The sequence below is a fragment of the Equus asinus genome, chromosome 18 (assembly GCF_041296235.1).
Source record: "Equus asinus isolate D_3611 breed Donkey chromosome 18, EquAss-T2T_v2, whole genome shotgun sequence".
NCBI classification, from domain to species: domain Eukaryota; kingdom Metazoa; phylum Chordata; class Mammalia; order Perissodactyla; family Equidae; genus Equus; species Equus asinus.
Window position 1 is genome coordinate 26,328,312 of NC_091807.1, and position 144,179 is coordinate 26,472,490.

General features: G+C 39.8%; 2 long non-coding RNA genes and 1 other non-coding gene across 4 annotated transcripts in view; 2 read left to right on the plus strand and 1 right to left on the minus strand.

Moving 5' to 3' along the window:
- The window catches only part of LOC106847338 (uncharacterized), a 13,581-nt gene extending 2,750 nt beyond the window's left edge, over positions 1 to 10,831 (plus strand). The window contains exon 3 of the long non-coding RNA XR_001402132.3: positions 8,917 to 10,831. This is a non-coding gene — a long non-coding RNA (uncharacterized lncRNA). The remainder of the gene's footprint in view (positions 1 to 8,916) is intronic.
- Positions 10,832 to 30,296: 19,465 nt separating this feature from the next.
- Positions 30,297 to 84,033, minus strand: LOC123278278 (uncharacterized). 2 transcript variants are annotated; one of them, XR_011495368.1, is made up of 8 exons: positions 83,901 to 84,033; positions 65,145 to 65,323; positions 56,233 to 56,356; positions 55,507 to 55,585; positions 54,132 to 54,208; positions 38,480 to 38,588; positions 35,332 to 35,403; positions 30,297 to 32,786 (listed from the first exon to the last, which is right to left on the minus strand). It is a non-coding gene; the product is annotated as an uncharacterized lncRNA (long non-coding RNA). The 2 variants fall into 2 exon arrangements; XR_011495369.1 differs by lacking the exon at positions 56,233 to 56,356.
- LOC123278395 (U6 spliceosomal RNA) lies at positions 75,470 to 75,574 on the plus strand. The gene has a single exon (XR_006515757.1). It is a non-coding gene; the product is annotated as a U6 spliceosomal RNA (small nuclear RNA).
- Positions 84,034 to 144,179: the final 60,146 nt, after the last annotated feature.

Sequence of the window (144,179 nt, forward strand, 5' to 3'; positions counted from 1 at the left end):
TACTTCAAAGAAGTTCACAGTCTACTTAGGGAGTATGAACATAAGTATTTTAAAAGAAAGTCTTAAGTGCAGTAATAGCTATATGATTCACGAGAGCACAGAGGCATCCAACCCATCAGTCTTCCTGGAGAAGGTGGAATCTGATCTGTGATTTGAAGGAAGAGTAGAAGGCAGCTTTGTGAAAAGGAGGTAGAAGGAGAGCAAAGGGACAGGAAGGAGGAGCATGGTGCACATGGAGAATTAAAGTGTTTCCACATTGCTAGAGAGGAAACTATGAAGGAGAGATTCATAAGAGATAAGCCTAGACAGGTCAGAAGGGAACAGATCTTGAGGGCCCTATTTACAGCAGGTGTAATTTAGGATTTTAAGCAGAGGAAAGGAAATGTACAATTTGTTTTTTCAATTTTATTTTTTGTCAAATTTTTTTTCTGCATCAAGATGATCATGTGGGTTTTGTAACGTTAATGTAGTATATCACATTTACTGATTTGCATGTGTTGAACCATCCTTGCATTCCAGGGATAAATCCCACATAGTCATTGTGTATGGTCTTTTTAAGTGGATAGTTGAATTCAGTTTGCTAGTATTTTGTTGAAGATTTTTGCACCTATGTTCATCAGGGAAGTTGGCCTATAATTTTCCTTTCTTGTAGTGTTTTTTTCTGGCTTTGGTATCAGGGAAATGCTGGCGTCAAAAAATGAGTTTGGGGGCTGGCCCAGTGGTGCAGTGGTTAGGTTCTCATGTTCCACTTCAGCTGCCCAGGGTTTGCTGGTTCGGATCCCGGGTACAGACATGGCACCACTTGGCAAGCCATGCTGTGGTAGGCGTCCCACATATAAAGTAGAGGAAAATGGGCACAGATGTTAGCTCAGGGCTAATCTTCCTCAAAGAAAAACAAGGAGTTTGGAAGTTAGCCCTCCTCTTCATTTTCTGAAAGAGTTTGAGAAGAATTACTGATAATTCTTCTTTAAATATTTGATAGAATTCACCAGTGAAGCCATCTACTCCTGAGCTTTCCTTTGTAGGGAGGTATTTGATTACTGGTTCAACCTCCTTACTAGTTATAGGTCTGTACAGATTTTCTATCTTCATGATTTTAGTGGTTTATCTGTTAGTTCATCCTGCATGACAAACTACTCCAAAACGTAGAGGTTTAAAAGAATGACTATTTAGCCAGCACAGCTGATTCTACTTGGCTCTCACATATCTCTGGGGTCAGCTGGCAAGTTGGCTGGCAGCTAGATGATCCAGGAGGGCCTCACTCACACGATGGTTGGAAGCTGGCTGCCACAGTTCCTTGTTTCTACTCCATGTGGCCTCACATCCACCAGCAGGCTAGATTGGGCTCTTTCACACAGTGGTCTCAGGGTTTCCAGGGCAGCAAGAGCAAAAGCTACCAGGCCATTTGAGGCTGGAGCTCACAGTGTGAACAATGACATGACTATTTCTAAATTTTTCAGGTATCCAGAAAGGAAGCAATTTATGAAATGATTCACTGAGTTTGAGAAAGGGTGGAATCAACCGGTAGACCCTGGAAACAATTAAAATGGGGCTATGGTGGAATGAAGAGCTGCCACCATCCAACGGAAACATTTTCACTCTAAATGTAATTCATGTATCTCTCATCCCTGCTTTTGCAGAAATATGGCTACCTGCAAAGTCTCCTCTCATCACTGTCACCACCAACTACTTCTGGGAGTCCTTTCTAGGTGTCCCATGTGGGCTCAAAAACAAACCAAGTCAGCTAGGACTTACTTGGTGTTCATCAAACATTTCTTTTTTACCTGCCCCAGCTGCCTTCTGATTTAAGTAATATGCCATTCTTTAGCACCCCCACCTTTTGTTCTTGGAAACTCCATTTTCAATTAACATTCAGCTTCTACTTGACACCTCTGTCAGTTCTGCTGGAAATTATAGCTGCTACCAAGAACAACGACAGTGCCAAATATATATGGTGTTCTGATGCAGAGCGGAGGAAAATGTAGCTCCATTTCTTTGATACTCTCAGGTGGATACTAAAGGATTTATACTGTCCCTCCAAATGTTATACATTTTAGTGAAAATAGTTTTAACAGAATGTACTATTGAGAAGAAAAACTTATTTGTTATTGTTTGTCTTTGGCTTTCTTTTTGGTTTTGGTTTTGTTTTGTTTTTTTGCTTTTAGCATTTTTGTTTTGTTTTTGATGATGTAGACTTATGAAGGAATAAAAATCTCCTCCTTCCCCCACTTTCACTCCAGATAGAAGATGCTAGCATTTGTATCTTTAAAGGTCTAACCTTTCCTTCTAGCATCACTCCAGAGGAGAGTGCACATTTTTATTTCGGAGCCACAAAGACAGAGTAAGCCAGGAAGAGGGATAGAAGGTGATGTTTTCAGCTGAATTGAGCGCCCCAATCCCCAGGGGGGCTTCTCTGAGTTAGAAAGAAGTCAGTGATGACAGTCTTCTCAAGGAATGGGAATTATGTCTCCCCTTAGCAACCTTACTCAAGGGCAGTAGGACCTCTGAGAAAGGGCTAGATAAAGGTGTGAGAACTGACCACTTAGAAGTCTTCCTACACAGAGCACAGAGACACCCACTTCCTGATGGAGGAGATGACCTTAAATAATGACCATCTCAGAATATACAATGATGGACCAAAGGCCAGAGGATCTTTGTCTCAATCTTCTAGATGGGGAAAGTGTGTTGGTTGCTTTAAAGACCCTAGGGTGGCATGGACAACCACCAAAACATGATCAAGTTTGAAAATCCTACAAACCCTGTTGAAAAGGAACTGAAACTGATTTATCTAACTTAGAAAAATAAACATTGTGGTTTTTACACACAAGTGCAGCAAAGAAATATGGATTACACAACTTCAGCTTTTATTACCAAGCCTTTCTCTCCCTAATACCCAGGCAGCTGGACCTGGGCCAGGGATGAATCTAAAAACAAACAAACAGTAAGCCATGTTCAGAGCAACCACTTCTCTCATGCAAGCACTGCTTTATTATCAGGCCAAGCTTATCTTCCTGGATCTCTGTCCCTGAGGAAAAATTCTCTCCCAGGAGATTCAACAGTGTCTATTGCAAATAGACCTCTGTTGTATCTGCCACATCAATTAGGCAAATGTGCCCAGATAGTTCTGAATTCCAGAGACGGGTAACATGGGACTCAAGACCATAGTTGGGGGTCATAGGAAATATCATGCTCAAAAAGTCATGTCCTCTGACTTGTTAGTAAGTAGATCATCTTCAGAAGCTGTATTAGGATGCACTAAATGCTATAACAACCCCAAAATCTCGTTGGACAAATGCATTAAGAGTTTATTGCTTCCTCACATCACAATCAAATGAGATCAGCAAGGAGCTATGCTCCACGGAGTCATTCAGGGATGCATTTTCCTGCCTTCTTATGGTAGTGCCACTTTCCAAGGATTCATCCTTCTCTGCATTAAGCCAGTGATGAGATGAGAACCAATGATGGGGCAAGAGCATAGAGGACTGCATTTGATAAGACTCCATGAGTCAAGCCTTGAAGTTGTATGTAGCACTAATGTCCAAATTCCATTGCTGCAAATTCAACACACCCTTTTTGCTCACTGCCAAGAAAGCTGGGAATTGCATGCCCAGGAATCAGTGGAAATTCATTTGGTAAACATCTAGCCAGTCTCAAGTCTCAGCCACAGGAATCAGCTCTTTCTCTCTGCTTATGTTTCTCCCTTCTCCTGAATTGGATGAGTTAATGACCAAAGATATCACAGAAGAAAGTAGTAAATTATGACTACATTCCAACGACCTGAACAACTTATAGAATCTTAGTTCTCTTTGTGAAAGTTAAATCCTAGAAACAGGTAGATCAACTCCTTATTTTAATAATTATTTCACAGTGAATCTATAATTTGTTCTGGTGCTTATGATGAGCAGGCAACGTAAAACACTGGAAATCTAATTTTTTACTTCCTTAGAAAGGTACAAACATTGCCTTGCTCCACAATTTTACTAATGTGGTGAGAGATTGGCATTTGAGCTCCAAAGCCTCTCCAGACTGAGGTCACAGCTATGGGCCCCGGAGACTTGGCCTCAGGGAGCCAAACCACAAATCTGAAGGCCTTTTGGTGAATTAAAGGAATGAAATTGAATGTGCATACCCTTGGGTGGGAGTGCCCTCATCAAGGATGCTACAGAGCCTTCTCCTCCTAGTCTGGAAGCCTGAGGAGTGAGTCTACAAGACCAGGCAGGTAATCTACTTGTTCTCCCCTTGGGAGTGCTGGAGATAGGGCAAACTTTCCAGCCAGATTCCTTTTCTAATATTCCATGCTGCACTGACCTTCTACTGACTACGTGCACTCACAAGTCTACATTGGGAAATTAGTTTAGGGAGGGTCTCAGATAAGACTTCTCTTGATATTCTATGAATCCAGCTTATCTTCAGTCAGTCTCTGATTTCTTTTCTCTTCTTAAAGATTGGCACCTGAGCTAACATCTGTTGCCAATCTTCTTTTTTCTTCTTCTTCTCCCCAAAAACCCCCAGTACACAGTTGTATATTGTAGTTGTGAGTGCCTCTGGTTGTAGTATGTGGGATGCCGCCTCAGCATGGCTTGATGAACGGTGCCATGTCTGAACCCAGGATCCGAACCAGTGAAACCCTGGGCCGCTGAAGCGGAGCGAGTGAACTTAACCACTCGGCCATGGCGCTGGTCCCAGTCTCTGATTTCTAGTGAATGCCTTCTTCTCTAAATATATTTGAATTCTTTCATTGATCTCACTGTCAATTTTTGTCCAAGATCCTCTTCAGTTAAAGGCTGCCTAACACAAGCTAAGAATAACTAAAAAGTTTCAGAGACAGTTAAAAATGTTTAGGGATTCAGAAAAAATGACACAAATTTCAAAGAAGAAAGGGTCAAAAAGTGTTTTGAATGGTGTGACCCCTTGAATTTCTGCATAAAGTCACCTGGGCTACTTTTTCACAATGCAAATTCCTGGTTCCCACCATAGACCCACAAATTCAGACTTTCTGAAAGATAGAGCTGAGATTCAGAAGTTTTAAACAAATTTCCCAGGTGATTCTAATTCACAGTAAAGTTGAGAATCACTAAACTAAAGGATGATTGGGTCTCTTGATAAAATACCTTTATCTCAAGAAAGAACCTTCAGCATGTACTTATGGAAGTTTGCTGTCTGTCTGTATCATTATAATATGGGTAACCTAAGGATGACTACGAAGAGAAAGTGTTAAGTGTTCCCCCACTCCACATCTTGCCCCACAGAAAGCCTGATGTCCTGATAGATACCCCATAAACAGTAAGCTGGTTGATGCGTTCAAGCATATCCTGAAAGACACCATGCCCTATCCCTTTCTTCATAGATAACTAGGGAGAGAGAGAGGAAGATATGAGGAGGCAGTTGCCTCTTTCTTAACTCCTCCTTGGGTTTGGGGGGAAATCAGAGAGGAAGGGGAACATTGAACTTGTCCTTCCTCCTCCAAATCTTGACCCAATAGACTCTCCCATAAGGTTGTAAGGGTGTTCCAGTTATCTCTTCCTGTGGAACAATCAACCCCAAAACTTAGTGGCTTAACATAACCATGTTGTCTCCATAGTTCTATCAGTTGAGTGAGTTCAGGTGGATGGTCAGTCTTGGTATTTCTCATGCAGTATCAGTCAAGTAGCAGCTGGATCTGGAGATCTCTGAAGGTTCATGGGCCAAGTGTACAAAATGACTCCCTCATATGGTTAAGAATTGACGCTGAGTGTCAGCTTGGGGCACATCTGGGGCTATCAATGAGAGCACCTGCATGTAGCCTCTCCATGTGACTTGGGCTTCTCACAGAATTGGTTAGGGTGTGGGAAGTCTGAGAAGGACTGGTCCAAGAGCAAGCATTCCAGGCAGGAGCTGCAAGACTTCTCATGAACTAGCCTCAGAAGTCATAGAACACTCCTTCTAATTCATTCTTTTGGTCAAGTAAGTCACTTAGGCCAGCCTAGATCCAAGAAAAAGGGAAATAGGCTTCTCTTCTTGATGAGGGTAAGGTCATATTGAAGAAAAACACGAGGGTGCGAGATACTATAACAGCCAACTTTGGAAAGTACAATCTTCCATAGAGGGTGTCTCTGAAATATGGTGCAGATCTTGTTTTTATTTTCCCACCAAGGGTATTGGAAGGGAATTAAAAAGGTACTTAAGATTCTGGGGATGGGCTAAGGTAGGCCCAGAAGATGGTACAGAAGGTAGCATTGGGGTAACTCTGAGAGCTCAGCCACAAACCCCACCCAACTCCAGCTCCCTGTGGTTCACCATGCCTTGGCATTACAGCAGAGGGAACAGAGGCTAGCACTGTTCATTGCCTATAAAAACATCTCAGGGGTGAGAGTTGGGGGCTATAGAAGCCCACACTGCACAGCTCCCACGTGGAGTGAATAGATACCACAACCACATGCTCACATACACCATGCTGATGGCAAAGACCCATACAAAAGGCTCTCCATCAATCTTTCCACTCAGGCATGGGATGCCCTGGGCATTGCCCGGAACATACACAGACATGCAGGGCAAGAACAAGAGAGTGATTGAGAAGAAAGACAGGCCTTCCCTTCTTCTCTATCAGGTTCCTTGAAGCTACACAGAAGACAGTAACAGAGTACAGTGATTCTGGAATATGCATGAATATTTACTCCACAAGAGACTGAGAGCTTAATAATGAAATTAGAATGCAAATCACTATTCAAGGCTGAATTTATCAGCAGGGATGAAGACGCCTTAATGATGTTTTATACTTCCTCTTCTCTGTATCTCCTCCACACCTACCCATTAAAGGCAGGGGCAAGGGGTTGGGAACTTGAAAGATTATGATAACAGCATAAAAAATAATCCATTTCATCTTTTGACACTACCAAAATGCTCAAGCAAACTTTCCGTATGTAAAGACTTTTTTGAAATAAAGCATTTGACTCACTTTCCAATAAGAAGATCCTGAAAGTTAGACCTAATCGTTGTGTCAGAGGTGGTTCTGTGGCAAAAAGCATGAAAAATGTGGAGTGTTTTGGTTCCATAGAGATAGCTATTTCATTCCAGGAATAGAGCTATGTGGTCATTTATAAATGTCTGTCCCTGCCATTAGTTTGTAAGCTCCCTGAGGGCGGGGCCCACCATTGATTGTATCTCTAGCATCTGACATGGTACATTGCACAGAGAAGGTATTCAGTACTTGTTGAATGAATGATTGAGTTGAGTTGATGAGTCTAAGAAGCACAGAACTTTAGAGGGAGAAGTGACTTTCGAGATCATTCAGTTCAACCTTGATCTTACAAATTATTATAGGCATGGAGGAAACAGAAGGTTGAGGAGAGGAGGGCAGGGACAATAAGTAGAAGAGGACCTTAGGGAATGAATTCATTTGAGGTGTGAGAGAGCAAATAAGAGCCAGTGAAGGGTATAAAGAGGGGTGCAGAGTAGTAGGAGGGAAATCAGAAGAGAGTATTATGTCAGAAGTGATTCGCTGAGAGAAGAAGGAAGTTAAAAGTGTCAAAAATACTGTCAAGAAGAGGGTAGACCATAGTTCAAGTTGTGTAATTATTATTTCTACAGATTGAGTAAATTCTATTCAGGAGTATAGTTGGGACTACATTCCGTTCTGAAAGTAAACATAAATTGTGCCAAAGTGCATAGTTTTCTGCTCCAATAAAAGCTTTGCCAACTGTCAAATACCAGTACTTTTAAAATTTAATAAGGATCTACTTCACAGTTAGAGGTATTTCTTTCCCGACCCCTACCTTGATTTCATGCAAATTATGAATAAGGAATATAGCAATTTAATAAATGACTGTACTTTTGAACTTAGCTATAATAGGAATCTACCAGAAGAGTGATTTAGAAGAAAAACTATAAAAAGTATTCTGCTTATGTTGAACTGAATTAAGGCTTTTAGGGAGATAGATGAAAGTGTAGTTTGCTAAAAATAGGGTACTTTGAACAAAATAGAAAGTGTCACACATCTTATGCATACGATTGATATAAGTAGTGTTATTTAACTTATAACCATTGTCACTTGAATGGATGATCACCTATGAATTTTTAACTGCAAGTTGCAATCTGAGCCAAATCAAAATGAATACTTATCAAAACAATAGATTTCACTTTTGTCTGCACTGTACAATTACCAAATTGATATAATATCTTACACAGAGCATTATCATGAAGATCAGACCATGCTCTTTCAAACACATCATTTTCTCTGGACGTTTTTTTAACGTCAATCATCCCAAAGGATCTCTGCTAATGTCATTACAGAGAAATAGGAAATGAGGTCTGCCATTTACTAATGTGCCATTATTTTGCAAAAAAGAAAAATCTAATAGGAATTTAAAGAAAAGGAGTAGGTGGGAACGAGGAGAAAAACATGTTAAAATGTGAAAATCAAGTAAGACAACTTGTTCAGATTCCAACAGCCCACAGCATACCACATTATGCCTGTCTCATAAATTTTTCTTTAGCTTGGGGTAGAAAATTAAATTACCACATTTCTGTGATTTAGGATCTTTGAATTTGATTTGAATAACTGTGATTCTGAGGTTGCTTCACTACATTTTTTCCTATTAAGGTAAAGCTTTTTATTATTTCAAGAATATGATAGTTTTGGTTCCCTAAGATCTTAAAATGCAAGATATGTTTACTAATTTTATTAAAATGAATGTTAGGTAATTCGCATAGATACTGATGATTACCTACACAACAAGTATTCCTTCTTTCCTATCAGAACCCTGATTTTATTCAGGCAGTCACCCTATCTTCATCACTGGCAAAATCCTGATTAGCTTAAACCAATCGTGGGCGTGTCATTGCCCAGGAAAGCGATGTTGGTCCCAGGATGATCCCGCGATCTAAGTTGGCCCAATCAAACTGGAGAGAAAGGCTTAGTCTCTCTCTTTCTCCTGCTAGGCTTGAGCAAGGAACACGAAGTCCCAGTTGTCACAGAGAGCCATCTTGCTCCCCTGAGGAGAACTGGTCTTAAGATCAAGAGTGACAGAGCAGAGCTACTGAAAGAACCTGAATTTTCGATACCTCCATTGAACTGCTGTTCATTATCGCTGGAGCCCACTTTACCCTTTGGATTGCCAGAAATGGAAGAAAATAAATGTCCTTTTTGTTTGTCTATTTAAACGGAGCTTTTCTGTAATACACAGCCAAAAGCTCTCAAGTGTAACTTACTTAAACTCTTAAAAATAGCATTGTGTATTTACTTTATTCTTTCCTCACAACTTTGGGTGGCATACTTCTAATGCATTTGAGAATACAGAGGCCAACTAAGGACAAATTATGTACCAAATATAATCTAACCATGTTATGACTAGAACTTCCGCAGCCTAACATACCAACAACATATGATAGTCCCTTAAGATAATTCAGACAGATCAAAACAGCAGCTTAAGTATTTAAACCATTCTGTGACCTCTGCCAGGTTACTCATTCTCACTAGGCCTGAATTTCACATCTGTAAGATAAGGATAATAATATCTACCTGATGGACTTGTGGTGTAAACTGAAGATCTAAACATCTGAAACATAGTAAGCTCTCAATAAGTATCTGCTCTGTGTGAATTTCCCAGCACATCCAGCTCACAGCTTTACATAGTGGCTACTCAGTCAATGTTTCCTGAACAAAATAAAATTGAGTACTATATCCATGCTGTGAAATATGTGCTATTATAGAAGGAATAAGTACAATTAGTAGGACTTTTTTCAACTTTTGATCCTTCTAAGCCTTTCATTGCTTCCAGTTTTGCATTGATATTTTTCCTATCTTACTGCTCACTCCTAAACCAAAATGGAAAATTAGCACATGATTACAGTCTATTTAAATGTATGATAAGTCACATTTATATACCAGTCTGGACTTGATCAGGAAAACAAAGTCAATATCAACATTATGGAGAAAATGGATGGAAATAGAAATTAAGGCTACATAAATATGAGAGGATGCAGCACTGAAGGTTTTAGAAGATGGTGGCCGGACAATCTCTCAACTGGTGAGGGAGAAAAAGCCATTTATGCCTGGGAAGTTCAGGAAACTGCCACAACCATGAAGTGGGACCTTGCAGAGAGGTCTAGAAACCACTTCCTCTGCCACAACCTAGAGAAATCATAATCTGGGGAAGTCCAAGAAAGTGCCAGAACCACTAAGTGGAAGCTTGTGGAGAGGTCTAGAAGCCAGCTGCATCTAACCATCAGGACCTTCCCAGGATAACCGCTTCCATTTCACTTCCACCCTCCAAATCTCACTCAAGTTCCTCTCATTCACAAATTTTAACCCAGAACCACACAAAGAGGGGGATTCATGGAAATGTGGTTCTCTGCCTTAGAAGGGCCTGTTGGCGATGGTACCAAGCTGAAAACAACCCAGCCAGCGCAGTCCTTACAATACCCTTGTTAATTCATTAATTCAGCATCCATCCCATTACTATTACCATCTTTAACTTCCAAATAAAAATGATGACATCATGCTTCCACTAATGTGACTATCCTTCACACCACCAAAGACATGCTAACCATTCAACAAGAGGAGACAGACAGACAGTCCACATCACTGCTAATTCTTTAAAATACAAAGCAAGGTAAGTCCATTGTCCAGAGGAAATATGATACAAGGACTTCAGTGTAAGAAAAACTTGGGTTCAAATCCTAGCTCTCCTATTTGACCAGTGTGTGATCTCCAGCAAATTATATACCTTTCAGAGTCTTAACTTCTCCAGCTGAAAAACAAGAAAACATATTCTGTCTACTGCAAGTATTAGTGACATGAAATGCCTGGCTCATGGTAAGTGCACAGCAAGTATTAGCTTTTATCAAGATTCATTTTAAGTGGCTTGGATCAATTAACATTTTTTGCTGATGACATTTCCTGATGCTCAATAAATTGCTTTCATACCCCAGCACATTTTTGAATATGTTTGCATATTGCATAAACTTTTCATTTGCTGAAATTTTCAAATTTAAATGATCAATGTCTTGTTCCTGCTTAGGTAGTCTAAATATAAAGATATAGAGACAGTCAAGAGTTGACAGCAAAATCTCAAAAAAGGAAAGGCTAAAAATCTGAATGATATACAACTTGCAAGATCAGCTCCTGAATAATAGGAAATTAACTGTTTATCCAAAAAGGCAGTAGTCCTGTCGTATCTAAATTATGCCAGGGGTGACTTCCGGGAGGAATCAGCTTTCTCTACTACAAAGATCCGATGCATAGGTTTGTAACTCAATGCTCTGACTTCATGTCGGAGGAGAAAAATCTCAACTCAAGTATCCTACCAGAAAACACAAATTTATTGACACTGGCAGGTTACAACACCATGAAAAATTATAACTGGAGAGCAAAGACAAAAAACAAAAAACTCAAGAAGTCAGAATACTTGAGATGTACCTCTTCATAACTTGGATGGCTGTTCTTTTCTTTGGACAAAGCATACTGAAGGTTTTTCAGTGTTTGTACTGCAACTCATCCATACTTATGATATAATATCCAAAAGGCAGCCAGCAAGCCCAAACTTTAAGGCTGCCAACCACAAAAAATTACTTAGCACAACAATGATCTTTCTTAACCATAAATGACATTATCTTAGGCCAAGCTTCCTAGATAGGCTTGGATTGTAATAGCTCTTTACCCTGGGGCTTCTGACAGTACACCAGTGCACATCGAGAGGGGGAGAAAGGCAAACACAAAATGGAAATAAATTAAATTAACTCTTAAAATATCTCAAATTTTTAATAAATGGGGACATTGACCTTTTGAGTGGTAGCTCTTTGAGTGAAAACAAGCCATTTCCTGCCAAGTATACAAAAATCCTGGAAATTATAGGGTGCTTAAAATTATGTTTATGATTCCACAACTTCTGTGCATGCCAAATGTAGGGTAGTATAGACAAATTTCAAATAATCTCATTCAAGTATTTGGCTCTAAATAACTAAAATAACAACAGGACTTAGGAGAAAAATAATATTAGAGGCATACCATTCAAAACCCAAACACTTTGAAACCAAAGTCTCGTCTACGGTAACCCTTTAATTTTTGGACATTTCTAATGATTGCAAACTTTTCCATCTGTAGAGGAGACATCCCTACATCTACCTCCCATTGTTCCTAATTTTTCCTCCTAGAAAACTGGAAAAAATACTTTAATATTTGATAACTCCTAAAATGATACCACGTTTTCTTTCCTCTAAGCTAAATGTGTACAATTTTTCTTAATATTTTTAGGTTTCAAATCCCTTCTTTATTCTATGTGACTTTCCATGAAAACTTTTCAGTTTATCAGCATCACCTTCCAAATGTGATGTCCACATGAAGTGTGATGAATGAGGTGAGATTGGCTTGTGGACCAATATTACTCTATACTTGTCACTTCCTTGACACTCTGGCCTACCTGTCTACTTAGGACACCTAAGATTGAATATGGTTTTAAGCAGACATATTACATCATTTACTTGTCATGAGCTCATGATTGGCAAAAAACACTAGTCTTCTTCATAGAAATTAATGTTAAGACACATATTGTCCATTCTATATTTGTTCAGTTGAGTTTTTAACTCGTAACAATTTACATTAATCCCTATTACATTTCATCTTGTTAAACTTGGTCCTTTATTTCTACCTGATTCCAGATCTCAATTCTGTTATCCAATATATTAGCTAACCCTCCGAAGTTCATGTTAACTCTGTATTTCCTAAGCACATGGACAATGCTGAGTAGGCATAATCTCAAACACCAGCTGCACCTAGCCAGCGACCTCCTGACAGTCAAAGATATTGATATTGATTATTTTTATAGGTGCAACCTAGCACTCAAAGATTCACAAGTTCCCCTAAATAAGTTATCATCCTGACCATATTTCTCTTTTTTTCAAGAAGATATTATCTCTATAGCATAACAGGCTTATATACTTGTACCATTTTCCTCATCAATCAACCTAGACACCTTGTTAAAAAAATGAATTTGGGAAATTTGAAGAACCTCGTTCTAAACGAATTCATAATCACTTGTCACAAGCACTTGTGCTTTTCCACAGGACCCCAAAAATATCTTTTAATTACTTTGTTGGAGTACTTTGTCTCAAGTTGATCATCAAGTTCACCAATCCATAGTGTTCAAAATCTTTTTTTGTTAATTTCAGGATTTTAATGCCTATTTTGACAGCATTTGCTCGTTTCTAGTTTCAGCACCTCCGTCATTGTCCAAGACGTTTCAAGAAAGCCAAAAGAAGTTGAGAAGCTCATTGTCATAATCTCTGTTGATCAGGAAATGTAGAAATCAAAGAGGATTACATGAGTTCAGGATTTTCCTCCATATTCATGTCCCCTGGATTCAACATTGTAATAATAATGAAGACTGAACAAATTTGACTTGAAAATTTTGGGGGTCTTTCTAACAAAACAGAAATAGGTAATGGAACATCTCAAGCTCGGCTCAGAATGTAACATTTTTCACAATCCGCTGTCTGAATTACTCAAACTTTGATATCTAATCTTGATATCTCATAAGGTCAGTCTTCTCGCCTTATTCATCTGCATGATTATCTTGGTTATCTTGGGTCTTTCTCATCTTCGCATAAATTTTAGAATTATCCTATCAGGTTACATACACAAAAATGCAAGCACACAAAAACGTGATGGAATTTTTATTGGGATGACACTGAATCTAAATCAATTAGAGAAGAATTGAAATATTTAATAGAGTTTTAATAGAGTATTTAAATAGAGTAGAATATTTAATAGAGTTCTATTTAAATTTAGAAGCATGGAGGAGAGGTCCCCACAGCTGGGACTTAGACCTCTGAAGAGGGAATGCGGGTGGGAGGAAGGGGTCACACAATGAAGCTGGTTTGGTAAATGTAGAAAAAACTGCAAACTGTGTGCAGCTGCCGTGTCACGAAGGAATTGCTGCTGCCAAGGTGAGGGAGTATTGCTGGCGTGACGCTCACATGAGCTTCGAGCAAACAAGAAGCCCGCAGGAACCCACAAGAAGGAGCAAGTCCCTTCAGCTTCCTCCAGCCTTGCAAGTCTCCCTCTGGACTCTCTGCTGGTAGAGCCTAACAGGGCAAGCAAAAGGTGGCTTGCAGAGTCCAGGTCCCAGCATCACTAAGCGAACTATAGACGGTGGTTTGGAAGCCAACTGGCCCACTCTCTTATTTGTGTCTCCATTCTCCCCTTCGTTCCTACTTTCCTCAAACCCAATCTTATCTGGTCTCTGGGAGAAATCTCAAGCCAGCAAACATGCCTCTGAGAAACTTCCAGTACTTCCACAGGTCAGCAGTTTCTTAGATCCTTGTTTCAATTTCATGGGAGAGGGAAGAGAAATTGGCCTGAACGCGTGAGAGAGAAAAGGAGAAGAGAATCCACAAAGAACAGTCTACTTTAAAGATTTAACTCTACCACGTTTCTACCTACTTTTGACAAAGACACCGGTAGAGAGAACTGTTTTCTACTAAAAGAGAAACGGCAAGCGCAGTAAGTGGGAACTGGCACCATCAGTGTTGTGAAGCAGCAGGAATTGGTGGGACCGTGGAGAACACATGCCTGTCTAAAGAGGGCAGCAGCTGCCCAGCCAGCCATAGACTGCAATGTGGTAATGTGAGTCCAGTGTTCCCAGATCTCCTAATTTTTTGAGAGATGCCAGAAATCTGGATTTTTATGTGAAAGCTTCCAATTTCAAGATGTTGGCTCAAAAATGTTTTAAACATTGTACAAGCCAAATGAAACATTGCAATGGGCCAAATCTAGCCTGTGGGCCATGGTTTGGAACGTATGCAGTGCAGCATGCAGACGAAAGGGGATCTGCGGCAATATATGGACCTCAAGTATCACGTCACGTGGCCTATGGGAAAGAACAGCCTAGTTCAACATTATGCGATAACCTGAATTTTAATGCAATGTTGGTTTCTTGTGTTAGGCTTCTTTTTGTTTCCTTTTCTTTCTTTCTTTTTTTGTTATCATTCTTGATGACGTTAACACAAAGTCAGCCTAACCTAGTGCTGTCAGCGTTAGCATGATCACTCACGTCAATGTGGAGTTAATTTAAAACGAACACTTTGGGAGAAAGAAACTGTATAAATCAAATATATAATCACTATTCTGGGGTTTGGAATTTGCTTCAAGAAAGTTGGCACCTCTTTAGTTTCACTGTGAGAGCAATAGTCAATCATTGGGGCATCTAGTAGGATATGTAAACTGGCGGCAATTTGAAATAAATGTTTATATCCATATAGATATATACATACATGCATTGTACCTATAGTATAATCATATATTAAATCCTGTGGTCTTTGGCAGAAACTTCTGTACATTTCTATTACAAAATGATAAAGTATATTGCAAAATAAAATGTGTAGACATTAAAACTGGAATTCAAAATTTTGTGGTTTTTTTTTTATATTTGTCAAACTTTTCAGTAGGTTCTTTGAAGCTTGATTCTTTATTTGAGTATCAGAAAATCTTTTTCCCATGTGGAAGCTTACACATATTCCTAAGCCACGTGGAATAGACACTTTGACTTGTACGAAAAAGATTTGTGGTCTTCGCAAAGCCATTATAATTTCTCTGGTGGTACAGACGAAGCTATAAATAAATATATGCACACATATTGCATAAATTGTGTTAAATGTTTCTGAGTATGTTACTTGCTCTTACTCATCAGAAGTAAATCACTACATAGGCCCACACTTTAACAGAGCTGTAAACAGTGGGTTTCATCAAATACAATATTTCTCTTCTTTTTCTACCTCCATCCAATTCAAATAAGTCCTTTACCTATACTAACTGCCATCAACTTTATCTTTACTGCAGTTCAGGCTTGTAAAGGAGGGACATTAGAGAGAATTGAAAGCATGATTTTTTTTCACTTAAAACTTTGTCTTTTTTTTTAAATTTCATTTATGTAAGCTAAAGACAATCACTGTCTAGAACTCTAACAGATTGCATCTTCAGATCTTTGTCTATTTTGCTCGACATTTGTAATGTGTCCTTTATGCTGAAGTTTCTAGACATAATCATTCCACAGGCTTATATGCTCAGAAAGGAAAATAAAGTGGGCTTTTAGATTATAACAGCACTTACTAGGATTAAATGTGAGATTTTGATACCCCAAAGGGGTAGCTTCTGTCCAAAAGTTTACTTTGGTTTTAAAATTAATGTTTATTTTTAAAGTAATAAATTCATAAACCTCATTCCTTCTTAAATTGTTAAATTCAACATACAAATCTTATTACTCCATTTATACCTCCAAAAATACTAACAGTCACTGTTAAAGAGTCTGAGATTAATTTATAAATACTATTTTAAAAACTTAGTTATTTAGGTTTCTTTAAATTTTTTTTTTTGGTGACGAGATTGGCCCTGAGCTAACATCTGTTGCTAATCTTCCTCTTTTTTTTTTCTCCCCAAAGCCCCAGTACATAGCTGTATATCCTAGTTGTAGATCTTTCTAGTTTTTCTATGTGGGATGCTGCCACAGCATGGCTTGATGAGTGGTATGTAGGTCTGTGCCCAAGATCCGAACGGGCAAACCCCAGGCTGCCAAAGCGGAGTGCACGAACCTAACCACTCAGCCAAAGGGCCAGCCCCTTTTTAAATATTTTTAATTGCATTTATAAATGTGGGTACTTAACTGTGAAATTTACAAAAAAAACCCACTTTCTAAGTGTTCAAGTAATTCTTCTGTCTATAATAAATTAAGCTTATAAATATGATGGAATCAAGTTCTCCTAAATTTTCCAATATTATTCATAAACTTCAATCTTTGACCTTAATATCACAAGTCTAAAATGACTGTGCAGATTGCACATTTCAAATTAGAATTCTTATCTAATGTTATTTTAATGGCTGATGGTAGGCATTTAGTTTAATAACCAAAAGTCCACTTTCCTTTCTTCTAGATGTATGGTAAGAATGTGCTTCCCTGTCCATTGAAGTTAGCCTTGGCCATGTGACTTATTTTGGCCAATAAAATATGAGCAGAAGCAACACATCACTCTCTGGTCAGAAAACTTCAAGGACCAATTCTGTGTTCTGTTCCTGCAGAAACAATTACCAGCAACACTCTGGATGGTGGTGCTTCCATCAGCCTCAGTCCGTGACGAGGACAGTATGAAGCACATTTTCCTATCCTGCCTTTTACAACAACATGGTCGGACCTTGAGGGCAATGCTAAGTGAAATGAGTTAGACAGAAAAAGATAAATACCGTGTGTTCTCTCTTATGTGTGGAGTCTAAAAAGCTGAACTCATAGATAGAGACTGGAATGGTAGTTACAAGGGAGTGGGGAGATGTTGGTCAAAGGTTAAAAAAAAAACTTCCAGTTATAAGATGAATAAGTTCTGGGCATCTAATGTACAACATGGTGACTATAGTTAACAATACTGTATTATATACTTGAAATTTGCTGAGAGAGTGAAGCTTAAATGTTCTCACCACAGAAAAAAACGATAATTATGAGAGGTGATGGAGATGTTAACGAACCTTATTGTGGTATTATTTCACTATATATATGTTTCAAATCATCACATCATACACCTTAAACTTACACACGGTTATGTGTCAATTATATCTCAATAAAGCTGGAAAAAAATAAGTAAAGTCTGTTAAATTGTTTGTGTGTGTGTGAGGAAGATTGTCGCTGAGCTAACATCTGCACCAATCTTCCTCCAGTGTATGTGGGTTGCTGCCACAGCATAGCTTGACAAGTGGTGGTAGGTCCACACCCAGTATCTGAACCTGCGAACCACCGGCTGCCAAAGCGGAGAGTGCGCACTTAACCGTTATTCCACTGGTCTGGCCCCAAAATATGTTAAAATTTTAAGAAAGCCTATTTTCCTGCCTATCCTTGGGGAAAATACAGTATAAGCAGGAAAAAACTTGTAAGTCTCTATGATTTGGGGGTTATTTGTTATCATAGCCTGACCAAGCCTATCCTAATACGTAGACCAAATTCTCTTAACTATTATAAATACTTACAATACCGATGTAACAAGAGTATTCTCAAATGCAATCCATAAATTATTGATACTGTAGATTTGGCCCTATTAAACATTTCTACGTTTGATTCTAAACTTTCCTGAGGTTGAAAGACGCTTGCCCACTGAATGAGTAATCATCTCAAACAATTTTGGAGTTATCTCTTGTAGTAATTTTTTAGGATGTCTTCTCAGTTTATTGAATTTTCTTAGCCTAAGATAGTAACAAGGAAGTAAAATCTGGAATAGAGCAATTTTTCTCATGACCTGAATGCCAGGCTAAGCCTTTTATGTAGACAGTATGTTGTGGGCTCCAAATTTAAAGAAAGGTTTGAGTGTGGAGGCCATGAAACTCCTTTTGAGTTCTGTCATTATCTACTTTTCAAATCATGTTAGTTGGGGTCTGTAATCCCCACCTGGTGGTTACACCTCTTACTGGGTCAACCGAATATAAACATATTCTGTTCCAACTTCTTTTCATAGTTTTCTTATCTCTTGGGGTCAGAACTTAAATACATTTTAGAATGATATCCCAATTGTATTTTGGGTCGTAGAAGACATGGCTGACTCTACGTCACAACTTCTCAGCATAGCTCATTGATGGTTGGCAGGTGTTCATTACAAGAATTTTCTGATTTTCCAAGTTTAGTAAAGTGTTCCTTTTTGCTTTTCTCCATGGAACTTGTGGTACTCGGCCTGCCTAGACATCACTGTGGAATGACCTCTGTACGTCTGCTGAGGTGGCTAATTTCATGTGTTCACTTGGCTAGACCATGGGGTGTCCAGATATTTGGTCAAACATTGTTTTAGGTGTTTCTATGAGGATGTTTTGGATGAAATTAACATTGAAATCAATGGACTTTGAGTAAAGCAGATTGCTCTCCATAATACGGGTGGGCCTCCACTAATCAGTTGAAAGCCTGACTAGAACAAAGACTGGATTCCATCCCCTGTCCCAAGCAAGAGAGAATTTCTCCAGCAGACTGCCTTTGGACTTCTTTTACCACATCAGCTCTGATTCTACTGCACACAGTCTTTGGATTCAAAATGGAACATCAGCTCTCCTGGGTTGCCAGCCTGCTGACCCACCCTACAAATTTTGGACTTGCTAGCCCCCATCACCACATGACCCAATTCCTCATAATAAATCTCTTTCTCTATATATACACATCCTAATGGCCCTGATTCTCTGGAGAACCCTGACTTGTTCCCATTTATCTGGGTTTTGAAAGGAAACAGATTGGAAATCAATTTTTTCTTATTCTGCCTCTTGTTTATCTTTTTTTTCCTTAATATTTAGGAAAATGTTTGACTTTGCTCAAAAAATTACAGAATGTGTTTTTCTGTGTTTAACTGCTATATTTCCTTCAGGGGATAATTTCAAGATTGTTTAAAGCAGTTTTCTGTTCTAACAGTTTTTATTGTGCCCTTACTACCAAAAAAGGAGTTAAGGTTGTTAATATATGTCTTCGGAGAATCTGACATACAAACAAGAAAGGATTGTCTTCTAGGAATACTGTCTTCTTACAAACAGATTTAGGGACAATTTGGTAGATCAAACTACTGTTTTACATGATGTTGAACAAAGACATGAAATGATAAAACTGACTAGAGGAAACAGTTGAGAATTTGTCCTCTACTTAATCATTAAAAGCAGCAGAGGGCAGATTGTCCCATAGATTTAGAACATCTTTGCCCAGTAGGGAGCAAAAAACAAAAAAGCAGTAAAAAGCATAGCAACTTTTTTTTAGGAACCAGATCTCTTTTGCTATATTTAAACCCTGTTTAGCCATTCATCTAACAACAATATATACTTAGGAGAAACTATATTTCTTCGTTCTCTGCCAGTCAATTAAGCTTCCTATGTAGAAAAGAGATAGAGAACTAAATCCATTTCAGAGCTTTTTATATTATGGAATAAATAGGCAAAATTAGTGTTTATGCAGTAACTTGAGGATTTTTAACAATCTTTTCTTCAAAGTAAGAGAAACAATGAGGTTCGGAGTCCAGGAAGACAGAATTTGGAATCATGAAAATCAGGCTCCCTTGTTGCTCCATCACGTAGTCATGTGCTTTTCTTAAAATCCAATCTCCTTGCCTATAAAAGAAGATAATCATAATTTCTCTGCAGGTTTGTTCTTAGAAGTAAAGTTAATATATGTAAAATGCCTCAGAGTCCGTCCTGAATAAATAGATGCTATTATTTTACACAATTTTCAAATTGCTACTTTATCTTGTGCAAGCCGTATCTTATTGCCATGAACTCATGGAATATGTAAAAATATGTTGCTTTGTTGGATTTTTATTTTAACAAAGTGCTTTGCTAGATATTGTATAATCTGCCTTCAGGTTTCTGGGTCACAATGAAATGAAAAGCCATAATTTCTGTTTCTCTGATGAGGGGATTATAAAGTGGGAAGAGAAGTAGTTGTATACACATCTTGTCACTGAGATCTGGAATCTTTCTTTTTTTTTTTTTTCGTTGAGGAAGATTAGCCCTGACCTAACTACTGCCACTGCTCCTCTTTTTTGCTGAGGGAGACTAGCCCTGAGCTAACATCCATGCCCATCTTCCTCTACTTTATACGTGGGATGCCTACCATAGCATGGCTTTTGCCAAGCGGTGCCATGTCCAGACCTGGGATCCGATCCATGAACCCCGCACCTCCGAGAAGCGGAATGTGCACACTTAACTGCTGCGCCACCGGGCCAACCCTTGGAATCTTTCTATTCTAGGTGAAAATTAGGCAACTTGCTTTTCTAGGAGGAATGTTTATGTTGTTTTAAATAAAGAGGGGGGAAGTGTGCATGAAAATTATTCTAGAGGCTACCACACAGTGTCCAAGAGAACAGCCTCCAAAGATGACTTCCCAGTGCAATGGCTTCCTACCTGTGTGGCCCATGTGAGCCCAGCTCTTCATCCATGAAGTGAGGACAGTAATAGTCTCTACTTCATAGAATTGTTGGGAGAATTAAACCATTTAATACACAGAAAGTATTTAGGATGGCTCCTGGCATGTACTAATATTTATTACTAGTTATTATTGCTGATCAACCAAATAGCCAAAAAAGCAAAAACTCTTACTCTATCTGGGAAAAACAGACCCTAAGAGGGAAAATTCAGAATCAAGACCAATCTTGGGAATGTCCTAGGTCCTGGCTAACCCTCTTTCAAAGGTAATTTTCCTGTTTTCCAGCATTTTCATGTAGGTCAAGTCAAAATAAAACAAAACTAAAGATAGCCTCAAATAAGTCATTAAAAGGCCTCTAGAAATCTGAGAGTAGTATGTGAAAAGGAATTCAGAGCCCCATTTTTGTCCTTGTTTGGTATTTTCCTTGGTTGCGTTGTTTAGTTTTCGGCTATATTTGATAGCTTTTACTGCAATAATGCCGTGTAAGAATCAATGCAGAATCTCATCAGCTTACACCAACTAAAATTTATTTCTCACATGTGAGTCTGTGAGGCAGCTACGGTGACTATGCTCCAGGCTGTGTACCTGGTTCATGTCCCTCATTCTGGGACACACAACATCCCCCACAGGCTGGTGCGCCTGTAGCCTCTAGGCCAAGTTCTTCTCATGGTAGAGGGCGGGAGCACAACAGATAAAGCCTAATGACATAAACAAAATTAAAACCTTGCTTGAACAGAAAGTGTGTCATAGCTACTCACATTCCTTTGGCCAAAATCAACCATATAACCAGGTCCAAAAGCTTTGAAACAAGGATGTAAATGCCTCCTGTGCAGGGGTAGTGGGGGTGACATTTGCTGAATAATAATACAATCTATTACACTTGCTAAACTACCAGAGCCCCACCAAGTTCAAGACCGAGGCTGACCATTTCAATTAACTTTATTCTGTGATGTGAGTCTCAAGTGTGGAAGTGCATCAAAATTACCAGAGTAACTTGTTAAAAATATAAATGGCTTGGCCCTTCCACAGTGATTCTGATTTAGTAAATTTGAGTATGAGACCCAGGATCCGTACTGTTATCAGCCTCACCAATAATCCCGTCATACACCAAAGTCTGAGAATCACTGGGAAAAACTATGCCTAGAGATCAGAGCGAGTCATTCCTGAGAGCAATCGCCTCCCTATTATGTCTTGCTGCCGCAGTGGAGAAGGGAGGCTAACACAGTGATAACATTCCTGCCTGCCGAAAAAAGAGACTGAATTGGAGTTTCTGATAGATTGAATTAATGACTCCCAGTTTTTCTCCTCTCCATGTTTCCACACTCATGCCACTCGACGCTGCAGTTCTTCCTACTAAAATTTCCCACTTTGTTGATGTTAGACTTAGTCATGTGACCTACTTTGGCCAGTGACATGCGAGTGGAAGTAACAGAGAGCCAGTTCCAAGTTTAAGCCATGTTCCTGCTTGCCCACCTGAATCTCACCTTGAGAAGGGTGTCCCCCAGTAGCTGCTGCTTCTCCAGACTGGGCCCCAGAATTAATACTCATTGATCGGCCTAACCCCAAGCAAGGATCCAAGCCCAGCTGTACCCAAGACCAACCAGATCAACCAACCTCCCCCTGAAAATCATATGTGAACAAGAAAAAATTATTGCTTGAGCCAATGAATGTTGAAGTGATGTGTCACTCAGAAAAAGCTAATTCACACAAGCCTTAAGAGGCACTTTCTAAGAAGCTCTGCTTCTCTCTTCCCAATTCTACCATGATTTGGAGAGTAATAATGGGAACTCAAAGCTCCCTGGATTGAAATGAAGCTCAGACTTTAAGCAAAATAATCTTTTTCTGAAACATTTGGATGCATAACACTAGAAAACATTTTCATCTGAATTCATACTACATCCTTTATTTGAATATACCTGAAGATGCAAGCGCATGAATGTAGAAGAATGAAATAAGAAAAAAAAAAAGGAATATTTAGGTCATACAACAGCACCGCTCTTTTTTTTTTCAAAATAGAAACAGATTGTTGTCCAGAATCCAGCAATTCTGGTGGAAATACTCTGCAATGGAAGCATGTTTTCCATTAACTTAAATACTGTGTTGACCTCAATCAAAAATACACTTTCTTAAACCGAATACAGAATTTATAGTCTTGAGAAACAGTCCTCGCCATCTAAATGTGCAAAGGGTCTGATGCAAATAACTCTGTCCCACGTGATTTTTAAAAATACTTTTTATTTTTTTTAACAAAATAAAAACCTAAAGTAACATTTATTCTCCCATGCAACCAGGCACTTTAGCCATGTGGAATATCTTTGAAACCTCCCGAGTATATTTTCCATTCTTGCTGCTGTGTATGGCCTTGAGGTCTTAAGAATATGATTTCTCTCTATTCAATAAAACTACTCAGAAAAAAACTTCTCAAATACAGACAGCCTCTACCATTTCAAGACCCCTGGAGGATGACAGTGCATGGCAGTCATCTTTTCTACTAAGCTAGTGCGTCCAAGAAGTGTCATAGAAGCTCTGTCCTGTTGAAAGGGACGACGTATTGTAGTTTGTGTCTGAGCTGCACTCTGGGCTTCGGGGCTAATGGAAATACCTCACTATGGAGGAGGGAGATGCACCATATGGAGCAAGATGGAGCCTGCATGGAGGGATGCAGGCCTCAGAGACTGCAGCCAGCTTGGGGTCTTGCTGCTCATTCAGATATTTCCTCTGTGCTTCACCTTTGCCCGTTGAGGGGTCCAACAGAATGTGGAAACAATTAGTCACATCTTGGAAAGAAATGAGAACAGACAGTGGAGGGAGGGAAAAAGAGGGCTGGAGGAAGGAAGACTAAAGGTCCAAATAGAACTTGTGTGAAAACTCAAGGCAAAAAATGAGCCCTAATTATGAGAAGAAGGTTTCGGGTTAATGCTACGACCCTCAGGTTATTGAAAAAGGAAGAGCTCCCTAAAGATGTCCAGCCCTGTAGGTAAACAAAGACCAACTCTATATTCATTCTATACGAAATCAGGAATTTACGGGATTAAATGAAGTTATTTCCAAGCCTGGAAGACAGTGATGATAAATACAACCTGGATGACCGGCAGTAGAGTGGAGGGTGAATTACCTACTCTTCATAATATCTTTAGAAGACTCAGGGAACTTAATGCTATTTCCCAAAAGGTTGAGTTCGGTCCAGCAATGCCAGAGACCTCATCATTCCATAAATTTCATTTATGCCCTTAGTCACTAGGACACGTGGCTTCTTTAAGTACATTTGACGGTTGCTTCCACAATCGTAAACACATCCTCTGAGTCATTCTCACCCTTTGGAAATGTTGGTTTCAGTGTCACACATAAATTCTGCCATAGTACTAATATTCATAATTTAATTTGCAGAATCTCTAAGCCAACATATGGTCTTTTCTATCACTTCATTGAAAAGCAGAAAATTGCTCAAGTCTGTGACATTCCTTCTACAGTGGACCATAACAATCCCGGGTCCCTCCGTCCTATGACCAGTCATATCCATTGTCTAAAGCGCACATTGCTTTTCAAGCAGCAGAGCATAAACATTAAAGAGTAGTCCCTCTTGCAAAGTAAACTCCCAAGATAGAAGCATAAGGTCGAATTGCTACCGTCCTCATGACTGCTGTTTTAAACATTTCTCTACTTCTCCTTCACACTTTAAAACAAATTTTAAATCATGTGGAATTTCCTTTCGTTGAGTCCTGTCCTCTGGCTCTCTCCCACCCTTTGCCTCTCTCAGATGAACAACTGTCCCATGTCCCAAGCTATAAGGGATGTGACATGTCACTAGGGTGCTAAATTTCCACTGAAATTCAAGAAGATGGAGAAAACGGTATTTACCACAATATTTTCCAACGAGAGGACTGCCCGTGTTTAGGAGAACTTTATAAGTCATTTGTGGCCAAGAAGACTCTTTAGGTGAGGCTAGAATTAAACAGAGGTGCTCGCTCAACTCCTCCCAGTGGGGTGCAGTGCTCTTGTTTGGTAAAGGAAGATGGGCAAGTTTGCGGCCAGAGCTGAATCCCTCTAACAATAGAGAAGAGAGTGGGCTCTGCCACCAGCGAGCCCCCCTCCTCCGTCATTCTCCAAGCAGTACGTTGCCTCTCCTCTAAAATAAACATAAGGTGTGAAGTGGTGCCACATTATCAGGCTGTCCAGGGCACCCGTATGTCTCAAAGCACCCAGATGCCCTGCTTTTTCTCTCTTCTTGGCTCTCACTCTCTCTTTCCATTTCTCCCTGTTTGTTTTAATTAAAGAAATTAAAAACCCAAAGCTTCCTCACAGATGTGAGCTACGTCTCAGCCATTCCCCTAATCTCACATTTCCTGATTCAAGTGAGCAATCAAAACCACCTCCTTTATGACGAGTCGGTGCTGGCTCTCTTATTCTTCCTTCCACGTGGCAAAAGCAAAAAAGAAAAAGAAGAAAGAAATAAACACGGCTTAGGTGTTTTATCAATCATTTAAGTCAGATCCTTCATAACTATTTTCTCCAGTTAGAAATGTGTCTGACACTATTTCTCTCACATTATTGGAAGTGGATTTAAATTCAGTTTCTCACTCCAGAAATGAACTTAATATATAAAATGGTACTCTCAGCCACAGTCCTAACTCAAACACTTAGCTCAGATACAAACCAGTTGTATGACTTGAAAACACTAGATAAGTGAAAAAAGTGTGAAAATCCCTACCTGTCTCTTACACTGTAATTGCAAATGTCTTTCAAGACTTGAAGAGAAAACATTCATTAGACTAAACCATCCAGATAACTTAGATCATCCAGATAATTTAGCCCCATCAAGGAACTCAGAATGCAGGATTCACAAGAGCCTAACTCATAACAGAATGATTCTCCCAGTAAGACTATCTGGCCCCTCCAGAGATGAACAAGGAGGTCACTCCACCATCTAGCTCCTTTTTATCCACATACGTTTTTTTGCAGTAGTTTTTATCTCCAGATTCTAGCCCTTGAGAATTCTTTACTGAGCCCAGTAATTCTGAATGATTCATTAATGATGGTAGGGCCCTAGGAGCTAGAAAGCATTGATAATTACAGGAGGTTTACACTCTGTGCGTGACTTTAGCACACTTACCAAGTGCTTCGAAACAACGGTCTTGTTCCTCTGTCTACCACGTGTAAGAAGACAGAACAGGTAGAGTTGCTCCTGCTTTATAGACAAGGGTCACAGAAGTTAAATAGTAACCTTTTACTGCAGTAAACAATACAGTTCTTTAAATGTGATGTGCCACGAAAAATGCGTCAATCCCAAAAGATCATAACTGATAGGTCTCGAATTGGTAAGAGCACAAAGTGTGTTAGGCAGACCACAGTCTGATTCATCCCACTCCAGTGTCCCTCTTTTGGAAAACTCATGACTTATTTAACTGTTTCTAAATGCATTGAATATCCAAACTGACTGCTAACCAGATTGTCAGTGGTGGGAACAGGGTATCCATCATTGACAACAGTCAGAGGGCAAGTCGAACACAACTATTACAAGATAGAGACACAACGTGATGCATCCCAACCTCACTCTGGACATGGCGTTAAGACTATAAGGATTGATGATGCATTTTATTTATTTCCTTTACTTTTTTTAATTAATGTTTTATTGAGGTAACATTGATTTATAGCATTATATAAATTTCAGGTTTACAAGATTATATTTCACTCTCTGTGTAGACTACATTCTGTTCACCACCCAAAGTCTAATTGGCATCGGTCGCCATACACCTGTGCCCTTCTATTCCTTTTGCCCTCCCTCCTCCTCCGTTCCTCTCTGGTCACCACCAATCTGTTCTCTGTGTCTACGTGTTGGCTTGTTGTTGTTGTTGTTATTTTTATCTTCCACATACGAGTGAAATTATACGGTATTTGCCTTTCTCCATCTGATTTATTTCACATTTTAAAGAAGATAGGTATAACTTTCTCTTCCCAATTTCAGAATCAATTTGGGGTTTATTGAATGGCTTGCTTCCCAACTGATAAGGGAGACTTTCAAGGATGGCTAATCTAACTGGGGACTGGGGGAGGCACAAACCTTGGGCCCATCCCGTCCTTAGGGATTGAGAACACAAAGTTGAGAGCTCATCTCAGTTCCTGTGGTATTGGAGAGTGTGTTTTTAACTTGGAGCAAAGAGTTTTCCTCACCTGCAGAAAGGAGACTAAAATAATCCAGAATGTTACATCTTTGTTAGCTCTTCCCAGCTGGGCCTGGAGCCACTGCAGGAAGTTTCTCATTTGAGAGTCTGAGGTGCTCTCTTTTCTGAAGCCAGTTCCTCCTGAAGGGCCACTGGGCTCTCCCCTGCCTTCTGGAGCTCACTCCAACACAGGAGCGAATGTTACAAGGCACCTCACATGCTTCAACCCAATTCCAACGTGTGAGCCTTTGGAGTCAGGGCCAAAGCTGCAGCAGCACATACAGGAGAGGAGTAAGGGAGGCGGACCTGAAACAAGCTGACCTGGTGTACTAGTTTGCTAGCGCTCCCGTAACAAAGTACCACAGATGGGGTAGCTTAAACAATAGAAATTTACTGTCTCACAATTCTGGAGGCTGGAAGTCTGCGATCAAGGTGTCGGCAGGGTTGGTTTCTCCTGAGACCTCTCTCCTTGGCTTGTAGACGGCCGTCTTCTCCCTGTGTCTTCACATGGTCTTCCCTCTGTAATTGTCTGTGTCTGATTCTCCTCTTCTTATAAAGACAACAGGCATATTAGATGAGGGCCCACCTTAACTGATCTCGTTTTAACTTAGTGACACCTTTAAAGACCCTATCTCCAAACGCAGTCACATTCTGAGATACTAGGGGTGATGACTTCAACATAAGAATTTTGTGGGGGCCAAGTCAGCCCATAATACCTAGACTCTCCTGCCAACCTCTAACTCACCTGACCTCCAAGCCCCCAGGTCAAACGTCCAACTCCCTTCCCCGACCTAGAAGACCAAGTACCTGTGGATCTGGCTCTGTTCCACATGGAATGGTGCTGGAGGCCCAACCGATCATGATCTTTGAGTCCCAAAAGTCATAGTAGCAGCAAGGAAAATAAATTGAAGGACAACAAAATCAATCACTTCCCAGGAAGTCACAAGAAGCCAGAGTAGCAACTCTTTCTTTTTTGTAAATTTAACAAAAGGTTGTGGATAGGGGAGAAGAAAACTATACATTAAGGGAGCAGAAGACTTAAGACCCCACCGACTTCCAAAATGAGATAACCTCTAGTGCAAACTCAGCTCAGCCAGTTTGGTCATGCACTCTTGGATTCTTTTTAGTGGCCACCAGAGAAGGTTGAGACAGTGAGAGTTTACAACTCTCTTTCACAACCTGGCTACAAGGTTTTACTGAAATTCCAAATTCCTTCATACAGACAGACATTTATTAGCAAATACATATCAGCAAGAAACCGTAAGAGAGTTTATACAACGTGTTCTACACATTGGATAAATCCTTTTTAGGTGATCTGGGTATGGAAAGTTCGCTTGAAACACACTCGGCAAGGTTTGTGAGGCAGGATTCTGTGCCTAGAGGGCACCACGTAATCAGAAGTTCTCCGAAACCAATGTCTGTCTGAACTGAGAACCAATTAGAGAATCAAACCAGGACTGTTATCCCTAAAAAGACCAGTACAGGCCTCTGTGGATTCTTATATCCTGTTCATTAAAGAGTGGAAGCCAACCCATATGCACAAAATACGTTTGACTTCATCTGTGAGTACTCGAGCCTATTTCTAACATCCATCACCCTAATGAACAAACACAAGATTCGGCAATGGAAACCCAAGTTTTGAATTGGTGTGCTAGTGCATAAAGTATCCACAATTAACCAAGAGGATCTAGAACAGAAAAGTGTGTAGAAGCTGTTTCTGGAGTGGGTCCACTCTCACATACGGCCACCTGCCACCACTGGATTGTGCTGTCCTGCCAGCAGCATATCTGACCACACAGAAAGTTAAAGCCTAACTAACTGACACATACCAAATGTCACCAGGGCTGTAAGTACTTTAAAGTAAATTACAGAGATTGGAACACCTGTTGAACACAAAGTCAAACTGTAGCAATGGAGAACGCACCACGCCAGGAGTTAGACCCCCTGTGTCTGACTTCAAGGCTTCCACATTGAACACATCTTCTCTTTGGGCATCACTTTCCTCATTCAGAAGATAAAGGGATTGACTTAGATCAAATTTATCAGAAACTTGGAGTTTTATGGAGGAGCTCCAGGAAATCTACAAAGTTGTGATTCACTTTCTTTTTTATAGTTTAACTGCTTGTAATGTATTTTTTAAATAAAGAAAGAAAATGCTCTGTGCAAACTAGCATGCTAGAGTAGAAACTAGTGCTACCAGAACAACTTGTTTTTATTCAGATCTTGAACTTTTTCTTACCGTATCTGTAAATGAGATATAAATATATTGTAAACGTGGTTGAGGAGGTAAATAGCTCAACATTTTTTTTTAATTTAGGCTTATGCATGCCAACTCATATAAAAGAACATGAGGAGGGACGTGACTGCAGGACATATGTGATGCCCTCAGTCAGATGCCAGCAGGGGCATAGGAAGGATGCTCTCATCACAGCATAACTGTTAGTTATGCAGTAGAAACTGAATGCCTAACACTTCGTGTCCTTATTGTAAGTTCTGGTTAAAGTTTGATGGTTTATTTTAATTATAAGGTTACTGTAAGTCTTGGAGTCTTTATCTACCTTTTTCTTTTCCCCAGGTAAGAAAACTAAATTCCTCTAAAGCCAAAAATTGATAGGCATCACCGGCTAAAGATGAAATCTCAAAGAAAATTTGTTGATGGCTATGATGAATTGACGAGGCTCAAATTCAACTGTTAAAAGGTCCAACTATCTCCAGCTGATTCTTCCATTAGGGTTGATGTGAATCATAGCAGCACGTACAATGAAAGCAACGTCTCTCAAATTCACACAATACAACTTGAAGACAATAAAGTGTGACGGTACATTACTCAGGGTTTCAATGGGATTTACTCAGTAAAATTTTGCAAAATAATTTTGACTCCTCCATACTCCAGCGTAAATCTGATACAAAATATAGTGAATGTGCAACATAATCTCTCAGATTTTTTCAACAGTAATTGAACAGTCAATTTTTAGGAAAACATATGCAAACAATATTTAAACCTAACAATAAATGTGCATTAACATTTATATTCATATTGGAGGTCAGAGAAACACTACTAGAAAAAGCTTATTATATCCTGGACACTTGACATCATCAACAGCAGGTCAACCAGAGTGTGTGAGGTGACAGCAGGAACTGTGTTTGGTTAACTGCTTATCTCCAGGAGGTAGAATAGTGCCTGGTACATACTGGGTGCCCCATAACTATTTGCTGAATGAATAAATGAGTGAGAAAGTGAGACAGCTGATACAGAAATATACCTCGCTTTATTATCAGAGCTCACAGAAGGTTCCAGATACACACATTACACAAACTTGAAAAAATGATTCTGAGACTGAAATCGTTATGCTACAACCAAAGGAGAATATAGATTTTTTTGACTGTCTCCATTTTGCTTATTTTTTATGATATGCTCAAACAAATGCATACAATGAAAATATGTTAGTAATAACATAGCAAACTCTCACAATAAGAGAGGAAATATTTAAATGTGCAGATCAGGAGTCTACAAACCATGGTTCATGGGCCAGATCCAGCCATGCCTATTAATTTATGTGTTGTCTGTGTTCTTTTGGGCTACAATGAGATTTGAATGTCTGCAACAGAGACGATATGGCCTACAAAACTGAAAATATTTACTATGTGGCTTTTTTACAGGAAAAGTTTGCCCGCCCATGGTGTAGATCAATTTTGGTATACTATCAATTAAGTTAGCAAAAATGCAATGACAGCTATCCCCCAAAATAGCTATGAAATGACAGAAAAAACAAAGAAGTATCAACTCTTATAAAAGCTATTGCCAAAATGGATTCATGCAGGCATATCCCACAAATCTGGAACCTACTATAAAGTATGTACCTTTACAACCATGCCAAATAACTCCATACGATTTGTGAATTTTATTAAAACATAACCTTTTATTGCAAATGTTCTAGAGTTACTTACAGTAATAAAAGCAGCAAATTCCAGAAATTTACTTTTTTTATACCTACAATTTTTACGATCCTCATACAAGGTGAAAGTACAAATTATTTCAGCTAAGGAAAGAAATCATTTTTTGTTTGGGTTTTTTTTTTCCCTAAAAAAAGGTAAGCATCTTTGATAAATGTCTTTCAAATATCACAAGAAGGCACCTGTTTGCATGTCTCAATGATTTTTTAGCTTTTATATTTGTAAAATAAAATACAAATATATAAAACAATAGGAAACAAATGTGTAAGGTAAAAACACCTGTGGTCGGGAGAATTCTAAAGATGTCCTCCCAGGATTCTGGTCGCCTAGTTATTCAGTCAAACACCAGTCTAGGCGTTGCTGTGAAGGGACTTTGAGACGGAATTAAGTTTACTCATCAGCTGACCTTAAAATAGGGAACTTATCCTGGATTATCAAGGTGGGACCAATGTAATCACATAAGCCCTTAGAAACAGAAGAGGAAAGCAAAAGAGTTGCAGCAGAAGGAGAAATCAGAGAGATTCAAAGCACAGAAAGGACTCAACCCACTGCTGCCGTTGAAGATGGAGCGGACAATGTAAAAGGAATGTGGGTAGTCTTAAGAAGCTGAGAGAGGCTCCTGGCTGACAGCCAGCAAGGAACAGGATCCTCAGCCCTGCAGCCACAAGGAACTGAATTCAGCCAACCGCCTGAATGAGCTTAAAGCCTCCAGATCAGAGCCCAGCTGCCCAAGAACTTGATTTCTGCCTTGTGAGACCCACAGCAGAAAATCCAGGCAAGCTCACCTGGACTTCTGACCTACAGAACTGTGAGGTAATAAATTTTGGTGTTTTAAGCCATTAATTCTTTGGTAATTTCTTACAGAAACAATAGGAAACTAATACGATGCCCTTGAAACCCTTACCTGAGTCAAGAAATATAGCTTTGCCGGTCACCCAGAAACCCCTCCATGTGGCCCATCCCAAACACAGCCACCCCTCTCCTCACAAAGAAACCACTCTCTAGCCTTTACAGTAATTGCTTCATTGCATTTTATAGTGTTATCACCAACACAAGCCCAGACATTGTCTGTACTTCAGTCTTACCCAATTTTTAAAAAAATTCAACACCTGTTAAGTCATTTTCAACCTCCAGTGTCCCTTTCCATTCCCTTCTTCTTTTCAGTGTATCTGTGGAAGAACACAGGCTATTTATTTAGCCTGTAGAGCTTCCCCCAGTCTGGATATTGTCGATTGCATATTCACGGTGCAGATCACCAAGCTCTCTGCCCACTCTTCCTGCAAATTGGCAGCTGGATCCAGGGCCGTGATCAGTCTCAGATTTGACCCCTTTGGCGAGACCACAGGTGGTGGTGTATTCTTTCATCAGGAAGCACATCGAGTCTGGTTTTCTCTCTTGTGACAGCAGCTCAATGCCTAGATCTATATTCCACGTGTATTGCAAAATGGTGATATTATAATTATGTCAGTTCTTTTTATTTCTTTATTGGAATACTCTTTATGAAGACATGCTTCTCAACTACTATTTGTTACCCAGTAGGACAGTTCATATGAGAAAGACAGAATAAACGCTTGGTTCTTCCCTTTTTTTAAAAGCCAGTTTTTGGGGCTGGCCCCGTGGCCGAGTGGTTAAGTTCGCGCGCTCTGCTGCAGGCGGCCCAGTGTTTCGTCGGTTCGAATCCTGGGCGCGGACATGGCACTGCTCATCAAACCACGCTGAGGCAGCATCCCACATGCCACAACTAGAAGGACCCACAACGAAGAATATACAACTATGTACCGGGGGGCTTTGGGGAGAAAAAAGAAAAAAAAATAAAAAAAATAAATATATATATATATATAAATAAATAAATAAATAAATAAAAGCCAATTTTCAAGACAATGAATTGATTCTCTATCATCTTCCAAAAATGACCAATTATTTTTTTAATTATGAATTTAGCAATTTAAATATATTTGATGGGGCTTGCCTCGTGGCAATTAAAATCATTATTAAACCTCCAATTTTCCAATCTTTGGCCAGTGAGTTGGTCTTTCCAGGTTGGTTCCTGGTAGTCTCTGGCCCTGGTGGTCCCTGATGACTTCCTTGAATTGGACAAAACAAGTTGACTGATTTTGTGCATATCCTGCCCCAAAACCTGGAATCAGCCATTTCTCCAAGAAGCCCTGGATTCCTATATTGGGAAATAGTATTTCAATACCACAATCTAGGTGCTAGGATTAATAGTATTTTTAAAAACTGGAACAGGCTCAACTTGGCAATATACAGCTAGTGATGTTACTATGATTCAACAGCAGATAAGGTGTCAACAAGGGTGTTAGAATATGGACCCAACATGCAGAATAAACACATTTTACTCTTTTGAAACAAGCTGTGAACATCTGACCACATCGGAGATAGCTGAGATTTTTCTTAATGACTTTGTTGAGCATTTCGTAATTTCAGAAAATAATATGTATTTTCACAATGAAGTGTTAAACTGGCAAAAAAATCATTCATCAACTCTCTCTAAATTTCAAATTTTATCATACAGGAATCCAGGAAGTTGCTAAACTTTACTCCTGATTTGACTTAGGAACAAATTTCCTATTACTCTTCTTTCAATCTTCCCAAATGGTTTCATCAAAGAATATAGTATGGTAGTTAAGTATGCAAGTTTAAGAGCCAAAATGATAGTCATTAACTAAATCCACTTTTAACTAAAATGCTGTATCACCATGTTGGTGACAGTACCAGTTGACCCCTAAGATTCTCTTCAAACCTGAAATTCTGTGACTCCATATATATTGTAAATTCATTTCAGCAAACTTTTGAGAGAATACTACTCTAGGTTCTTGTTAGCTACTAGTGGAAGGGAAGGAAAGGGATAAAATAAAAAATAAAGCAAAGTAACTGCCCTCAAGAATTATAACTATAATGTACAGAAACATAATCTAATATTTAAAATAAAATATAGACATTTATAGAATTAATAAAAATTCTATCCTAGCACTATATATACCCCATATACTCTAGGGGAAGTAAGGTAACAATAGTAGAAAATAGAACAGTATGCATATTTTGATACAAAATTGGCTTTTTTAAATGAAAGTATTATAAAAGTAACCAGAGAAGTCTAAAAGAAGATAAGCCAAAATGTTAATATTATATTTTTTAAATATTTTAATGTTGTAGTAATTCTTTAATAAATATCTAAATGTTAATAATTTTTTAATTTTAATAAAATATATAAATGTGTAATGTGTTTCACACATAAATATTCATAGCAGCAAAATTCTTAGTGGCTAAAAAGTGCAAACAACCTAAATATCTATCAACTGATGAACTGATAAACAAAATGTGCTATATCCACCCATAGAATATTTTTCTATAATAAAAAGCAATGGAATACTGATACACACTAGAACATAACAAACTTTGAAACTATCATGCTAAGTGAAAGAAGACAGTCACAAAAGGGCACATTTTGTAAGCTTCTATTTATATGAAATGTCCAGAATAGGCAAATCCATAGAGACAGAAAGTAGATTAGTGGTTGCCAGGGGCTGGAGGGAGAGAGGACTGGGGAGTGACTGCTAATGGGTATTGGGTTCCTTTGTGGGGTGATGGAAATGTTCTGGAATTAGATAGTGGTCATGATTGCACAACCTTGTGCAAACACTAAAAACCGTTGAAATATACACTTTAGAGAGGGGGAGATTTTATGGTAGTGAATTATATCTCCGTTAAAAACGAAAAAAATATGCATAACATGAACAGTAATATAATTCATTCAACACATATGTGAATTTTATAGAGATCCTTATAAACAAGAAGGTGAGAAGGTGGGAGGGACCAGGGAAGTCTTTACAAAGAAAGTGGTATTTGTGAGAGGTCTTAGATGTAGAAGCATGTCAACATTTTGCCCAAAGTTTGGCAAGCATAACAAATGATTAAAGCTAATGTTATCAGAGGAATAAACACTTGGCTAACATGATTCGTAATGTTTTTAACCTAACAAGGATTCACTTTTAAGCCAGCTCAGCTGGAAGCTAAAAATTTCTGCTAAATATCAAGTATTGAAAAGTCCTCAAAAGAATGAGGAATTTTGTCAGTTGTACATGTATTTCTTAACCAAAAGTTCTGACTCCCTCCTTCAACATTTCCATGGCTAGGTTAAGATGATACCCATTAAGCATGCCACAGCCTGTCAAGGGTAAATACATTTTTATCTGTTAGAAATCACATCACTTTGTGTTAGCAGAACAAGCAAGAAACCATGGCTTCTTCTTTATCGTGTTAAAGCACAGCGAGCCCTCCTAGGTCCAGATGGTTTATATAACATGACTTGCCTTGAGCATAGCAGTTAAACACTTGCAATCTCATCCATCTTGGATGCACATATATCAATGATCTTTTATGAGCTGTCAGAAAGAATGAAGAAAAGTGCTAATTTTGTCTTTTTGCATCAGTGTTTAGCTGAATTAAAATTCAACATGGATTTTCCACTTCTTTATTCACATGATCAAAAGAGAATTGTTTTTCAAACTATTTTCAGAAAATGTGCCCATTTAGAGATTGATTTATAAACCTAGAGGCAGTGGATGGTAATAACAAAACATTGAACCACTACGGAATACATCTGCTCAGTTCTCACGATGTAATTACAAATGCACTTCCAAAGGCAGATTTTCAAAGACAGGGGGCCTCTTTGTATTCAATGGCCCTGGCAACAACTTCTTGGACAATTCCATTCCTCAAGCACATTAGATATTTATACCAGGTACACTCTGCAGTTCATTTTCTGTTTTCTTTCCATTCTTTTATCAGTGAATGGACATCCTTGCCTTGAACTGTAGAGTGTCCAACATAGAGAATTTATTCTGACCTAATTTGCAGGAATGTTTAATAGGTCTATGCGCCACTATCCCATTTAACCAACATACACATCATCTTTATATGCTCAAAGTACTATGAGAAAAGCAACAGTGGAAGGTACAAGATATCTTTTAGGTTAGCACTGAGAAGTCACCAACATTATAAGCTTATCTTAAAATTCTCCAATGCCTCCCCTCATCATTTCTGCCTAAAGTCTTAAATCCTTAGCATGGAACAAAACCAGCCATCATCTGGCCTCTGCCTAGCTTTCCTGTCCTCTCTCTTGCCCTTTGCTTACACAGACCCGAATGTAATTGTACTTGCACTTCCCAAAGGTTTAATATCTCTTCTCTATTTTATTTCTCAAATTTTCTTTTCTCGGCTGGGACATTTACCTCTTTCCGGTTCTCTGAGTAATCCCTACTTCTTCAAGATTTAACAGTGGAAAACTTTATTCAACTTTCTCCTCCTAGCTAGCTAGGCTGAGTCAAGCGTGAAGACCAACACTGTGATCTTTTATCTTATCTTTCTTGTGCCCAAAATATTGCCTGACGCATAGTTATTGCTTAAGTTTTTGTCCTACATTAATGAATAATCAACTTAGAAACATAAAGAAGGAAGCATATGTACTTTTAACAGGAGCGTGGGCTCTGCAGCCACCTGAGTCAACTACTTACTAGCTGTGCGCTGTGAGAACAGTTTCTTAACCTCTCTGACTCAGTGTTCTCATTTATAAACTGGAAATAACATAAATTGACTATCTCACAGCTTTAAATAGTTAGAATGAGAAATTGCTTAAAATAATGCTGAGCACATGATAAATAATTCATATACTACACGTTACTTTTAATTGATATTGTAATTTATAATTACTAGTACTATAGGGTTCATGCCAGGAATATAAAGACTTGGTTTCATCTCTTCAAGGGACTTAAAATTATTTAAAAAAAAAAAAAAAAAAGAAATGAGGAATGACTATAAAATATTGTAACTAATACAGGAAATGAACCAAAGCTGTAAACAGGATCCAAAAGTTGCAAGCTCATGAAAGCTAAGATTGAATTACTGTAAGGTTAATGAAAAACAATTTTTTCCACTCTATCTTCTAGTAACTTTTCGAACAAAAATATTTTCGCTTCTTAGATGTGTCAGAAATAGACCAATTATTTTTTTAAACCATGCACTGAATCTTGATACCTTCCCCAACCAAGTCTCACCGTTTGGGTGGAGAATGAGAGCCCACAGCCAAAACTTATCAGAATTCACATCATCCCATGATTTTGCTGTATTCTTTATAAAATCAACCAAAATGTAAGAATCCAAGTGAGTTTTTCACCTCTGAAGTGTTCACCTCTTAACGTTATGCACATGTTTTAATCTGTGCAACTATTGTTCAAAATATTGTTGGAGTTCATCTTTTGGAATGGCCTTCAGTATCACTTTGTGAACAACAGAAGAAAATCTAAAATTTCAGTTAAAATTCGCTTTTTAATAAAATAGTGTATGATCCATTCTGTTCATTTGAATCGACTGCACGGAAAGTTAAAGCCTAACTCACTGGCACTTACCAAATGTCACACGGGCTGTAAGCACTTTAAAGTCAGTTACACAGATTGATTAGAAATGAGGGCTAGCAATTTCCGAATTTCAAACCACCCTCTAAGGATTGAGGATATTCCGATAATGTGCACAGGTCTTTGAATAATGTTGGAGAAGTTGCAAAAAATTTCAGAGAGCCATCTGTTATTCAGAGATTGAAAATTCAGATAAGATTATTTTAGGGACAAATCACGCTCATTACTTTACAGCCACATTGGGTGCACATGTGTCTCTGTGTGTATCTGTGAGCGATATTAGCAAGGATTGGAGAGTACATTGAATTATTTTGTCAAATTATTTGCTCTTCTTCCATACCAGCTCCTTCCTAATGCTCTATCCCTACCGGTCCCTGCCTTGCAGGAGGATTGTCCTGCTCACTCCATCACCATCAGGCTTAGCCCTGTGACTTGCTATGGCCAATGAAATAGCAGAAGTGACATGGGTCACTTCTGAACAAAACCTTTAAGAGCCATTGTGTGGTTCTATCATTAGTCTATGCTCTCTGCTCCTTCAGAGTGCAGAAGACATGGAAAAGAGCTATAACCAAGCCAAATCCAATATGTTACACAAATGAGAAATACATCTTCATTGCTGTAAGCCTCTGAGATTTTAGAGCTGTTTGTTACTGCATCATAACTTGGCTCAAACTAACTGATAAAGACAGTACTTTTTGAGGCAGAAGAAAGGAAGAAAAGTGAATGCATAGTTTGAAAGCTAAATCAATTTCATTGTAGCTTTCATAGGGCTCCTCTCCCTCTGAGTCCCAGAGAACAATTCTTCTTATTATTTATACTGCATATTTTATCTCTACATGATAGAATGTGCACTAATATTCTCACTGAATAAGCAAGTAACTAGAAGCAGATAGCACGTCCTAATTGTAAACAACTGATGCTATGGGGGAGTGGAAGGTGAAAAGAAATACCCATCAGTGATGCAACTGTGCTCTGAAGCATTTACTATCTAAATGGAAGAGTGAATCAACAGATCCCAGAAAAACTGAACTCAGGAAAGTATACTTACTCACAGGAGTCTGCTTACTCGGGTGCTAGAAATGCTCTTTGAAAAATCATTTCTCAAATTTAGAAAGTTAGAGTCATTGGACGTTTGCCACATGTTTACCAAGAGAATCCTGAAACACAGTAAAACAAAAACAGACTATGAGGGCTTAGAGAACACTGTGGATGACCCTACTACCACACTTAGGGAAAATTCTAAATATACAAAAATTGTCCAAGGGAGATTCTAAAGGTAGTACACTGGGCCAAAATCATCAGCTAAGTGGATCAGCCTGCTGAGTTGAATATTTTTTAAGAGGATAAATATGGGCCAAACGAAAATAAGAAAAGACAAACATGGGTTTTTTTTAAAGTATCATTGACATTTTGAGGTTTAAGAAAGGTAAAATAAAATTGCGTACACTGAACTTTAGTTCTGTTTCAGGTCTTATCAAATTTAAGAGAAATTTGTCTGCCGAGAAGATATAACTGATAAAAGGATGGAGGGTCAAAGGCAGGCATGTAAGTTCCTTGTTAAATGTATTTTAAGGAAAAAGTTTGCAAGCACGAACGTGTCTGTCCTCTTTTCAAGTTGGAGATTGCTAACACTGCACAGAACAGATAGTTCAGACGGGGTTTGTCATGCCCAGTGAAACATGAACTGTAAACAGCTGGGTCACATGCCAAGGAGCCTCACTCAAATTAACTTCATAGAATTTCACCGTTAAATCCTTGAAATATTAAACACATTCTCCATTTTACTTAGATTTATTCAATATAATTTAATAGGTTTAGACCAACTTTGTTTCCCCAAAAACCAGACGCTAAATAAACCAGCAACTGATCCTTAAGATGAGAAAGAGTTAATACCAACAGCTCCTGGCCACAAAATGTGTGAGCCTTAGCACCATTAAGGAGGAGAAGTTTGTCCTTAGGGGGTCTACACCCCTTTTCCATTCCCCAAGGGGTCGCCCCTTTCCCACCTTCTCCTACCAGGGCACCAGTGTCCCCTCCACTATGTGGTATTCCCTGTTCCCCCTCAACTTTGTTCTCACAATTGTACCTCTGTTACAACAACTTTATCACAATCAATGGTATTTGAACTATTAGTTATAGTTAGCTTTCTCAAAAAAGGGGGGGGTGGTGGAATTTCCAGGAGAATTTCTGGCTGGATAGAGGGAGTGCTTAGGGGAGGGGATAAAATAAGCATTATTATCCTTGTTTTCTAAATGTAGGCTAAGGAAAGAATGAATCCAGCATCGTTAAGCACCAGTGTCAGGCACCATGTTGGATGTCTTGCTTCCTTTTTCTAATATACTCTTTATAATAATAATGCTCAGAGTAGGTATTATTGACACCATGTTACAGAAGAATAAATCCATGTGAGGAATTATTAGGTACCATTGTCATCCTTAAGCTAAGGGTGAAGAAAGGCCAAAATCCAAGACTCCTGACTCCTGCTCCAGTGCTCTGTCCACGGGTTCAAGCTAAAGGCAGCACTTCTCTGTGGCTACTCCCATTACACTTCACTTCCTATGTTCCTCATCCCCTATGTTTATCAGCATCCTCTGGCACAGGAAAGAACATGGTTTTTATAGAAGGCCTTTCATCCTGTGTAAAATTTATTGGAGGCTCTGACTCAGAGTTAGTTACAGGAAAAAAAATCATGGTATAATAACATTATATTTAACAAGGTGATACATTTTTTCCATCCTCCTCTTGGTATTTTAGACATTGTTCTAGGCCATAACACCAAGCTTTTACCCCATGTTCGTGGGTTTGCAGCTTATTTGATCATGGTTAATGCTAATTGATATCATATACTTATGAAATAGTGTCCACCAATGTCAACTTACAGTTAAAATGCTGTCCAAAGTATTCTTTGTGACTTTCAGGAACAGAAGAAATAGAACACTGAACATGCAAACATCAGCTGGGAGACTGAGTTCATAGAACCTTCTTGTGCCTTGGAAATTAGCTAAGTTAACTGAATCTTCCTAGACCAGTAGAAGGAAGCCAGGACTAGCTAAAAGTGCTGACTTTCTATAAGCTAAACCTAGCTGAGGAGTATAATGCAGACCACATACAAAACTCTTTTTCTGTCCACTCTGGTTCTTTTTAAGGCCTCCAAATTCATTGCTCTTGCAATTAAACTTCTTCGCACTCCTGAGGCATTTTCTAAGTGCCCTGAGACTTCAAATAAAATGTGCAGCTGGTTAAAGGTTTGCTTTCCTTGTCTCCTGATAGAAATTTATATCTGGGACAACATCTGAGTGAGACACAAGAGATGAGGATGGTACCTCTAAACACCTTGCTTAGCAATTTTATTAGCTGTTATGTTCTTTTTACCATGGTATTCAGCATGTTCTAGGCGGTTTTGGCAAATAATTATTCCCCTTCCACTAGGGTTATGCAAGGCAGGTAGGGTCTAAGGGGACACAGTGAGGAAAAGTCATCTAAAAACGCCAATTCTTTCAGGTAAGCCTAATTTCCCCCAGACTTCTAGCTGTCATCTCCTAGGAACACTGCTGGTCCTAAGATGTATTAAAATGACCCTTCAGTAATTTAAAGCCAATAATTTAAATTAAATGATTTACTTTAAATAAAAGTCATGACAAAGTGTACAAGTTTCAAAATAAAAATGCTAAATGTAACATAACTGAAATTGTCCCGGTTCCCATGGAAAGGCAGTAAGCATTTGTGACCAGAAACCAGGGAAGGAAAGGGTTAATGAAGATCTGATCCATAACTAAACAAAGTCTGCCAAATGTTTTCCAGACAAGGAGAAAACTAAATGTGCTATTTTTCAGAAGTTGATGTCCTCGTTTTTGCAGATGTTGCCATCTTACAGTGAAACCTACACGGTTGCAGCAGGACCCTGGCAAATTGCTCCAGCTCTAAGTGTCCAAAAATTACCTCGGCACTGTTATATACCGGCATGTTGCCTTGAGCTCGTTATGTAATGGCATAGAACTCATTATGTAGTAGCCTGCACATACGCCTTGATCGGGCCCAGCTGTTATACAGTTGTAACACATCCTCTGCACTCTGGTGTATAAAATCTCCAAATGCACTGAGCTTGGTTGGGGGGACAGGGGGAGAGGGACACTGCTTTGGGAGCCATCCCTGATGTTCTCCATTGTTTGTGCAAGCAATAAACCTTTTTTCTTCACAACTTCAGCCTTGGTTGTGTTTTTCAGCTCCACACTCACCAAGAGACAGACCCATTGAGTCCAGTTACACACTGACATTTTCATAGCTTGGCAAACTTCCTGGCTGGCTTCAAACTGCTTTAGCACATCTGATTTTACATCCAGAGTAGCAGCCTCATTCCCATTCCCAGCTGCTGTCATTTTGTACCTTCTCACCTTCCGCCAGCCTTCTTTGGCCCTAAGTCAACAAAATTGCCTGAGGATGAAGAAACAGAAACTGCTCTTCTCTCTCTAACAGCTTAGCAAATTTTTGTATCTTTTCTTTTTTCTTGCCCCACCTTGACCTGTCCCCTACTGCTGTCATACCATTGGGCCAAGGTTTAACATATTGACAAACAATTTTTAACATTTCTTTGGACCTATTCTCTTCCGTAAACTAAAATTTATGTATCTCTGGATCTTAACCACCATAAATTATTTCATTGATTCAAGTAATTTTTAAGACTCTTCTTCACTACTTCTTTTCTCTTTTCACACCAAAAGAAAAGGCAAGGTTCTAGAGTCTGCTTTTCTACCTCTCTCATTCTGATATCAAAGACTTAGAAATGGGTTCCAATGGGGTCCTCATGAAAGAGACAGAACATTATTATAGGACAATAGAATAAGCCTTATTGACTTCCTATCTTATTATTTGGTCAACTGATTTAAAAGGCATATTAGAAACCCAAACAATACCGCACTTGAAGAAAAAATGGAGTTGGGGGTTGGGTTATCAATTTCAAGCCAACTGTATTCACTTTCTGCTAAAACAAATTACCATAAATTTAGAAGCTTAAAGCTTTAGAAGTTTAAATGCAAGACAAACTTATTGTCTTGCATTTCTTAGATTAGAAGTCCAATAAGGGTCTCACTAGGACAAAATCAAGATGTCTGCAGAACTGTATTCCTTCCTGGACACTCTGGCGGTAAATCCATTTTCTTGCCTTTTCCAGCTTTTAGAGGCCATCCACATTCCGTAGCTCATGGTCTTTTCTTTCATCATCGAGGCTAGCAACATTGCATCTCTAATCATTCTGTATCACATTTCCCTTTCCTGACCAGAGCTAGGAAAGATTCTCTGTTCTTAAAAACTTATGTGATTAGCTTGGGCCCACTCAGATAATCCAAGACAATTTCCTCATCTCACAGTCTTTAAAATCACATTTACAAAGTCTTTTTTTGCCATGTGAGGCAACGTATTCACAGGTTCTAGAGATTCGAACATAGACATATTTGGGAGGCCATTCTGCTTACCACACCTGCTATCAGTGCTTCATTCCCTACAGGCAAAGTCATACGTTAGTTGTTTTACTCTGCAGTAAATGTAACTTTTCACAGGAAGCCTCAAATCTGTCTCCAGATCCCATCTGTTTTCACAAAGAAGAGTTCCTTCATGTATTTCTTTGAGGGACCCCAAGCAGTCAGTTGCAACTACAATAGCATTTGATCTGTTGCACAATGTTTTGTTTCCATTTGAAAGATCATCTAAAGATTCTATAATATCTGGTTGTATTTTTTGAGAAATTGCTGGTCCTTGGTAGGTCTCAATAAAATGCTGCGGTGTCTTATCTCACATGTAGCCAGGAGGGAGGTGCCCATAAAATATGGCCATGAGATGGCGCCACTAGTGTCAACCTTACTCATCTTGTGAGTGGGAAAACAGCCAGTTTCATAAACTTTCCTTTTTCACCTTGTTCAATTTCCTCTAAAATTTGAAGGCTTCTTTCTTACCCATCTATGAAAGCACAGAATTTCCTAAACTTTTTAAGAATTAGATGACTTTCCCAAACTTCACACTTTTTTTTTTCTCTTGATGGTCATTACTACCACAGAAAAAGAAAGACTGTGCCTTCAAGATAATAAGCCCAATTTATAAAATTCTTATTTGGAAGCTAAATACTGAACTTTAGATACTCTCTCTGAATTACAAAAAGGTAATATTGACATTACTCTTTGTATCCTACTATTACTACTGTGTTTCCTTGCTGTTACATGTCCTCTATTCTACTTCGGAACTCTAAGCCAGTAGGAAACCGCTCTATGCTCTAAGAAAAATAAAAATACCTTAGCAAGCGAAAGAGATAGAACAGGACCCTTTGAAGGAGTAAATAATCATCTGCACAGAGAATGTGTAAATGATATCGGGATTCTCCAAAGCCCGACAGTTAAACTTTTGGGCCTCAGCATCCCTTTACACTCTCAAAAATTATTGAGAATTCCAAAGGGCTTTTGTTTATATGGGCTATATCAATTGATATTTCCTATATTAGAAATTTAAGCTGGGAATTTTAAAAGTATCTATTTATTCATTTTTTAACAACAATAATAAACCTATTAAATGTTAACATAAATAACATTCTTATGCAAAAAAACTATATATATATGTATTGGGGGGTTTTGTTGCTGAGGAAGATTCGCACTGAACTAACATCCATGCCAATCTCCCTCTATCTTTTAGTATGTGGGCCACCAGCACAGTGTGGCCACCAACAAAGCAGTGTAGGTCCGTGCCCAGGGACTGAACCTGGGCAGCCAAAGCAGAGTGCGCTGAGCTTAACCACTAGGCCACCAGGGCTAGCCCAAAAAACTATGTTTTTTTAAAAAAAGAGCTTAGAAGAGTTACATAGTTTTATATTTTTGCAAATCTCTTTAATGTATGACTCAACAGAAAGCAGCAAGATTCATGTCTGCCGCTACATTCAATATGCTGCAATCCACTCTTTTGGTTAAAATACATGAAGAAAATTCAGCCTCCCACAGCTAAGCAATTGGAAATAGGAGGAGTATTTTAACAACTCTTTCAGATAATCGTGGGTATTCTTTGATACTATACCAAAATTCAACAACTGGTATTTTTTGAAGATGAGTTGCAGTGAACACTTCATACTCTGGTCAGAGAATGTAAACAGAAAAGGTAAATAATATCTTAGCATGATTATGAAAATAGTTTTGACCTCAAAGACCCTCTCAGTTTATCTTGGGAACCCCTGGAGTTCCCAGACTACCCTTTAAACCCACTGCTGCAGTCTACCAGCTGCATTGGCTTGATAAGCAAACTCCAGCTTTCCTTCTGTGGGCCTCCTTTAAAATAAGTCAGGACAGAGTGCAAGACAATCACTCTCTTGTAAATAAAATTTGCTTCCTACATTTAGATAATTCTTTCTTCCCAATAAAATGTTCTACCAAGTAATATGAAACTTATGTGTGGACTTAAAAATCTTTTGTTAAAGATCTTTGAAAATCAAGTTTCACTTTTACTGGTTCCTCCTACCAGAAATGCTTTTGTGTCCCTCTCAAAAAGTACCTTCTTCGACCCATTTTTTATCTATGCTTATGTAGTCAATGATTATTATGTATTTTAGCATATCCATCATGTTGCTCTTGGTTATAATCCCCAGGGTTGATTATAATCCCCTGGGTATGGTGAAAAATAGCAAATCATATTTTCTGATCGTACAGGTCAGGCAGATGCAACAATTAGTTCAAACCATATTTCCAGAAGGATAATTAGGACAGTTCTCAAGATTGGTTACCACTAAGGAAAATGGTGTAGGAGTCGGTATGGTGTGTTTTTTAAAGATATTGGTGCTTTGGAAATTTATAACAACAAAAATAATGCTGGGCATTAGCAAAAAAGGATGCTAAAAGTTGATCAAGCAAATCTGTCATTCCCGTACAAAAGTGGCTCATACACCTGGAGTACTGTGAGCAATCTGACTATCATACCTCAAAGAAAACATAGTTGACTGGGGGAAGTCCAAAGAAGTTAATTAAAACACTTAAGAGAATAGACATACGTCTCAAATATGAGAGATTAAGAGACGAGGGTTAGAAGAGTGAAGTCGAAATCGTGAAAGGTGTAGATAGTACATAAAGTTATTTACCAAATCTGAGCATCTCTCAAATGTCTCCAGGTAGCTGTTATAAAGGACAGCAACGTCTACCATTAATAAAATTCCCCTTCGTGATGTCAGATAAAAAATTTTCCTATACCCATATCTTTATACTTTCAATAGAAAGATTATTTTATAAGGATTCCTTGCCTTTCCTATCCCTCTTCCCATAAAAAAGGGTTCTAGCTTTTCCTAGTCTGTCCTCCTCTTTCTGCCCTCCCAGGAGCACTCACTTTTGCAGGACTGATTCTTCAGAGCTTTTTAAGGCAGAATCAAGTGGATGGCAGGGGACAAAAGCATAGGAAGTTGGAGAGTTGAGGCTAGGGGAGAAATTTTCCCAGATGAAGAGCATTTGAAAAATAAAGGCCCAGATTCACCTGCAGAGAATGTGCGCAGTGAATGAGAATGGGGTAGGAAAAGGAATTTTTAAAAGCGTTGCTTTTGAGAGATGTTAAGGATTTAAGTTACTCTGAAGCTAATTTTGGTTTCAGTGCTGTGTTCTTTCGACCACAATATGCCCCAGACCTAACCACACCAGTCAAGGCTTTACAAACATTCCCCGTGTGGGCTCATCCAATAATGCCTTCGGGATTCCTTGTTAAAACACCTAGAATTCTTACGTAATGTTCCTGCTCTACCACATGATACTCTTCAGTAGAAAGTGGTTAAATTAAACTCCTTGAAGGACCTCATAAGTTAGGTAATTGGGACACAAGAAGACTCTGTCATCAAATGCTTTTCACTAAGTTAATTACAGATAAAACCAACATGAAGTGGTTAGAAGCAGAGGTTAAAATTTCACTCACTTGGACTTTGTATAATAATGAATTAAACTGCTGGACTGTATTGGCATTCTGCTGGGAATACGATTTGGAAATAGAAAAACTAGCCAATGAGTGGTGTGATTTGGTTCTTGAAAGTAATTTAAAGTAACACAAGCCCACCAAGACTTTATCTCCCTTTGATTTTAAAATGTTATTTGTGATAGGAACTTTGCAGATGAATAAGAAAATCTATACACATTCTCTCAAGTAAGATACTTTCTCCGTGTGTGTACAGACAACGAATTGCCTAAATACTTTCTAACTCAGGCACAGTGGCTGCAATTCAGCACCGATTCCTTTCTTGAAAAATTAACATACTCCACAAATCCGGAAATCACATCACCTTAAAAAGCAGCCAGTACTAAGGAGTGGGACTAAGGAGTACTAAGTACTAAGGAGTAGGAGTGAAGAGAGAATGCAATAGAAAAGAATCGAAGGACAGTGAGTGCTACAAAAATAAGGAAAATGGAATGAAAAGAATTAGTTTTCTCCTTTCTGTCTTGGGAAAGCATCAGACAAGCCCGCTTCCATGCGTAGACTTCACATAACATACGCTTGCTATTTTTCAAGACTTCAGGTAACACATTCCTAAACCAAGGCCCCGTCCAAATTCCGAGTCCATTAAACAGGCTTTGCATTACACTGTTCCCGAGAAAACGCTCCTTTTTTTAATTATGTGGTTAATGCCTCCCGTATCCCATGATAAGATTTTACAACCCTTTCCTTCTGCTGGTGGCATTTACACACTAAAAACAGTCAGACTCCAGAGCCTTGTTATTTTTCACTTTCCTTCTACAGCCACTATAAATTCGAGACCCTGATTTTTAATATGTTTGCCATTAAAATATATTAGCTAAAAACTTTAGGTACATTTCATAAAAATCCAGGTTCCTACCACACTCCCTCTGGTAATACCCTCTTTCCCTTCCCAAATACCACATCTTCTTAATTGTTTCAGAGGAAGGAGAAGCTTTCACTGTTGCATATGACTTAGAAATAAGAAAATATTCTGTGTGTATATGGGGGCATTGCAGACATCATCAGTGCTTTCAGCACTCACTGTTCCCTGTTTGCCAATGGCCGTTGACTGTAGATAGCTGCCCCTCTCTGCATGAGGGGCTGTCTGGTGCTGGAGTGTATTTGGCCCAGGAGCAGAGCAGTCCAGGCCAGCCAAAGTGCTGGAGAGTCAAGGCCCGTTGGAGCAGGCCTCAACTGTTGACTGACTGACGTTAGAGGACAATCTCTCCAGTATTCTTGCCTTCAGGTGTGACAACCCTGAGGCATGTTCTGCACAGCCCCTCAGAAGTCCCAGAGGGAATGAGCCCTGGTTGTCTGCCTGGTGATCTGCTCACTAATGCTCCTCCTCCAGGCTTCCTTCCCTGCCCTGTCTCAGTTCCCCACTCCTCGAAACGTACTTCCTGGGATTCCCTCCCAAAGAGACTCCTTGCACTTAAATCCTTATCTCAGGACCTGCTTCTGGGGAAAACCCACTTAAATCAGAGGGTACACTGAACGGTGTTTACTGATAGGGAGTAAAATTCATCAAAATTATTAGAAACTGTTGATCTGAAGGAGGAGATTAGGAACAACTTCACTTTAATTCAAGTCTGTCTGTAATATAAACTCACCCCAGAACAAGGCAGTTTAGAAACAATTTGACAGGGATCCAGAAAAGCTTCAGAGGGGAGGTGACGTTTCAAAGAGGCCTCGATGGATGAATAGGAGTTCAACTAGGGCAGAAGTATTTAGGGGACATCCGAGGCAGAGGGACCAACAGAATCAAGACCAAGAAAACACAAAACCCTCAGGGAAATGATGCAGATGAGGAAGGAAAGTAGTTCAGGGCCTTGAACACGATGCTAAATCCTTAGAGCATGAATTTCTTTCTATGGGGAGAAAATAAATGTTTGACTGGGAGTTTAATGGATTACAGTTATTTAGAACCTATAAACAAAGCATATAAGACAGCCTTCTAGAAATAATAATGGTATAAAATTTTCAAATTTCTTGAAAAATAAATAAAGCTGAATAAAGATTTTGACTAGCTTACAAAAATGATGGGTAACATAATATTTTTGTGTATATGTGCTTGCATTTGTTGTTGTTAGTGCCATCAAGTCAATTCTGATTCCTAGCGACCCTGTGCACAGCAGAGTCGAACCCTGCCTGGTCTTTCTGCACCATCCTCTCATCTTCCAGCACTCTATCAGACAATGCCCCGCTGCTATTCATAGGGTTTTCATGGCCAATTTTTTCAGAAGTGTGTGGCCAGGTCCTTCTTCCCAGTCTGTCTTAGTCTGGAAGCTCCACTGAAACCTGTCCACCACAGGTGACCCTGCTGGTACTTGAAATCTTGGTGACATAGCTTTCAGCATCCCAGCAACCACCACAGTACGACAACCAACAAACAGGTGATGTGGTTTCCTGACCAGGAAATTAACCAAGGCTGTGGCAGTGAGAGTGCAGAATCTTAACCGCTTGACCACCCGGGCTGGCTGACTTGTGTTTGCATAGATATATACATGTGAATATTGATGCTCTTTCATGAATAAAAGTAAGTTTTTAGGCAAAATGCACACTGTGGTTTCAGATTTGTGAAATGTGTCTGCATGTAAGGAAGGACAAAAGTACCCTACAAGTTGGTAGCTTTCCTGTATTGCCTATGGCAAATGAATGGTGCCACGACATGTTCAATTTCCAGTCTTCAACACCTCTCTCTTCCTCAACCGCCCTACTCAGCCTATCAAATTCCTGGCCATCTTACTTCCTAAATATCCCCCAGATCTCTCCATTTTTCTCAATTGCTTGTGTCACCACTCTGTCCGAGCCGCCATCAGCTCTCACTTTAAGGATGGCCAGAGCACGCATTCACCCTTGTCCTGCTTCCTTCTGTTCTCACAGAGATCGTGCCTCTCCCCAGCTTAAAGTCCTGCGTTGGCTCCCCTCTGCACTTAAGATAAAGGCTCAGTGTGATGTGGCCTCTGCCCATCTGTTCAGGCTCATCGCTTGCCACTCCCACACCCATTCTTGGTCCTCCAGCCACATTAGCCAACCTTCGGTTCCCTGAAAAGCCTGCGACCCCCACTACCTCAGAGGCTTTGTATGTAAAGTTCTTTTGCTAGGATACACTCCTTTCCCAGGGTCCCCTCCTTCTTAACCTATTTAACCCCAATCCTCCTTTATTTCTCAGCCCAAACTCATTGTCTCAAGCAATCTTCCCTGGGCCCCCAGATCAAGCCAGATCTCTGTTTGATGCTCTCCTAACATGCTGCATTTTTCCTCCTCCATCTGCCATTGTCCATCTGCATGCTTATTTGATTGTCTACCTCCCTCTCTAGACCATAAGCTCTATGGTCTATGAGATAGCTCCATGAAGATGGCACACGGCACATAAAGATGGGCTTAAGAGACACACGTTGAAAGAAATTATATTAACAAGAAGTTAACTTGCCTCAGGTATCTTGTTAATCACTTTAGATGCATTACCTATTTAGGCCTATGTACAGCTGAGAAAACTAAAGCTCAGAGACTTTTAAATAACTTGTTCAATCAGCAATGACAGACCTGGAATTTATTGCCAAGTCTGTCTGACTTGAGCTGACACTCCTGACCACCATTCTATACTGCATGGCAGAATAATTAATAAGCAACATTTATGGAGTCATGTTAGTGTTAAGAGTTATGGGATCCTTTTTCTATTTCTCAAAATTTTCTGTCATATCATCGTCCTAATACATCTTCAATAAAAGTGGTCTTCTAAATGATGGATGAATTTTTCGAAGCTTTGCCTTATCCAGATTCTAATTTATTGATTATTTCTTAGCATCCTTTTCCAATTTGGTTATTTAGCTTCCAATGGTACCATATTATATCATTCCAGATACATTTTTCCTACTCTTTGCTTATGTTCTCCCCTAATTTTTGTAAAGCTGCAAAAAAGTGGGAAAATACACCCATTGAGACTTGTTAATTTTCAAACATATAACAAAATATAAATGCATTTTCATGTACAGGTAGGGTGTAGAGAGTGTTTTGGAATAGGGCAGGAAGAGACCATGAGATATGGCTGAAGTGTACATAGAATAAAGTCTAGGAAAAATCAGTTCCAGTTTGGAAACAATGCAACCAGATGGTATTTCCAGTTAAAAGAACAAACATGGTTAAAGAATGCCTACTGTGAATGGAACAGAATAGAGAGCCCAGAATTTAACCCCAGCGTATACAGTCAACTAATATTTGACAAAGGAGCCAAGAATGCCCAATGGAGAGAGGATAGTCTTTTCAACAAATGGTGCTGGGAAAACTGGAGAACACACGTGGAACAATGAAATTGGACCCCTATCTCACACCACTTACAAAAATTAACTCAAAATGGATCAAAGACTTAAACATAGGACCTGATACCATAAAATTCCTAGAAGAAAACGTAGGAAAGAAGCTCATTGATATTGGTCTTGGCAATAATCTTTTGGGAATGATGCCAAAAGCACAAACAACAAAAGAAAAAATCAATAAATAAGACTACATCAAACTCAAAAGATTCTGCACAGCTAAATAAACAATTAACAAAATGAAAAGACAACCTACAGAATGGGAGAAAATTTTTGCAAACCATAGATCAGATAAGGGATTTATATCCAAAATATAAAAAAAATACAGGCAATTCAATAACGGAAAAACAAACAATCTGGTTTAAAAATAGGCAGAAGAATTAAACAAACATTTCTCCAACGAGGATATCAAAATGGTCAACAGACACATGAAAAAAATGCTCAACATCACTAATCGTCAGGGGAATGCAAATCAAAACCACAATAAGATACCACCTCATACTTGTTAGAATGGCTGTCATCAAGAAGACAAGAGACAATAGATGTTGGTGAAGATGTGGTGAAAAGGGAACTCTTGTACATCGTTGGTGGGAATGTAAATTGGTCCAATTGCTATGGAAAACATTATGAGATTTCCTCAAAAAATTAAAAATAGATCTACCATGAGATCCAGCAATTTCACTTCTGGGTATATACCCAAAGGAAATGGAAACAGGATTACGAAGAGATATATTCACTCTCATATTGATCACAGCATTATTCACAACAGACAAGATATAGAAATAATCCAAATGCCTGTCAACAGATGAAGGGATAAAAAAGATGTGGTACATATATGCAATGGAATATTATTCAACCCTAATAAAGGAAGATGTCCTTCCATTTGCAACAACATGGATGGACATTGAGCACATTATACTAAGGAAGATAAGTCAAAACCAGAAAGACAAGTACTGCATGATATCACTTATACGTGGAATCTAAAAAAGTTAAACCTGTAATTAACAGAGTAAAATTCTGATTACCAGGGGATAGGGGGTAGGTTAAGAGTGATGGTGTTTAAGGGTACAAACTTAAAACGAGTAATAAATAAGCCATGGAGACCTAATGCACAGTATAATGAATATAGACAATAATATTGTACTTAATGATGTAATATGATAAATATCACATTAGCAATCATATTACAACATATAAATGTATCAAAGTAACACATTATACACCTTAAACTTATGCAATATTACACATCAAATTTATTCAATAAAAAATTGTCTACTGTGCCATGGGATTGAGTAATACACAGAAGGCTAAACACAATCTTTGTTCCAAAAAAAAGCCCAAATTATTTAAAAAGATTACCAAAAGGAGAGCTCAGAATAATGGGTAAAATTGTATAATAATAGAATCACTATATATTTTAAATATGCTGCTGTTTTCTTGGTAAAATTAGAATCATTTACAACATATATGTACACTTCTGTTTGTTTAAAACAAAAAGTGGTTTGAAGAAAGAGACAAAGGGTGAGGTCCCAGTGAATTAAGAAAACCAGGTCAACTTGATTAATGAGGAGACAAAAGAGGAGATGAAAGTATCAACAATTCTTGCATAATCTGTCACTGATCGTATGCGGCAAGCTTACATGTGAGCCAGGGTATTGTCCTGGCCCACGACCCTGTGCCTTTATCCCAGAGAAATCTACTTATGCACCACACAGCAAGTTCCCAAAAAAAGGCAACTCTGGACACCCCATCCCTATTCAGCTAAGAGTCCTGGCCTGTTCCACATGCTTCTGGGTGGTGTCTGGCTCTCGGTTAATGCCTCCTCTTATGGGATCCTCATCAGTTGACCTTATCTCCCACCCCTGCTGCAGTTGAGAATCACTGTTTTGAGCTCCTCAACTTTTACCTTTTCCCAAGGTGCAGCCTTGCTCATTCTCTGGCTCTTTCTGCTTGTAGTTGACTCTGCCCAACCAAGTCCCAGGGAACACTCATTTGGCTGCTCCACTCCCCGGGAGTAGGAAGGAGCAGTTCACCATGTATGAGCAATCATCCATGTGACAAAGTTTGAAGGAACCCAGTAGCTTCCCAATTGCCCACCCACATCTCTGAAAATGCAGATGCTGTCAAAAAGGAACACAGCCAATCCTCATTATTCCCAGATTCGTCTACTCACTAAAATTTATTTGTAACCCCTAAATCAATACTCATGGAGCTTTCACAGTCATTCACGGATATACACAGAGCAGTAAAAAATTGGAGTTGCCCAACATACACATTCCCAGCTGAGGTCGAAGAAGGCGGGGCTCTCTGCCTTCTCGTTACAGCTCTCATATCATAAAACTAGTGTCCTTTTTGCAGTCTATTTACTGCCATGTTTTCTTGCATTTTTTTGTTTTTGGATGGCGATTTCACTATTTAAAATGACCTCCCAAGCACTGCACTGAAGTACTGTCCAGCATGTCTATTAAATAAGCTTCATTCTGGCATGACTTCTAATGTTGTTGTCCATGAGTTGAATGTTAACGAATCGACAGTGCAGGGTAAATAAGGTGTCTTTAAACAGAAACATATCAAATGAGGTTATGTATTAATCAGTTGATGAAAATATTGTGACCAGAGGCTCACAGGAACTTAACCCTGTATTTCTCCTAGGAGCAATGCTTCAGTATTTGCTAATTCGGTGTTTGCAAGACTCTATAGAACATAACTGCCATAAATAAGAAGAATCGACAACAACTTCATCACATGAGGGTCCTGGGGGTACAGAGCACAGAATAGATAGCAGTGTGGCCTGGAGGCAAGTTGGATGGGCTTCACCAGAGATCCTGACAGCAGCAGGGAGCACTGTGTCGGATCGGAGGAAGGCACTGAGCCAGGGCGAGAGGAACTCCAGAGACAAATTTCAAATTCTTCTCAACATTTCTTGAGCCCAACCCTATTCCTAGATTAGTAGTATTACTAAAATAGTCTGGCAACAATGTTACATAAACTATCCATGGCAAAAGAAGTGTTATGTCAGAATTTTCATCTTAATGCTTGACACTTTAGAGATGCATTGCCCGGTACAGTAGCCAATAGCCAAATGTGGCCATTGAGCATTTGAACGCGGCTAGTCTAAATTGAGAGATGCTGTAAGTGAAACATACACACTGATTGCAAAGATGCAATATGATAAAAAATAATGTAAAATATCTTGTGAATAATTTTTTTATTGGTTCCACATTGAAACATTTTTATATGGTGGGTTAAAAGAAATGTACTATTAAAATTAATTTCACCTGTTTATTTTTTACCTTGTTTAAAAGTGGCTACTAGAAGATTTTGAATTGTGTATATGACCCTCATTATGTTTGCACTAGACAAGGCTGAACTAGAGCCATAGCAGAGTTGTGAGAATTCATGCTACTATATAGTAGTTAACACTTATATGCTACTTACTCTGAACCAGGCACCATTCCATGTACTTTCCGGGTATTGACTTGATTCATCTTCCCAGGAACCCTCTGAGATAGGTACTATCGTTTTTTGCCATTTTAAAGATGAGAAGAAAGAGACAAAGAAAGGTTAGGCAATTTGCCCAAAGTCACACCAGTTTTGAGCCAGACTTGACGAAGGTAATTTAGGTCACATTCTTAACTATTACACACACACATCCACATCAATAGATGGTTATTTGATGTGGACATCGAACCCTTGAAATAAAAATTACTTATTGGTTGAAAGAAAACTTGGTTTGTGCCTTCAGTGGTGCTCTTTGAAGACACAAACGTGTCTGTAAAGAATAATCACTAACTTCTAAACGTTACTTGAGATTTTTCAAGGGAAAAAAAAATTGAGTCATCATGAGTTTGAGGTGACTGTTTTGTCTCAGTCTAGAAGTAGTGTAGAAACAGATGTCAAAAAGTAAAAAGAAATCGTAAAAAGAGAATGGTACGGGCTGGCCCCGTAGGCGAGTGATTAAGGTCGCGCGCTCCGCTGCATGCGGCCCAGTGTTTCGTTGGTTCGAATCCTGGGTGCCGACATGGCACAGCTCATCGAACCACACTGAGGCAGCGTCCCACATGCCACACCTATGAAGGACCCACAACGAAGAACATACAACTATGTACCGGGGGACTTTGGGGAGAAGAAGGAAAAAATAAAATCTTTAATAAATAAATAAATAAGAGAATGGTAAAAATAATAATAATAAAAGAGAATACTAAAAATAAAATAAATAGGGAGAGTTTAGGAATAACTTTTAGTAAAAACTGAAAAACTGAACTAAATTTACTAAAAAGTTTTTTAGTGAAAAAAAAACTAAAAAGGGTACAGCGAAGTCCCCCATTTTTAGATGAACTAAGCTTTTCTAGGTAAACGAAAAGCGAAGTCAACAGGAATAGGAGTCTAATGGAAAAGACAGGAAACTGGTAAATGAATGGAAAGGGGATTTGTAACACAGAACTACCCAAGCTACCGGCATAAAATTGCTTGTTTGTTCTTTCAAAAGTCATCCGAAAAGTCTTTGAGTGAGTTGTTTCCATTTAAAGAATAATAATTATATCCATTTATCAGCCAAAGGCCATTAAAATCTTTCCTGTGCTCTTTATTCCTGGGAAGGAAGGCGTCCAGGAAAGGAAGCGAAGGAGCTCGACTCCCTTTTGTACCCCAGGGATCTGGGCCTCCGAAACCTGCTACAGGGCTTGTAGATGTCATTTTGAAACACTGAGAACAATCAGTCTTCGTGTCACGGCACACTCGCATGTCAGCCATCTCCTCTGTCACACAGGGAAGCCTGGGGTGGTGGCAAGCGGTGCAGCACCAAGTTACTTGCCTGAGTCAAAGCCTACATTCTACGTCCTCTGTCGCTTATTACTCCAGGCATCTTGGAACATCACGGAGTCTCCAACAGTCTCATTTTAAAAGAGAGGGGGAGGAAGAAGAGGAAGACATATGCATAGTGGTTAAAAATCATACAACATAACTCAATAAAACAAATAACCCCATTGAAAAATGGGCTACTGGGGCCAGCTCCATGGCATAGTGGCTAAGTTCGGCAAGCTCTGCTTTGGCAGCCCAGGTTCACAGGTTCAGATCCTGGGCAGGGACCTAAGCCACTTGTCATCCATACTGTGGTGGCGACCCACATACAAAATAGAGGAGAATTGGCATAGATGTTAGCTCAGGGCTAATCTTCCTCAAGCAAAAGAAGAGAAAGATTGGCAACAGATGTTAACGCAGGGTGAGTCTTCCTCAGAAAAACAAAAAGGGCTACAGATTTGAATAGACATTTTCCAAAGAGTATACACAAATGGCCAACAAGTATATGAAAAAATACTCATCACTAATCTTCGGGGAAATGCAAATCAAAATCAAAATGAGATATTATCTCACACCTGTTAGGTTGACTATTATCAAAAAGACAAAAGACAGCTAGTGTTGTCAGCCAAGGATGTGGAGAAATTGAAACCCTTGCACATTGTTGGTGGGAATGAAAACAATGGTGTAGTCACTATGGAAAACAGTATGGAAGTTCCTCACAAATTAAAAGTAAAATTACCATATGATTCAGCAATCCCACGTCTGGGTTTTTATCCAGAAGAATTAAAATCAGGATCTTGAAGATATATTAGCATTCCTATGTTCATTGCAGCACTATTCAATGGCCAAGACGTGGACACAACCTAAGCGTCCATCAACAGAAGATTGGATAAAGAAAATGTGTTATATACATACAATGGAATACTGTTTAGCCTTCAAAAAGAAGGAAATTCTGCTATATGCAGAAACATGGATGAACTCTGAGGACATTATGTTAAGTGAAATAAACCAGTCATAGAAAGACAAATATTGTGTGATTCCATTTATATGAGGTATCTAAAACCGTCAAATTCATAGAATTAAAAGTGAAAGGAATGGTGGTTGTCAAGGGCAGGGAGGAGGGAGAAATGGTGAATTATTAATCAATGGGCATAAAGTTTCAGTTAAGCAAGACATGAATATGCTCTAGAGATCTGCTATACAGCAGCACACCCATAGTGAACAATAACATATTGTCCACTTAAAAATTTAAGAAACTAAATTTCACATTGTGTTCTTACCACAATAAAATAAAATAAAAATGAACACTACAGATATATATCAATTAATAAAATGATCTAACAAAAATTCAGTTAAAACTTCCTATAAAAGGGGGGCTGGCCTCATGGCTGAGTAAAGTTCCATGTGCTCCACTTCTGTGGCCTGGGTTCACGGGTTCAGATTCCATGCATGGACTTCTTCCACTCATCAACCATGCTGTGGAGGCATCCCACAGACAAAAAATAGAGGAATATTGGCACAGATGTTGGCTCAGGGATAAAAAAAGAGGAAGATTGGCAACGGATGTTAGCTCAGGGCAAATCTTCTTCACCAAAAGAAAAAAGAGAAAAGGAAAAAAAAGTTGCTAAAAAAAGCATAACAAATCTTTCCTCTTTGACTTTTAGTTTAAGACGTTGGCCACATTACCTCTGGGAGCCTGTCTCTTTCTCTATAAGATGTACATAATCATGCCCCCCTTATGGGATTGGTGAAATGATGCAATGAGGTTATCTTTGTAAAGTGTCCAGCAGAGTGCTTAGCACATAGTAAGAGCCCTAAAATGATTTTTAAGTAGTTGATGATAATTTTCTTTCCAACTCAGACATTCTATGGATATAAGAACCAGCATTGCCTTGTCATGCTCTATTTTTTTTTTTTCTGATCTGTGTCTGTTCCTTATTAAAACACTGCAACACTGTGGTGAAGGAAGAACTTATTCAATAATTTTGAGCATCAAAAAGCAAACCAGGGGCCAACCCAGTGGCGTAGTGGTTAAGTTTGCATGCTCCGCTTCAGCGGCCTGGGGTTCACAGGTTTGGATCCTGGGCGTGGACTGAGCACTGCTCATCAAGCCATGCTGTGACGGCATCCCACATAAAAAATAGGGGAAGATGGGAACAGATATTAGCTCAGCGACAATCTTTCTAAAGCAAAAAGAGGAAGATGGGCAACAGATGTTAGCTCAGGGCCAATCTTCCTTACAGAAAAGAAAAAGCAACCAGTTGACAGCAAGCCCCAGTGATGATTCTAAGCATCACAAGTGGTCCTCATCATTTCAGATGGAAGAAGTGAGGCCACCACTTGCTCAAGGTCACACCTTTGGAGGAACCATTTAAGAGAGATTTGAAACTCAGTTTCTCCTCTAAGCTCTCTGGTTCTACTCGTTAATAACTTTTCTATTTCTCTCTCATTATTTCTCTCTAATTTTGGTTTTCTCCAATAGTAGTTATAAACATACCTCCCTACAGAAGCTCAAAGCCAAATGCTGGTTAAGTCTCTGTATTCTCACTGCCAGAAGCCTCTGTTTTAAACACTTTTCTTAAGAAATAAAGCCTTGTTTATAAGCTTTAGACCACTGCTGCAAAAGAAAAAAATGCAATATGCAAATTAGACATTTTATAACTACAGTTAAATAATCAAGGCAACACTCCAAACGTCAGCTAGACGCTTACGTAATTGCATTTCTAGCACTTACATGAGCCATAGTGAAAGTTAAGGGGGAAATGTTGCTTATTTCCTATTAACTTCAGACTAGAACCTGATTCTTATTTGCCCTTATGAATAAAGCTGAACTGTTGTTTTAAAACCAGACACTGCACTTGGGTTCTTTTAAGGTTCCTGGTTGCAACAAGGGAACAGCAGCAAATTTCGTAAGAAGGAAAAAATGTTTAATGAAAAATTACAGTTATTCCAAAAGAATTGCACTAAATGTTCAGCTTTCATTATGTCTCTCCATTTCCTTTCTGGCTTTTGACAGATCAGCTTCTCACTACACATATCGTCTCTTTCTAAGATTAATTTCTTCAAGGTCAGTTTTTTCCAAATCTGTTTATGTACGCTCAGTAGAGACGGGATCAGTTGATACTCCTGGCCATGCCATCCTGATTAATCAATCAATAAATAATTATTGGGTATCCTTAGAGCCAAGCTAGAATGCACCCAATAAATGCACGCTAAATTGAATGGAACTTAATTTTATTCCATTTAAGAAAGTAACTGACTGCACATGTCTTGGTTTGGGTTCCCCCAAATGCAGATCCTGAGATAGAACTCGGATGCAGGTAGCTTCTTTGGGAGGGGCATGGAGGAAAGTGAGACAGGGGAGGGAGATAAGCTAAACAGGGTGCATTAATGAGACAACTGGCTTCCAACCCAGAGCAGACACTAGGAGGAACCATATGAGTGGAACTTTATGCAATCCCGGGCATTTCCCCCATGCAGCCATCTCTACTCTCCTGCTCCTGTCCACACATCCTCTGCTTCCCTGGGGTTGCAGACGAGAGTGAGGGTTTGGGTCCTGCCAATTCTCAGATTGGATTCTGCAAATTCTATCATCCTCCGATCCCAGACCCCACCTGCTGTCAGAGGCCAGTCCACGCTCTATCATTCTTTGAAACAATGCTCTCTGCCACCCCTAGCCTATAGTTATTAATCTCATTTGAAATCTTGCTTTTAAATCATTATGGATGATCTTGGTTGTCTGTTCTTCAACACTTTTTGCTCATCTATTCCCTAAAGTAATTTCAAAGGACTGTGTCCTACCTATCACATTTTTAAGTTACCTATTCACTTTTTATCCTAAGTTAAGAAGTTGCTAGACAAGACTTCCAGTGAAGTGTAAATATTGCAAGTCTAAAATAAAGCTATTACTACACTCTTTACATGTTTCTAATGGAATCTAAATTCCAAAGGAATTTGATACTTAGCATTGTCCATTTAAAAATATAAATGTACATACATATCTCTTTTATAATGTTCCTCCAAGTCTTACTTCCATTTCATCTTCTCCATAGACCTTTACCCTAATACAATAATATATTATACTTTAAAGAATTTTGCTAAATAAGCCCATCATAATTCACTCCAAAAAAAACAGGCTGTAAATTGACAATTTTTTTAAATTCCCTGTGACCATGCACATCCAAACGTTTTTTAAAAACTTTTCTTCTGAAAAGTTATCATAATACTTCACATTTAGTACACAATTAATCAAAAGAATGCAAATATACTTTAAAAGTTGATAAACATAAAATTGCAAATTCCACCAGAATTTTACCTCTTAATAAGACAGCTAAGACTGGTTTGTTTTTCCTAATTAGTTCATATCTCCACGAATGAATATTACTTGTTGCTAGAATGAGATAGAGGCCAGCATTAATGTTATTCTCCATTTTAATAAATAGCACTGATAGGACTTATCAAAAAAAGACAAGTAGCTGGAAATGGAATAGATTTTGTTACAGCAATGTCCTTCAATTCTTTGACCTTTTTCAGAGTTACATCCTAAACATAGCATAGAGGTCTATCATCAAACATTATTTTGAATAATCCTGAATAATAATAAATCTTCAATTTTGCTTAGAGCAAAACATTAGAAACCACCTGAGTTGTAAAAGGATGTGTTTGCCAGTCATTAGAGTACTTTGCTTTCTCATTATCAGTATTTCACAGGGTCCCTTGGTTTGGCACTCAGGGGTCTTCCCCCAGCAAGAATAAGGAGGAATAAGGGGAAACATGGGAAAAGGGTGAGTGTGAAAAGAAAAGAAGAAGAAAGTCTGCAGATCATGTGCCTATAGGCAGATCCGTTTCAGCAAAGAGGATGTCGGGAATTTTAGGACCGGAAGCTGATCTTCTTGATGCTGCCCATGTCCCTGTGTGCTCCCTGTGTACTCCAGGGTACACACACACACCCCTGTTTATCATTTATTGGCTTTGGAGTAGACTTCATAATTGCATCTTGCCACAAATAAAAAGAACCTGCTCAAAATTACAAGCAAACTGGGTGCAGCCTGCGTGCTATAGGAGTCACCCAGTCCAAATAACCTGATTTGAGCCTTCGGTTGATAGATTTAAGATTAGTGGAGAAAGTGGGAGCATCTTCTAGCCAGAGGGCAATAAGATGAAAAAAGATAGAGATGCTGGAAATCACTAAGGATATTCAGGAACAAGTGGAAACATGAGTTTTGTTGATGTTCATGTAACAGACAAGGGGGAGACATACAGAAAGTGTTAAAGTGGTCAGTGGGGAATGAATGGAGATTTCCAGCTTGGAGAGTCACATGAAGTGGCCATCTTTAATGATCTGTAATGTTCATTACGGCAAATGAAATATGGACAGGTCATCAGGATTTTATTCCACTTGAAGTATGTCAGGACATTAAATAAAATCTGCAGGTAGATAAACTCAAAAAACAGCCTGGCATGTCTTGCCTTTGTGCAAACTTTCCAGCAATTGGTTTTAGATTCATGTGGATGTTAAATGTGCCTTTTTTTTACCCGTAGTGTGTGTATGCATACATGTAATAATCTGAAACAGTCTGTTATTCAATTATAGCAATATATGCATAGTTTCAGGCAGTCTAAACCAGTTGGTTCCTAAACTAATAATTTCTTTACAGAATGGTTTATTTATTGAATTCAGGGTGATTCCTCTATACTGGGCAAGTTGACATACCAAAATGGTCTCAGTTAGAGTTGAATTACCTTAGTTTTACCTGAGAAAGAGAACAGCAATAAAAATTTGTTGTATCTTTTTTTTTCTTTTGAGGAAGATTAGCCCTGAGCTAACATCGGCCACCAATCCTCCTCTTTTTTGGTGAAGAAGACTGGCCCTGAACTAACATCTATGCCCATCTTCCTCTACGTTATACATGGGACGCCTACCACAGCATGGTTTGACAAGCTGTGCGTAGGTCCACATCCAGGATCTGAACTGGCAAACACCGGGTCACTGAAGCAGAATATACGAACTTAACCACTGCACAACCAAGCCAGCCCAAAATTCATTGTATCTTTTCTAAATAATAGCAATAGTAATGATAAGGACTCTTGTCTTTTGTCTCATCCTGGCCTTGATACCAACAAGCAGAGACAGTCTAGGACCCTTTTCTATCATGACCCCCAAGTCAGCATTCTTCTGAAAATGCCTATGGTAAAGAGAACAATGACCCCCTCCCCTGAAAGGTATCCACATACTCATCCACAGAATCTGTGAATAGGTTACCTTCCATGGCAAAAGAGACTTTGCAAATGCGATTAAGTTAAGGACCTTGAGATAGAGAGCTTTCCCTGGACTATCTGAGTAGACCCAACGTGACGACAAGGGTCCTTATAAGTGAAAGAGGGAGGCATGAACGTCAGAGTCAAAGGAGACGTGATGATGAAAGCAGAGATTGGAGCAATGCAGAGCCATGAGCCAAGGAATGCAGGCAGCCTCCAAAAACTGGGAAAGGCAGGAAAACAGCTTCCTCCTGCAGCCTTCAGAAGAAACCAGCTCTGCTGTTATCTTAATTTAGCCCAGGGAGACCCATTTCAGATTTCTGACCTCCAGACCTGTAAGATAACAAATTTGTGTTGTTTTAAACACTAAGTTTGTGGTAATATGTTACAGCAGCAATAGGAATCTAATAGCGCCCTAATGAAATGACATGTACTTTTACAAATTAACTATGTAGACATATTATATATTAACCACACTTTAAAATTATAAATGTCTCCTAAAATAAAATATTTTTTTCTATTTTTTGCAGAAATAGGCTGGGCTTACTTTAACACACTGTTGTTAATCACAAAAATAATACATCCAGAAATTGTGGAACAAGAAGTAAAAAATCTTGCCTATCATTCTACCCCCATACAAATTATATTTAACATAAAACATTTTTTTCGTAATTATCACCTATGACTTTTGATTAGCCTAAGTCATCCAACGCAGATATGAAAATAAGCATAGCATCAAGGGAGGCCCAGGGAAATTGAGAGAGATGAGTAGCAGAAATTGGGAGGTTATTAAAAATCATGGGGCCTCCCTAAATGGCAGGAAATTTATCAACTGTGCTTTTCCTTCTTACTCCAGTAATTATGTTTGCCCAGAAATCCATGGATATGAAGAACTCATAGATCTTCAGTGGGAAAATCCAGGTTTTTTCCTAAATTCATGATGCAGAGAACAGGATTAAAGGCCAGAGACCACTTGGGGTGGAAAAATATTAGATTAAAAAAAATGGATCCTATCCAAACGTCGTGGGCCAGCTTGAATTTTGGTGAATCTAATGATTTTTGAAAAATATCTGTTAGAACTTTTTTATGCCAGGTTCCAGGGTAAAACCACAAGTAGGAATTGATCTGTTGTATTTTATAAAATCCAAATGCTGTTTTTCTGCTTTTAAATATTTTTTTTTAAAAAATAAACAGATTCTGAAATGAGACGCAAAGGAAGAAGTGGAGACAGCACATTTTAACCTTCTTGAGCTGCCAGGCCATCTCTCCGGAGGGGGTCAAGTAAAGCCCACTCCTCTCCCTCCAGGGAGCTGTGACTCCCAGTGAGAGGCTGTTCATAGAGTGCCCACTCCTGGACCATGTGTGAAAAATGTCCAGGAGTGGCCAAAGCTTTGAAATTAAGTGTGCACACACTTAAACTCACTAAACCGAGAGAGAACAAGTGAGAAAAAGCGACGAGTGCCCAAATGCTTGTGGCCTTGTTAACACTTTCTGGAAAGTCTTTAACTGTCTAATAATATTATAGGTTTCTCTGTCTGCTTTCCCTAAAGTTATATGGGCTTGCCACTATGATCGAGTGGGAAGGCCTGTCCTCCTCCTGAAGTGACCTCAAAGTTCAGCAGCTGTTTAAGCCCCAGAATTCCTCCTACACTCGCTTCACATGAACTTGAGGTTTCCACTGCTAAGATCTAAGCTTGAACGGGGATGTTCTGATAGGAGCAAATGACGAGGCCAAGACAGTGGCCTTGGAGAAGTTTGTGAATTAGGATTGGAGGTGACGGGACTTCAAAGCACACCAGCCTTTGTCAGGTCCAGTAGCAGTGCCTAGAAAGAGCGTGTGCATTTTGTTGATAGAAGAGGAACTGGGAAAGCTCTGTCTCCAGCAAAGCCGGATCGCTTGCAGCGATCCCCACAGTAGTTCTGGAAGGCAAGTAACATCTATGGAGAGCCTTCAATTGAAGATTTTAGTGGAGGGGTCAGTGGACGGAAATAACATACCTCTCCCTTGTCCAGGGTTCTAATTAATAAACAATTGAGAAGTAACCCAAAAAGAAAAACACAGATGGGAAGCAAACTATCACCTTCATGACCAACAGAGGCTAAGATTCGTCAGAGAGACAAAGGGCTTCCTAAAACTGAACACAAGAATGAACCAGACCTACTCAGCTGTATTAGTTACCTATGCTGTGTAACAAATAATCCCAAACTCAGCAGCTTTAAACAACAAATATTTATTATCTCACAGTTGATGTGGATCAGGAATCTGAGTGCAGCATAGCTGGGTCTTCTGACTCAGAGTTTCTCAACAGGCTGCAATCAAGGTGTTTCCCAGGACTGTGGTCAGCTAAAGGTTCAACTGGGAAAAGATTGGCTTCCAGACTCACTGGCTGTTGGCAGGAATTAGTTCCTCACAGGCTGTTGGACTGAGGGTCTCAGTTCCTTGCTGGCTGTTGGCCAGAGACATTGGTCCCTTGCTACATGGACCTCTCTGTAGGGCTACTTACAACACAGCAGCTGGCTTCCCTCCAGAGCAAGGGCTCCATAAGACAGAGAAAGAGAGGGCCAGCAAGACAGAAGTCACAATCCTTTTGTAAGCTAATCTCAGAAGGGACATCTCATTACTTTTGCCATATTTGTTTGTTAGAAGCAAGTCACTAGGTCCAGCCCACACTCAAGAAGGGGAGATTATATGAGCACATGAACACCATGAGGCAGCGATCATACAGAATCTTCTCAGAGGCAGCCCACCATGACAGACAAGTCAGGCAGTGCTGGGGAGAACATTGGCCTCTCCCTGCCCCAACCCAGAAGAAAAAAATTCCTACTCCCCAGAAGCAGTTTGCCCCAGGAGAAATGATAAAGGATGGACTGCACTATACTTGCTCTTTCACACCCACCAGTTGGGTGAGTAAATTTTGAATAAGCAAGGGGTTAGTGGAGGGAGGCTATAAGCCTCAGGCTAATAAGGGAAGGGAACAGAGGGAAAGGAGGAGATCCTTTCAGATGGAAAGAAACATCAGGAGTAAGGAACGAGCGGCCCCCAACACTCACCAATACCCTGTTTATATTATGATGTCCATTTTACATATAAATAAATTGAAGCTTAGAAAGACTGAGTAACCCAAGGTCATGCAGATACTATGTGATGGAGCCAGAGTCTATAAATACCCAACTTCTGAAAGAGTGCCATACTCTGTATTATAATTATACTTCCCCATATTCAGCATCTGCTGGGAAGCAACTATTTGATGAAGCCATTTATAGTTGCCAGTGAAAATATCTCATTTCAGGAATGAGACTCAATTGTTCCTTCTGCGTCCTTGAATGTCCCCTAAGTCTGAAGTTTTATGACAGTGATGAAATAATAGCTCTGCCAGAAAATAAAATACACACCTGGCTTGGAAGCAAGCAGTCTCTGGAGTCAACTGTCGGCGACCTGGGAATGCTGTGGAGCGCCTTGGGACTGTGCAACTGGGACTTTCAGCTGGAAGACTTGCCAATAGCTTGTAGCCCAGACAGAGGTGGTGACATCCAAAGGCTTGTCCAGAATGCACGGGTAGGATGTGTCACTCCTGATAACATAACAGGTCACAAAAGCACTGCTTTGAACTTGAAACAAGATACTCACTTTCATCAACTACCCATTCACTCCTGCCCTTTTGTTCTTTGATGTAGGCTATAGATCAAAGATGGCGACACTTAGCTTCCTGCTGCCTTTGAAGTACAGGGTCAGTAAGACAGCTATTTCTAGCCCTACGTGCTGCACAGAAATATAATGTCTGGAGACCTTTGTCTCTTCAATATTTCACATCCTTTTTTAAAGGAAATGGCCAAAAATATACATTTTAACGGAAGCATGGTCATATGTGTATTCTCATATTTAGTCTCATCGACTCAATGGATATTTGAGTGCTGTTGTTGTGTGCCAGGCACGGTGATGTGCACTGAGGGTCAGAGATAAATAAAACAAAGACTTGTGTGCCAGGAGTACAAGGTCTAGTCGGGGGGCGGGGGGGTGGGGGGGGGGGAATCAGTGGACTCCCAAAAACAATGCAATGAGTGCTGTCGTAAATGGACGTGTCAGGTCATGTGGGGTCTCCAAGGAAGGGCTGCCCATGTGAATGGTACTGACAAAGGCAGATAATTCTGAGTCATGGGCACACCTACGAGTCTTTCTCTCTGATACCCACCTCACTAAGCTGCTCTTCCCTTGCCCAGAACAAAAGAAAGCTGTAGGCATGAGGAATGGGATGTGGAAAGGGACTAGACAGGGGTCCACAAGTCAGGATAAAAGAGCTTGTGTGAATAATGTTTCCCAGAGAGACTCACATAATGGATGGCCAGCAACGACCGACATGCACATCCAAATCCTCTGAGATTCCCCAACCGCCAGAGGGAAAGATTCCACCTACACAAGAAAAACCTAGGCTTTTGCTGAGTCCTAATCATTATTCTCCTCTTCTGAATTTCCCACAGAAATCTCTCTCTCCCTCCAGATCAAATTTTGCTTGTTGGTGATACCTAGATTTTTCTAGAATAGGAACTATGCAAGATTGAGGAGTTACTGAGAGCTAGTTTGCCCTCTGTTCATCACCTCTCTCCAGCCAAATAGCAAATGAGGAGCAATTTTGTTTATACAAATCATGCAATGTTCATTTACTGGGATGTGGCAGAATTCCTCTTAGGTAACGTGGATGGTATTTCTCATCTAGGCATCCACAACAATGTCCAGCTGAATATCCTGTCAAACACACTAAGCATCCAGTACTTGGCTTTTCCTGGGAGATATCTGCAGGTCTCTGTATCAGCGAAACCAACAATATATCCATGGGTCTCTCTGCAGTTGAACTTGAATATTCACCTCCTCCATCCCCACCTTACACTGGCTCTCCTTTTCTCTATGGGTCACTAATGTTTTGAATTAAATTTCCTACCCACTTCACCTCCAGTTTTCTCATACAGAGACATTGTCCCTGTCTGACCTTTTAACAACCCACTTGCTGTTTTTTGCAAGCCACTGTTTACTTTTCCCCTGCAAGAGCACTCACCCCCCCGCCACCGAATCTGTCAGCAATGGCAGCCCTTTTGCTGATCTATTTCCTTCACACTAGTCTTACAGCGACCTCCAACCGCAGTTGTCTGTTCTCTCCTTTCCTGGTGTATTTGGGAACGGGGGCAAGCCATCATCATAGCTCCTTGATGGAGATACTAACATTAGATGCCATAGCAGTCTTCCTATTATTATAATACTATAGAAGTCGAACTTTGTAAGTCTAAGATCCTTAACATCCATATCAGGAGTTCAAAATGAAATTGAGCAACCCACATCTTTGTTTCACACCTACTTGTTCATCTAGGAAACAAAATAAGCTGTGATCTGCTGAAGAAGAAACCCAGCTTTGTAAAACAGCCTCCCTGAGTTTACTGAGGACAGTTCAGACTCACATGGAGACATATTGCACTTATATATAAATGTCTGTACAGCTTTAAACTCTGTCAACATGAGTACACCATTGAAATCTTCCATCTTCCTTTTTTCACATTTGCTGCCTGCCACAGCCTGTCTGCTTTTGACTATAGTCAGAAATTTGGCAAGACAATTTTCTTTTATTTTTTACATATTTACAATTTAAAGTCATATTTACAATTATGAAGAGTTGGGTTGTTAAAATAATTTACCCTGAGCTCCTGGTCATAACGAATGTTTATAAATTGATTATACTTCTACCACGAATTGGAGAGACAATGAGGAATTTTGACACAGCCTGTGTGATAATCCTGATCAAAACCATGCCACAGTTTTCATCAGCTCTAAGGTCGTAGACGGCTGGATATCTCATTGAAACGAGGTCTCATCACTAGACAGAGAAAAGCTTCGTATCTTCAACACAGTCAGTTCCATCAGTTCCATCCTCTCCAAACGCGGTAATGTACACCTTAGCATTAAGTAAAGACATCAAGGTGTGGTGCCTGCTCATGAAGACAGGTAGCCTGTCAATTAGATATTGCTGTGTAATATACCAACCGAAACATAATGGACCAAACAACAATTATTTTTATAGCTCATTGTCTTAGTCTGTTTGGACTGCTATAACAGAACACCACAAACTGAGTGGCTTATAAACAGCATTTTTTATTTCTCACAGTTTTGAATGCTGAGAAGTCCAAGACCATGGTGCAGGCAGATTGGGTATCTGGCAAGGGCCTGCTTCCTGGTCCATAAGTGGCCATCTTTTCACTGTAACCTCATATGGCAGAAGGGCCAGGGATCTCTCTGGAGCCTCTTTAAAAGAGCACTAATCCCATTCATAAGAGTTCCTCCTTCATGCTCTAATCACCTTCTAAAGGCTCCACCTCCTCATACCATCACATTGGGTATGTCAACATATGAATCTAACGGGACACAAACATTCAGACCACAGCACTCATGATTCTGCAAGTCAGCAGCCTATGCTAGGATCAGCTGTGTGGCTCTACTCTTAGCTGAGCTCCTTCAGGTATGTGGGGTCAACGACGGGTTGGTTAGGTGGCTGTGCTTCTAGAAGTTGGCCAGCTGTCAGCAGGGGTGCCTCAGCTCTGCTTCACGTGGTCTTTCAGTCTCCAGCAGCCTAGTCTGGGCACGGTCTCATGACCTTGGCAAGGTTCCAGGAGAGAACAGACGTGCACAGGTCTTTTGAAACTGTCTTAGTTTTCTATTGCTGCATAACAATTACCACGAACTTAGCACCTGAACACAATCATTTATCAGCTCACCATTCGGTAAATCAGAAGTTCAGCACAACATGACTGGCTTCTCTGCTCTGGCCATCACAAAGCTGAAAACAAGCTGGTCTGAGTACTTGTCTGGAGACTTTGGGGGAAAAAATCTGCTTCCAATTTCAAACTTGGTGTTGGCAGAATTCAATTCCTTGCGGTTATAGGACTGAGGTCCCTGCTTCCTTGCTGGCTGTCAGTCAGAGTCCACTCTCGGCAACCAGAGGCTGCCCACACTCCCTCCCTCAAGGCCCTCTCCAAGCCAGCAAGGACACTTCAAATCACTCTCATGCTTCAGATCGCTGACTTCCTCAGTCTCTGACCTCGAGACCCAGATTTAGGGCTCATGTGATAGGGCAGGCCCACCTGGATAATCTCCCTATCTTCAGGTCAACTGATTTGGAAAGTCAGTTATATCTGAAAAATCCCTTTTCCTATTATGGAATCACAAGGGCAATAGCTCATCATATTCATAGGTGCTAACCACAGTCAAGGCAAGGAGATGACACAAGAGTGAAGGTCACTGCAGGTCACCTTGGAACTCTGCCTACTGCAGAGGCCTGGACACCACTGGCCCATCAACATTTCCACCACATTCTAAAGACCAATGTGGGTCAGCCCAACTGCAAACGCTGGGGAAATAGATGCTATCCTATTTATTTATTTATTTACTTACTTATTTATTTATTTATTTATTTAGGTGAAGAAGATTGTCCCTGAGCTAACATCTGTGCCAATCTTCCTCTTTTTTGTATGTGGGATGCTGCCGCCACCACATGGCTTGATGAGCAGTGTGTAGGTCCACACCCAGGATCCAAACCCACAAACCCTGGGCCGCTGAAGCAGAATGTGCAAACTTAACCATTAGGCCACTGGGCTGGCCCCAAGATGTTAACTTTTGATGGAAAAAGCTTCAAAGTTGCATTGCAGAAAGTGTAGACACAAGGAGGGGTGAGGGATTGAGACCATATATTGCAATCTGCCAAGACAGCAGGCATGAGACCTGCTTACAAAGTCCATGCTGCAACACAGTGACCTGGAGAGCAAGCCCACTTCTAATTACGAGGATGGGAATATGGACAGGAGGCAGTAAATGTCAGGCCCGCACTGTCCCTGGAAATAGACCCGGCCATCTTTATTTCCTGTCTGCTCCACTTCACAAAGACCAATCTGTCTTTGCCTCCTGCTCTCTCGTCAGTGCGATAAAACTTCAGGATGCTCTCACACCTCACTTTGCTGGGCACCGGGGGTGGAAGCTTACTGTTCCCAAACCAGAAACCTAAGAATGTTAATATCCTTTGTAGAGAATCTGCTGACTGTGTTTGTTCCCAACGAAAAGGATGAGAGAGGCAGGTGCAGAGGAAATAAAAGTCGCAATCAGTCCAGATGGGAAAGTCAAAATTGGCAGATAGGTTTCCTTTCACTTACTGATATTTCAAAATTCGTGGAATTTTAAATCTTATCTTTATGTTAAATCCTAGGAGTTCTCGTCTCCCTTCCATATTTAAAACTGAGGGGCTGGGGAGGTTTAAACTCAGACGTGGAAAGAGACAAGAGTCCCCACTAGTACAATACTCATGCAAAATTAATACAAAAAAATTTTAGGTGGGAAAAAAAAAGGTTTTCTGTCCTCAGTGGAGTTTTATCTATTTATTATTAAATGTTTTTGAGGCTTTAGGGGCAGGGCCAGAGAAAACAGGACTTCAAATATCAGCCTCTTTTTAATTTTTTATTTTTGTGGAAGTGTTGAAATCATGGCCTACTTGTGTTTAAATGGTTTTTCAGAGCTTAATTGGTTCATGGAATGTCAAGAAAAAAAGAAAAAAATGAGCCGCCATATGTGCTTCCCGGGCCGCCTTGGAAATGTGCACCAACTTCAGAATGAAAATTTGTAGGGAACATATATTATTTTTAAGGGCTCTCAACAGCTGTCGGGAATCATGCTTTTCTCTATATACATCACTGTACTGCTCTCACATCTCAGCTAAATGGGCTAAATTTACCAAGCTCTGCATAACTTCACAGGCCGGGTCTGCCAGAACTCTCAGAAGTTTCCATTGCTGATTGGAGTCTAGCCAGCAATATACCCCAGCCTCCAAGAAGGGTGAAAGGGAAGCAGAAAATAAAGAATCACATTCAGGGAGAAACACAAGTCAAGAGCAGGCTAGAGGAAGACACGGAAAAGTTGAATTGCGCTGTGTTTTTATTTATTTCACGACAGCGCTATTGAAGGGTCTGTGGACTGTCTTTCAGTGGCTCCTTCAGGTGACGATCAGATCATTGTTGCAGGCGGAAGGTTCAGAACAGCAGTAACTTGCCGGCAAATATGAGCCCCTTTATGAATACAAGTCATTTTTGTCACCTTCCATTTATGTATGTGCTATTGAAGTAGTAACGGACACATTTAAGTTTTTTTCTCAAAAAACCATTAGCTTAGCTGGTGGTCTGTATTATTTCCACATTTAAGCAATAAAGCAGTGTTCCTTTTTAAAAATCTGACTTTTGGTTCAGTTAAATTTGTTGCCAGATCTCCCAAAAAGACAGCTGAAGTCTATTAAATATGTTGATCACTACTATTTGGAGAAGGTGTTGGCAATCTTTCGAGTGGGGTGCAGTGTTGCTGATGTATTTTTCTGACAATGTAAGGATGAGACAAGACAAAGGGAAGGGAATGGGAAACTGAGTGGTGATGCGGACCTAGGGAATCACTCCCCTCTCAAAAGTGTAAATGCCCACCAGGACAGTTCAGTCTGTCAGTCTCTTGACACCAGGGTCTGCCTTTCAAGACCCTTTCTGTGGCACAGGAAATAGTCACATGGAGAGACAAGGAGCCTGGCTCCCTACGCTCAGGGCTACTTATTCCAAGTTGCTGTGTGGACCCCAGCAGGGCTTAGGGCCCAGGAAAATCATACAGAGACGGCCTTGATCCCCAACATTTCTGTAGTTATAACATTTCTCACCCCCTAATAATATTACCTGACCTGGCTCTCACATTTAAATATATCCATTCCATAGAGCCAGCAACAGCACAGGCATTTTGGGGGCCCATGGGTTTACCATGGGGACAAAACAGACATGACTGGTGCCCTCGGGGGAATTGCACCCTGAGGGCATTTTGCTTTCAAATAGTTTTTCCTGATAGAATTATCAGAAAATGACCATTTTGACGGTATATGACCATTTTGAGAACATGAGCCGCATCCTGAAACATGTACGTTATGTTGTAAACCATGATTAAAAAATAAAGATCCCTGTTTCCTGAAGCTAACGTGTACTTAAAGTGAGACCCTAAAAAAGCCAAAGTTACGTATTCACAGATATTCTTCTGAGAAATTAGGGAGAGGAGCAAGGTAAGTTGACGTTTGTGTTTTTTACTCCATTTTGAAGACCTAAAAAGCTTCCTCCCTCTTAATTTTCTATTGCTAAACCACAGCATTTTCCTGTTTGGCATGAATAAAGAAAACAGGTCTTTCTCTTTTTTTGTTTTTCCCACTGAGAGCATGAAATTGGCCATTCAGTTATTACAGTAAGGATTAGTGAGGACATTTCAAGCACAACTAATTAAAGAAGCGTTTCCTGAAATTAGTATATTTGGATTTAATAACATTTGAAGGAACTAAATATAAAATGCTACCGATAAAAATAAAAAGAATTACTGAGAATAGAGGGGTGAAAAGAAGTTTGAGCAAATCTTAAAAAGGTGTGAACAAAATGGGAGTTGAGTTGTCGTCTCCATAGCATTCTTTTGTGAACTTGTCAGTTGGTGGGAAACTAAGTCTTCACTATTAAAAACAACCCAGTGAGCAAAAATTTAGTCTAGAACAGGGTGTGGTCTAAATGACGAGACCTAGGATGATAGAAATGTTGTATATCTGTGCAGTCCCAATGAGGTGGCCAAAAGTCACACGACTTATTTAAATTCAAATTAACTGAAATTCAATAAAATTAAAAATTCAGTTCCTCAATCACAGTAGCCACATTTTAAGTGCTTAATAGCAACATGGAGCTAGTGGCTACCACATTGGACAGCAAGTTCTAGAAAATATGAAAGATCTTTAGGTATGCAGTGAACATCCATATTCAAAGCTTGCCAAATAAGGGTGGAAATGGAAAATGTTTCCCAAAAAACCTCTGTGGAGCATGAGAAAAAAAGTCCACTTTGTATGATCTGCGGAATTTTTTCCTTTTTCCGTCAAGTTTTGGCCAATAATTAAAACAAGTTAGTAGTACTTTTCATCCCAAGGTCTTGAGCAAATTCTCAAGTCTTCCTCTGGAGAATTCCCTTGATATGGTTTTACACACCCTGTCTATAGAAAGCATACTTTCCAAGCACCCAATGTATGTTTTTCATGTGAATTCACTTTTCTGGTCCTTTGAGCATACTTATAATGGAAATTCTCCCTACATAAAGCCTATCTATATCTTAGCAACCACACTTCCAAGGCTATTCCATGAAGCAGGTTTGTCTATTTAGTTTTGTGTATTTCTGCAACTCAAACCACGCAATAAGATTTCCAAACTGGCAAGAAAGATGAAAATAGACAAGGTCCTTCCTTGTATATAGGTAAGCCTCTGGAATGCCTTCCCTACGAGAGCTGGCATGAAACGGGAATTCAAATGACCCCAGGTTAAAGTTTGAAAGCCAACCACAGACTTTGCAGTCAATGGGCATCATAGTCCACATGCTGGTGATGGAGTTTATTCATGAATTAATCCATACAAAGTATATCAAGAGTAGTCTCAGTGGATTTTGTGTGACAGAAGAGATATCCTTAACTAGCTTCAGTTTCGTGCTCAAGAGCATCTTTCTTATAATGTTCTTATAAGCTTAGAATTAAAGTGAGGCCAGAAGCTATCAAAAGCATCCTTCCATCTCTACCTGCCACAGAAGAAGTTTACCATGGAGAATTCCTGGAAATGATTCACTCTACTCTTCTGGGGTCTGCTCCAGTCTAAATAGGTGGGAAACAATCTACTGAATCAATCCCCTTCGTGGGAATCCCTTCAAGAAACAAAAGAGTCTGGGGCCAACTAGGTCTCAGGTCTGCCTTAAGGTGGCCTTGGGGAGCTCTTGTTTGCTGATTTATACAAACTCATCATCATCATCTACATCTGGAGCATCTTCAACTAGAGATTAGACATCTGCCTTGAGAGAACTGTATTTGGAATTAGCATCTGTGGGACCTGACTATTGATAAACATAATAATAAATACATCACCTTTTTGAGAATTGTTTAATGCACTTCATTACATACAGGGCACTGTTCCTACATGCATATGCACATGACGTCTAATATAATTACTAATGTAATTTACTCCCTAAGGTGGCTGTTTGCTTAAGAGGTGCACACTTTACTTCTAAGGTACTTGAAGAGCATTTGCTCCATGACCTTCACACTTACTGGGCCAGTTCTGACCCAAGTACAGTCCTAAGTCTAAACTCTAATTCCTAAGGTTGAGACCAAGACAGATGGGCCCCACGGGAAGAAATAAGAAAAAAATGAGATATATCCAGGCCAACATTCTGATTAGACTCGTCTCCAATGTCAAGCTCAAGAGTCAGTTCCCTACTCCACCCAACCCAACATTTTACCTCCAAAAAAGATGACACAAGACCATGCGTGAAATATGTGTGTAAAGTGGAGCATTGAAGGAAAAAAAGAAAGATGAGGGAGGGCAAAATGGCTATAGAAGAGTTGTAATCTAATACAGGCAGAAGAATCTTCCTCAGAGGGACAGCAAGCCCAGGGTCAGAGCAGACGCTGGCAAACTATGGCCTATGCGCACATCTGCCCGCCTGCTTTTGTAAATAAGTTTTATTGGAACACAGCCACACCTACTGGTGTATGTATCTTCTGCTGCCGCCTTCTGGGTACAGCAGCAGAGCTGTGATAGAGACCACATGGCCCAAAAAGCTGAAAATATTTACTGCCTGGACCTGAAGAGAAAGAGTTTGCTGATCCCTGGTTTAGAGTTTTAGGTTTTGCTGAAAACACTCATTACTGGAGTTCCCGGAAGCAATTTTTTCTGGTTAGAAAATGAATGGGGGAGACATTGAACTGTGTCTGTCCATTCGTCACAGTAGCACATGTGTCTCACTCTGAATGGCAGCTCACAGTCTCATCGCTTTGTTGCCTTAAGTTCTGAGAATAATTATTTCTTTGCTAACGTTTGGTGAGCTTATCTTTAGGGACTTGAAAGAAGGTTGGGGACATCTCAGAGATTTAATTTCAAAATATGTTTACATCTAATGTTGGGATCCTCCAGGTAGGGAGTTAGAATAACAATGTATTCGCCTGAAGGCTCTGCAAAGGGATGTTACTGATTGGAACTTTGTAGCACAGGCCATGGGAGTGAACTTGAAAAACAGGCATAATCGCTTTTCCAAGTTTTCACCATAAATAATCATTTTATAAAGGTTCCAGTAATCTGCCCACTAGGAAAAAAGAAAAAGGAAAAAAGAAATACTAAAGGAGGACAGTACACAGTGGTTTTGCTCTAAAATAATCATGTGTAATGTCATGCTGCCATCTGCAGTATTTCAATATTTTCATCCAAACGCGGGAATTTTAATGAGCTCTGTAGATACGTGACCAACCGATTGAGGGAGAAAAGTTTTGCCAGCACAAAAGCTCTAAAGCGTTTTAGACCAAAATTTTCTCTTTCGTCATGGTCTGCTTTCTTCCTTGCCCACACGCCACCATTTTAAGTTTGTTCTGTTTCCTGATCGTGCTGATGTATGCATGGTGATATTCCACGTGAAAATGACTTAGAGTGCCGGACCTGTTAGAAGTGCCACAAAACTGGTCAGAAATGCTGTGACTCACTCTGTGCTCACACTCAGGCAAATGCCAAGTGTGCTGCAACGGTGGGGTGTGGCAACGGCAGAGAGGAGACCTGAAGTCTAGGGAAGCCAACTTTTTAAAAAAAACTTCGGTATTTGAGGGTTAAAGAATCTAAGAGAAGTGCTTATTTCAGGAGCACATACACTAAAACTGAACATACAGACAAGATGAGCATGGCGCCCGTGCAAGGATGAGGTACAAATTCCTGAAGTGTTTCATATTTTTTCAAAAAGGTAAGAATCTAAGAGGATCTATTAGTTTGCAAGGGCTGCTATAACAAAGTATTACAGATTGGGAGGCTTAAACAACAGAAAACTATTGTCTCATAGTCTGGAGGCTGGAAGTCCAAAGTTAAGGCGTTGGCCGGGTTGATTTCTCCTTGGCTTGCAGACACCCACCTTCTCGCTGTGTCCTCACATGGTCCTTCCTCTGTGTCTGTCTGTGCCCCAATTTCTTCTTGTAAGGACACCAGTCATTAGTTTAGGATCCACCCTAATGACCTCATTTAACCTTAATTACCTTTTTAGAGGCCCATCTCCAAATACACTTACATTCTGAGATACGGGGCTTAGGACTTCAATATATGAACGGGGTAAGGGGAGGACACAATTCAGCTCATAACAGGAGACAAGTTAAATAAAGTACGTGCTTCTAAGGTTTGGACCTAGAATGAATTGAATACAGTAAGAAGCAAGGCATTAGGATGCCAAGAAAGAAAAAGGGGAAGGAGGGAGAGAGTGGGAAGGGAGGAGGAAGGAAGAAAGGAAGGAAGGGAGAAAAAAAACCCTCAGTTAATAAATAGAGTCTAAATTTGTCCAAACAAGATATCTTGCTTAATTAAAGAATTCACCCCATCTGTGCCTAACAGGAGGAGGAAGGAGTCTAAAACAAGAAGATGGTGAAAGCTGAACGATCCCCGCCATTAAGGCCATTCATCTTTGCCAGCTATGTCCTGTATTGTCCAATAGAGTCTTGAAGCTGCAATGTCACCATGGTTACCAAAAGTCCTATTGCTCTGAGGCTCCCAAAGAAACCAGACGCCAGATCCCAGCTAAAACTGCCCCCTGAAGTTTTCTTTCAAATTTGCACTGGAGATATAATCCAAATTAAGTAAAATAGAAAAACGTGGATGCTCTACCCTCAAAAGGTATTAATGCTTCATTGCTGAACACTTTGGCCCACAGCATCTGTTGAAGGAGAGAACCCTAAGTTGTTTTTCAGGCCCTGACATAGTCAGCTAGGGACGCAGAGCAGACAGCTCACCCCATGATGTTTCCACTAAAGCAACAGCCTGGTATTTCACTGTCTGGCTGTTCCTGTGACACGCTAGTAAAGGAGTATTGACCTTATTCCTTAATCTATTACTGCTTCTTGATAAATGGAACAAGAGCCTCCAATTATTATGATTCCAGCTATTTGTGAGGCTTTTGCTAGGCATTTTGCATACATGATCTTATTTGATAATCCCCTTTTCAAATTCTTCAACAACATCAATGCATCCACAGAGAGCTATTTTATACAAAATATGGTTTACATTTTGTACATTTATGGTTACCATTTTGTTTTATGCTTTCAGGAAAAATCCATAGGCTGCAAAGCAAAAAATAAATTATGATCTGAACAGTTTTATATTGTTTTTCTGTTGCGATTTTGCAGCAGCTGCTATATTCTGCCCATGGGGATATTATACGTCAACTCACACACCACTTAGTTTTTTTCACTGATAATTTTGAATCAGTAAATGCATAGAGTCACAGACAACACAACTTTTAGACTCCCATCTTCCCAAGATAATAACTTAAGTATACCTAAAGCAGCTGCTATTAACAGCAACAAGAGTATTATTCATTTATGGAAAAAGTGCAAATAAATAATAATTGCTCCTTATAAGCATAATTTCAATTACTGCCACAAATGGGAAACACATGTGACTGTAGGCGTTTGACTGAGCTTACAAGAGGGAACCGGTTGGTGTAGCATTTTGTGGGGCAATACTGTCATCTGGTGGTCTATACAAAGTATTTCACTTTAGTCCTGTTATATGCACTGTATAGTCCGTTGGAGAGGGACTATCCCAACCCTTGACAATGTTCCAGGTCTCCTTTTACCCATTTATTACTTCCCTGATCGCTAACAGATACAGAGAATCCGATTTGTACGCATAGACATTGTAGAATCTACATGCTATTTAAAGCTTATGGATGAGGCTGTTCCAGGCGTTCACCGCCTTAGACCCGGACGAGAAGGGATCCTGCTCTGCTCCCCATGCCTCCCATTTAGACGGTTCAGCTCTGATTTCCCCTGGCTGTGCCCCTCCCTACAGATCAAGGAGTCCTGGAGCCAAGGGACATGCCCGCGCAGACCCAAGTCCTTCTCTTCCTGCTTCTCACCCTCTTTGTGGCCTCCACCAAGGCTTCAACTTCCTTGCATCCTATTATGCACTAACGCTCTCATTTTGTCTGAGGTTTTAATGAATAATAACTCGCTCCCGCTTCCCAGATATCATTTGCATTGGAGCAGCTTCCCGAAATATCCAGACACACCCCTTCCCAGCAATAATAATAATGAAAGGGAATTTTAAAATACAAAAACAGGCCCATGGGATAACCCTTCCCACCCCCTTCAAATCACGTATCGTGTCTACAAGAACCCTGGAGCGTTTTCCAAACCTTAGACCTCTGCTGCCACCTCCAGGACGTTTGTCGTAACAGCATGTTCTACTGCGGCTGTTTACTTCGTCAAAAATGTTACATAAACTTCAGTTACAGCAGAAGAGCGAGCTCTACAGATCTGCTGTACGGCATCGTGCCTGTAGTTAACAATACTGCCCTGTGAGCTTAAAAATTTGTTGCGAAGCTGGATCTCATGTTGAGTGCTCTTACAACAAATAAATAAAAGCTATTTAAAATAGAGAGGGAGGAAGGGGGCAGGGGGAAGGAGGGGAAATGGAGAGAGGGAGGAGTGGCTGACATTTAGTATTTGGCATTTCACAAATCTTGTAACACATTTTATTTGCTACTGTATCAAATACGAGAATGATAAAAACAGCTAACACTATATATATAATGTAGACATATATAATAAGTAATAAATGTCATGTTTTATATATATAACAAAACTGTGTGGATATGAATAATATAGACACATCCTACAGGAGGAAGGACTGGCATTGACATGGGGCTTACTCTGTGGCAGACAAGGTTCTGTGTATTTTATCAATGTTACCAGGTTTACACATTTTATTGTCTCAACAACTCCATGAGGTGGATACTATTATTAGCCTATCTGTCTTACAGAGGAGGAAATTGAGTTTCCAAGGAATTAACTTGTCTAAAGCAGCCCAGCTAGTGAGTAGCTGAGCTTGGACTGGAGCCCTGCATATCTGGCTTCAGAGTCCATTCCTCGCCATTGCGTGAACCCCTGTCCTTTCATTAAGCCGGATGATAGCAAGAAAGTGTGATGCTGTGAGATAAGAAAAATTAGACATAGCACCAGCCTGCATTCATTCACAAGTATTGCTGGGCACAGAGAACGCAGAGGTGAATAAGACAAGCAATGACCTTGCTCACTACCATACACGCAATATGAAGGAGAAAAACAGATAATAGATGTTTTCAAAAAAGGAATATATGTGTGGTAAATATAGTTTATAAAATATATAAGCTATATTGAGAAGCAAAATAGAGTGATGTGATAGAAAGTGACTGAGAGGCTATTTTATAGTAAGTGGACTGAAAAGAGGTGATATTAAGCTACAGCCAATCAAAAAAAAAATTATCTATGTGAAGTTCTATGAAGAGAGAACATTCCAGAAAGACATAAGAGCTGGTGAAAAGGCCTGAGAGGGGAAGCATCTTGACGTGCTTGAGGAGCACACACAAGGCCTGTCGTCAGGAGTGAAGAAGGGAAGGGAGAGGATGGCGGACAGAGGTCTGAGAGCCAGGCCTGGCTGCACCTTGGGTGACTGGATAAGCCAGCCCAGCCTGGAGATTTTATAGTAGGTGGGAAGAAAAGCCTTTGGAAGACTTTAAGCCTGTTAAAAAGATCACTCTGGCTCCTCTATGGAGAAAGAGTATTAAGGAGAAAAGAACGGAGTACGATCCCCAGGCAGAAATCACTTGCAATGGCACAGGATGGGAAGATGCCCTCTACTGACAGGAATGGGGATGGGCAGATCTGGAGGGATCTGTTGTGTATGTTGTGGCCGTGGAGTCTACAGGTGTAGGTGATGCTTTCAATGTGGAAGAGGAGGGGAGAAGATGAATTTAAAATAATGCTCAGATATGGGGGGTGGCTATGTCCTGGGGAGGAGAAAGTGTAAGAGTGGATGGGAGCAAATCTAGAATTGCGCTGAAGACCCAGAGCAGGAGCCACATTCTGTCTTTCTGATTGTATGACTGTAGCCTGCCTATTGAGCCTCACTGAGCCCCACTGTACTCATCTGTTAAAATGCTGGAGCAGATCCTTCTGCTTAGCAGCTCCTTCTCTGAGTCTGTGCGGGATTTATTGCAGTTTGCACAGAACGGCTTTAAAACCTTCCAAACCCATGGGTAATGATGGAAATACACATTAGCTTACTTTGGATGATCCTACAGAAAACACACACACACACACACGCCTTAGTAGTACCCAACCCTCAAAAGAAACTTCCAGAAATGAAGATGAAGTTACATTCCAGAGTCACAATACTCTTACCACATTACTAGTTTAAAATGAATTTTCATGTTACATAATTCTGAAAACGTTGGAGGGAAAATTCCTCCAGACAACAGAAGTATCCTGTGCTTGTGGATTTATAGACACTTGTAGCGAATCTTGTAGACTGGAGTAAGTTCTTTTTCATTTGACAATATCATTGTTTTTACACCAGTTTCCTTCAAGTATTGGACCACTTGGGTTCAATTCTTTTCCTCAAGTTATTTTTAGAGGATTCTGTGAGGTTTGAGAATTATTGCTGGAATATCTGGGTTTCTTACAGAAAATTCCAGGGAATCAAAAAGATTCTGGACACAGAATATGTGAAGTGAAAATAGAGAAATGGAAAGAAATATTCCATCTTCTGGGAAAACATGCAGAATTATCAATTATAGGAGCTAAGCTGCGTTTAAAACTTGGTCCCTCTTTCCGCTCTCAGAGGGGAGACTGTAAGGGTGGGGTGGGAATATTTCTGCCCTGTTCCTTAGAACTTTTATAGAATTTCCATTTTCTAGTTTGATTTCTCCAAATACTTGGAGGGCAGCTGAATTATTCATGTTGCCAAAACCACTAAATCATCTATGCTTGAGCAGATTGGTCTAGATTTTTGATAAATCTTGATGTACAATAAACACCAGGCACTTTGTGATCTGCTTTTAAGACATCAGATTTTGGAGACCTGGTATTTCAGATTCCTCAGCCAGGGTGAATTTGCCCACCCAGTGGTGGGCTGTGTTCAGCTCTCCAGGTTTGTTCCACTTCTTAACATTGCTATCGTAGGAGATTCGGGCATTGGCCAAGAGGTTGGGCTAGCTAACCTTTAAGGGCCCTTAGAACCCTAAAATCCTGTGATTCTATGCCTCCATCAGAAAGAAGAATGTGATTTGCTTCTCAATAGTAAAAATAATGATCAATATCTTCATAATCATAATAGTATATACTTATAAGCACTGTTCCGCACATATTTTCTCACAAGAACTTATAAGGTAGGTGCTATTGTTGTCGCATTTTCTAGAGGAGGAAACTGAGGCTCAGAAAGTTGAAATAACTTCCTCAAGGTTGGAGGCTCAAAGGTACTTGCTTCCAGAGTCCATTTTAAGATACTTGAGAGCACAAATCTCTTTCTTGGCATACAAGACACACAGTGAAAATTCCACAAAACATTTCTAACAGCCACGTCACTGCTTAAAAAGTTTAAGAGTCTAGAATGGCCAAAATCTGGACCCGTGACAACTCCAAACGCTGACAAGGATGTGGAACAACAGGAACTCTCATTGATGGCTGGTGGGAATGCAAAATGGTACAGCCACTTTGGAAGAGAGTTTGGCAGTTTCTTACAAAACTAAACATACTTTTACTATACGATCCAGCCATCATCCTTCTTGGTATTTACCCAAAGGAGTTGAAAATGTATGTCCACACAAAACCCCGCATGCGGGTGTTCGTAGCAGCTTTATTCGTAATTGCCAAAACTCGGAAGCAACTAAGATGTCCTTCAGTAGGAGAATGGGTAAATAAACTGTGGTACAGCCGGACCGTGGAATATCATTCAATACTAAAAAGAAATGAGCTATGAAGCCACAAAAAGACATGGAAGAATCTGAAATGCATATTACTAAGTGAAACAGACCAATCTGAAAAGGCTACATACTGTATGATTCTAACTTTATGACATTCTAGGCAAAACTATAGAGACAGTAAAAAGATCAGTGGTTGCCAGAGGGTGGGGGAGGGGGAGGGATAAATAGGCAGAACACAGAGGATTTCTAGGGCAGTGAAAATACTCTGGGTAATACTATAATGAAGGGTTTATGTCATTATACATTTGTCCAAACCCATAGAATATACAACATCAAGAGTGAACCCTAATGTAAACTACGGACTTTGGGTGATTAGGATGTGTCACTGTAGGTTCATCAATTATAACAAATGTACCACTGAGGTGGGGGATGTTGATAAAGGAAGAGACAATACATGTGTGGGGGCAGGAGGTATATGGGAAATCTCTGTACCTTCCCATCGATTTTGCTGTGAACCTAAAACTGCTCCAAAAAGCTATTTTTGTAAGTTTAAGAGTCGAATCAAGAGGTGTGAATAGCAATATGGTTAAGCACTTGGCAACCTTGAACTTGATCTTCGTAGTATGAGCCTCTAAGAGGCAATCTTGCTATTATAACATGGTCTTTGCTCTCAGCACTAAGAGGGTGGTAATTTCCAAAGCAAGATGAATATGTCAGGAGAAGGCTAGAAGGACATGGCCCTCAGCCAATTTAACAGATCAGTCTATCAAGAAATGAGTATGGCCAGAGAAAGTGTGTGCACCTCTTACAAGAACATCAGAGGTGTTTTCATGTCTTTGTAACACTGACATTCTCTTCCAAAAATTGGCATAATCTCTGACAAGACAGCAAACTCACACCCAAACAACCAGCTGAGAAATAAAAATAATCAGTTATTGTCAATCCTTTTATCACTGTTATTTTAACCAACCTGTTTGAATGGGCCCCTGCTTTGCCAAGAACAGATAATCTATGCTCAGCTTGAAGGCAGAAAGAAATAATGGCCAGGTAATATTTCTGAAATTCACAGACAGTGTGTTAATTTATGGTGTTCATAACACAGTGGAGAAATATATTCATATATGAAGGAATTCAGTCACATATCTAGGTTAAATTAAGAAAAAAGAAGCACCTGAAAATCTTATTATAGAATGAGTTTTGAGAGAAAAGAAAAAGCTTTTAAGTATGAAAGCAGGTTCTCTTTAGATTTGTAATCCTTAGCTGTAAGGTTCTCACTTTGTGAGCCACTGTTGTATAGAACATCACAGTATAGAATGTGACAATTTAATAGACTAATTTAATAGCTTTGAAAACAACCGTTGATGTCTACTATGCCAAACCCACTCTACAGATTAGAAAACAAAGTCTCAGAGGAATTAAGTGAATTTCCAGGTTCATACAACTCATTGGTGTCTGAGTCAAGTGTAGAAGCTGGTTCAGTCTCTCTTGCAAAAAATGAAAGAAAGAATTTCGGGCAACAAAAATACAGCTGGGCCTTAGATATTAGTTACACAACTTTTCAGCCAGCTCTTCCAAACTCACCATGTTTGGAGACTTCAAAGAACATTAAGATACATTAGTTCACGATCGTGACACAGGGAACTCCTAAGGCATTCGTTGCCTAATACTTCTGAGGGCTGTTGGCATCCTATCAAATCTACAGATTCTTAAATGACATTGAAAAGAACCAGGCATCATTTTGCATGATGCTTGTAAACACACCTACTGTTCAAAGGGACTTTGTTGAGCTTAGAATGATTGGTAGAGAAGACGGTTAGTTAATATAGGTACCATGTGCTAAGTAAAAACTCTGCGACAGATTATTCTAGAAGGAGTAGACTGAAAATATTTCTCTTTTCATTTTCTTTTGAAATACCCTGTACCTAAAGCCAGCAGCTGGTTGAAGGCAGAGAGATGTTACAAATGAAGATTTAAACAGAAAAATTAAAAAGCCAATTTTTAACATCTTTGTTCTTTTCAGAACCGCTATGACCAAAAGTTCTGTTTAAAAAAAAACAACTTTAGTTCACAGAGAGGCTATAGAAAAATGGTAAATTGAACGGAAGATAAAACTCTTTTACTAAGTCTAAATCAGTTAGTCTCGTATCCTGTTTGTAAAATGACTGGTTCCCACTCAACTTGTTTAAATCTCTAAAATTTGGTTGTTGCATTTAAGATGTGAAACCAGTTTCTAACCTACATTTTATCAGTTCCTATTTGCCAGTAAATAGACTAGTTGGCCCCAAAGCAAAAAAGTCCATTCTTACAGAGCTGAAACAAATAAAAATTCAAAATACCTGAAAGCAGGATCATCATCTGGTCCGCTGGGTTCTCCTAACAACCAGAGTGAGTCAACTCATCCTCGTGAGAGCTTAAAAGACCAAATAAACAGCTGCTATTTCTGTAAATAACACCTCACCCAGCTGTGCGTTGTCTCTGACGTCATGAAGTCCCTCTAAGACATTTTTAAATGAGGTATGTGAGACTGCCCAGTCGTACCTCAGACATAGAAATGCCCTACAATAACCTGGAAGCTTCTTCTAGAAACTTATTCTTCTTGCCATATAGATACGTTTTCCTCTTCTACTATAAAAAAAATGGAAGTGTTTCAATTAGCCACAGGTGCTCACATGGCCCTGCTTGCATTATTCCATCTAAAGACAGAACTTGCCTGGCTGTGGGTACTGGTGCCTGCACACAGTGGGCAGAGTCCTGAATGAGCTGTCAGGCTACACTCTCAACTTGGTCTTTTACTGACCATGTTTCCTTAGACGTGTCTTCCTCTGATGGGGAAAAGAAGAGAGAAGAAAGGGATAAGGCCAGTTCTGCATGCTTCCCAGGGTTATTTTACAGACAGTGAGTGTGAGAAGAACTTGAAAAGTAGAAATCACTGTACAATGTAAGGTGGAGGTTCTACCACCCAAAGCTTGCAGCCAGGACCATCCCACTGTCCCAGCGCGGTGACTCAAGGCAGAGGCCAGGCGGTTTGCGGCAGGTATTACCAGACGTCCCCGTGTGCAGAGGGATCCCATCCTTCTCCATCCATGGCTGCCCTCTGAATGGGCCTCGCCACAGCCTCATTTCCACAGAATGACTTCAGAACTTAACGATAACGATGCATCAGGGTTTAGAGGTAAAAGGTGCTGGGACACAGCTTAGATGTTTCCAGAATGCCTAAGTGCCCTCAATCGTAAAAGTACGTGCCCTCCTGCATTTGGCCTGCATTCCAGACTGTCAGGGTCCTCCCCATCCCATGGAGCCCTGATGGGAGCCTACTGTTGAACATTCTCAGCAGGTGAAGAAAAGGTGCAATGGGTGGTACCCTGGGCCTTAACTGGAAAACTGCCCAGGAACTCGGAAAGCCTGTATGAGCCTTTAAGAGTGGCGATTTGAATTCCCAGCAGGACTTCATCTCTGGAAGTAGCTACTCACAACTCTTATAGGGTTAACTACATAATGTGAAAAGAAATATCTTTCATAAGACAGCTCTATTTTGGAAATAGAATTCATTTTGTTTAGTCTTATAAAATTCTTTCCTATAACCTACCTAGCTATTATTTTTGTCTAGACAGATTCAGTCCTTCCACACACACACACACACACATGCACACACACACACTGTCCCGCTCTCTCCTTTTTGGGATGCCCCCCTATCTACAATGCAGTGGAATTGCAGAGGTTGCTAAATATATTCAGGTGTTTTTATGGAGTGCAAAAATAAAAGAGTGCTTTCTCTTTATTTTATTTTAGGCAAAAGGTAACATTTTTCATAAAGAAGAGAGTAGGCCTCTTGGATTTTTACCTGGGTTTTCTGAGATCGTCCAGTACATGTTTGGAGTGGAGACCTATTCACGTTCGTTTGTACGAATCCTACTCCAGAGAGTTCTTAAACAGCCCTAGCCCTACACGCAGACTCCATCAGTGCCAACGCCAGGGGGCCCGAGGTCCCCCTCACACAGTTGAATATGAGTGAATACGACTGAGTCCTTGTGAGTCCAAAACTTCACGGAGTACCTGACCCTTGTATGCAGATGTTATTTCCAGGAGTGAAGAAATGAATGGAAATTCGTTTGGTCCCAGCAGCCTGTCAGTTCCTCTAGTAGCAAACCATAAAGGCATCTGAGGAAGTTCTGGTGAACCAATCAAAAGGGGGCTTTGTTTGTGAACTTGGCTGAGCCCACCTCAGGTCTTGTAAATGTCATTGTGTGTACGTGTGAGCATCTGACATTACTCAGCAGCACATACCAAAGGCCAGGAATTTGTCAGAGCTGGGCTGATTAGAATGCCTAAAAATATTCTGTTTTTATCAAAACCCATTCTGATGCCTTTTAGCATGAGGGCAAAACGCTAGAGCAGCAGGAACTTTAGGAAGCATAAATTCCGAGAGGCTTTCCAAAAATCTCAATGACACAACCTCATTGTGTAAGACGTAACTCTTCAACTTGTCTGTCTTCATCCCAACAGATTTTTTTTTTGTAAACCATATAAGGCAGTGCTCTCTCATTTATAAACATGTATAACATGTAAACAAATTTAATTCAACAAATAGTTACTGAGAACCTATTATACACAAGGCACTTTGCTGGGCCCCATGAAGAATGTAAGATCCAGCAAGTAATCGTCCTTACTTTGAATCTGACTGCAGTGCTGGAAGAGTTGAGACCTTTCCTGGGAATGAGCTGCTCTTGGGCCAGACAAACCATGATCCCTGCTTTAGAAGAGGCATAAACCAAAAGCTAGAGAAGAAGAGACAAGGAAGAGATTAATTTTGCTGGCGAGGACTGACAAAGGCCTCATGAGGATGGTGGCATTTTGATCTGGGCCTTTAGGAGTAGATAGAGTTGGCCAGGCAGAGATGGAGAAGAACTCTAGGCGGAAGAAGCACATGAGTATGCAGAGATAGAAAGAGCAGGGCATTAGAAAAATGGGTGTGAGATCTTCAAGTTGTTTTCATTATCACGAGGGATGGGGTTTTCCAAAATGAGAAGGCTAATGGCACCAGGATAATGGCTCCCACAATCCCTGCAATGGAGAAAATGCACTATAAAGCAGCAGATTCTAAACGAGAGGGAAAATATCATTTCTGCAAAATGGCCAAAACCACAAGTGTGGTGATTGAAGCTGAAGGTAAGCCAAGCTTGAGCCTCGTTTGGTGGCATGTTAAAGGGCTGTCCTTAGGCTACCACATAGGTGTGCACACAACGTATATGTATGTCCATTTCACTCAAGGCCCTTCACCGCACAGTCGTTCTTTCTTTCTCAGCAACTCAAATCTTCTTGGTTCTGGATTTTACTTTAAATATCTTCCACCCATCAGAGATTTACAAAAAAGCTGCACCTCCTGGTTTCAACAATATTTCCACTGTAGAGTTTGGGGGAGTAAATCAAGAGGTGTAACATCTTGGATGGTAAGATATTTGGGAGAATTTCTCAGGAGTTGTCTTTATTTTTACCTCTAAAATGATGAAGAAGAACTATCTAGCACTTATGGAGAGGATGTATTACCACGTTTTGACACTATCAGATAGAGCCAGCCAGGTGGCTAGTACACAGTCGTTCAACAAGCAGTTACTCAGTACCCAATGTCTATACACCTATGAGGTGATAAAAATCATGCCTGGAAAATAGTTAATAAGACAAATGAGAGCAATGCCCTATCTTTATGAAGAAAGGATTGGCCCATCTATTAGTAAATTAGATGAGGGAGAGAGAAAGGTATAGAAAGAAAACAAAAGATATATTCTAGCCAAAAAAAAAAAATGTATATTGAACCAAACATTAAAATAAATGTGTAAGCCCAACCCCACATTTCTAAGACCTGAATTCTAGTGACTGAAGTCAAGTAAGTTGACTTGATCATTGGCACAGTTTTCATGAATGTTCTCTGTAACTCAAAAGGACACAAGGAAAAGTCAGGCATTTGATTCATTACCAGTGTCTATAGATAGACTTGGTTATTCTGAACAATAGGCGGATTGTTCAACCATGCCTTCCCTATGAGCTGTGCACCCGCCCACCCTGAGGCCACCTCATAGCACAACCAGGCTGACCTCGGCTAACCCAGGCACCACCTGGTAGCTAAATCGCTACGTGGTTTAACTTCCAATGTCTTCTTCATTTCATCTTCCAATGCAGGCAGATCATGCACATACTATGTGCAGGTTTTCTTTTTACTTTGGGGCAGGGGAGTACAGTGGATGATTTTCCTCTCAGCAATATAAAAGGATTAGACATCTAAACCAAGTAAAGCTCTAAGAAGATGGGAGGGTAAGTACAACTAAGACAAAAGATCAACGAGCTAAGGCATTCAGAGTGGCCAGTCACTTATTTCCTGACCCTTTACCAATCTAATGAAGATGGAAGTCTGAGGAGAGGGTTGAGAAAACAACAGGAAGGCAGGAGCCATGATTAAGTATGAGTTACGCTGTGAGATCAGTTCAGAGGGACAAAGGGAGAAAGTCAGTCCTTAGATTAGATTCCTAAAAATTAGGAGAATCTAATCAGAGCAAAGAGTAAAAGAAGGGAGTCTAGAAAAAACTAAAAAGAAACTGGTAACAACACGAACTCATTCATTGTAGAGAACCAGAGGGGTTGGCAGCAAATGAGGGAAAGAAATTCCGTGTGGCAGTGAGGGGCTCAGGAACCGGCACAAGAGAGAATTGTGAAGGTGGAGAAAACTGAGTTAGGAAGGAGCAGTGAGAAGGAGAGAGAGACTAAGAACAGAAATTCTCAATGGTAAGGCAACAAGAACAAAGCCAATATACCCTTGTTCATATGCGTGTGGTGCATTGTATTAAATTCTTTGAAACATTTCCCGTGAAACCTCATCCTCAGACATGAAAATTACAAGTCGAACCTCTCCACCACGAGTCACCTAAAAATAATATCCAGGTACTGGGAGAGGTGGGGAGTAGGCTGGAGCTGAGTGGCTTGTGCATCCAGACTTGTTCTTCAGATCCAGAAAGTGCACAGTCTAGCAACTCATGCCAAGTTGGAGAAGCAGACACTCCTGGTGGGGCCCCTCTCCAGGCCTGCCAGAGTCGACTGCACTCTCACTTCAGGTAGTCAGCTGAGAAGTGTGGCAGAGCCAGTCTTCAAAGTGCAACCACCATAATCTATGAATAGCTGCCCTCTGATGTCCCTTTGAGCTCCAATGTCCTAGGATCGAGGCTGGCTTCCTGGGCATGCAACCTGTACATGTGCTCAGATGGGTCATGCATGTGGTTTAACGCTCTGCGTTGCCATCTTGAAATTCATAATAATGTTTTTTAACAAGGGCCCAGAATTTTCATCTTGCACTGGGCCTCACAAATTATGGAGCTGGTCCTGTCTGGGATCCCTGTCGTTTACTCTGACTGGACAAGGACTGATGTGTCTTCACTTCTGGGACCACAAATGCATAGCCTCTCTTCAGGACTTCTGTCCTCAGAGCACAAACTACCACATGGAGTCTGGGAGGTCTCATAATGCAGCAGTGGTCCAGGATGTCTCACAGCTCCTATCTGGACGGAGGAGAAGAGGCTGAAATCACGACTTCCCTCTCCCGGGGTGGGAAGAAGGATTGTGATAGTTCATTTTATGCATCAACTTGACAGGACCCCGTGGTGCCTAGATATCTGGTTAAGCATGATTTCTAGGCGTGTCTGTGAGGGTGTTTCTGGATGAGATTAACATCTGAATCAGTGGACAGTGTCAAGCACATTGCCCTCTCCAGGGTGGGTGGGCCCCATCCAACCCGCTGAAGTCCTGAATAGAATAAAAGGCTAAATAAGAAAGAATTCTTTCTCTCTGCCTGACTGTCTTTGAACTGGGACATCAGTCTTCTCCTGCTTTTGGACTCGGACTTGAACTCGGAATTGGTTCTCCTAGGTCTGGATTCTTGGCCTCCATAAGTGTGAGCCAATTCTTTATAATAAATTTCATATATATGTATATATCTCTTATATAATATCTTACACATATAAAATAAGAATATATAATAAGATATATAATATATAAATATATAACTTCTTATATATAACACAAACACATATAATTATATAACATATATGCATACAGAATACATATATACATAAATTATATATGTACATCCTATTGGTTCTGTCTCTCTGGAGAACCCTGACTCATACAATGATGGGAAAGATAATCGCTGTACATAGACGAGTTTCTTGGAGGCCTCTGGAGCTTCAGTTAGGCTTCCAACCATATTTCTAGAGTTTATTATGAGAAATATCAAACCCATGAAATTCGAAGTTTTCATCACCTCTGGAGTCAGCAAACCCTTTCTGCAAAGAACCAGAGAAGACACATCTTAGGCTCTGCAGCTCACTCATCTCTGCTGCAACTATTGAGTGTTGCCATGACAACACATGATAACAGGAAAGCAGGCAAAGATGACACATAAGCTAATGGGCGTGCCTGTATGCTGATAGAACCTTAATTGCAAAAACAGGTGGTGAGCAGGATTTGGCCCAGGGGTTGAGGTTTGCCAACCCCACCTCTAGAGGGAAGAGTCATCTCATTGAATCAAAGCTTACAGTGAAAATCAAATGACCTGAAGTTTGTTCTTTTGGTTACTTACTTTGTATAACCCCAAATGAGTCTTTACTCCCATGGTGACTCATTTTCCCTGTCTGCTGTACAAAGCTTTTCTTCAATTTATTATCTGATATTTGGGGGGTGCATAGAAAGCCATAAAGGAGAATCATACAGCCTGGCTTGGAGACGCTTGCTGGTCTCTCTTCTGCTCTGTCTCCCCGGTTGCCACATGCGCTAATCTGTTTTACAAAACTAAGTGCAGGGGCTTGCAGCAGCTTGGATAAAGATGAGGAATCAAGAAGATGAAAAGGAGCAAGAACTCGGAGGGAGAGATGCATACCATAAAAATGGGGCAGCAAATTGGAAAGATGAAGATGGGAACGAAAAAAGTTCAAAGCCAAACCACGGAGAATTCAACCCAATGAGATCACTAGACTGAGGTAGGAAAAGAAACATCACGATAGACTTCCAAATGTGTTTTCAATCTCTGCTCCTTAGAAATAAAATCTCTCCCATTGTGTATTCCTTACCCTCCCAGATAATTTGATACTCCCTCTGGGGTAAAACTGAATATCTTCGCTTACCCTAAGAAAGGATGTCGCCTTCAGATTGCTGACAACCTGCAGGAACTCACGCAGGAAGAGAGGAATGCAGCTTGTGTGTTACTTCTGGAGATGCCACCTCTAGCACATTACGTGTCACGGCCACTGTTATGGCCGTATTTAGTCACATCGGCTGCTCTTCCTGTCACAGTGTTAAGTCTTTGCACAAGAAGACGAAGAACATGCCCATGGATCTTTTGAAAAGGTCTACAATATTTTCTGCTTGACATATGAAGGTTATCCAAACCACAGTCTATATTAAAAATAAATAAGGCTGAGTTTTTTCCCTTTGTATACAGCCTGCTATAAAAAGCAAGGCCTCTGTCACCTGTCTCACACTGTCAGGATTCGAAGGGTGCCCAAAATTCATAGAATGAGAAAAATCAGTTCTAGAGAGGGCTGGTGCTTTGTCTAAGCTTCTAGAACTAACTGGAATTGGGAGCAGGGCAAAGATTCAGGAGAATTATTAAACCATCTACGTAACTACAGAGAGCTGGTGCACCAGTTTCAGCTAGGAGGAAACAGGAAGTTCAGAAACAGAAGGAAAGAAATGCTACTGGAATGTGACCCCTGTTGCCTTAGGGTAGGTCACTGACTTTGTCGAAGCCAGAGTGTCTGCAGGCAAAGCTGCTTGGCCTCTTTACATTCCTGGGAGACCCTGCTACACAGACTAGTGGAAAGACCTCTTACCAACCAGTCATGTGACTTTGAGCAAATCACTTGAGCATTCTGCACTGCAGCTTCCTCATTGGAAAAATGAAGATAATCCAGTAAGTTCAAGCCTAGGTGACGGAGGAGTGGTGATGTTGACAGACAGAGGTGTTAAGGGGAAGAGATATGTTGACAGAAAAAGAGGTGATGAGTATGGCCATGTTCTTTTCGGGGAAAAACTGAGAGACAGTTAAGCAGATGTGATAGATGCTCCCAAACCAATGGCTTTCAACTGCAAGCACCAGCCACTCTCTCCCTAAGATAATCTCTGGCCCTTGTAGCCCATTTGGACCAGATGGAGCAGGCAAAAAATGCTAAGGATTTAATGTGCCCCAGAGGCATTCCTCAACCAGTGACGGAAAAATCCCAGCTCCCTCGCCCTGGGGGTGGGAGCAAGGCAACACGTCTGAAGCAGGTCCTATAAGAGACCCTGGCAGAACTAAAGAGCTGCCACACACAGCAGTAACCTGCTTGACATCATACCCTTTAATAGCTTCACTATCTTTCCTATCTCACCTCTCCACTCTCTGCTGCTGTTTCCTGGAATTGCCTCCCAAATAAACCACTTATACTCAAATCCTTTTTGTAGAATCTGTTACTAGGAAGATCCAACCCAAGATAGCCAAGCAGAAACACCCAGCATTAGCACTAGTCCAAGATACAAGCCTAAGATTTGTGTCAGAAGGACAAACTGTATTTGTAAGTTGTTGTGCATGCCCATTTACGGTGTGGAAAAGAGAGCTTAGAGTGAGTTAGCTTAAACATAAAAATTTCGAAGTGTGTTCAAAACTCCTAAGAGCAAGAGAAAACTCAAGCAGGAAATACTTCTGCAGAGGCCCAACAGGCAGCAAAAGAAGATGAAAACAGGAAAGACCTAGTAATAAATAAAGAATGTAGGGGACCGAGAGAAGCTACAATGAAGCCTATTTTACCTCTGACACACCTATCTTGGATCAGAACATGCACAAATACACAAAAGTCCTTTAAAAAATAAAGACACATATCCCGTTGGCAGTCCACCAATTTGACTCTGCATCTACCTACCAGGAGAGAACGGAGAGGGCAGCTAATCCCCTATCTAGTATTGTCCTCTAATAGACGTATTTGCAGATCTGAGTAGATGCTGCCTCCTGTACAACAAAAGGTTGTGCCCATCCAGGAAGAGAGGGAGACAGGCTCACCATTCCTGAGTGGCCGGGAATCCGTAATAGGATCATTCCATGTCTTTCCCCCATGTGCTTTGGCAAAGCATGAGTGTGCAGTGACAGCTGCATTGACTTCTAATTCTGGCCATGGGTATTATTAGTTTTTAAGCACTGCTAACTGGCAGATAGATTCTAAGTTGGTCTCCATGATCCACCTGATAATCATAGTATCCTCCTGGTACTCAATCCTGTGTGTGATTCCTCCCCTTGAGTGTGGGCGGGACCTGTGACTTGTTTCTAACCAATACAATATGTCAAAGGTGGAGGGATATACATAAAATTGTAATGTCTGTCTTGCAAGGACACTCTCTCCTTTGCTGCCTTTGAGGAAGCAAGTTGCTCTGTGGGGAAGGTCCATGAGACAAGGAACTGAAGGCATCCTCCAGCCAACTACCAGCAAGAAACTGAAGCCTTCAATCCATCACATCACAAGGAAGTGAGTTCTATCAACAACCACTTGAGCTTGGAAGTGAATCCTACCCCAGTCAACCCTCAGATGAGACTGCAGCCCCAGCTGACATCTTGATTGAAGCCGTGTGAAGTAGAGGACTCAGCTGAGCCATGGCCAGACTCCTGACCTACAGAAATTGTGAAATAATAAATACATGTTGTTTTAAGCTAGCAAGTTTGTAGTAATATTGTTACACAGCAATAGATAACTAACATGCTAACAATAATCTTGTATTGACTTATCATTGGCTCTTAATCCCAAAATTGGGCTGTTTATCTTGAATAAGTTCTAACCAATAAACCATTTGATTTGAAAATTATTGATTTTTGTCATTGCCTTTCAAAAATCTGTTATAGTGAATATGGAGGCTTCCAAACTGGCCAAAAAGATTTCCAACAAACACACAACTCCTTGAGGAGGTGACAAGAGGAAACCTGACCGACCATGACCAGATCTGAAGGGGAACTAGAGAAGTGCCACTGTGCCTGATAGGCGTCAGCATCAACCTCCAAACAGAAGGAAATATTCAGTGCCTTGGGCTCCATTTTCCTCCATTTGAGCTTCAGGAAAAATTGGAGAAAGTCAGAAATGTGAGTAATGACTAGCTAAAGAGCCATGATTTGAAACACAGTCATGAGATTTAAAAAAAAAATCATGTTCTTGAAAAATTGGTGAAATTACCATACAGTGACCAGAACTCAGAACTGAGGACTTCAGCCTGCACATAAACCTATCTGATTAAGAATACTTGTCAAAGAATTGACAAGAACAACAATATAGTGCCAATTAGTGCAACGCTTTTAATAATGAAAGAAAGGGGTTGTAAAATTCATTATGAAATGTCTTTACTGTAATCTGTTGTAACCACACATAGAACCCAGAAGAGCAGATAAAACAGGCTTTTGCTGCACATTCAGGTCACATCTTGTAACCCATAAATGGCTGGTGTGTATGTGGATGGGTGGTAGTTCATAGGGCTCAGAAGTGGCTTCTTTTCGTTCTTGAGTTCATCCTTCCCAATTTCTTTCTTTCTTTTTTTTTTTTTTTTTTTTTTGAGGAAGATTAGCCCTGAGCTAACTGCTGCCAATCCTCCTCTTTTTTGCTGAGGAAGGCTGGTCCTGAGCTAACATCCATGCCCGTCTTCGTCTACTTTATATGTGGGATGCCAACCACAGCATGGAGTGCCAAGCCATGCCATGGCTGCACCCAGGATCCGAACCGGCAAACCCCAGGCGGCCAGAAGCGGAACGTGCGCATTTAACCACTGCGCCACCGGGCTGGCCCCCCAATTTCTTGATAGACATGGCTCATGAGACTTTCCCTCATAGCCACGTGTCTTACGGCTGGTAGAAATAAATGTCCTCTCCCAGGGCCGCTCAGTCCCTTTAGCTCCTGTATGCATCCTCCCGTTTCCCTCTTATTCATCTCATCCTCTAACATGGTTGCCAGTTGTTCTGTTCCATTTGCTTCCTTTATGGATGAGGAGTAGGCAGTCAAGGTGTCAGGAAAGTGTGGGAAAGGGGGAGAAGACAATCTGCCTCTCATTGTATCTCCGAGGGACTGAGTCATCTCACAGCTGGAGGTAACCTCCTCTTAGAGCACATTTCCCATGTGCTATTCCTCTGCTCAAACAGCATGCACTTCTCTTACCCTGGGCTTCACTCTCTTACCCATGTACCAAGCTGCAATAGGGCTATAGGGAGCTTCAGAGATTAGGGAAAGCAAAAGGCCATCCAGCCACACTCTCTAGCTAAACTAACTCTCTGAGTCTGCTCAAAGGATGAGTGCCTCTCCTTCCCCATTACAGCCACAGAATCCTGGAAAAGGATTGAGGTATCTTACTGCCTAGGCATGCAGTGAGCAGCATCCAGCCACTTGGACAATGGCCACTCTTCACATCCACCTTATTTCATGTGTCAGCCTAAAGCATGGAGGATTTCCAAGTGTCCCCTGTATGGACATACCACTTCTTCTCCACTTCAGGGCCCAACCATCTCACACCTCACTTCCTAGCTCAAAGTCACTGGGGCCTTTCTCTCCTCTTCCCCAATTTTCAGCCAAGAAGTACCCTTCTCCTCGTGTTCAGCCTACCACTCACTCCTAGATAGGGCAGATATGAGGGAAGATCCAGCTCCTCTTCAGTCTCATCTAGAGCACAACCAATGCAGCATCTCACAGGTACCAAAGTGTGTAGACCAGGTTCCTCCTCCACCAATTTCTTGATGGATTGAGCACCATTGCTCTGGATCCAGGTGCACTTTGTACACTGGTAAGGATCCTGACTGGTCCACCAGCAGACATGAAATGCCTCCAGGTGTCAATTATCTTAGGTCCACCTAGGACCCCCAGGTTCTAAAAAAAGACCCAATCTCTGGCCTGCAGTTTCTGGCATTGCCCCTGGCTGATGTTCAAGTACTTATGAAAAATTTTAAAGTTGCAAAAGTTTTATGCTAGGCCGTGAGTTAGCCAACATAATATTTGGACTTACACTTCGGCTCAGTAACACATCGAAGGTGTCCTGGTTGTCTCCCCCAAAATGGAGGTCGAGATCTACTAGAACTTTCAGCAAAGCAGGACATAGCCAGAGGTTTGGGTCCTAACAGCACCACATGTGTACACCAGGACACCTATAACTGGACTCCATTGTCTTTTTTATTCCAGATGGAAATTTCCTAGCATATTATTAAAGTGAGGTTGTGGGTTCCCTTGGAGATGATACAAAATAATGGTATTTTTAGTAGATATTTTTTAATCTCTCCTAATTTAAATATTTCCCATCGGAACAGTTCCTCATTCTCTCCTACTTGGTCATAATGATTCAAACAGGGGAGCAGTGAACTGAAAAATTTCTCCAGAAAATCCGTGAAGTGAAGGCTCTCTTGTCCTACGTGAAAAGAGCCTGCACAGGCTAAAATTATGTTTCTCAAGTTTTAGCTGTCCAGTTCCAAGGACAAAAATTCAGAGCTTTCTAACTGTAAGGGTTTCCTATTCTGAATCATTTCTGAAAAGACTTCTTGTGTGAGCAATAGTTTTCACTGAATGAATGGCATACAAGGGTCACATTTTGACTAACCATCCTCTGCCCTTAAGTTAATGGGTTACATCATAATTAAATCTGGACGCACCAAAGTCATCAACCAGCACTCTGGGCACGAGGGGGTAGTACTTCCAAGGCCAGAGTAACTACTGTCTGAGGGCTGAATTTACCTTCTGACTGCACCATAAGTGAGTGATTCTTATTTGCAATCTCTGCAGCAAGGTTTTTTGTTGTTGAAGAAGATTTATCCAGCTCACATAGGATTCCACAAAGAGGTAGAGTTTGGGGACAAGCTCCTCCACTTACGAGCATTCCACAAACTCTCACACACATCCTCCTCCTCAACGGGCCACTGGGTTCATGATAGATAGGAAAAAATCCTTCTGTTGGGACTTTTCCTTTTCTCTACGTTCCACGGCCACCCAGTCTCCTTAAACTCCTATTCTTTTCCCTTTGGGCTCTCCTTGAGTTTTCCTCAGCTATTCAGCTCCACTTCTTTCTAGGAGAAGGGAAAAGGATGGGGAAGGAGGCTTCCCAACATGAGTCAGATATCTACAAGACCCTGAGACCTTTCCCAGCACTCTTCTTGGATATCTCCTGAAATAATTATGCTATGTGTCTCTTCCTTCATCTCAAGTAAATACCATATGCCACCTCTCTTCTCTTACCCTAGAAATGACGCAGGATGGAGAAAGGACGTTGTTTTTCCTAAGGAAAAAAAAAAGACCCATACTCTACTCATTAGGGTTTATGGGGCACCCACTCCATGCCAGACACTGTGATAAGTGCCTTAGAAACACAATGTTAATTCAGCCTCACAAATAAAGCTGTTATTCCCATTTTATAGATAAAGATATTGAGATGTAGTCACCATACAACTAGTAAGTGGCGAGCCCAGATTTGAATCCCACTCTGTAGTCGCCACTGTGCTCTGAGAACAGGAAGTATGACAGCTAAGTGCTAGATTACAATATTGGAATGTATGTGCACCATCTGGAGTTATGATTCAGGGAGAGAGCAATTGAAAGTGTAAAGTGGATATTTTCTTATTAGTCTAGGGCAGATGTTCTGAATGGAGGTGATTTGCCCTTGGGGAATATTTAGCCATGTCTGGAGACACTTTTTGTTGTCACAACCGGGGGCTGCTACTGGCATCTAGTGAGTAGAGGCCAGGAATGCTGCTAAACATCCTACAACACACAGGAGGACTCCCCGTAAGACAGAATTACCCAGCCTAGGATGTCAACTGTGCTTAGGGCAAGACACCAGCTCTAGGGGTTTGGTCTAGTTGGCACATATCCCACTCTCCATCCCAATCTTTGTTGTGGATTTTTATTCTCCATGTCTGTTTTGATATTATGTTAATCTTTTACTGTGAGGCAGCTCAAGTTTAGGAAGAAGGAAGAATATGGATAAAGGACACACAAACTGACTTTCCAAGAATCCCCTGAGGGGACAGCACCTTGCTTGGAACAAAATGCTCTGAGGGCACTATTTTCAGAACTGTGACCCAGCAGACCAACTGTTTGTCATTTCCACACCCATCACTTTCAGGACTGGTGCTTCCTGGAATCTTGTTTCGGGAAAGCGGTTGGGGGTGGGGAGAGTGGTTACCCTGGAACATGCCGTTGCAATGAGAAAACTTGAAAGGAAAAAAAAAAAAAAAACCTGTAACCTGATGCCCGTCTTCAATACTCTCTCCACTAACCATAAATCAAGAGAAAGTGAAATAATTTCCATCACACTCAAATGGCATGTTTTCTGGGGTTTGCAAGAATGGAAGAGACAATGTGGAGAAAATGTATTGTTCTGTGGTTCTGAAATCACAGTCCAATTAGTCAGAAGATAAATTCAAGAGGCTTCAGTAATAAAATGTATGTCCCAACTTTGCCTATATTAAGCAAGACCTAGAAGTCAAAAAATGAGAGATGTTAAGACGACCTTAGCCGAGAACATCTTTGTTTACATTAAAAGATTTACACGTAAACTTTGAAAGCACGCTATGACTCAAGAAAATATTTTAATTGGCCTTTAAAATATTCTTATGGGGCATATTCAGCTTGTTTAAAATGTTGCCTGACTTGTCCCTGGCTATACGACAGCTCATTACACTGTCTTAACACCATAAGAATTATTCATCATTATGTCAGTTTTTTAAAAACCATTTCAGATTTTATCCAATTCTGGATAGAGGTTATTTATACCTAAGAATGTTCTTAACTGCTTCATGTCAGAGGAAAAATCTGGAATGAGTTACAATTATTACCTCATTTAATATCTTTTTAAATTATAATGTTTTGGGAAAATTTTGCTCCGGTAATTCTTTGAGCCTAGAATGTCCTTTTATCCCCTTCTCTGTCTCTTAAAATTCTCCTTATCATTCAAGGCCTAACTCAGATACCACTTTCCTCCATGAAACTGTTCCTAATTCTCCAGCAGCATTAACCAAATGTTCTCCTTTGCTCCCAACTACATTGCTTCTGTCGTCACTAAGAATTTATAATGATCATTTTGCATTACGTTACTGTTACTTGCCTGAGTCTATCTTTCTGAGTTATGATACTTTCAGTGGGACAGACAGCCTCTTATTCATTTTGCATCCCAGGAAAGTGATAGGGTGCCTGGAATTAGTAAGCATCCAATAGTGATTGATTAACTTACATAAAATTGTATGGGTTTGATCAGCTAGAAATTGTTTTGCAGCTTGTACTCTCGGTTTGTTTGAAGGAGTTTGTTCATTTCAATAATTATGAGACCCAAACCTCCATCAGTTAGGACAAATAGTTCTAGTACCTTCTCTCCTCCAGTCTTAATTTTGAGTTCCAGTAGGTGCCAGAAGATAAGCAAAACATTTTCTGATTCATACGCTGTCTCGGATTGGGACCACACCAGATCCCACAGTCCAAGTGCGTGAATAATACGCTAGATATCTGGCCTGATTTTAGGTGCTTGCAGGAAAGCTGGCTAATGATTAATTAAGGCAGGCTCTTCTATAAATGCTTTGTTTTAAACTCCCCCACTTATTCCTTCACTCAGTAACTCCCTCATTTATTATCAACAAAGGACACTTGGACACCTAGTAGATACTAAGCATCTTTAACAACTGGAAATACAGTGCTCAGTAAGGACATGGAACTGACCTCATATAAAGAAACATAGGAGCATATCAATAGAAGATTCTACCTCTTAATATCCAAAAATCTAAAAGATTGTTTGAAGAGAAAATGTTCATCCAGAATACGCCTTGGGTGGACAAGGAGAGTTTATCAGGAAAGACAGGGGCTGTTCTAGCAATTACATTTCAAATATATACAATGTGCCATGGAGATCACAGGAATAATACACACCAAGGTCACCAGCCATGCATGGAGGGAGTACTTGCAAAGATGAATCCAAAGACAGGGACCATCTCTGGGAAAATTCCAGCTGTGATGCTGTACTGATGTTCTGCACCAGTCTCACCACCACATCTCCCTGAAAGCCAAAACTTCACTAATGTGGTTGGATTTTGTTTTTCTATGACCTGAAACCTGATGTCCTATAACAGGAAAACTACTCCCAGGCTGCAATTTGTGGCCGGGATTCTGCTTACAAATATCGAGAATGGCACAAATCTTACAGATGCTGTGAGATTATGTTTGTAGAGAAGGAAATCAAGCACAATTTAAGAGTAGATTCCCAACTTTTCTTTATCATTTGCATTCTTAATCCTGCAACTCTGGCTAGAAACACAGAGACCCGGATCCTAGGGTTGGCTGGTTTTGCCAAGTTGTGTAAGTACGGGTAAATCACTGAACATCCCAGGCTCAGTTTTCTCATTTTCAAAATAAAAGAGATGGATAAGGTTATCTTTAACTATGATTTACTTGGTTTCTAAATTCAACCAATCTGAGATTCCTCCCAGAGCATTCTATCAAGATATCTGGAGAATCAAGCTTACCTACTGAAAATTGTTGCCAATATGAAGAAATGTCCATATAGATAACCATTCACACTTCCGTTGAAATTTTGTTAATTGTTGATTCCTTTCTTTTCTCTAGTGATATGATGATCTCATATGGATGTCATCAAGGTCACTAAAAGTAGAAATGTTTCTGTACTTCAAGACTATATTGGAAGACATAAGCATTATTTCCTTTGTTCCTAAATTATGTATTCCTGAATGATGTGCAAAAATGAAAAGATGAGCATCTTGATAATATGTACTTAATTCTGCGAAGAAGTATCTCTTCAACTTATCTTCAACTTGCATCTAAATTTGTATCTGTCTTGTTTTTACTAAAGAATTCCATGAGGAAACTCTGGTATGAAAGAAACTTACAAAAGGACAATTACATATTCCTGAAAGGAAGAGTTTTGCTTCAGTAATGGGGAAATTTTAATGAAGGAGGACCTTCAAGCAAAACTCATCTCAAATCCCTTTTATTCATTTAATTTTTTTAATATCTTAAAAATTATTGAGCTGAAAGTAATATTAGAGATAATCTAATGCAACCCTTTTCTTTTAGAGATTAAGAAATTGAGGCCATGGCTTATGGCTTGAGCAAATGAGTGACTAATATTGCCATTTACTGAAATTGGGAGCTGTAGAAGATGATGTCCGGCGTTGGGGAGTAGAAGGGAGAGCTGGAGATGAGGATCTGATATTTGCACTCATTGAGATTTATTGAGTTGCCTACACAAATTCAGGTAGACATGTCCAGAAAACAGATGGATAACACAGGTGTAATGCTCAGGAGAACGTGTGTATACACACACACACACACACACACACATATATATATATATGTATGTATATATATATATATAACCTTTAACCCTAACCATGAACTGGAGATTGATAAAGAGAATGCAAAGGAGCTAGAAAAAGAGCAACTCAAGTGTCAGAAGGAAAACCCAGAGCATAAGAGAATGAGTTTCCATGCAAATCAAGAAATGATTTAGGGTTGGGTTTGTTTTGGTTTTTTTCCCAACAATATCAAATTCTTCTGAGAAGTTCAACAAAGCAGACTATAAAGGGTGTTTGAATTTAGTGATATAAAAGGTCATTGGTTGACATTAACTTGAGTAGTTTCAGTGGAGTGATAGGTATAGAAGCCAGGTTATAAAAGATTGAAGTGTGAGTGGGAAGGAAGGAAATAGACATTAAGAGTACACACTCTCCAGTTGTTACTGGAGAAGAGAAGAGAAATTGGGCAATGCTGGGAGAGAAAGTAAGGTGGAGGGCAGATCTTGTTAAGCTAGGACAGACTGTCTAGGTTATGCTGCAAAAGATCCAGTAGAGAGTTAGAGATTGAAGAGGTAAGTAGGAGTGATCGTACAGAAAAGATAGGCAACAAACAGAAGAATTGGTAGACTTTTGAGACTTTCATAGGTGACACCTCCAGTATGGAGGAAGGGTAAGCAATACTGGAGTCAGGGTTGCTTTTCAAAACTTGAGGCATGAAGAAAACATGGGTAGAATTTCCTACATCTTGTATAGGCAGCCTGGCTTAAGACAAAAGTTACACAATTTTAACATGAGAGTGGAGGTCACAGGACCAGTAGCTTATCTGCCTGTGCTCAGCTCCATCAGCCTACTTCACAGTAGGGACAGAATGAAGTGCAAGTCACAGAATAATCACCCCATGATACACAAGGCTACTGCACATAATCCTATTCTGGAGGTACTCACACAAGTGTGGTAAGAGTAGGGAAGGAGTGTGAACTGTGATTACTCTATTTATTATTGAACATGTTTTTCACTAAAATTTGTTCCTTTGGCTTTCTGTAAGCATTAGATGTATCTGTTAGAATGTTTTTGATGTAAGTCACAGAATATCTGATTTGAAGTAGTTGAAACAACAAGAAACCTTGTGTATCCACTACCACAGTCATATAAGTGGAATCACATAGTATATAACTTTTGGGGATTGGCATTTTTCACTCAGCATCATTTCCTGGAGATTTGTCCAAGTTGCTGTGTGTACCAATAGTCATTCCTTTTTATTGCTGAGTGGTATTCTATGGTATGGATTGGTATGGATATACCAAAATTTGTTTAACCATTCACCAGTTGAAGGATAAATAGACTGATTACACTTTTAAGTTGTTACAAATAAAGCTGCTGTAAACATTTGTGTGTAGGTTTTCATATGAATATAAAGTTTCATTTCTCTGCAATAAATGCCCTAAAGTGCAGTTGCTAGGTCATATGGTAATTGCAGGTTTTGTTTTATAAGAAACTGCTAAACTTCTCCAAAGTGACTGTACAATTTTACATTCCCACAGCAACATGTGAGTGGTTCAGTTTCTCTGCATCCTCACCAGCATTTGGTGTTGTCACTATATTTTATCCATTCTGATAGGTATGTAGTGGTATCTCATCAAGTTTGAATTTGCATTTCCTGATGGCTAATAATGTTGAATATCTTTTCATGTGCTTACTTGCCATCTGTATGTCTTCTTTACTAAAATGTTTACTCATGTCTTTTGTCATTTTCTAATTGAATATTTTTACTTGAATTCAGTTGAGTTTTGAGAATTTTTACATATTCTAGATACAAGTCTTTGTTGGATACGTGGTTAGCAAATATTTCTCCCAGGATATATTTTTCCTTTTCATCCTTTTCACATGGGCTTTCACAGAGCAAACTTTTTAACTTTGAAGCCTAATTTATCAATTTCCTTTTATGCATCATGCTTTGGGGCCAAGTCTAAGAACTCTTTGGAAGATGGTCTTTTTAATCCGTCTGTTACCCCTTCTCCAGGGTAGCCTCTGGAAAATACAAAGTCAGATCCATACCTCACATCATAATGAGAAAAAACTCCAAATGAATCAAATGTAAAGATACAAAAGAGTAAAACAAAAATATTTCAGAATAATGTATAAGTGAAGTTACAGACATAAGTGAATAAAATGGACAAAGGAAACGAGCAGTTCACAGAATTAAAAAATTACAAATGGCCCTTAAACATATGAAAAAATGTTCAGGCTTTCTCAAAATATGAAAAAACAATGAGTTAAAACTGCACTGAAATACTGATCCCACATGTCAGCCTTCAACTAAAGTTTAGCCACATATTCTGTTGGCATATGTTTCAGTCAAGGTCATTTATAGAAAGAGATGGCACACTTGAATGGGGTGACTATTTACAAAGGGAACACTTACAAAGATGTGGGTTAAGGGGAAAAAACAGGCACAGATTAGCAAAAGCTGAAAGCCATTACCACCCTTAGGCCTGAAGGAGCAAGGAGAGGAAGCTATGACCCGAACCCCGAGAGGACAGAAGGAGGAGGCAGATGTGAGGTCTTTGGTGGAGGGATTCAGTCAATCTACAACATGAAAAGGAATGAGAATAAGTACTGAGACCTCTCTCTGCTCCCTCTCTGGCTTCTTTCTCTTCCTTCCATTAGATGAACCCAACAGGAAGCCACAGGACAAAGCAGTCTCTTAATGCTGAACATTAAGATTAGCCTCCTAGGGTACAGATAATACGGAGAACACTGAAGAGTGGGTGGGGAGAAGTAAATGGAAACTATCGAGCACGGCAAGGCTGTGGGGAATCATATCTTCTTCTCTCTATTAGTGATGGGAGTGCAAAATGGTGCAACCCCATAGAGGACAATTATTCAAATGCAACTAACTACAGTACACCTCCCCTTTGACCCAGTAATCCCACTTCTGGGAATTTATCTCACAGTTATACCTGAACTCACAGGAAATATTGCATGTTCAAGGTAATTTATTGCATTATCACACAACGTAAAAAGATTGAAAACGATCCAAGTGTCCATTTATAAGGAACTGATAAAATAAGTTATTGTACACTTGCATAATGATTTACAATGTAACTGTCAAAAAGAATGAAGAAGACCTCTAGGTATTGACATGGAAAGATTTCCAAGATATGTGAAATAAAAGGTACAAAACAGCATAAATGATGCTAACATTGTTAAACAGGGAGAAAAATAAGAATTTTATGTCTGCATAAAAGCAATCGGAGAATATATAAATGTAATAAAATGTTATCCTAATAGGATGGACAGCAACCAGCACATGAATGAGACTTCTCAATAAGTGTGTTTTTGTATCCATCTGAGATTTTGAACTATGTGAAAGTATTATCTATAAACTATTTTTAATTACCATGTATTATCTTTCTTAAAACTCTAAAAATGCTCATTAATGGGGAGGAAAAGTTCAAAGAATTCACTTAAGGTGTTTCCTCCTCCTTTCTCACAAATCCTACTAATCAAACAATCTATTAACCCAATTGTCCATAAGCCTTACAGGCTTCCGAGATATCGTTTACTTTACTCTCCAAATGAAATTTTTTAAGTCCCCAATCCCAATGCTGCAAAGGCCAGAATACTCCTTGGGATTCCTGAGGATCTCAGCTTCAATCCTACTCTCAGCTTGAGTTTTGGCATCCACTGATAATCTGGCATTCTTTATGTGCTGTTTCCGCTCTGTTCTGCTTTGCTCTACATTTGTCCACATTCACTCCACTTTCATTTTCACAAAGCACCATTAAAACATGGCTGCTGTAAGAGAATTTTATGATATTTGAAGGGTTCTGGAGGATGTCAAGATAAATTATCAAAGACTTGGAAATGGGTGCAGTAATTGCAAAACCAATAATCAGGTGCCCTTTCCATACAGTGATGGCATTGTCTAAAGGAAGATCCCAGGAGTATGCGCTTCTGCTTGTCTTACCTACTGATTAGGCTAGTTTACTACTCTGTAGGAGTAAACTGTAGAAAACTGATAATGACATAAATAAATTTTATCCAGTATAACTACAACTGATTTCTACCTTATAAAAATGACCCCAAACATTACATTTTATTGCCTAGTAAGATATTACTCAATTTTGCCTCCATTTCAGCATTCTTGACTATCTAAACATGTGTGTGTGCACATATTACATACATACACATATATATTTGGGTGTGTGCACACGCACACGTGTGTATATGTGTATAGCTATCCTTTAAACAAGTGAATTTAAACTATGAATTAAATAAAAGTTCTGTAAGATAATAATGATTTTAACTTTTCGAAAATTATATTTTAATAAAGGAATCAAGACACAACATACCAGAAAGGAAAACAAGAACTTTAAATAGAATATCAGACACCTTATTCTTGAAAACTTTCAGCCACTCCACAAGCATTTCTCATGGGTCCTCTGTCTCCTTGGTCCACGGCCTCCTGCCGTGCTTCTCAGGCACTTCCTCCCCAGACCTTTCCTGTCATCCCTCTTCCAGTTCCCAACATCTCAAGCACCAAGCGACAGCTCCAAGATGTCTATTCCTTTATAAGATGGAGGAATTCAACTCCAAACGCCTACCTGTGACAGCTCTTGGCCTTCTTTGAGTATGCAAGAAAGGCTTATTATAAATGTTTTCTTTAAAATTACAAAAAAGAAGTCATCTATAGCTGAGATTAATACTGTTGTCACCTGAGAATTTCTTCTTTTGTTGCCACATTATTTTATGTTAGACATGTAACATCCTCTGCCAACTGATCATGGGTTCCACTTTAAGCAAACAAAAACCCTCCAACTAAAACCTCCCATGGAAGGAAGAGCCTAGAATCCAATAAGGACTGGATTCCCATCATGAACACGATAGCTTTGGACCAGGTACTGATGCGGCAAATGATGCCTCACTGGGTTTTGCTAGGGTAACTTTGGGAAACTGAGCTAGACAACTTTTAAAGTTCCTTCAAACCTTGAGATTCAAAGAGATCACAATAATATTTGCTGAACTAAGGCTTTATTCTCTAAAGTGGTCATACTCAGTGTCTACGCAGTAAAAAATTTGTTCAAACCCCTCAATACCCAACTCTATGGAAGAGTCCTGGAAGACTGAGGAATTCCTCTAAGCTGCCATTACAGTCCTTCTGTAGCCACAGTTGACACCATCTTCTTCTCCTGGTGGCCTTTATCTGCCCCTGCAGCTCTGGCTCTTGACCACTTCCCCGCTTGATGTTGCTCCTGAGCTATGACTGTGATATCCTTGCTCAGTGACATCACTCAGCCATCACCAGGTCCCCCAGTCAGGCTACACTACTCTGCAGTCAAGGCTTTTTGCTGAGACAGCAAGCGCTTTCTCATCATGTTTATAGATCTCCAGAGTTTCTCAAAAGCATGATCCTTTCTCTCTCTGGTTCCTAAATAACTTCTACTAACATGGCTTTTATTATTTTCACTTTTCGGGTTCTTTTCAAGGTCCTATCTCAAGGAACTTGGGATATGCTCATCCAGAGCCAGGTCAACAGACATGAAAGAGGCATCTCAGAAGTGGTAAAATTCCAGAAACAGTAAAAAGATCGGTGTTTGCCAGGGGTTAGTGGGAGGGAGGATGAATAGGAGAAGCACAGAGGATTTTTAGGGCAGTGAAAATACTCTACGTGATACTATACTGATGGATACATGTTATTATACATCTGTCCAAACTCAGAAGCTGTACGACACATACCAAGAGTGAACCCTAACGTAAACTATGAACTTTGGGTGATTATGATGTGTCAGTGCAGGTTCATCAAACGTACCATGCAGTGGGGCATGTTGATAATGGGGAAGCTATGCCTGTGTAGGGGCAAGGAATATATGGGAAATCTCTCTACCTTCTTCTCAATTTTCCTGTGAACTTAAAACTGCTCTTAAAAAATAGTCCTAAAATACAAAAAAGAAAAAGTAATCTAATACCCCATCATGGAACTGTAATTCTCTAGAAATACTGATGCTGTCTGTTGTCAGATATATTACTTTCATATAAGAAAGACTGATGATATTTTTAAAATCAATTTGCAAAATGTTTCTATGCAGATGACTACTTTTTTTTACCAAAAAAAGAGTAATATTATTCACAATAGACAAAATATGGAAAACAACCTAAGTGTCTATCAACAGATGAACAGATAAAGAAAACGTGAATGTAAAGACAATAGACTATTATTCTGCCTTCAAAAAGAAAGAAATTCTGTCAGTTGTGACACATGATGGACCTTGAGGGCATTATACTATGTGAAATAAGCCAGACAGAAGAAGACAAATACTGCATGGTGTCACATGTATGGGGAATCTAAAAAAATAAATAAATAAGGTCAAGCTCATAGAAACAGAGAGCAGAAAAGTGATTGCCAGGGGCTGGGGAGTGGGGGAAATAGGGAGAAGTTGGTAAAAAGGTACAAACTTTAAGTTATAAGATGAATAAGTTCTGAGGACCTAATGTATAACATGACAGCTATAGTTGCTAACACTGTATCACATATTTGAAATTTGCGAAGAGAATGGAACTTAAATGTTCTCACCAAAAAAAAAAGTTAAATATGTTAGGTAGCAGATGTCTTAAACAACTCAATGGGGGGAACCCTTTCACAATGTATACATATATCAAATCATATTGTTGTACATTTTAAATATCTTGCAATTTTATTTCTTAGCTATACCTCCAAAAAACTGAAACAAAAGTATCGTAAGACTTTCAATTGTTGATAGAAGCAGCTTGCATAACTTAAAGAAAAACGTATAAAATGAAAATATAGTAGGTATTTATTTTATTTAGACTTCTCTCCATGCTGCATGCCCTGAATTTAGGATGGGAAACAATATAAAATTAGAAAAAAAATTTTTTCCCAGATGGAATCTGAAAAAAGCCAATGATCTAATCTTTTAAAAATTATTGTCATGAGATGGCTGAGAGGAGCTGAACTTTACAGAAGAGTAAGCACGGACACAGACTTACATAAGCGAAGAAGAAAAGAATAACTTCTCAGAGAGCCGTCAACTGCAATCTTGTTACGAGAAGACAAGATTTCTTTCTATTTGCAATAGGAAGCTGCTTTGAACGAAGGGAGCACGGTGACAGAACCAAGCAATGACTTCACAGGAGACCACAGTCAATCTTGATGGAATTTCTGGAAGCCCAGGTCATGACCCTAAGCCTCTTGAGGAAGACGAATGAACAAAAGCATAAATGGGAGAGAAGGGACAGAATGGCTCTTTCTAACTTTCCTGTAGAAAATTTTTTAAAAACTCAAGTAAATTCTATAAAAAGGGAAAATAAAGCCTCTCTTGGAAAATAAGCTATAAAACTGGCAACGGCTTTTGGTAATGGAACATATTGACCAAAACTCATTAGGAGAAAGAACATTCAATCAAAACAAACGTACTGGAGTAAGTAAAAGAAACCTGCATGTGACATCTTTGGTGTCACAAACACAGATGTAAATAATATTGGTGCCAGTCCTATATAAAAAGACCCATGAAATAAAGGAAGCTTTTCTTCTAGAAAGCTCTTAATTTTCCAGTGAATGAAACAGAAGGAGGAGTTTGATCTGGAATTTCGCTAGGGGGCTCAGAATTCAGATTTGTTCTGCTTAAAAGGAATCAAATTCACAACCAAACGAGTTGTCAGTGTCGTTTTTCATAAAAGCAATCAAAAAGAAATTTCAAAGTGTAGCATGTTTAAAAATTGAGGAGCACCTACATAATTAGATGACAGAAGAGACAGGCAAAAATCACAGTAGCCCTCATTTTCTTCGGGATTGCAGAGATCTAAATAACATAGAGGAGACCCACAAATAAAATAACTCAGAATCACTCAAGACCAAGATCGCTACAAGGAATATATGATAGTGGAAAAGATGAAGAAATGGAGTAAAATCATAGGGTTTGGGTTACGGGCTGGTCATTATAACATCAGTGCAATAATGATCACTTACCAGCTTAGTCGGAAGAAAAATAAATAATTTTAAAAAGAAGAAAATGTGTTGTGTTTTCGGAACTATCTGAGCAAGAAGGAAGCCCATTCTAGTTTTCAGGAAGATATATCATTATTCTGAAGTGGAAGAGGAAAGAGAAGGGGAGAGAAGCTACTTTTACTGGATAAGTACATGGCCAGACATAAAGCTTGGCATCTACATATGCTTTCTTTCCTGATCCTCACAACAACCCTGGTAGGAGGCATTATTGATCCCATTTCACAAATAGGAGTAACAGTGTAACGACTGCTTCTCCTGTGCCAAGAACCACACTGAAGACTTTGCATGGATTATCTCATTTAAGCCTCACAATAACTCTATTAAGTGAATGCCAATGTTATACCATTTTACAGAAATGGAGACTGAGGCTCAGAATGTTTATCATACATGCATTAACAGTGGCACTGGGATTCCAAGATCCCTGGACTCCTTTATAGCATATGTTCTTCCCCTTATACTAAATAAAAAATTTCAAATCTGAATGAACTGTAGAAAGCATGTCAATGAGGAAATTGACCCACGCAAGGCCAGGCTACCAGTGACACAACTTCTCTGCGTTTGAATCCAGCCCAGAGTTCCTTCCAGGTCCCAACAAGGCCAGAAGGAAATCTACAAGATCAGCTAACTCCCTTTGTCTGATTCTATCCATGCCAAAACAAAACCTGCTGACGTTAATTTAATTTCCAAAAAACAGTTTTCTCATCCTAGAAGAAAGAGGCATTAAAAGGAAGACATTGAAAGACAAAGTCATTACAGGGAAGTCATTGAAAAGTTCCCAAAAGAACTTTTTGGGTTGGTTTATGGTGTAATGCCCAATAACTTTAGCCAGCATGCATCAAGCTGCCAAGGCCTGAGCCAGCCATCGTGGTTAGACACCACTCACTCCCAGAATCTATGGCTTAGGTAGAAAACCACAAACGTAAGTCCTGATGCCATGTGCTGCTTCCTTTCTCTGTTTGGACATGGGCAGAAATCCTTGAAGAAGCATATTTGAACAACAAGAAGCAGAATGTCCATCTTTCTTGAGAATCATCCAGAGAGATGCCCACTGATGGCTAGCATAGTCGTAGAACTAGGATCTCATAGAACTGAGATATGAGCTCCCAAGCTGTCAAAGGGACATTGCAGAGAACACTCTGCAATGAAGTCATCACCGTTAATTCCATAGCCATCATGCCACCCAGTGCTAGATTGCGTCTGCTCTCGTAGAGGTCACAACCTCAAAGAGGAGGTAGACATTGAATAAATAATTATAAGAATGATAAATGCCATGCATGAGAAAAGTTATGGCATGTGGGGTCCTAACATAATCTGGGCCAGGGGGAGGGGGCAGGGGTAACACATACATAAAGACTTCTCTGAGCTTGTGTTGTGTGTGTGTGTGTGTGTGAAAGAGAGAGAGATGGGGTGGGGGCGGCATTGATAGCAGAAATCAACATCCTTGGAAAAGGCAACAATATGTAAGTACACTGATAGGAAATAAAGAGCAGGAAACATTCAAGAACTAAAAGAAAACTCATATGACTGGAGCAGGAGGAACAATGGGGAAGAGGCCTGGAGATGCAGTGGGAGAGGTCGATGGACATTCTGACTTCATTCCTGGGCCTTGTGAGCTTGCTTAACAAGTCTGCTCATGAGAGATGGATCTGCTTTCAGTGTTCTGCCAAAATCCAGTTTAAGAGCCTGCAAGACAGAAGGCCAATGCAAACATGACATCTACCAAGGCAATGATGCCACCCTGTTGGCCTCGTGGGAAACAGCACGCCAGCCCTCTGCTCCCAGAGACAGTATTTTGGTTCTGCCATGTGACTGTGAAAGAATGTTTTCATTTGCGCATGTGATTAAAAACAGTTTATCAACATATAGATAAAGGATTCCTTGTGTTCATTTTGTGAAAGACAATTTATTGGTTCATTTTGGTAAGAATCTAAATATCTATTAATTGCTGAGATTTTACACATTGGCCAAATATCCACCTCCTTTAGCCAAAAGTGCCTTTCCAACTTTCTAACTTCGATCAACATAAGTTTCTTATCTTCCAAAACTCCATCAATAGGATCCTTGAAGAAATTCAGAGCAGCACATGCTTAGATTGCAATTTCTATGCCTCATATCAACACCTTTAAGAACAGCAACTGCTAACATAATTTAATTTAGTAATTCTAAATATGTTTATGTTAAGACCTCATAAGAATTTTACAGAGCATCAGTTAATGAGACCTGGACCAAAAGCCTTCTTTCGTAGGAAAGGTTCATGAAAATCTTAAACTCAAGCTTTTTCTTGCTGCCCTACCAAATGTCTGGACATAAGTCTGAAAAATAAGTTGCCATGTCTAATGATTACAATTTCCATTTCCACAGACAATTCCAGAAGCAGATGCAGCCCCACAACATATGTTTAAAATTTTTTCTACATTTTACCAAACATCCAATTGTAAACACTGAAAAAGTGAGTTCAAAATTGATATCTAATATCCCCATCTTGACTGTATATAGATAAAACACCCAGGGTTTTCTAACTGAAGTTTACAATTTATGGTTTGTTATCATTGGACGTATTCTAACGTATGCAGAAAGTTGGAAGGATAAGATCCAGCAGAGCGGGAAGGTGGGTACCACTGGTGTGAGCGGTTTGGCAGAGACGAGCCTCAGTCCGTGTATAGAGGAATAGTCCTCGTGGCACGTTCTCACTTAAAAGAGCCAGGTCAGTCTGGACATTGACAATTTTCACCAGAGTTTGACAAAGGGCAAAAAAGAAATAACACTGTAATTCATGTGTGCTAAATGTGAAACTTTTAAAAAGCAAAACTGTAGCTAAGGGCAAATTTTTATGATAATGGTCAGATTGTAACTCCTGAAGAATATTAAATGGTAGAAGATCAGAAAGTCTTCTGAAAGCGACAGTTAGGCTCGCCAGGTAAAACACAAAAGGTCCAGTTAAACCTGAATTTCAGACAAACATCAAGTAAGTGTTTAGTGTAAATATGTCCCATGAAACTTTGGCAGTATTTTTTATTTGCTAAATCTGGAAACCCTAGTGATAGGAGGCTATTTTTTATTTTTATTTTTACTGCCTTCCTGCTTTATAAGGATTTGAGTATGCAAGCTTGACTGTAAGGTGCTGAGACTAAAAGCTTTTCACATGAAAGGGAGAGAGATGGACGACCAAGCGAAAGCTGGGAAGATTAGTGCTAGCAAAGAGAGGAAAAGAAGACAAGACACTCGGTGGAGGTCCGAGGGGCATGGGAGAAGGGACACAAGGAAGGGACATGTATGAAATTTTATGCCACTTTCCAGAGATGTAAAATCATCTTCCTTACCCTCTACAAATACGTCAGTAAAATCCACGTTGCTCATGAACGCATTGGGATGGGGGTAAATAGATGCTTTCTGAGTCGACTCTTTTTTGCCACTAAAAGGTGCCAAGTCCTACTGAAAGTTTAGCACAAAATAGCCCACATATATGGATTACATGAATAACTGGAGAAAGTCTTACAAGCAAGAAGTCCACATATATTCGTTTCAGCCTCTAGACCGGCAGGTCCGCAAACCCACCCTGAATAAATGTGAACCAAAGTACACCAGCTTAGGGCTGGTGGACAGCAGCTCCTGAGAAATATAAAAGAAGGCTTGGACCCAGACCAGACTAAAATCACAGCCTTAACCACTCATAGACAAGGGCTTCAGTGATATCCTACCCATGGAAGACTATGACAGAGTATGAAGATTTTTATTATTATTATTATTGTTAAACATTGGCTATGTTATTATATTACTATAAAGGTCAAACACCAACATAGCACTGTTAACTCAATGCCTTGTGAGTTAACTTTAATTAACTTAGTTACACCTAAGTTAACTAAGTTTTTAACAACTTAACAAGCTTGGCCATTTTGTGGCTAAATCACTTCATAACATAATATATTTATAGAAATTAAATGAATTTCAGCAACTTGAAGCGATGAACTCCACCGTAAAACATCTCTGAAATCTTTTCAAATGCCAGCTTTCAAAACAAAAACTTGGAAGCGTGACTCCATTTTGATGATAAACACCTGCAATAAAGTAGGAACATTTTTCCAAACCACTCTCCCAGTTCCATTGAATATCAAAGTGCTATTTGGTCAGTTTTGGGGACTTTATTGTTGTTGCTAAAAATATTTTGTATTATTCAGAGAGAACTTAAATGAGTGAACCAGCACTTGTCAAGCATCCTGCGGACTGCCACAGGGGGTACCAAAGTTGAGGTGTTCTGCTGAATCTTTGTTTTGGACACGATGTGACTGTTCTGAGTATGGCAGTTTCCATCTGTCGTTAACTGTGGAAAACAGAGCACAAGATTATTCCATGGCTGGTGTGAAGAAAACACACCGTGAGTATCTGACAGAACAGTGCCAGGCACATGGGGGTGATCGATACACACTCATTGAATCAATAAGTTTCTCTATCTTCCCTCTAACTTTTAGGAGAAATATTAATGAAGGAAAAAAATGAATTCTAAGTGCATATTGGAAATAATCTAAGTGATAGTGTATATATGCACATTTTAAATGCCTTTTTATCTTTTCTAAAGGATATGTTGAAAATAAAGTAAAACAAATGCCTTTGTCTAGACAACGTTCTAACCGTGAGCCAGTGGTTGGACACGGAAAATTATGGCTATAACCATGTGAGTTAGGGAGAGTACATAGACCAAGAGTTCTCAGGCTTAGCTGCACATTAATATTACCTCAGATGCTTTTCCAAAACCCCGATTCCCAGCCCATACTCCACACTCATTCAATCAAAATCTGTGTGTGTAGAACTCCGGCATCAGTATTTTTAAAGAGGGATTTCATTATGTAATCAAGGTTGAGAATGACAGACAGAGACAGTGATTCTCCTCTCTGTCCAAGAAAAGTGTGCATAGAACTCTATTCTAGACAAAGAATGGATAAAACCCACCTCCATTTCTAAGACAGTGTTGCACCGTCCCTCCTTGGCTGAGAACCATTCATCTTCTTCTGCATTATGTTCCCAACTGGGGGGTCACAAAAATGGGGGGCAGGGGCTAAGAGAAGTTGAGTGCTCTATGCTTCCTCTTCCAGCAAGATCCCTCTCATGGTGCTCCATTTGACATAAACTTATAAACATTAATGTTCAAAAGAGACACACACGAACTTATAAGAAATCTCTAATAGAAACAGAATTTCATGTCAGAGAGGGTCAGAGTTGGGAACCCCTGCTCCAGTGTCTTCTGCTTCTGGCTTTATTGGTGCCTGAGTTGGCAATGAGTCCGTCACCTGGTAACTTTAAGCAGCAGGAGGAGGATTAGCCAAATCAACTGTGCTCAAGTCCCGAGGCCACATCCTGTCCGGGGGAAGGTCCTCCCTGCTCTGCTCTTGTGGTGGCAAGAAACAGAGTCCCACAGGCTGTCTCAAGTCATGAGGACTTATTAGGTGGCTATCTGGGGCAATGAAAGAAATGTGAATTCCAAATCACCAATGGACCCACTCAACCACAGCTGTTTGTTGAACCTCTGCCACTAGGGTGATGTGGCAATTCTCCCTCTGTCGGCTTCTACCTTCTCAGCCCTCTTCCCCTCCCTCCTGCATCTCCCCTCTACCTCCGTGTTTACTCCAGAGTACAGCTCCCTCTGCCTTCCTATGAACCTAGCTGCTTTCTGTCTCTCTTTGGATCTTTTCAGCTTTTGCTCCAAATGCCCAGACAAACCAGAATCTCTCATGTGACACCCAGGCATCAGTACCTTTGAAAGCTCCCCAGAGGGTTCCAATGTGCAGCCAAGGTGGAGAACCACTGCACCAAAGGGGTATGGGTAAAGCAACCTGGGTTAATAATCACACATAGCATTAGCCCAAAATAAAAAAAAACTTGAAGAAGTTTTCTCAAAATGCCTGGGAACTCTGTTCTTGCGTTTTTGTTTTAATTCGGGATCTCATTTCTCTTCCTGTGGAGTATAAACTTATTCATATGTATGTTAGTGTCTCAACTGTGTTATATTTAAAGGGAAGCAAAAGCCGCCTTAGGAAGTGGTGGTCTCCGTGCAACCACTTCCTGGAGAAACTATCAGGCAAGCGATGAATGCCCTCCAATGAGCCAAGACTGCCATCTAGTGGTGACTACCGCTGAATTGCAAACACTGGGTTTCTCAACTTTGAACAAAGCTCTTGGGGAAGTGGCTGGTCAATTTCAACAACTCATCTGCCGAAAACAAATTGCACCTGTTGGTAAAAGTAGCTTTGCCATTTTCAAGCTGTTTGTGCAAAAGTCTCCAGGATAAATTATTGATACTGAATTGAACTTATAAAGGAAAAGTAATTTCCTGATTCTGGCAAGTAAGTTTGTTTAAGTGAATTCAAAGGTTGTGTGACTGATAGGATGAAAGTAAATGGTGGTTACGAAATAGTTTATATACACTCAAAGAGAAATGGCTAGCGATAAAAGCTCAGCTTATGGTGTGAGTTGAGTGGTGGCTCCTAGAAAGATGTGTCCACATCCTAATCCCCAGAGCCTATGAATGTGATCTTATTTTGAAAAAGAGGTCTCTGCAGGTGTAATGAAGTGAGGATGGGCCCTAATCCAGTGACAATCCTGTAAGAGACTCAGAAAAGAGGAGACGCAGGGAGCAGAGACAAAGGCCATGTAAAGATGGAGGCAGAGATTGGAGTTAATGCAGCCATGAGCCAAGGAACCACAGAAGCCACCAGAAGCTGGAGGAGGCAAGGAAGGAATCTCCACTAAAGCCTTTAGAAGGAATGTGGCCCTGCTGACACCTTGACTTCAGACTTCTAGCCCCCACAACTGTGAGACAATAAATCTCTGTTGTTTCAGAACAACTAGTTTGTGGGGATTTTTTACGGAAGGCACAGGAAACAGTTTTCTCTTCACTGTATTCCTTCAGGAAACAAAAATAGCATGTTTGGAAATGACCTGGGTACCTAAAGTTGTTTGTTTGCTCACTTGTTTGTTTTTGTGCCAGAGAGAATATGAGCTTGACTCGAGGACTCCTCTCCAGGGGAGGTACTTACCTTTCGGTCAATAACAAACAGAATTAGGAGGAGCTTAATGATTTGGCCCAACAGAAGGCAAGGGAAAAAACAGTAAAGTGGGAGAGTAAACCTCTTGCGAACATTTGCCCAATCAAATCGGGGAGCTTTCACCCAAAACTGGGGCTTCTGCTGGAACTAGTACCCTAAATTTCTCTTTTTTAATAGGATACTTTTAGATTCTTTAGTCTACAGCATTACAGAATGCTGTTCAATTGATAGCATACATACTTCACGGCCTAGTCATTATTTCCAAAAGTATTTTGGATAGCAAAATTTTCATGTCAGAAGTTTTTCACTAAAAATACTGAAGCTGAAAGATCAGTCAAATAAAATTCTCCTTTCTAAGAGAGAAAGTGAAGGAATGAGAGTTTTGCCTAAATATGGGTATGTGTAATCAGAATAACTCAGATGTCAGGTCCAGCTGGGACAACACTGTAAATTCAACAGGAATGTTCATGAATTGCCCATTATATGAGGTATCTGGAAGCTATGTGAACACTGAAAACAACAATGTCAATACAATTGAATGGGGACATTAATAAAACAGGGGTTCAGATCAGCAGATAATCTTGAAATTGAATTTTTGGGAATTGGGGGAAAGGAAATGTACAAATAATCAAAGGCAGCAAATTCCCTTCAGGAAATGTGGTACCCACACACTGTATTACAGGTTTGGCTTTACTGAATAATGCATGAAGAGTCTGTTTTAAATTATTCACAGACTACAGAGTTGACAAGTAACTACTAAAGAGCCAGGAGATTGGCCACCAGGAGCCTCTGTTTGAAGTCTGGCTCGGTGAAGGCGATTCGTTCTCTAGGGAAGGAGAGGTTCAATGTAATATGAGACTCAAGTAAGAAGTGTGGATTCTGTGGTGTGCTCACGAGATGGTTACACTAAATGTGCTGATAGAATTCTGGAGCCCAAGAGTCTACAAGTGGGTACCATTGAAGTCCACACCTGGTTCTGTATCACTTTGATGTGTCATAGGATTAGGTTCTGCCATTTTTCTTAATAAGTCTATCCAAGCATAACACTACATCAAACTTTAAATTACCTCGTGGGGTCAAATGAACATTTTGGCAGAGAATGAACAATGTCCCTGGGGAGAGGAGAACGGTGTCTTTGTTGAATTCATTCCATTATTTTTCATCTATGTTGTTTTCAAAGTTTTTTAGATAGACTGAGAAGGAAGGAAGAGAGCAAAAGAATTACTCAGATAATGATGGCTCTCATTTATAAACCTATGATAAATAATACTGATTAAATAGACAAGAAATCTAAAGCTCAGAGTGGTTGAGGAACTCTCCCCAGCATTATATAATAAGTAATAATAAATAAAGTCCTTCTCTCCCAGAGCCTGTGCTACTTCCTGGTTGATGGCAAGACACTACCTAATGAGGACCTCAGATAAAGGTCTTTCTAATCACCTGACCATTGGCCAAGAGCCTCCTCTCTCTGGTTCCGTCTGACTCTCTTGGATATTTGTAAAGCACAGTGGCCATGTCTTGTCATCTTTACATCTGCAACATCCAGCACAGCAATCATCCATCCTCAATAAGATCTCATAAAGTACTTAAAGAGTATTTACTAAATGAACCCATTAAAGGTACAGAAAAAAAAAGGGAAAGGTTTGCGGAAGAAAAATAGAGAACATTTCAGGAGTATTTGCCATTTCCATATGTAAGTATCAATCATATATAAACATCCCAACATGTTGATCCATAAAATACATTAAAAGTAGCCCGATGTTCACTAAATGCAAACCATTAGCACTGTGAATTTGGGGCATACTCTTTGGAACTTAGAGCCCAGTCAAGAAGGAAATTTGATTCAGGATTTTGTAATATTTGGGTAGGTGACCAAAATAAATTACCCCTAAGTGATGCTGAAAGTTTGGCCCGTATGCGATGAAAATATAACAAATCTGAGTTAGGAAGCAATTAGTAGTTTGATTGTTTAAAGGTCTGTTGGTATTTCCCTTGGATGTGAAAGCTAATATCAAAACCACTTCCATATGAACCTTAGGCAAAGTTTTAAGTGATTTAAGCTTTTCTAGGGTCCCTGTTTTATTTGTTTGTATTTTTGGTTTATTCTGAGTTTTGTTGGTGGCCCCTAAGTCTTCCTTTGGCCATTGATTGGTTCTTCTGAAGTTTCTAGGGTGAAAAATATGTTTTTCTACCAGAAGAGCTGAGGCGTTGGTAAATGGCCTTAGGAGTTGAGTATTCTTGTTTTATTCACTCCTCGCAGAAATCGTCACAACAGTTTGTAGACACTAATTCTTCACCGAGGCCAATGCCTTCCTCATTGTTGAATGCACATGATGCCCCTGTCCTGAAGGGCACAGGAAGGACAGGAGGTGAGCAATGGTGTCAGGCAAGGGGGTCAGTTAGGAAAAGGCTTTTAAGATAAGTTTCTAAAAGAAAAAGAGGAACTTAGAGACTTAAGAATCCAATTCTGAATATTAAAGGACAGGAAAAAAATAACTTGGATGAGAGCTAAAAGCTTGAAATAGACAGGCATAAGAAAATAAAACCCAACTGTTTAATAGTGAAGAAAACTGACTACTGTCAAATAGGAGATGATGGGTGGAAGGTAGAAAGGTACTGCCTGGTAGTCAAGGTACAAATAAGAGATTCTGTAATGTAGGGGTGCAAAAGGAGCTACTGAAAGACTTAAAGGAGTATTTGGAGCTGATACAGACAATCAAGATTTCTGTTGATTTCTATCTGCGTGGCTGAACTGATGGATACCCACCAAACAATTCTCCTCCATTATTCATGAATGTTCAGTCCTTTGATTTCTGGCTGGAGCACCTTGAACCCTGCCTCCTCTTTGGCTTAGTGTTTGCCAACCCCCAGTCCAGAGAATCACTGGAAAAAAGTGACCCCCTTTTGCTGGAAGCCATCTTGAGCATTCCAGAACCATCCTTCTGCTCCCCTTGCTTGAGGTTGCCTCCCCTTCGATCATCAAGCAGCAGGTGCCCTCTGCCAAGGCTTCTCTGCACACATGGTACAGAGGGGCTCTGAGTGTGTAAACCTCAGAGTGGGGTTTGGGTTGGGTGATTAACATCACTCCCTCAATGTCTCTTAACCCTTTCTGGATGAAATCTCAAAACAATCATAATATAAACAGAACAGTTAGTCCTACTTTTTTTACTTCATTGCTCTGCGACTATGGGCAATTGAATCGACCTCTCTGGGCCTCAGTTTCCTCCTCTGTAAAATGGGGCTAATACAAGTACCCGCCCCACAGAGTTGCCATGAGAATACAATGCCATCCTGTATGTTCAGCAGTTACTTTGTAGCTACACTATGCCAATAACTGGATAAACAAGATCAACTATTTTTAGTTATTTATTTCACTATTCTATTTACCATCAATGAAGTTTGGAACCCTGGAGCATAAATGAAAACTAAAATAAGAGGTCTGTGGCCATTCGTTTTTTCATTTTGATACTCACACTTTGCTCTTTGGGGTCAGGAAAAAAATGGCAGTGTCAGATCATCAATCAGTAGACACTAATAGCAGTAGCAATGGCAGTCCTAGTAGGAATCACGCCATTAGTACTAGCAGCTGCAGTAATAGTAACAGCTAATATTCTGTGGATGGGACTGTGCTAAGGACACACATCTCCATTGCATCTCTCATTACCACTACCCTTACAGCCAGAGATGCAGCCTATCCTAGAGCAGTCACGTCTCCTCCAGCAAGAGGCTGCCTTTTCTCTCACTCGATAAGTTGAGATGTGTGTAGTTTCCTGATGATCTTCCAAGATGCTCTGTCAACCTGCTGGAACCCTAATTTGAGCGCTGTGCTAAGATTGCAAACAAACACTGAACTGACAGTTTTCAAACTGCATTCTGCACAGCACTAAGAATTCCAGACTCCATGGCTCCTCCCTAGTAATGGCAAGGCAGGTGGCATGGCCAAGAAGCTGGGTTCCAAGGCCAGACCCCTTTCACTCAGAGTACTTCTGCTTTGATTTGTCTTCTGTATTGACCCCACCCCTACCTCGACCTCATTCATAAAATGTTTAGACAGAAGGCTCACAGTTTTCAAAAATTTGTGAAAGCCACTGCACTAAACTTGGTTTCCTCATGTAAAGTGACAGATCAAAACTCTGCAGTATTTTGATAAGCAAATCAGCATTAATTCCTGAAAGCCTGCAAAGTCCTATGAGATTTTCAAAAATGTTCTTATGTGAGTAGAAAACATCATTTTTTATTGATTTTTGCATTCCTAGGTCTGTGTCTTTGTTTCTACAAAATTATCCTGATGGTTTGATTTTGATCAGGTTTAGTTTGGCATGCCCAAATTTGGAAAATTCTTTTATGAGTTTCCTTTTTTTGTGGTTGAGAGATGAGAAAGACCAGCTTCAATCAAATACCCAGATACTCATTTTTTTCATTTCTGCAAGTCATGGTCTTTTCCGAGAACACTCGAGTTGAGCAGGGTACACTCAGACTCACGTTATAGCTTTGCCAATCCTGTTCTATGCGTGTAATGCGCAATTTATGTGCCGTGGTGTTTTCCAAGACAGGGAAACCTCTAATGGTTGTATTCACTGGGCCAGACCTACAGTTGGTTGGGAAATCAAAACACTGTCACCATGTATGAGTTATCGGCCTCTTGCTTCCAAGCAGCCCCTTTGTTTTAAAGCAGTGGCACTTAGATAAACACCAGACTTATTCATCTTACTATGCTTACGTACGTGTGAAATTCTCAGACTATACAATCTTGGATTGCTTAGTGTTGTGAGAAAAAAACCAACTCAACCACTAAAAAGTTTAGTTAAAACAAAGCTGTAATGTAATCTTTTTCTTTTAAAATTTAGTGGAGGCAAAGAGTGGGTGTGGGAGCTCTGTGTTCAGGATCCATGAAGACTTCACTCTGTGTGTTTCTTCGTTTGGCTGGTCCTGATCTGCACCCTTTGTAGTAAAACCATCATCGTGTGTGTGTGTGTGTGTGTATACATACATATACATGGTTTAAGTGGAGGATTGGGAGACCTCTAAAGATTGGAAAAGTGTTAAATAATCTCTGTATTTTTTTTTCCTGAGGAAGATTAGCCCTGAGCTAACTACTGCCAATCCTCCTCTTTTTGCTGAGGAAGACTGGCCCTGAGCGAACATCCATGCCCATCTTCCTCTACTTTATATGTGGGACACCTGCCACAGCATGGCTTGACAAGCAGTGCCATGTCCACACCTGGGATCAGAACCGGCAAACCCCGGGCCACCAAGCAGCAGAACATGCGAACTTAACCAGTGCACCACCAGGCCGGCCCAATCTCTGCATTTTAAAAAAAGAAGTTTTTTTTTTTTTCAAAACAGAGAGTGATAATATCAATTCCTGAGTAAACATTCTTTTAGAAAAGGCCAATTTTCAATGATTTCAAGGGGCTCATGTTATTCTGTAGCAATCTCAGACTTCAAAAGAAAAGCAGAATATATTATCCCCCAAATAAAATGAGCTTCAGGTCCTTCCTTGACTAAAGAATCTTTCCACTCATCTCCTACAGCCCTTCTCCCCAGTAAAAATACAGCAACCTAGAGAGAATGGTAGGGGGAAAGGGTGCAAGACGGATGTCTGTGGGCAGGACAGGGTACCAAACAGGGGACAGCTGTCAGGAAGGAGGAGAGAAACTGCTGTGGAAGGAAAAGGGGGATGAGCTTCACATTTCTGTCAAAGACCAGCCCTGACAAAAGTGTTCCGTGGATAAATAGGATATGGAGAGAGAGATTTCTCTATTTTTTTTTAAAGATTGGCACCTGAGCTAACAACTGTTGCCAATCTTCTTTTTTTTTTCTGCTTTTTCTCCCCAAATTTCCCCAGTACATAGTTGCATATTTTAGTTGTGGGTCCTTCTAGTTGTGGCATGTGGGACGCCCCCTCAGCACCGCCTGATGAGCGGTGCCACGTCTGCGCCCAGGATACAAACCAGCGAAACCTGTGGCCACTAAAGTGGAATGCACCAACTTTAACTACTCAGCCACCAGGCCAGCCTCTGAGAGATTTCTTTTAAGTAATTGACTCATACCAATTGTGGGGGCTGGAAAGTCCGAAATATATGGGGCAGGCCCACAGGCTGGAAACTCAGGCAGGATTTCTATGTTGAAGTCTTGAGTTAAAATTCCTTCTTCTCTAGGAAACCTCAGCCTTTGATCTTAAGACCTCCAATTGATTGGGTGAGGCCCACCCACATTATGGAGGGTAATGGGCTTTACTCAAAGTCTACTGACTGTAAATGTTAACCACATCTAAAAAAATACCTTCACAACAACATCTAGACTGGTGTGTGACCAGAAAACTAGGAAACATGGCCTAGCCAAGATGACACGTAGCATTAACAATCACACTTGCTTTTCTACTTTCTACTGCTATGTCAGCTTCTACCAGAAAAATCTTTGACACAAAGCTGCTTACACAGTACTTTTATGTCCTTAACTGAAGTTAATGGGGCGTTAAGATGAAAAATTGTCCTTGTTGGCACAGATTTTTCTCTCTTGCTCGATGTTGCTGTGGGTCATGAGGCTGATCTCAATAATTAAAGCAGTAAGGTACTAGCACATGAAGAGACACAGCAGTAGAAGAGGCTAGAAAGTCTCAAAATAAATTCAAATGTTTGTCGAGATTTAGCATATGATGAGGCGCCATACCAAACCAGTGGGGAGAAAGGTCCCAGATGGGACAACTGGGTAGCCAACTAGAAAGAATAAAATAAAATTGTATCCATGGCTCATATCTTATTTCAGGACAAATTACAAATGGATTAAAGATTTTATAGGAAAAATAAAACTATAAATATTCTTTTTTAAAAAGAGATAGCTAGGGGCCAGCCCTGTGGTTTAGCGATTGAGTTCAGCATGTTCTGCTTCAGCAGCCCAGTTTCATAGGTTCGGATCCCGAGCAGGGACCTAGTCCAATCATCAGCCATGCTGTGGCAGCGAACCACATACAAAAGAGAGGAAGATTGGCACGGATGTTAGCTCAAGGCTAACCTTCCTCAAGCAAAAAAAATGAGGAAGATGAGTAACAGATGTTAGTTCAGGGCTAATCTTCCTCAGCAAAAAAACCCCCAAAAACGATAGCTCCCTTATAACCTTGGAGTTTTAAAGAAATTCCTTTATAATTCTGGACTGTGGAGGATCTTTCTAACTATAATTCAATAAACCATAAAAGAAAAAAGGTGATAATTTGACAACATAAAACTTCTGCATGAATAGAAATATCAAAAGCAAGTCAAAAAGCCATTTTGGAAAAAAATATTTGATACATATCACAAAAGACTAATCTCACTGATATATAAAGATCACCTAGAAATTCATAAGGAAAAGACTAACACAACAGAAAAATAGGCAAGGGATATGAACAGATAGTTTAGAAAAAAGAAGTGTAAAATTAAATCATATGAAATTGCAGTTTCTGTGTGTCAAAAATGTTCGAAAATTGGCAATTTTATTTGGTTCAAACTAATAGCTATTAAACATGTAAAGGGATGTTCAGTCCCACTCATAATGAGAGAAATGCAAATTAAAACATCACTATCAGATTGGCCAAAAAACATTTCAAAAGTTTGGAAACTCACTATATTGGTTAGCCTGTAGCGAAACTTGCTCTTCAGCATCATTGGTATAAGTTAATTTATCTTTGGAGGCAACTGGCATATCTACTGAAATTATGAATACATATAACCTCTTGCTAAGCAATTCTACTTTGGAGAATTTATCCGATGGCTATACTTATCCATAGCAAAATAATGAGCGCACAATATTATTCATTTCAGCCTTGATTATAGTAGCAGAAGAGTGGGAACAAGCCAAATGTCCAGCAATAGGGACCAGTTCATAAATAACGGTTCATTGATACAATGACTTTCTACGTAGCTTGTAAAAAAGAAAGAGGAAGTCCCCTATGTATAGATATAGTAAGATCTCCAAGAAATATTAAATGGAAAAAATATTATGCAGAACACTGTGTATTTCGCGTAAACTTTTGTGTAAGATAAAACAAAGAAACAAGAGACTCTTCATTCATAGTCTTTTGTATGCGTAAAGAAACTTTGAAAGGATACAACATAAGAAATGAATAACATTAATTACGTGCAGAGGGAGTGGAACAAGATGGATGGGAGACAGAGATGGGAAATATATTTTCCTGCCTAGCTTTTAATAATTTTAGCTTTTTGAGACAGGTGAATGCATTACCTATTCAAAAAATGTAAAAAAAAAAAAAAGTAAATTAAAAATAAATTAGTCTCGTGACTAATTAATAAGGAATCTGGAAAAGACGTCTGTTTATCATTTATACACAAGTTCATCTACATAAATTGGTGGGGCCTAGTGAAAAATGAAAATATGGGGCCTCTTGTTAAAAAGTCTTTAAGAATCTAAAGATGGCGGCAACAGAGCATGAAACCAAGCATAAGGCCCTTCTTAGTATGGGCCCTGTGAGACTACACAAGTCACGCACACGTGAACTTGGCCCTGCTTGTACACATGACTGTATTTGCCAGCAGAGACAACTCAAAATATTAATGTACTTCCCAAAGGAGAGCAACTTGCTTCTCAAAGTTCCAGGCAGCAGAAATCTTAGAAAAATTCATTTCTCTCGATTTCTTACACACTTCATGTTCTCTTGGCTCCTAAACAATTAATCTGAAAATACATTGATTTTAATCCAATGGGATTATCATACACATCTTTAAATCTTGAGCTTTGGAACATAATCACCTTAAATCATAAATTCGTCGTCATCCAAAATGTTAAAATCTCTATAAACGGTATTTGTAAACATAGTCAGGTTTTTTGAAATAATCAAAGGTTTTATTTTAACGCATTCAATTAAATTGTGAAACCCAATTAAATTCTGGAGCCCAGCGTGGTCCAAGCTTAGCCTAGGGTTGTAATCAAAGAACTATAGTTGACAGCCATAAATAATGAAAAGAACTTTCCAAAGTTTTTTTCTTTCTGCCTCTTAAGGAAATGTCAAAGAAGGAAATACTGTCTTAATACTCCAAAAAGTCTTTAAACTCCTATCTCATCGTTGCCACCATCAGATTCCTTCATGCAGCGGGTATAGTTGCTTCCCAAAATTCTCTCCCCACCCACTCCTCTTCATCTTCATCTTCATCCCCCATCCACAAAGGGTTTTCTTTCTCTATCCCATTTCTTTCTACCTTCATTACGTTTCCCTCTTCTCGCATGTTCAAATGTGAATCATCCATTTCCATTGCTTGGACATCTCAATTAAGTAATCTAAATCATAAAGGCTGGGTTGGGGAGCAAGAACTTCAGGGCAATGCCAGAATTGTCTGTCTCTCGTGAGCAAGAGAAGGGAAAGTAGTTATGCACATTCACAATGTTTGCCCTGTTACAGTTGCAATTATCACAATGTTTGTGCTGTTAACAGAAGTTCTCGTAAAATGAGCACAGCATATTCCTTAGGAAAAGTCACGACTGAAAATTGTTTTGGAATGGAGTAATGAAGAACAAGTGTTCCATCAATGTCTGAAAAATGAAGCCAACATTCTAAATGAAATGCTACTGCCTTATGAACCAGCTTGTTTTCCCCGTCGCCTCTCTCATCCAGAGGCTCTGACAAATTTACTTGATTTTCCACGCAGTTCAAACCAGCCTAAGAATTGCTTACTGTGGCACTCTGGCCCTACGTTTAGGCAAAGTTCCTCCACTTTACAAAAAAAGTGCAAAACAAAATTTGAATGTTTTTGTAATCCAAAGTAAAGATGACAGCCAAATATTTTGTCTAGCTATCAACAATAATTCCAGTAATCAATTTAAACATGTCATATAATTAAAAGTTGAAATCATTTTTAAAAGTAATATGCACTCCCCAAAATGATATGCTCTGTGGGGAAGAGAGGATGACACTCGTTAGGCTGGCGGGTCATAACCAAGAATGCTATCCAAACGTTTGATGTCTCAGAACACTTGTTAATCAGGAGTTAGAAAGACACTAGAAGAATGATTCTGCCACCTAGCTCAACCACGGCCACATTACATAAGCACACTTCCTTCATCTCTACATACTCAGTAAGGGAAGGGGTGGGAAGAAAGCCAACAATCATGGAGCGCCTATTATGCCTTCTACTCTATTCTATGCACTTTACATACTGTCTGTTTAATTCATGTTTCTCAAAGTGCCCTGAGATTTCGTTAAATATACAGAAACCCGGATTGTCATTAAATACACAGGCCTTGCCCCTGGAAATTCTGATTCAGTTGGGCTGTATTGGGGCCCAAGAATCCGTGTTTTTAACACAATTTACTCTTGATTGCAACACCATAAAATGGTTTTTTTATTGTTTCCATCTTGCAAAAGCAGGAAAATTGAAGTACTGAGAAATTAAACAATTTGTCAGGACACCCAGATGACACAGGGTAGAGTTGTGTGTTCGGTCTCAAGGAAGGTGGCTCCAAAGCCAACTTTGTCACCAAGCCATGCCACAAGCCAATGAAACCCCATGTGGGTTCTGTGCCTGCAATAGTTGCTTTAGTGGCATGTCCACAACAGGACGAGCTCCCATTGCCTTTTTCGTTCCCATCACCTGCCCGTTGTACCCAGCATCACATAGGCTTTTGAACTTTATTATTGTTTATTATATCATGGACTTTTACTTAGTAGCTTGAGCAAAAAGACAAACTTATGAGTACCATATCATATTTCCTAATTATCTCTAAGTATACTCTATAAAGGAAAAACAGTTGGTTAAAACCAAAATGTTTGGGAATTACAACTAGCCATTTCTAATCAACACTACTTGTCAGGAATTCAGAGGCTTCCATCAGCTGACTCACTTCTCAAGCAAAACACAGTCTCATGTTCCTGAATCTTTCAGCCGGGTAATGTCTCCACAGACACGTCTGCACGACTTAACATTGTTTTTTTTTAAAGTTCGGCTTCCTTATCTCTGAAACCAGTGTAATGATAGGTGCTACAGGCTTTAAAAGTGTACAACCATGAAAAATTATGTGAAGCTGAAACAAGGAAAACCTTGGACAGAAGGTTGAAATTGAGGTTGTCCAAGAACTCAGCCAGTACATAGTGTTTCTGCCTACGCTGAAGCTTCAGCAGTTTTGTGAGCTCTTTTCCCTCGTCTGTTTTTGAGTACACACATCAGTATGTACTGTGGCGTAGTGTCTGTTTTCCAGAAATCCAGAAACATGAGTCAGCTGTTTGACTATCATCTACAAATTTGGTAAAGCAGCGTATACATGGAATCCGAAGGGGTTTTCCAGGAATTACATCTCCATACCTCCACACTGACTGTTCTCATCTGCATGTGATGCTTCTAAAGTGTTCTGCATTTACTTTCTAAGGGAAATATTGTCAGGATAGATAATTATCGGTTCTTATTTATTCAGAATGGATGTACAATGCAATGGCTTAATACATTTAATATTCTGGTTAATGTAAAATCTCATATATCATATGTAATATGACTGTAATTTGCGAATATGCTTTTAACTCTGTAAACTTGGTAGAAAATCTTTGTAGGAGCCTGTTACAGATTAAACTGTGGCCCCACAAGAAAGATATGTTGAATTCCTAGCCCCTAGTAACTCAGAATGAATACTTTATTTAGAAATAGGGTCATTGAAGATGTAATAAGTTAAGATGAGGTCATAATGGAGCAGGGTGGAACTCTACTCTAATATGACTGATGTAATTATAAAAAGGAAACATTTGGACACAGACACAGACACAGACATACACAGTAGAAAGATTATGTGAAGACGCCTCTGGGTAGAAGAAGACCACACGAAGATGGAAGCAGAGATTCAAGTTATGTTACCACAAGCCAAGGAATGCCTGAGACCACTGGAAGCTAGGAAGAGACAAGGAGAGATATTTCCCTTGATGCCTGAGAGGGAGCATGGCCCTGCTGACACCTGAATCTGGGACTTCCAGCCACCAGAACGGTGGGACAATAAATCTCTGTGGTTGTAAGCCATCCAGTTTGTGGTACTTCATTACAGCAGCCCTACGAAACTAACGGAGAGCCCTTGCTGGTATCTGCAGCTGTGACTGCTGGAAAATGTCAGAGGGAGCCAGAACTAAACTAAGGTCTCTGCTTCAGTAAACTTATCCAACTCAAGCCTCCAACTGCCATTTATATCATATGACTTCCAAAGGTATTTATCTTTACTCATGACCTCTCCCTGAGCTCCAGAATCAAGTCTCCAACTGATTCATGAATAGCACCTCTTGAATATCTAATGACATCCCAAAATTAGCATGACCAAATCAAGACTTTGAATTCAATACCCAGCCCAACTTCCCCTACTCTACTCTATAGAAGAAAATGACATCACCATCTACTAAGTTATTCAACACCCAGGAGACTTCTTCCTTCTCCTCTACTACCATATGCAATCTATCTGTGTGTCCTGTGAGTTCTACCTCCAAAATATGTGCTAGGTCAGTTCCCTGAGATACTCACTCTGAGAGGGAGATTTATAATAAAAGAATTTAGCAAAAAATGCCACTGGGGGGCCAGCCCCATGGCCTAGTGGTTAAGTTCAGTGCACTCTGCTTTGGTGGCCAGGGTTCAGTACCCAGGCATGGACCTGCACCAGTTGGTAGCAGCCATGATGTGGTGGTGTCCCATATACAAAATAGAGGAAGATTGGCACAGATATTATCTCAGGGTAAGTCCTCCTCAGCAAATAAGTAAATTAATTAAATAAAATGTACAACTCAATGGCTTAAAAAAATGCCGTTGGGAATTTAACAGGGATTACATTGTATGTATAGATCGCTTTGGGTAGTATGGACATCTTAACAATATTAGGTCTTCCAATCAATAAACACAGGCTGTCTATTTGTGTCTTTTTAAATTTCTTTCAGCAATGTTTTGTAGTTTTACCTTCTTGGTTAAGTTTATTCCTAAGTATTTTATTACTTCATGCTGTTGTAAATGGTATTGCTTTCCTAATTTCCTTTTTTGGATTTTTTATTGTTAGTGTATAAAAACACAACTGATTTTTGTATGTTGATCCCATATCCTATGACCTTACTGAATTCTTTTATTAGTTATGACAGTTTTCGTGGTAGACTTTTTAGGGTGTTCTACATATAAGATCATATCATCTGCAAAGACAATTTTACTTCTTCCTTTCTGATTTGGATGTCTTTTATTTCTTTTTCTCGCCTAATTTGTCTTGCTAGAACTTCTAGTACTACATTGAATTGAAGTGGTGGAAGCAGATATCCTTGCTTTGTTCTTTATCTTGAAGGCAAAGCTTTCAGTATTTCACCATTGGGTTTGATGTTGGCTATGGATTTTTCATATATGGCTGTTATCATGTTCAGGTAGCTTCTATCTATTCCCATTTTGTTGAACACAGTTTTTCTGTGCCCATGTTTATGCAAAGCCAAATAAATAATTAATATTCCTGATGACCTTCTGATAACTTCATTTAAAAGGCCGGAGCGTGAAGTCCCCATGTCAGATGCTATATTATAAGAATGACTTAATATAAGGCTAATATACATATAATATTCTGAAATGAAGAAGCACTTTTTGCTTTGTGGATGAAATTATTCAGGAAAAAAGTCTTTAGTTCTAATGTTTTTCTTAAAATGCTTTGATATACTATGCTGAAATCTCATTATAAAGCTATTAATTACAGACAGAATTCATAAGCAGTTGGATCTATTGTGAGTGGCATCCAAAAGCAGTTTGATCTCTGAAATATAAAAGGAAGTCTGAAATACTCAGGGAAATCCTTCCAGGAATAGGTAGCAGGTTTGATCCAAACTTTGTGGGATTATCAGTGTCTGGGTATAAATTTCCTTGCATTCTCTCATGGCCTTGATCTCCTAGTAGACACAGTTTCATGGTCTACAAGGCTACAGAAATGGTATATAACAAAGCCCAGCAAGTCTGAATGCTTGGCACCACTGTGGCCATGGTGCAGAGAGATTCCGTCAGTCCACTGCCAATGTTCTGCCCTGCCGGAAACACATTCCTCTCTATTCAGCAGCATTGACGCCCCTGTGCTTGGGGAAACCATCTCTGGAAAGAGCACTAAATTAGCCTCCCTAAATGGCACACACACCTTTCCTGCCAGTTCAGACAGAAGTCATTTTTCTTTGGTCAATCAGGGTTCAGTCAGGAAAAGAGAAGCCACTCTAGGTATTTCAACCGAGAAATAATTTAAAAAAGGGATTCAGAGACTTATAGAACTGTCAGAAGGACTGAGGAAGCAACGGTCATGGAAGGCTCCATTTTCATTCAATCAACCTGAAAGGGCAAGAATCCCAAAAAATTTCCACTGGCATTAGAATGGATGATTCCCAGGAGGACACTCACCCAGTAGCCATTTGCAAAACATCACTTTTGTCATCTGCTGGTGCTCAGTCACCTGCTTGCCCCTGGACCTCACAGATCAATGGCTCCTCCTTCTCTTCTGCTCTCTCAAATTCACACATGTGCCTTACATTGGAGGGATGTAGACTGGAACTTGCTGACAAGGTAAACTGGGAAATGTAATTTTTAGCATTCCATCCTTCCAGTGCAGGGAGGAGCTTAGAAGGGCAAGGATATTGCTGAGAACCAACAGACAATATCCAGTACAACTTTCTTTTTTTCACAACCCATAGCAAAAACCACTCCCAGGAAACTGAGACTCATTCTTCCCCGGTATTCTCATCGTGGTGATTTCCCTCCAGAGACTCAGTTCAGTGTTCCTCCTTCCTTATTTTATGTTCTGCTGGTCCTTCTTGTAATTATATCTTGTCTCCCCTGGAAATCACACCTCATCTTCCAAAGAGTCACTTTTCCAGAGTTCAAGTAAATTTGTATGTTATGGTGGGTAGAGAGGTGGAGGAGGAATAGTGTGGGGAGACTTTCACCAAACTCAAGAGTAAACCTCTAATATGAAAAAGACAGGTTGTGCAATACATACTGAACAGTGCTCCAGTTAGCCAGCCAAGCATGTACAAATATCCAGAAGTGTGCATGGTACTTTATTTTGGCATATTCCAATCCAAAGAGAATCCACAGAGTAAGTAGAGATTTAGGAGTGGCTTGTTCTCTCTATTACGTTCATCCCTCATACCATTGTACACACCTTTTATAGTAATCCTACATGTGTCTAACTCTCTTGTGTGTCTGACTTTCTCACTAGGTTATCAGTTACCTGATGCAAGTATCATGATTTGCTAGTCTTTATATCTCTGGCACATGACATAATACCAATTATATAATAAGATTTCCATGAATAAATGGAATGGTAAGAGGGGGCTTGAAAAGTTTTCCACCATGTCGCCAAGTGGCTATTCAATGTTCCCATGTATATGTCACTTGGTCACTTCAAACACAACATATCCAAAATAAAATTCATCTGTTCCTTACATCGTTTTCCTCTCGATAGGTTAGTAGAGAGGTTTCAACAACATGGTTCATCAAAAAGGCAGATAATTCCTAAGGCCAAGGTGTCTTATAGATCTACATGGCTACTGAAGACATTTAAGAAGAGATGTGGTAACAAAAATGGTAGCAGTAAAAATTTTCTAGGAAGGTAGAAATGAAGATTGTTGGGCAACAACTATTTGTGATCCATCTAGAGATATTGATGGCATTTTTAAAGTACTTGAATACCTACTGCTATGGTGGCATTTCCAAGTTTATTTGACAATGATGTAAAATTTTAGAAGCAATTTTATGTATATATATATGTATGATCATATGTATACACATGTATATATATATGATTATATATATATAAAATCACTCACCCAAAATTTCACGAGAAACAAAAAAAAAGCCATAAAAGAGGATAAATTCACCACTATGTTAGAAGAAAAGAAAGTGTCCCATCTGAAGACATTTTGAGGGATCTCTGAAAAGTGGTAAGCAGACAGACTCATATCTCCGGAGTCAAAAAACTGAAAAGAGCCTCAGCATGAAACATATGCAGGAGAAGGCTACTCCCAGTCCAGGATGTTCCAGAGTCAATAGATAAAACACGAGGGAAGAGTCTGAAGGCAGTTTTGAAGATGCTAAATGGGTTAGTCCCTCCCACCTCCTGCTAACCAGTTGCCAGGAGAGACCTTGGCAATTGGGCTAAAGCACTGATGTCGGCTCAAGGGTCCAAGACCCAGGTGGTATCCACATAAAAATTGACCCAAGGAGGAGCAGGAAACCTCCTCACATGGCACCTGTCACCCAGCAGAGCATTCTGTCCCTCCCATGCAATCACCTAAGGTGAGCAGCAGTTACCACAATCAGCATCATCACACAAGTGAAAGTATAAGGATGAGAAAACATGAAAAATGACCAAACGTTTGAGTAAAAACCACACCATCAAAGAATGGCACTGAATGCAAGCAACTGAACAACATCTGAAAAAACAGAATTAATAGAACCATCATGATGAAAGGACTTTAAGTAAAATTTATAAATAGTCATTATAGACTGAACTGAATCCTTCTAAGGTTCGTATGTTGAGGGGGCTGGCCCCGTGTCTGAGTGGTTAAGCTTGTGCACTCTGCTTTAGTGGCCCAGGGTTTGCCAGTTTGGATCCTGGGCGAGGACCTATGCACCGGCTCATCAAGCCATGCTGTAGCTGCATCCCACATAGAAGAACTGGAATGATCTGCTACTAAGATATACAACCACACACTGGGGCTTTGGGGAGAAAAAACATTTTTTCATCTGTTGAAGCTCTAAACTCCAGTACCTGAGAATGTGACTGTTTTTGGAGATAGGACCTTTAAAGAGGTAAGTAAGCTAAAATGAGGTCATTAGGATGGACCCTAATCCAGTCTAACCGGTGTCCTTATAAAAGAAGAGGAGATTAGGACATACAAGGGAAAGCAGACATGTATACACAGAGGAAAGACCATTTGAAGAGGCAGCAAGAGGATGCCATTTCCAACCCAAGAAGAGAAGCCTCAGAGGAAACCAACCTTGTCAGCACCTTGATCTTGGACATCCAGCCTCCAGAGTTGTGAGAAAATAAATTTCCGTTGTTTGTGCTGCCCAGTCTATCATGGCAGCCTTAGCAAAACAACACCATAGTGATGTTCTCAGAGAGAAATCAGGAGGATATTGCCACAAAGAAAAACAAACTACAGAGTTTGGAAATTTAAAATGTTATTGTTGAAAAATTGTTTTAAGTTACCTAAATAGAATCGACATAGCTGAAGAATGAATTCGTGAGCTGGAAGATCAAGCTACGCAATTCTCGCAAAATGCCACACAAAAGAAAAATGAGATAGAAGGCAGGAAGGAAGAGAGAGAAGACGTGGGGGATAGATCCAGGAGCTTCAACAGCTGTCTCATAGGGATCCCAGAGTGAAAACAGACATCACAGAAAAGAGGAGATAACACAGAAGTTTTGAGGAAATTTCCCCAGAGCCGAAGAAACACATGAATCTTTTCATTCCAAGGGACCATCAAGCACCAAGCAGAATGGATAAAAGAACCATAGCAAATCACATCCACACGAAACCTCAAAAATCCAATGATAAAGAGAAAATCCTAAACGCTTCCAGAGAGGGGGAAAATAATATCAACTAAAGAATGAGAATTAGATTACTATCTGTCATTGCAACAGCAACTCCAAGTGTGAGAAGATGTTGAAGTACTATATTCAAAATTCTGAAAACAATTACCACTAAACCTGGAATCCTATGCCAGCCAAATTTCAAATGGAAACACAAAATAAAGGCACTTTCAGATAGGGAATAACTCAGAAAGCTTATTTTTTCAAATTTTCTGAAATAATTTCTCACGGGATTCACTCTAAAAAAAAATAAAAATAAAATATAGGAAAGAGGAAGACGTGGAACATAATAAATTGTGGAGAGTGAAGAAAACAATAGCCATTTCAAAAGTCATTGATGTATTTTTTTAAATTTAAGGAACATTTATAACAAAATCACGAATAACTTCAACACAGCAGGTATGGGGTTAATTAAAGAGGAAGAAAGGGCAGGCACAATTCTTGTTTGCGGGTAACGTTTAGATACTTACTAACTCTAGATTTCAACTGAAAAATTCAAGCTTAAAATGGTTCATTTCATAAGTACTCATTTTTGAGAAATACGTACCTTGTGAGAGTCAGTAAAGAAGGAAAATGATGGATCTTATTAAGATTGGTAATTGTACCAAATAATTGTTAACAGATGTCTGATGGGGTGAAGAAAATGGGCCTATGAAAGGAGCAGAAAGCAAGGACCTTCCTCAGTTGCCCCTTCCATCCTTGGCCATTTGTGTTGAGAGATGGACAGTAAGGTGATCAAAAGCATGGACTGGGGTTTAAGTCTCAGCTTTCCATTTACTAACTGTGTGATCTTAGTCTCCATACTTACCTTCTCAGAGCTATGGTTTGTCCACTGTTAAAGCGGAATTAATACCACCTTGTAAAATTGCTGTGCTGATAAATAAAATAATATAAGGTAAGCTTCTCTTGGTGACAAACCATCTGTGCTTATGGACAGGAATATAGAGTAAAATCTAGACAGAGCCTGAGACCCACCCACCCACCCCCCAAATTGCTTTCTGCTTTTCTCTTCTTCCTTTTCTTTTCCTACAGTCTCCTTAGGAATTTTCAGCCAATCCAAACTCTGGGACAGTTCTGAAGGAAGTTGTCATGGTGGGCTTGCTGCAGCTGGACCCCATTGTGTCTGCTCCAGAACTTCACAGGATCTTCATCTGAGCCTAGAAGGCTTGGTGTAAAGCTCTGGCAGTATCAGCTTAGCTTCACCACTGATGGCCACCATATCAAGGCAAAGAACTATTGTTTTCACATCCTTCTCAAATCTTGTTGGGTGGCTCATAGAATGAAGTAGAACGGACCACAGAGAAAGGTACTAGGATTCATTTCTTCATGCCAGAACTAATTGAATTACAGAGGTATATTCTCACTGACTTAAAAGTTGCTGTTTGGTGTGTTAAACTATCACCTACATTTATTGTTTTGCTTTTAATATTCTTCCTTATACGTCCCTTCGTTACCATTTCCAAGCCTAAGAACTGTGGGTTATCTATAGTCGGTCATTAATGTGTTAGTTACCCTCAGTTAGTAAATACTTGAAGAAACGGGAATTCTTGAAGCTTTGGTAGTTGCTCAAGAAAAAGCCATCAAATAATAGGGGATAGAAAAGCCTCAAGTAAAACTAGATGGGTATTGTTGGGGATGCATGACGTAAAGATACACAGAGTCTTTTGTGTTGCAAAGTCAAAGCGTACCATTTAAACCAAATAACAACCATATAATTTATTAGCTTAAAAGAAACGTTTGTAATTTAAATCTATGCCATTCATGTGTTTATTAGTATTTTTATATAATTTACATATGAAGACAACTTTTTTGATTTAAGCATAGGTAAATGTCACTGACAAATCAATTAACTCAAATATTTGAGACTACTGGGGCAATTTTTTAGCTTATTGAATTTCTAGTTAGTGAAGGATTTACAAAATAGTCCTTTAGCTTTCCACCTTTATGTTGTAATTATTTCTTTAAAAAATTATCCCAGGTCCCCCACTCAGTCAGTACATCACATTTAAGGTGCACAACCAATTTTTTACCAATGATTTCCTATTTTAAAATGTCTCAGAAATGTCATTCTGGCTTTCAATTTATTCTAAGTGATGTGAATTCAAGGGTAGAATATGTGAAGTTAGGCTGGTAGAGTATACCCATCACAGGTGATGACATACGTATACTTTTAAAAATCCAGAAAAATTTGTGTAGGCAAATTACTTCTTTTGCATAAAAAGTTAAGTGTACAAAAAAATTCCAGTTTTCATCATGATGTCCCAATGCTTTAAAGCACATAGCTTTTGATTTACTATATTCCTGGCACTTATTTTTTGAATGTTCACAATGCCGGGGGGATTGTCTAGTAAAAATGTGGGGACCCTAAAATGCAGGGGGTCGAAAGCAATCCTATATGCTTTCGTTTAACCTCATACATAAAACACTCAAGTAAAGTGGCTTCTCCTCAAACACTTGCATCAGAAGCTAAATTCCAAATGTAGCCCACTTGTCTTAACATTCCCCTCTCCCACCAAAGTGTGTTTCCTCTTTTCGGGTTTCCACAAACCAAATGCTTTCATTCCTTACGCTATTTAAACCACTGTGACTCTTAAAGATGTGGCCAGAGTAAGGCACAGGTAGTGAAATCCCTGAAACATAGCTTTGGTCTGACTTGAAGACTCATTCCATTGCTTTCTTTTTCTTGAGGATCCCTAGCCCACCTCCAGCCCTTTGTTTCACTGACAGCTTCCAAAACCTAAGACCTAGCATCACAGAGCCCTGCAGTGGGAGAGGGTGTGGGCTCTGGAATCAGCAACCTCAGTTTGAATCCCTGTTGCCCTACTAAGTGGTAGTATGATATCATGCAGGATTCTTAACTTCCCTGAGGCTCAGTTTTCTCATCCGTAAAAGTGGAGTTAGTAGCACAAACTGAGTAATCTTAACATGATTAAATGAGTTGACCTATGTGAAAGAAACTGGCTTATGATAGATACTCAGTAAAAACTAGTTTCTCTTCCCCGGTTTGAGAAATTTGGAAGGAAGAAGAATAGTGATTGTGTCTGTAAACTGTTGTCACTTGACCACCACGAGACTTTATCTTAACAATCTAAATGCAAATTCAAGGGCAGAGTATCAAAGAAAAGAGACTAAAATGTTTCTCTGAAAAAAATCACTAAAATCCACTGCCAAGTTTCCATAGTCTCAGAAGATTCAAGAATACTCTTACCAAGAATTCCTACTGCCCTTTCTCCAATTGTGCATGAGAAGACCAACAGATCTGATGTTTGCTTGCTGTTGGACTAGAGCGGTGGCTCAATCTTCAATAAAATCTTAATATAATCAAATGTATTCAAATTAAAGTGAAATTTAGTATTTTCTTTACAAGTCAAAATGTGTTTTAAGACCTTGTCCTATCATCTCTGTTTGCTGATGACCTTGTCCTATCTCTGTTTGCTGACGAGAACATTTATTAGTAGTTTATTCTGGTTATTTTCACCGTCCACCTCCTTGGAGGTACATATTGGAAGTTCATTCTAGTAATACATGGTGGAGTGCCAAGAAGTGACATAAACACAAATATTAGGGTAACTCAATCAGGGAATTTGGACAAACAGCTGCAAGAAGACAGTTATTCTATCTTGTGGAATATTACATTCCCTGTTCCCTTTTTATGGACATTTCATCCTACAGAATTCTGGCCCCCAGCTTAGCCAAACTGTCAAAAGTCATGTTCCTACCCGACATTATAGTGGAGCCAATGGATTTAGAAGCTCTTTGGCGGTATCGTATGTACCATTTGGGATAAAGAAAAATAAAGTATTTTTTCCTCAGCAGTTACAAACTTACATCTTATGTAACGGTATCAGTCCAAATTAAGCAGAAAATAAGGTAAAAATTATTTTAACCATTCAGCAATTTGTGTTTTAGGTCCTATTGACAGTATTAAAATATCCACAGTTTAAATCACAAATCATATGAAATTGTAATTTTCTTGAAAAATACCAGATTTCTTGGCCCCTGTTCTAAAAAGATATTATAAGGGATCAATTGCGGCAAGAGTTTCATAGAACATTTGTGGAATAAAGCATGTGAGGAATTTCTCTAGTTTATTTCCTTAAAATGAGCCACACCATAAAAGTGGTTACAACACACTTTTATATATATATAAATGTCCCTGGGTCCTCTTAATAGTTGGATCATTAGACCAGCTTTGCTATGAAAGAGTAGAGGAACTCCAGCTGGAGTCTTTCCTTTCTCAAATTGTTACTGAAGGTTTGACTTAATTATCTAGCTGAGCTGCTGTAATTAGCATCAACAAAGCTTTGCCCCAAAATGACTTGAAATAGACTTTTGGGAAGCCTAATACAGTTTAGATGGACCTTCTGAAATGTAGCATTCCACCTGGCAGCTAACCCCAGAAATTAATGTCCATTCAGTTTCCAGTCCCCCCTCCTAATGTGTTTATGTACCTCTCACTGACAACTGTAACATGTTTGTAGTACAAACAGTACTTCAAATTTGGGGTTTAAATCTGTTCAGGCTTTCTCATGTGGCTGGAATGTTGGCATGGCTCAGAAAACAGAAATCGACTTCAAAAAAAAAAGTTGGTTCCTCCAGGAAGAGAAAGATGCTATCGAGCTTGACAAATGTAATGTAATGTGAACAGGGCAGCAGGGCTAATTCTGTTAAATGATTGCTATAGACCTTTGCTTCTCTTGGACTTTTGGCCTTTTCGGCACACAGGTTAAACTGCCAAGTCAACAATTTTATATCCAAAGGCTTTTGACAATTTTCTATCTGAAGGCTTTGCTTTTTCTGTTGTGATTTTTTCAGCAGGAAAGTTCAAAGTGTTCTGGGGGCTTTCATTTCTGAGGCCACGATAACACGTAGCAAACTCAATGGATCATTGTTTGCTGAATTCAAGCTTAGAAACTGGGTTCTAAGAGAAAAAAAATAATGGAATAAAATCATCGATCTGGGTATCATGGTGCGCTCTGCTAATTTCTCTTGGCTGGTATTTTTTAAAGTTTGTTTCAGATCTCTGGTTCCACTGAACCATCTCGGAAACTGAAACACAAGACTGAGTTACAAACTATTACGCGGTGTGAGGTTATCTTTCTACTGTTGGGGCATTTTCCAGCTGGGTAAGGTTCTGAACACTATGGAGACATATATGAGCTTTGCATTACCTTGTCTGTGTCACACTTAACAGAAGCACAAATAATTTAAAAAGTAGCCCCCAGGTCCTAAGGCCTGGTGCCCTACAATCTAAGAACTGACATCGCTGTCACTTGGTGGACACAAGTCAGCAAGCCTCATTCGGCACACATTTATTAAATATCTGCCATATGTTAGACCCTCTACTAACCATGTACTACATACTGCGTAAAAAAATAATAAATGTCAGTAATGAAGTTTTCTAAAATGACCGGATCTCCAACCAGCTCCATCAGAACCCTTAAGTAAGCTGATGTACTAAGTAGATTCCTGAATCTCATCCCAGATCTACTCAACCAGATTGAAGAAAAGGCTAATTCGGTATTTCTAACACACTCCCCAGTGATTCTTATACTAATATTTGAGACATATTCTAGACCCATGACTCTCAAACCTGGCTACTCACTTGAATCACCTGGTGAATTTAAAACTACTCATGACCTAGTACCACAGTGGATCAATTAAATCAGACCCTCTAGGGGAAAAGGGGGTCTTGGCATCCATTTGTTTTTGCTTTTGTTTTTATTTTTTAAGAGATCCCTAGGTGACTCTCATATGCAGTCAAGGTTGAGAACCAGCCTGGACAGTAAGCCCTATAGGAATTCACAAGGGGGAGAAATGACTCCCATCTGGGGAGGTCAGATGCTATCTTTAGTTTCTTCTCATATCTCGCGAAAGACATTGTGTTCTCTTTGGACAGTGTCTCTGTATGAGTTTATTATTGTTAATAAAATGACATATTTATACAGCATCCCTCCATCCAAGAAATAGAGTATTTTTACAGATACCACTTAATCTCATTTATCCTCAATTCATCCCCTGTAATGTAATTATGAGAAAAATTTATTACTAGCCTCATTATAGATAAAGCAAAAGATCAGTACTTTGCCTAAGATCACACAGCAAATTCATTCTAAAAATCTGACTCTACTAGATTTGCTTCCCAGAAAAGAAATTAAAAGATTCTCCAAACAGTCCTGATTGAAATATAACCTATTCAATCCTGAAAATTATTCAAATATACAATCAGCACATCCATACCTCATAACAGACTGTCTTCCTTATGGTTTTTCTTTCTTTTGGTTGAAAATGAGGTTATATCCTGAAGGATCAATAATCCTCCTTCTATTTCCCTGCTTCTACTGTGTCCATAAGTCAACAACATTGAGTACATTGATGGACTTGCTCAGTTAGGGTTGTCTTCTGCCCAGTTTGCCCAGAGTTTTCCCAGTTTTAGTACTGAAAGTCCCGTACCCAGTAAACCCCTCAGTCCTGGGGGAATCTGGACAGTCCTCATCAGAAGTAGAAGTAAGCACGCTTCAAGGACATATATAGGAATGGGAGCTTGAGGCTGATCACGAAGGAGATAGGCCATGCCAGCAATGGGCAGGAAGTGAAACAATAAATATCCACCAAGGTGGGTAGACTTGGCTTTAGGCTTCAAAGTCTAGCTGGCAAGGCACAGTGCACAATCTAGGGTAGTGGCCCTCAAACTTGAGAGTTCATTAGAATTACCTGGAGGACTTGTTAAAACACAGATCACTGGGCCCCACCCCTAGAGTTCCTGATTGAGTAGGTCTGGGGTGGGGCCTGAGAATTTGCGTATCTAACACATTCCCATCTGATGCTGATGCTCTTGGATCCAGGCTCACATTTTGGGAACCACTGCTGTAAGTGCCAGGTAGACTTCCAGTTGAGCATAGGTAACAGGTGGTGCAGGTAGCATCTTGGCACCAAAGAAGCAGGCCACATTAGATGGAGATGTAGGCTGAAGACCAAGTACAGTACTCTAGTCCCTGAGTTTATCTGAGTTAACATGACAGGACCCAGGCTATGAGGAACCGGAGTACTAGGCAGATAATCAGAACCGGATGTCAATCATAAAGAAGTATGATCAAGACCTTTGTATTAGATATTGGTGCAAGGTAGGCTCTTGACCTTAGATCAAGGCAAAAGTCAGTGCTGAGGCAACAATGAAAGGTCACAGGCATAATGTCTGTTACTGGACTAGTGAATTAGGAATTCTCAAAGATACCTTGACAAGAATAAAAATAGAGCGAACAACCATCCTACTTTTCCCAGGACTTTCCTGATTTTAGCACTGAAAATCCAGGGTCTGGGAAACTCCTCAGTCTCAGGACAGTTGGTCACCTAAAAGTGATCTCAGGAGACTGGAGCCTAGACCCACCTGCATCTTCTTAGAAGGTGGCCGCACACATAAGAGAGGAAGACGCAGGGCGAAGAGGAGAGGCCAGTTGAAGAGATGGGCACAGAGCCAGGATCGTCATTTCAGCCTATGGCCTTCAAGAAAGGAAAAAAGAGCACCTAGAAAAGTAGCCTATAAATGCTGAAATACATTTGCTTTAAATGGTCAAAAAACGTTAAATGACTCCACAGGCCTGCAGTTTTTCTAAACTCATGAAAGTGGAAAAGTTCAGCACAAACAGAGCAATCCAGACACCCCGTAGATGGAAGTCACCCTCACTGCCTTTTGACAGTCATCACACACACTTAAGATCCCATTAGAAGTATAGCCTTAAAGGGCCCTGATATGTGCTCACACACCCTGCTAGGAAAAAAAAAATATTGGCAGAGTGTCCCATGTAACTTTCGTTCCCCCCATAAAAAAAAATAAGCTAAGTGGAATAAACACACAGTTCAAGATGATAAAACACTAAAGGACATTTAAATCTAGGGGAAGAATCCTCTGGTTGGTATGTGGATTCCACCTAAGATCTTTAGTGCCATTAGCTAGCATGCTGGAGCCATTTCAAATCTCTTCCTTGACTGAGTATTAATTGACGTTCCACTACAACGGAGAGCATGAGGCCACTATCAACACAGCACATCCTACAAATAATGATAGCTGTTTAAGCGGTAATTTCCTTGGTGGAAATTACCCAAACCATCATAAGGAATCGCAGGTAAACACTGAACAAATCCATCCTCCCAGCAACCAAGTAAATCTGTTAAATGCTGCTTTCATGGAAATAATTTCCTCAGTCACACTCAAAATGTTCACTGTGGTGATGAACTTCAGCCTAAGAGGATTAGAAAAAAGAATGCTCTCATATGCTGAGTATTCATGATGGAGAAGAATTCGGCATAACCGGGGTCTTCATATGCAAGTATGTCCTTCCTGCATGAGCCACATCATCCAATAAGCTGAAACAGAGGCACTCAATGAGGACACCCTCACAGAGTCTAAGAGAGAGTTTAGAGTACAGTGAAGAAGATTGAAAATCTCCCAGATAACCTTGGAGAGAATGCCAGAAGAAACACGCGTTTACTCATTCGTGCAATTATTTATTCAACAAATACTTATTAAGTGCCAGATCTGATGTGCTAGGAACATCTATGTTTGTTCCCCGAATTTACATGTTGAAACCCGGGTGCCCAGTGTGATAGATTTGGAGATGGGGCCTTTAGGAGGTAATTAGGTCAGGAGGGTGGAGCCCTCATGATGGGACTAATGCGCTTATTAGAAGAGAAAGGAGAGATCTTGCTCTTTCCCTCTCCATCATGTGAGGATACAGTAAGAAAGCAGCCATCTAAAAAACCGGGAAGGGAGCCCTCCCCAGACAGTGAATCTGACATTTGAATGCTTAATGTAGCACTGAGAAGTAGGGCGTGTAGGTGGCTCTGACACCTACTAGGCTCTGAGATCTACTAGGTGAACACTCAGAAGAGCAGTGCCAGTTCTAGACAACACATTTGGGAAAAAATTGAAGCTTCAGGGTTTTGTCCAAATTGAGAGGCTACTGGAAACCAAACAGGTAAAACAGACCACAGACAGACTCTAAGCCACTGAGTTTAGGGAGCCCTCGAACTGTCAATCCTCCATAACTTTGAAGCAGTGGAGAAAAGTTCTGCATTGACCAACAGCTGTCAGAAAATGTTCCAGAAACTATATCTGCTCACCTTCTATGAGTTTTCACTGGGCTCACTGACCTTTTACCCAAATAGTCGACTAACGCTTTACAAATATCCATCCCGTTATAAAGAGCCCCACTCAGTTGCAACAGCCTGTTTTGATTTTTTAAATCCATTAAGCCTTAGAACAGCACCTTTCTTTGTAAAGCACACAATTATGTGCCACATAACAACATTTCAGTCAATAACAAACCACATATACCATGGTGGTCCCATAAGATTAGTAGCGTATTGCCTAGGTGTGTAGTAGGCTACACCACCAAGGTTTGTGTAAGTACACTCTATAATGTTTGCACGATGATGAAACTGTCTAGCAACACATTTCTCAGAAACGTGTCCCCATCGTTAAGCAATGCATGACTGTAAATGTAGTATCTAATAAAAACACATACAGTGATAAGTGTAAGTGGGGATAGGAGAAGCTGAAAATGAGTGATTGTAACAAAAACTTTAACAATTTTTTAATAGACCTACATTCCTAGCGTTTCTCAAACTTTAGTAGGCTTGAAGTTCATTTAGGGGTTTGTAAACATTGCCAATGTCTAGGCTACTCCCAGAGTTTCTAATTCTGTAGGCCTGGAGTGATTCTCAAGAATCTTCATTTTTGAAAATGATTTTGATGAAGATGGTCTGTGGCTGCCTCTTGAGCAATCCTTCTTAGAACAAGTGAAATGTCTAATTACACAATAAACTCTTAGGCATCTGCCATTACCCAATTCTTGTTAGTTGTGATTTGAGCCTTGGTATCCCATTCTTAGCTGCAATAATTTCTTTTAAAAGACAAAGCTCCACAAATATTCAAGCATCTGGATGGGGAGAGTTAAGTATGTCTTTTCACAGAGACCTTTTTCTTAGATCAGTCAGCTTACAGCAACCTGTGCTCTCTACTGGCTCCCAGAACTCTGGAAAACAGAGACATGGTTTCCATCAAAGCAAAAGTTTCATGGATACCCATTATAATAGACATGTTTCATTAAGGCTCACTGGCTTGAAACATTCTGCTCATTTGGAGGAAATCCCTGAAATGGGTAAGGTAGAAGTCCCACCTCCCCATATGGAAACTTAAGAAACAGGAGATCTGCTTGTTCCCAGTCAGAGAGTGGATCTTTCCTCCACCAAGATGTTAGCCAGGCTTTGCCTTCCTGAATTCTTGCCAGAGTCTGGTCCTCCAAACTGTGAGTTATCCCATAGAGGTCCATTAAATTCCTTTTCTTTTGGCCTCGGTTAACCAGAGTCAAATCTTGTTATTTGAAACAAAGAGTCCTGGGTATCGTACATGCAGACACTTACAGCAGGAAATATCTTCAAAATATTTTTTTAAAAGATGGATAAATGGGACTATATCAGACTAAAAAGTTTCTGCAAGGCAAATGAAACCATGAAAAAACCAAAAAGACAATCCGCCAACTGGGAGAAAATATTTGCAAATCATATATCCAACAAGAGGTTCATTTCCAAAATACATAAAGAACTCATACAATGCAACGACAAAAAAATACAACAACCCAATCAAAAAATGGGCAGAGAACATGAACAGACATTTTTCCAAAGGAGATAT